This window comes from Bubalus kerabau, chromosome 2, assembly GCF_029407905.1.
Source record: "Bubalus kerabau isolate K-KA32 ecotype Philippines breed swamp buffalo chromosome 2, PCC_UOA_SB_1v2, whole genome shotgun sequence".
Lineage (NCBI taxonomy): Eukaryota > Metazoa > Chordata > Mammalia > Artiodactyla > Bovidae > Bubalus > Bubalus kerabau.
Window position 1 is genome coordinate 36,894,280 of NC_073625.1, and position 144,179 is coordinate 37,038,458.

At 40.0% G+C, this 144,179-nt stretch overlaps 2 protein-coding genes and 2 long non-coding RNA genes across 9 annotated transcripts; 2 read left to right on the forward strand and 2 right to left on the reverse strand.

Moving 5' to 3' along the window:
• The first annotated feature begins 9,014 nt into the window (after positions 1-9,014).
• On the forward strand, positions 9,015-21,314 carry AGA (aspartylglucosaminidase). The gene is made up of 9 exons (XM_055567465.1): positions 9,015-9,201; positions 12,626-12,779; positions 13,679-13,791; positions 14,706-14,818; positions 16,279-16,393; positions 17,029-17,104; positions 17,913-18,020; positions 18,734-18,867; positions 20,209-21,314. Exons 1-9 carry the CDS (start codon positions 9,075-9,077, stop codon positions 20,307-20,309), a joined length of 1,041 nt encoding a protein of 346 aa, XP_055423440.1. The 5' UTR covers positions 9,015-9,074; the 3' UTR covers positions 20,310-21,314.
• Positions 16,653-47,477, reverse strand: LOC129643217 (uncharacterized). 4 transcript variants are annotated; one of them, XR_008710163.1, is made up of 7 exons: positions 46,832-47,302; positions 44,140-44,238; positions 39,823-39,927; positions 38,848-39,015; positions 26,818-27,058; positions 17,930-18,115; positions 16,690-16,817 (listed from the first exon to the last, which is right to left on the reverse strand). It is a non-coding gene; the product is annotated as an uncharacterized LOC129643217 (long non-coding RNA). The 4 variants fall into 4 exon arrangements; XR_008710162.1 differs by lacking the exons at positions 39,823-39,927; positions 46,832-47,302 and adding an exon at positions 47,381-47,477 and having other exon boundaries at positions 16,653-16,779; positions 38,848-39,011; XR_008710161.1 differs by lacking the exon at positions 39,823-39,927 and having other exon boundaries at positions 16,653-16,779; positions 38,848-39,011.
• A 147-nt stretch (positions 47,478-47,624) lies between these two features.
• LOC129643216 (uncharacterized) lies at positions 47,625-70,627 on the forward strand. Its single transcript, XR_008710159.1, has 3 exons — positions 47,625-47,763; positions 63,244-63,399; positions 69,580-70,627. It is a non-coding gene; the product is annotated as an uncharacterized LOC129643216 (long non-coding RNA).
• Positions 70,628-82,497: 11,870 nt separating this feature from the next.
• On the reverse strand, positions 82,498-129,008 carry NEIL3 (nei like DNA glycosylase 3). 3 transcript variants are annotated; one of them, XM_055567463.1, is made up of 10 exons: positions 128,761-129,008; positions 113,496-113,623; positions 106,558-106,692; positions 106,041-106,254; positions 99,894-99,968; positions 97,975-98,141; positions 92,213-92,382; positions 90,353-90,770; positions 84,199-84,373; positions 82,498-82,853 (listed from the first exon to the last, which is right to left on the reverse strand). In XM_055567463.1, exons 1-10 carry the CDS (start codon positions 128,914-128,916, stop codon positions 82,671-82,673), a joined length of 1,821 nt encoding a protein of 606 aa, XP_055423438.1. In that variant the 5' UTR covers positions 128,917-129,008; the 3' UTR covers positions 82,498-82,670. The 3 variants fall into 3 exon arrangements, with proteins under 3 accessions (XP_055423438.1, XP_055423437.1, XP_055423439.1); XM_055567462.1 differs by having other exon boundaries at positions 99,894-99,983; XM_055567464.1 differs by lacking the exon at positions 99,894-99,968.
• Positions 129,009-144,179: the final 15,171 nt, after the last annotated feature.

Sequence of the window (144,179 nt, forward strand, 5' to 3'; positions counted from 1 at the left end):
GATCCCTGAGATCTAAATAACAGGGGCTCAGACTCCAAGTTTATACTCTGCTGAAGTCCAAAAATCTTTCAAAAAGACGTTAGAAACTTACAAAAGTCTTGAGTTCTCAAGGTCCCCTCAGTATCTGACCTCTTCCTGTACGTGTTCTTCCTATTATGTATTACACTGGCACAGAAGTGACATCCAGACTCTTCCTTAAAATGAAGGAAGAAAAAGAAAATGTTGTGAGAATGGAATGAAGGTTTTTATTGAAAAGGCCAAGTGACACTATTCTGACCAATGAGAATGAAGTGGTTTTCTGCTGGGTGCATCTGAGAATGCTTTTGCCTTCCTGATACAAAGGCAAAGACAGTGTGGCTAATACCAGATCTTTCTTCCACCCCATTGTTTGAATGCAGTTGCAATATCTGGAGCAACAGTAGCTCTCTTGTGACTATAAGACAAGTAAAGTGAAAGTGAAGTCGCTCAGTCGTGTCTGACTCTGTGACCCCATGGACTGTAGCTCGCCAGGCTCCTCTGCCCATGGGATTTTCCAGGCAAGAGTACTGGAGTGGGTTGCCATTACCTTTTCCAGAGGATCTTTCCCACCCAGGAATCGAATCCAGGTCTCCTGCATTATAACCAGACGCTTTACTATTTCCCAGCTACTGAGCCAAGGCCAGCACCTTCTTACTTCTTGTGTTGTGCAACAAAGTATATTCCTTTTGCTTTAAACCTCCACTGAGTTTTCTGTTATTTGATACTGAGAGCACTTAAAGCCAATACAATATTTCAAAATCACAGTCATCATAATCCTAAGCCTGTGAAATTCAAACAGTTTAAAGATGTGTGACCTAAATGTTTACTGTTAAGGCTGCCTGGTAATTAGGGCACCTAAACTACTGAATACCATCAGGGCCTTGGGATGTAATTAAAATTATCCAGTTCACAGCTCCCTAAGATGGTGTAGAAAGAGATGAGAAAATGATAAAGATGGTAGAAAAGCCCCTTCCTCAGAATGAGAGCTCATTTCCTCTAGCCACCTGACTCTCTGAATCTGCCCTGAATTTGGAGAGCTGCCTAAACTCTAAATCTGTCCTGACTCTTCAGAAACCCATTAATAACAGACGCTGCCCACCCACCTGAGCCATGTAAGGGCCCTGAATTCCTGGTATTGACCTTCACCCATGAGCTAGCATGATACTATTTTAATTGCTACAGTCTATCATATAAATTCAGTGTACTACCTGACAGGCTAATTCTGAAAAATGATTTATATACAAATACCTATTAGGTTGAGCTTCCCTGATAGCTCAGTTGGTAAAGAATCCACCTGCAATGCAGGAGACCCCAGTTTGATTCCTGGGTGAGGAAGATCTACTGGGAAAGGGATAGGCTACCCACTCCAGTATTCTTGGGCTTCCCTGGTGGCTCAGCTGGTAAAGAATCCGCCCGCCATGCGGGAGACCTGGGTTCGATCCCTGGGTTGGGAAGACTCCCTGGAGAAGGCAACAGCTAAAGACTCCAGTATTCCAGCCTGGAGAATTCCATGGACTGTATAGTCCATGGGGTCATGAAGAGTCAGACACAACTGAGTGACTTTCACTCTCACCTATTAGGTTGGCCAAGAAGTTTGATCAAGGTTTTTGCATGTAGAAAAACCCTGAACAAACTCCTTGGTCAAATCTATACTATGTAAAAGACAGTTGAAAGCAGTAAATTTCTGTTCAGACATAAATGATTGCCATACCTCCAGTAAAAAAGTACGTTTGTATGAATGGTTAAGGGTTTTCTAGGGTGCTCTAAATATTCTGTTTGTTGACATGGGTGGTGATTATATGGGTGTTCATTTTATGCAAAATTCTTTGTATCTTTTTGCTTTATGTCCTTTTCTATATTTGCATTATATTTCACAATAAAAAAGACTAAAATGGTATAAAGAATATTAGTGACATGCAAAGAAGCTAAAGATATCTTTAAAAGGCAGGTTACACAGCAGTGCATGTACTGTCAAGATTTTTCACCTAACAGATGTGTACCAAAATATTAATGCCTTATCTTTAATAAGGGCTAGATTACTGATAACTGGAAGATTGTTGACCACATATGTGTTTCTAAAAAATGAACACTAAGTCACATGTATAATAACCCTTCCTTTTCAAAGTTTATATGAGCCATTGGGAAAGAACAGACTATTTGGATACATTTGTTCATATAAGAATATTTTTCCCCTTAAATCATTGGATGAGCATTATTTTAAATGGTGAGCATAATCCTGTGAATCACTGATTTTTTTTTATGATTTTGTTTTTATTGTTAAACTTCTTCATTAAAACCAATTGTGACACCAGTTAGCGGTGCCAGGTGATGTCTAAACTGACAGGAAGATACCACGAAGTTTGCTCTGCCGTGTCCTCCTTTACTAAAGAATCACATTCATGAAGACATCACAACACGGTAAACAACTGTCATAAAAGTAGATTCCACCACATAAAGTCGTCTACTATATCCTTATTATAACTTTATTGTAGCACATTCATATAACTTACCTTGAAATCACTTAATTGGGCCATCTTCTACTACACAATCTTGGTCCTGTACTTCACCAAGATGATTTTTAAAGGTTAAAAAATTAAAAAAAAAAAAAAAGTTTGGGATTTGAATCTATGATTTGACAAATGGGTTCAAGGGCGTGAACCAGAAAAAATATTTCAGAAAGGAAGAATTCTTTGTTTTCTCATTTAGAGAATAATAAGATAACACATTTCTATATAATGACTTTAATTACATCTAGAATATTCAATCAGGTAGAACCATCAAGTGTCCCAGGATGAGTGTAAAATTGGACAGAAATGAGAAACACGGTACCACAATGTTGTAACATTAGCCACCATCATTACTTACTGTCTGCAAAACTGACAAGAGCATATGCCAATCAAATAAATAACCTGTATGTAGATAACCCAGGTAATAGTTCAGCGGGGAGCTTTTGAAAAAAGAAATTATTATTTCAATGCCAAGTCACGCTTACAGCTTTGAACGAGTAGCAAAACACGAGCATGTTTCTCAAATGGATTTCACAGCATCAGTGCAAAAGCCGGAGGGGATGGCTTAGTTTTTTAAGCCTCAGATTTGAAATACCCAGACTCCCTGCAACTACAGCGTTAAATCCTCTGTGGAACCACAGCTTCAAATGCTATCAGAAGAGACTCAAGTCTTCATCCTTTGGAGACTGATAAATTGAAAGCCATGAAGTTTAGAGCAAAAGAGGGAGCCTATAGCCACCTGTGCCCCCTCCTCATCCAACACAGGAAGGCTCTATTGGTAACATCGTTTAAGTTTCCATTTGGGAAGGCTGGAGGATGCTGTTTTTAAGGCATTCCAGAAATCTCACAACCCTGCCATGGACCATCTTTTTAAGAATTTAAACCAAATTTTAGAGAATGGAAAACATTCTTTTTAATTCTCATTTAAGACAGTCGAGAAAATCAAAGTGCTTACTTTACAGAATGCCTTCTAGGTATCCAGCCAACTCTTTATTAGTCCTATAGAAAATTCTGAATGGCGAAATTTCATTTTGCTGCTTTGTGTATTTCTGGGCTGCCTCCTCGCTGACATCAATTGCTTGGCAAATGCCAATTAAACAACTGAATTCTTGTAGTACTTTACCATTCTCTCACATCTCCTAACTTATTCCCCAAACTTTCTAAGATAAAGAATAACACTCTTTTTTCTCCATCTTACAGATGAAAAGTGTGCCAAGGGAAGATTATATGAATTAATCATGCCAATAGGTTGTCACCCCATGTTTTAAAAGGGGCTTCCCTGGTTACTCAGTGGTAAAGAATCCGCCTGTCAATGCAGGAAGGAGGGTTCAATCCCTGAGTTTGAAAGATTCCCCTGGAGGAATAAAATGGCAAACCACTTCAGTATTCTTGCCTGGGAAATTCTATAGACAGAGGAGCCTGGTGGGCTACAGTCCATGGGGTTGTAAAAGAGTCAGACACAATTGATCAAGTAAACAACGTTTTAAAATCCAGAACTTGAGAACTCTCCCACAGTATTGCTAGTTACAAGTAAGTTCCATTTAGAAAAATAAGCTTTTGACCAAAGAAAACTGTGTAATGCATTCTAAAGTTAAATAAAAATAATGTATAACTGTCTTGACTTATCGTAATATTACATAGGGAGATGTGGGTTTGATTCCTGGGTCAGGAAGTTTCCCTGGAGGAGGAAATGGCAACCCACTCTAGTATTCTTGACTGGAGAATTCCATGGACAGAGGAGCCTGGTGAGCTACAGTCCATGGGATTGCGAAGAGCTGGACATGACTGAAGCAGCTGAGCATGCACAACAAAGTTCAGTTCTTTTAGACAGAAGAACCAGAGATAGCTAGAGAGGGCAATGAGCAGAGAGACCAGTTTTTTCATGTACTGTATCATACAACGTTTTATTTTCCTGAAGGCTTGGCCTAGCCCCCAAGGGGGGCTAGAACACTAAGGCTCAGTGCAGGTGCTAACAAAAAGTAATTGAAAAGACAGTGCACGTTTTCCTTGCTTTCTCAACCTGTTTCACCTCTTCTAAATTTCAGAGGAGCCTGGTGGGCTACAGTCCATGCATTAATTTATCCTGATTACCCCAGCACAAATTACTCATTCCTCCTCCAAAAACCCTGAGCAGAAATTTGTAACACTTCTCTTCAATTACACCTAACTTTTTAATAGCATTTCTTTATCTTAGGATAATTCTTCCAGGCTATCTTAGGCTGTTCATACTTAATTTCATAGCAGTAAGAGCCTCGAAGTTTCTGTAAACCTTACAACTCCTACCAAGTTAATATTTTAAAAGTCTGGACAGATTGATAGACACTCCTCTATATCATTTGGTGATGTGGCTTCCCTTCGCAATCAGGCAGGCACTCCAGCCCCTGAAGGTTCATGCTCTGCCATCTCCCCAGACAACTGAGCTAAACAAACGAGCCATGCATATGGCTGAAAACAAGAGGACAGCCCCCCAGATGGAATCACTAAGCTCCACATCATCAAACTAAGACTTACAAGAATAGTTTTGGTTCTTCCAGAAATGGAAAGGTAAACCAGTCAATCAGGAACCATCTGATCAGTACTAGTTAGATCATTTGCTCATGAAGCCTTCTGTACTCCCCTAAAGCAGGGCTCTCCAAGCTGTGAGTCGCCGACTGGTATCTCCTGCTGGATCAGCGGCAGCATTAGATTAGAAATAAACTGCACAGTAAATAAATGCACTTGACTCATCCCCAAACCAACCCCACCCATGGTCCATGGAAAGACTGTCTTGCACAAAAATGGTCCCTGTTGCCCTAAAGCAAAGTAAACTTGAACCGACCAAGCTGCTTTTTTTTTGGGGGGGGGGGGTAGTGCTGGTGTAACCACCTTGTTTGCATTCCCTTCTGCCTGTCAAAATCTTTCATTCTGTACAGCTCCTCCGAGCTGCTACTTTCTACATTGGCTACTACCTGATTCAAATTGATTTCTGCTCAAATAAATAAAATAAATTTTAATATGACTCAGTTTATCCTTTAACAGTGCCAGCATCAGAAAAGAGAGTGAAATAAACCCCACCACCCCCCCCACACACACACACAACAGCAAAGAGCAAGCAAACTCAGGTACCTGCTGTGCCCCAAGCTCAGTTTCTTGCCAGCTCCAGAGGTCATGGGTCCCCCTGGAACCTAGTCTGAGCTTTCAGACTTCAAATGAGCATTCCTTTGTCTGTGTTGGGTCCTGAAACTGGCTGGAGTCCACTTGGATCTGGCACAGAAGCCAGCCTGGGTCTGGGGTGGATAGGGACTGCCGTGAGCTGGACCGGGCTCTGCCTGGCACCACAGGTGAATCAAGTTTTGTTATCAGGCTGAACAGACAGGCTCAACTCACAAAGATAACCCGAAGTACAGAGGCCATGGTGGAGGGCTTTTCACCTCCACTCAGGAGGTGCCCTAGAGAAAAGGGGTCTCAGACAAGCACTCACCAGAAAGGATAGAGGGAACATTATCTTTCCTTCTCTACAGTCTCTGGGGACCTGGATGAGACCCGCTGGGACACCCCACCTGCTCAGCCTGTAGCCGGGATCCTGGGGAAACTGGCGAAGCTGGCAAAGGGTGGGGGTTTTGACCAAAGTCAGCTCTCCCAGCCGGAAAAGGCAATGGCAACCCATTCCAGTACTCTTGCCTGGAAAATCCCATGGGCAGAGGAGCCTGGAAGGCTGCAGTCCATGGGGTCACTAAGAGTTGGACATGACTGAGCGACTTTCATGCATTGGAGAAGGAAATGGCAACCCACTCCAGTGTTCTTGCCTGGAGAATCCCAGGGACGGGGGAGCCCGGTGGGCTGCCATCTATGGGGTCGCAGAGTCGGACACGACTGAAGCGACTTAGCAGCAGCAGCAACTCTCCCAGATCTCTACTGTGGGGCTTGGCCAAGAGGAATGAACAGTTTCCAAATCCCACTTGTGAGAATTAGATCTTTGGGTTGTGACTCGTGACTTAGATTTCTAGATGCTCACTGGTGGTGACTCTCTCTCCCAGGGACAGCTATGCCTGCTGGTTTGTCTCATTTGTGAACTGAGAACTTGGCTTGACAGTTCTCACATTGGGAGTCTGCAAACATAGCCTGGAAGACACGTGGGTTGCAACCCACTGAGACTGCCAGATCTCGGGAGAACTCTGAGTCTTTGCTTTGTCTGTCTTGTGGGTGATGCCAGATCTTGGGGGAGTGGGATCTTTTGTACCCTCCTGGGGAAATGCCCCTTGCATCCAGTGAAAATGGCTCAGTCATGTCTGACTCTTTGCAACCCCATGGACTATACAGTCTACAGAATTCTCCAGGCCGGAATACTGGAGTGGGTAGCCTTTCCCTTCTCCAGAAGATCTTCCCAAACCAGGGATCGAACCCAGGTCTCCCGCATTGCAGGCGGATTCTTTACCAGCTGAGACACAAGGGAAGCCCTTGCATCCACGGGGTTAATACAGTCAGGAATATTTACTGTCCATTCCAGCTGAAACCTGACAAAGTATTTGAGAGGATTTTTTAAAACTTGTATTAAAGTAGCTCTATTATCAGAAGTTGGCCAAATTGGAAGCTGATTTTAAAAGGCTGAGAGCAATGTGTTTTTTTAGCTTTTGTCCTCTAAACTAAAACTATGTACCCAGAAGGAGAGAAACACATTAGGAAGCCTTTGTGGAAGGATATACTAAAACATTCCAAAGACATAGAATTCTAAATGTGAAACAATGAAATCTTCTGATTTTTACCTTAGTGGAAGATCTTCTCCCTGGCATAAAGAAACAAATTGAGGATAAGTGGTTGGATGGTTGGGTCAGTCTCTTAATATTCAGGTTGCAGTCCAATTATTTGAGGAATTAAAAATATTTTATTTGTATTACAGATAGAGTCTTTACAAGAACGGAAATGCAACTCTAGAAACAATGCACAGCACACTCATTCCTTTGCTTTTTTTCCTTTTTCTTTTTTTAACCAATCCTCAAACCTCCCCAATTCATCTCAAAATGTTTTCAGATTTCGTAAATTATTTGGACTTACAAACAGGAGTCCTTCTTTGTGGAACTTGCACTCTTTCACTGTCTTTTGAGATGTAACTGTTCTACTTGGTCTCCTCTAGAAACCAAGGTAATTCTTATCAGGAGAGAGAGACAGAGAGAGAAAAGGCTATTTTGCAATTCAGGCCTATGAAAAAATCTTGTCTCTTTCATAAATATTAGTAAAAAGCTATCTGAAGAGGTAACCTTAACTTGTTCCATCTGCCAGAAACACAATGATCTTTTATAAGCTAGTGGGTTTTGCATTATCATACCTGTCTCATGCCTAAAATTTTAAAACAAAAGCTATAAAAACTGTTTGCATCCGTCTTTAGGTTTATAGTATCTATGTGTGTTATAGTCGTATGATTTTTTTAAGCTTCCCAGTAGTATTGGCATTATTAATTTGTAAAGAGCTCTATTTTAATTGGTTTAAAGGCAAACAGTAAATAAAATATACTCACAGAAATATAGAAACCTGTTTTTCAAGTTCATGTGATCTAGGATAATCTTCATAAATAAAACCTAATTTGTTTACTTAATTAGAACAGGTCAATCTTTGAAGCTATTAGCATTAAACAGAGTATTTTTAATTCTACCTCGGTTTACAAAGTCAAAGAAGCTCCTTCCCTCAGTTGCAGAATTTGTCAGCAAGAAACAACTTAAAATGATTAGCTGTTTAATGTTTCATGAAATTTCCAAAAGCAAATCTAATTGTTAAGAACAAGTAAATTAGATACACATAAATAAAAGGTTTTAAATGAACGCTCAACGAGAATTGTTTTATGGTATGTCTACTTAGAAATAGTTCCCAGAATCTTTAATGCGCTTCAGTTCATCTTTCAACAAGGTAAAGTCTCCATTCTGCTTGTATTCAAACATTTATTAAGCACTTAATGTTGCCAGACACAAGTAAAACACATTCAGAAATGAATGGAGGTAGCTTCTCGCCCTAGAGGTACAACAAAGCACACCTCAGCGAGCTGTGTAGACAGTTAACTTCCCCTTCTCCAGTTTCTCCCATTTCTTTCAGCTCAGGGATTTATAACCAGAGGACGTCCTACAAAAACTGCAGCGGAGAGACGACTGCAGGTAGAGTGGGAGAAGTCTAAAATAAACCTGGTTTATAGGCGAGCACGGCTCACCTAACACTCAATAACCATCCCCGTATCTGCGTCAAGCAACCGCACGGAGCACACTGTAAATTTCACAAATTGACCAACTTCGACTAACGAAATCAAATTTAAAAGTTCCCAGGATCGCGTAAGCCAAAGCCGAACAATTTCGTACTAACTTTTGGTTGAATAGTTTACAAAAAGAAAAATAGACAACACCGTGGCGACCTGAAGACTTCAAGGGGCCGCGGAAACCGCGTCTCGCGAGAATCGAGGATCTGGGCCCTCGCCCCAAGGGACTGGGCGGGGCGAGGCGATGGGCGGGGCGCCGGGACCACGAGTTCCGGGTTCACGGGTCGCGGGTCCGCTGCGGCTGTGACCTCCGGCGGCGGTCTGGGCGCGCAGCTATGGCGTGGAAACCGGGCCTCCTCCTGCCGTTGCTGCTGTTGCTGCTCGGCCCCGCCCCGGCGCGCAGCTTCGGCCAGCTGCCCTTGGTCCTCAACACCTGGCCTTTCAGGAATGCAACCGTGGCAGGTGCGGGGCCGAGCCGGGGGCTGCGCTGCGCGAGCTCGCGGGGCGGGCGGGCTGCCGCTGGGCCGGGGCCGGGGGCCGGAAGCCGGGAGCCGGCCGACCTTCCGCAGCCGCCCCGCCGGGCTCTCCCGCACCCTTCCGCGCCGCGGCGTCTCCCGTGCCGCACCCTCCTCCCCGCCACAGCTGCATTTTAGGTCTTCAGCGGCGGGGTGACTTCTATTCGGACGCCGGTCACTATTTTCCACCCTGACCTACGGCACTTATGGCCTCTGCTCAGACTTCCAGGGGCCCCTGCACCTTCTTTTGCCTTTTATTGTCTTTTCTGGGCTTGTGTCTCTTGTCGGCCTCAGCACCTCTGCTTTCTAACCCCTGACGTATCTGCAGTAACTCTCTACTTAAGCTTGGCAAATGACCAAGTTCCCAAGTAAAGCATCGTCTGTTCACCTTTACTTTCTGAGCTACATGCTGACATGCCGTATTTATCACTAGAAATACGGGGTTCCAGTCTTGGTTATACATTATCATCATCCTCAGTTCAGTTCAGTCGCTCAGTCGTGTCTGACTCTTTGCGACCCCATGAACCGCAGCACGCCAGGCCTCCCTGTCCATCACCAACTCCTGGAGTTCACCCAAACCCATGTCCATAGAGTTGGTGATGCCATCCAACATCTCAACTTCCATCTCAACTTCTGTAGTCCTTTTCTCCTCCTGCCTTCAATCTTTCCCAGCATCAGGGTCTTTTCAAAGGAGTCAGCTCTTCGCATCAGGTGGCCAAAGTATTGCAGTTTCAGCTTCAGCAGCAGTCCTTCCAATGAACACCCAAGACTGGTCTCCTTTAGGATGGACTGGTTGGATCTCCTTGCAGTCCAAGGGACTCTCAAGAGTCTTCTCCAACAGCACAGTTCAAAACCATCAAGTCTTCGGCACTCAAGCTTTCTTCACAGTTCAACACTCATATCCATACCTGACCACTGGAAAAACCATAGCCTTGACTAGACGGACCTTTGTTGGCAAAGTAATGTCTCTGCTTTTGAATATCCTGTCTAGGTTGGTCATAACTTTTCTTCCAAGGAGTAAGCGTCTTTTAATTTCATGGCTGCAGTCACCATCTGCAGTGATTTTGGAGCCCAGAAAAAGTCTCTCACTGTTTCTAGTGTTTCCCCATGTATTTGCCATGAAGTGATGGTACTTTGGCCACCTCATGTGAAGAGCTGACTCACTGGAAAAGACTCTGATGCTGGGAGGGATTGGGGGCAGGAGGAGAAATGGACGACACAGGATGAGATGGCTGGATGGCATCACTGACTCGATGGACGTGAGTCTGAGTGAACTCTGGGATTTGGTGATGGACAGGGAGGCCTGGCGTGCTGCGATTCATGGGGTCGCAAAGAGTAGGACACAACTGAGCGACTGAACTGAACTGAACTGATGGGACCAGATGCCATGATCTTCGTTTTCTGAATGTTGAGCTTTAAGCCAACTTTTTACTCTGCTCTTTCACTTTCATCAAGAGGCTCTTTAGTTCTTCTTCACTTTCTGCCATAAGGGTGGTGTCATCTGCATAGCTGAGGTTATTGATATTTCTCCCGGCAGTCTTGATTCCAGCTTGTGTTTCTTCCAGTCCAGCGTTTCTCATGATGTACTCTGCATATAAGTTAAATAAGCAGGGTGACAATATACAGCCTTGACGTACTCCTTTTCCTATTTGGAATCAGTCTGTTGTTCCATGTCCAGTTCTAACTGTTGCTTCCTGACCTGCATATAGGTTTCTCAAGAGGCAGGCCAGGTGGTCTGTTATTCCCATTTCTTTCAGAATTTTCCACAGTTTATTGTGATCCACACAGTCAAAGTCTTTGGAGCAGTCAACAAAGCAGAAATAGATGTTTTTTCTGGAACTCTCTTGCTTTTTCGATGATCCAGAGGATGTTGGCAATTTGATCTCCAGTTCCTCTGCCTTTTCTAAAACCAGCTTGAACATCTGGAAGTTCACGGTTCATGTATTGCGGAAGCCTGGCTTGGAGAATTTTGAGCATTACTTTACTAGCGTGTGAGATGAGTGCAATTGCCTCAGAACTTCTCAAAAGATACATGTGCCTGGGCCCCGCTCCTGAGGTTTTCATTCCACTGCTTGAACCGAAACTTTTTTTTCCCAAGCTGCTTAAGTGATGTTGATTTGCAGCCAGCTGGGACTGAGACTGACTAAACTATCACCTCCTCTAGGAAGCTTTCCCTCATTTAGTACCCTCAGACCCAGTCTGAGTCAGGTGCCTGTCTTATGTGCTTTGGTAACATCCTGTACATATCTTGGTTCTGTCATTTTCTTACTGTGTTCCAGTCATTTTAACTCGTACTGCCCCAGGAGTTTCTTCTACTCCTCCTCTCCCCCATTTGAGGCTACTAATAGAATTTTCTGGTGCTGAACTGGCTTTAGCATTTGATGGCCTTAAGTTTGTATGTTACAGGCAGTGCGTATGATTCAGAGAATGCGTAAACAGGTTGCAAGAAATTGCCAGCGACAAGGAGACAGAAAAGAAAGTTCAGGGCCCCAGGCAGGAGACGGTTCTTTATGTTGCCTGAATTCAAGGGGGAAACTTCTCTAAATGTACTTTGAAGCCTGTTCTTTCAGTAGTAATACTTAAATTATTTACAAATAGTAGCACCAACCTGTCAAGGAATTCTATTTTTATTAATAAAGAAATTGACTACTGAAGACCTTTTTTCTCCTTCCCCTTTTCCATCTATGGGGCTCTGGAGAATATAGTTTAGTGTTAAAAGCATGGCCACTGGAGCCAAAATAAGTAAGTATTTAATATGGTATTTCTCTCCTTCCATTTTAAAACTTACAACTGAAGCTACTAAAAGGCAAATTGAAAATTAATGATATAGCATCATAAGATTTTTTCTACATAATCATTTAAATATATCTAATACTTTAAATAAAAATATACCTTCTGAAGTAGCCTCTATCACAGCAAGTGTCCATAACAGTACCATAACAGCAGATAATTCCAATGTGGGCTCAGATGGATTAATTCAGTTACTGTGTGATTAGTATCCCCATTTTAAATAGCAAGAAACAGATCTGGAGAGGTTAAGTTATTAGCTCAGGGTCACACGGCCCAGAATTATAGAAGTATTCTTTCTTCACACACGTAGTAGAAATGGGTACTAATAAGTGAAAAAACCCTCACTTTGCATCAATAGCTGAAGCCTTTGGATTCTTCATGGTAAGTAGCTGTCTTATATAATTCTGTCTATATCATTCTGACTTCTTTGCAACACTTGATAAATGAAAATTTCAACTTAACTGGAGTAAATGTGCAAACAATTTTTAAAATAAGCGTTTCCGTGCCATGTTTGGTCTGTTGCCTTTGGCATGGAAAGGAAATCACTCTCTACACAAGCACTATTGGGATTTGATTCCCAGCGTGGAAGACGTTGGCGGCCGGAGGTTCGGCCCTGGACGCGGTTGAGAGCGGCTGCGCGACCTGCGAGCAGCAGCAGTGTGACGGCAGTGTGGGCTTCGGGGGCAGCCCGGACGAGTCGGGAGAGACCACGCTGGACGCCATGATCATGGACGGGTAGGGACGCCCTGCACGCAGAGCCGTGTTTCTCTCCGCGGCTTTGCTGCAGGTTGAGCTACATTTGCAGTTAGTCTTAAACCCAGAGCAAGATGCACAAATATATACGGTGTTTATTCTTGTTTTAATTTTTTTATTGGAGTGTAGTTGATGTGCAGTGTAGTGTTAGTAGATGTGCCGCAAAACGAATCAGCTACACACATGCCTTTGTATTTTCCCATTTAGGCCATTGCTGACTATCCAGTAGAGTTCCCTGTGCTATACAGTAGGTCCTTGCTCTTTATTTTATATGTAGTAGTGTATATTTGTCAGTCTCAATCTCCCAATTTATCCCTCCCGCCCACAATGTATAAGTTTTGATATATTTTGATATAACCTATACTCAGTATCTTGTAATAACCTATAATGGAAAAGAAGCCAAATCACTTTGCTGTACACTTGAAACTAACACAACATTGTAAATTAACTACACCTCAATTTAAAATTTTTTTGAAAGGAAAAATCGTTATCATAATAGAAATATCACATGGAGGTAGGTAGGTCTCCTTAGAATAGAGAGAACCTTGAAGTACAAAAACGTGTACCTGGGAAACCATTGTTTACCTGCCAGCCACGAGCCCTGTGGTTTCCCTGACCTGAAGCCTTAAAGGCCCTTTCAAAAGCCAAAGCAGTGGGAAACTGAGAAGGCCAGTGCTTTGGGAGTATATGGCTAATTGATTTTCTGGGTTTTTTCCCCTTAAATGTCTGAATGTGGGAATTTGTATGAACTTTGTGAATGTGTTGTCGCTTCTATGGTATGACGGTGGAGTTTAATCCTACAAAACACTATAGGTTGAAGTAAAAAACTTGTGAGCATATAGAAATACCTGAATTAATCTTACCGCGCTTGTTTCTGGCAGCACTACCATGAACGTGGGAGCAGTAGGAGATCTTAGACGAATTAAAAACGCCATTGGCGTGGCGCGCAAAGTCCTGGAACACACGACGCACACGCTGTTAGCAGGAGAGGCAGGTGTGTTTCAACTGTGCTCCATTATGGTGTCTTTTGGCTCTAGTCTTCACTCTGAAAAAAGGGTTCAGTATAAAATAGTGCATAAAAGCAGACCTAAGTTCAAAGTCCAGCTGTTTCACATAACATGTTTAACTTCGGATAAGTTCCTTAACTTCTAAATCATACTTTCTTTATCTTTAATGGAGGATATTTTAGAAATCAGTTTATTATCAGTAAATGAGTAATTACTGGAGGGGAACAAGGATTCAGCATCATTTCCTTTCTTGTGTTACATTTTTATGGGTATAAGACCTGAGAGACATATGATGACAGAGGGTGGGAACAGAAGGAGTTTTGCTACAACAATGCTACATCCTTGAACACCTTCCTAGGTATATACTAAAAATCATACCGTGATCTATAGTCAAAAATCACATTTGCTACATCGTTTAATGATGTAGTGAACAACTCCAGGAGGCATCCTTCAGTTTTGTTGATGTTCAGAATGGAAAGCTCCCCGACAAAGCCAGGAGCCGTTACTCTTTTGTGGAATCAGTGGTGCCTTTGTTGGGTGTCTCAGCATTTCTTTACATGCCAGGCACTGCACCCCAGTTAGAGCCACAGAGTCACTGTGGTTGCAGGGTGTCCCTTTCCTTTTGTAAAGCAGAAGGAGCAAGATCTGGAGGGAAAGGAGAACTGTCCTCACACACATCACCAGGGTGTCAGTAGATGAGCGTCAGGAAGGTCGTAGGGAAGTGGAGACCTGGAAACCGATGCCCACAGCACTCCTTGAGTCTGAATACTCCCTGGACCGTCTGTGTTTCCCCCTCGTTGTGCTCCATGAAGGAGACAGCTGACCCACAGCACTTCCTGTACATACATTTTATTTAAAAGAAGACACTTAACTCATGTACATTTTTGTTCCCAATCTCCAGCCACTAAGTTTGCCGAAAGCATGGGCTTTATCAATGAGGATTTATCCACCAATGTTTCTCAGGCTCTTCATTCAGACTGGCTTGCTCGGAATTGCCAACCAAATTACTGGAAAGTATGTATGCATGATTTTTTAAAGTTATTTGAAAATATTGAGTGACAGTCCTTCTGCTTTCGGTCATCTACCTCTTGCCTGCAGCGTGAGTTAACACCCCTGGTTGCTCGTTGGAACCAGCGATTGAAGCCAGCTCTGGGCACAGGTGGTCTCGAAAGCTCCCTAGCTGCATCCGATCCACATCCCCGTTGGGGAGTTCCTGGCCCCTGGCAGTGGCTTCGGACTTAAAAGGTTTCTGCTGTGGGGTAAGGGGCTGCCTCACTGCAACTGCTCTCTGTTTCTTTGTAGCAAAAGTTTCCATGTGTTAAAAACCCAAAGTTTGGAAACCATTAATCTAAAGTATTTCTTAACAGTTTATCTATGTGCAGTGTACTCTATATTTTACCCTTATTCACCTTGAAGATTTATACTATTAGGTGTCTGTTACTAGAAAGATAATTTGCCTGTAAATCAATGGGAAAGCAAAGAAAGTGTTAATCCTCAGTCGTGTCCGACTCCTAGTGACCCCATGGCGATATTGTAGCCCGCCGGGCTCCTCGTCCATGCAGTTCTCCAGGCAGAATTACTGGAGTGGGTAGCCATTCCCTTCTGTAGGGGATCTTCCCGACCTAGTGATTGAACCTGGGTCTCCTGCTTTGCAGGCGGATTCTTTACGGTCTGAACCACCAGGACTTTAGCCTAAATCGGTTTTTCTTTCCCAGCAGAATCCTTCTTTGGAGTACCTTGATCTCTCATTCGCTTCTTCACCAAATTCTAATTACCTTTGAGTAACCAGGGAGTCTCTTGAAAGAGACCACTGCTTGACACCAGGTCACGGGAGGCACCCTGTGCACAAACGGATAAGACACGAGTTGTAGGCTTCTTGCTTTAATACTAATCCAGGTCCACAAGCTGAATTTATGAATTTGGATTATTTTCTTGAGCCTCTAAGATTCATAAAAGAATCTGAGAGTACAACTTAGAATATGCTCACATGAACCCAGCTCTGAAAATTGGAAGGTTTTAAAATAGATTTTGCTTTAAATCTCAGCATAAGTCTTCTTGGCCAGGGAACAGATTCTAAAATTGAAAAAATCAGGTTGTATATCTGATTTCTTTAAGGAATCCAAAAAAAAAAGAAAATCTAATCTTAAAAATCATGTCTAATCTAAAAAAGAAAATCTTTATATTTGCCATTGTGCTGAGACATTTTGGCATATACAGAGAAAAAGTGGGGATCTCTTACAGATATTATAGCTGTCTAGTCCATATTGGGTAATTCTGAGATTTGACTATGTATTTAGCAAAATTATATCCATCTGTTCACATAAGACTTAGCTAACCTTTGGCTTTTAATTCTTACTTTTCAGTTACCAGATGTCCTTTTGGTTTCTTGCTGATGTTTAGTGATTGTACATAACCACTTGCTGATTTCTAAAATCACCCTTTCTAAAAAATTAAAACTTAAATATTATTTACAGAATGTTATACCAGATTCTTCAAAATACTGTGGACCCTACAAACCACCTACTGTCTTAAAACGAGATGGTATCACCTACGAAGATACAGCACAGAGTTACAGTCATGATACTATTGGTAATTTGTCTTCTCTACAGTTTTTATGGTTATAGTCAGCCATTTTTAATTGCTTCCTTGTAGTTTTAAATTTCTTTATTCTTATTCATGAACCAGAAGGTGATTTTGATTAACTGCCAATTAAGGGAAAAAAACATACGTATACACATATGCATACACACACATTCTTTTCATTCTTTTTATATGTATACATTTTGGTCAGTTACCTTATACAAAAATCTGATGATCATTCACTTGATGATTTTTAAATCTTTGTTTGATATTTAGTTCTTTAATTATTTTATGTTTGCCACATTCAAATGATCTCTCCAGTCATTTCCGGTAATGTTGGAAGTTTCCATTAGTGTCCAGCAGTGATTCTCTTTGGCATAATCATTGAAGAGGCACTGAAAAGTGAGCAGTCTGAAGTGAGGAAATGGGATGCCTACAAAATGATGCCATGAAACCAGGTCATTAAAACACACAGATTATATACCACTGGTGTAATTTTCAGAATCCCCAAGATTCCTATTGTCTTCTACCTGAAATTAATGGAAGAGGATGTTTATATTGCCAATTGCTCAATTATTTGGTTTTATTTGAGGTACACTGTAGAGTTGATACCTACAATGATATATTCTTTTTTAAATTTCTAGGCATGGTCGTCATCCATAAGACAGGAAATATTGCTGCTGGTACATCTACAAATGGTATAAAATTCAAAATACCTGGGTTAGTGTTTCTAAAAGAACAGATCTCGAAAATATGTATTGATTGTCAGCCAATATGTCCTAGGTGCCTTGGGGGATGAAGAGCCTTAAGAGCACAGCCCTGCCCTCATAGCTGAGTTTACTGAAAGAAGATACATGAGTCGCTGCTAAGTGCAAAGGAGAAGGGGTCTCAGCCAGGGCTGCAGAGTTCAGGGGTGATCAGATTAGGCCGGGATAGTCAGGGAGACCACAGAGAGAGGCCAGGCACTGACCCTGAGCCTGAGCCAGGGAACGGCGACGTCCAAGCCACGTCCGGAGCCGACCCGAAGCAGTGCACGCCTGGGTTCAGGGCTCAGGATGGCCAGAGCAGAACTGCGCATCTGTCAAGGGCAGGGAAGGAAGACCAGAGCCGGACTTGAGGCGGTCTTTAAGGATTCCTGGACTTTTATTTCAAAGTAGCAGAAAAGCATGGAAGGTTTATTATTAACACAAGGAAAAGCTTGCTGAAATGCTGGCATGTGAGCTGGAAAGCAGGAACAGCTTGTAGATGAGGAAAAGCGGTTGGGACCTGTTGAGACGATCCAGCGTGAGACAATGCAGGGTGGTGGTGGTGGCTGTGAACCTGTGTGGCCCCGCTGCGTGTGACGGGCTGCTGTCTGATCGCCGTATAAGGAGTGCCGGGTTGTGAAAACCCAAGTGGAAAAACTAAGGAAAATCTTGCTTGTCTGTATTCTGATGAAGAATTTACTTGAAATGATAGTCAGTGACTAAGCAGAAACATCTAAGAGAGTTTTCTGCACCCTGAATGACCATGCTGTGCCCTCCCAAAGCCGAATAGGAGACTCACCGATCCCTGGGTCTGGGGCCTACGCTGACGACATGGTGGGAGCCGCGGCAGCCACGGGCGACGGGGACATCCTGATGCGCTTCGTCCCAAGGTGTGTCCCCCTCCTCCATCTGGGACTCCAGAGAGTCGGGTGGCAATGCCATGTGTCAGGATAGAACATAATCGTCTGTGCCACGTGACCCAAACCTGTGTGTGGCAGAACTTTTTAGAAACCCTGCCTACCAGCTCTTCACACTATCACTTTAACAGTCATAATCGTTCAGATGAAGCAGTCATAGTCGTCTGAAATGGAATAATACCGCTCACTGCGCTACACAGATGAGCATACTTAGGATCTATTTAAATAAAGTGTAAGGCCACTAAGAAAACGTGAAAACTGACAACAGAAGTAGAAAATGGAGTCACTACATACCGTTAATGACCGAAAGATAACCCTTAGAGTTAGGTGTTCTCTTCATGCCTACTGTTTCTCCCCATTGACAGTAGCCTTGTTTCTTATTTAAAGAAACTATACTCTATACTTCCTGACTTTAGGCTGTTATTACTAAATAACAGTTATTCAGCCAAAGCCAAATACATTACTTCTTATCTGAAATGAGTGGGTGGGTGAGCTGAAAAGACAGAAATGGTATCAAGATTACTTCCTTTTCTGTTGATATTGCCACAGAAGTTAGGGGCCTCTGTTCACCTATCTGCACTATTAAATTTGACAATTTTGTAGGTTTTACATGTGGAACCTCAAGTAACCAAACTTTGGAGTTTGTTTATTCTGTGACACTAAATTTTTGCCTCTGTTTAAATCAGCTATCAAGCTGTAGAATATATGAGAAGAGGAGAAAATCCAACCACAGCGTGTGAAAAAGTGATCTCAAGAATCCAGAAGTATTTTCCCAAATTCTTTGGGGCTGTGATATGTGCTAACGTGAACGGAAGTTATGGTGGGTTTTATTTGAAATTCATATTTGTGTGGACCTGCAAATGTTGATGAGGACAGTGACTTTTAAATGCTGTGAGGAATTTTATTCCTCTGCAGCAGAAACTGGGGCTATACTGAGTAGATAGATGTTCACTGCTGATGTGTCAAGACCCCCAAACGGTTAAAAATGCACCTGAACCCCTCCTTGGTTGACTGGCAGTGGTTAGGATCCAGTCTTTGGTTTTTAGCTTTGTAGCCTTGACATCTGTCCAAAGGAAAGTTTAGCTTCAGCTCAAGTGCATGCTGAGATGGGCTAATCTAGTCAAATGCCTTTATTTGTTAGAAGTAGGTAGGGATAAATGATCTTCCCTGCTTCTTTTCCGTTCATTATTTAAAGGCCTCAGTCATTTAGATCTCAGGGTTCCCAGGTACAAAATGTATTACCAATTAGTAAACTAAAGGCGTTAGCAGAATTATTTTTGCAGTGTATTTGAGGCATATCGTTTGCTTCATTTACTTTTCATGTGAACCTATCACAGTTTCAAAGCACTTCAAGATCAACCACGGCCGCTCCTCATTAGTGAGATTTCAGATGGGGAAGATACATGGCCTACTGATCAATACAACTTATTAGGTTAGACTGCTTATTATTGTGCTTTGATCTCTTACTTCCCACAGTTCGGTATTTGAAAACTTGGTGGAGGAATTCCTTATGCTTTTTTAAGTACTAAAATGCAAAAGTCAATATAAGTTATGGGGGAAAAGGCTTTATGTCTAAAATAAGTCCGTTTCATCGATTCCCTCTTAGGAAATAAATCTTAGAAAGCTCAAAGTTGCATTTAACAGGATGTAAAAATGATAATTATATAATTGTAGATGAATTTAAAATTGACCAGCTCCTTATGCTGAAAGTAGTGGCATTAAAAGGATGCCCTCCAGGTGTCTGAGCCGGGGAAGAACTGTCTCTGTCTGACAGAGACCATCTTGACAAATTAGCCTCCCCACCCACGGGCATAGAAGAGTAGAAACGAACAGGGAGCCTGGGGAGGGGAGGATTATGGTTGGATACAGGGAATGGCCCAGTGACTAGGAAATGTACCTGAAAATTTTCTTCTGCTACAAAAAGGGTAGGTATGAAAACTTTAAAATAATGGTAGCAATGACCGCATGTGTATAGGAGCAAAACATCAGCCTTTATTATGAGGTCTCATGGGCTGTCAGCTGATGTGTGCTACACGCACACTGGTATGGCCTGCCTGGACAGCAGGTACACAGTGGCCACTGTCCGAAGCGGTGTCTGTACTGGTTGTAAATACGTGCATTCTACATTTAACCAAATGGCTTTCTTTCTTCTTGGCCCCAGGTGCTGCTTGCAATAAACTTTCAACATTTACTCAGTTTCCGTTCATGGTTTATAATCCTCTAAAAAGTGAGCCAACTGAGGAAAAAGTAGACTGCATCTAATCCAGCTTTTCTGTCAGCATCTATATTTAAAGAAGAAACAGAAGCTGAAAAGGCTACTCACTGTCATTGAATAATGTGCCTCATGTATTCTAAACTCTGTAAAATAAGCACAACAATAAATTTTATGCTGAAACAGCATTTTCACTTTGTATATGTGAAAAAAAATTTTTGTTTTTACTTAAGCTTTATATATCCCCTGAAAATGAATATGTATGTGTGTATTTTGTATATGTTTAATTTTAAGTGATCTCTGGATTTCTGCTCAGTGTTTCAAGAAATTTCTACTTTGGGGATTTATTTCCATAGTAATATAGTAAAGGCACAAAACGTAATCTGTATTTGGATACTTAAATAGGTAGAGTAGCCAAGATATTTAGACCCAAAGGAAGAGTAATGATGAGTCCCACCATGATATGCTCTAACTGAATTTCAGTACCTTTACAGTAGTATGTCAATGACTTATTATCAATTTTACATAATATGGTCTTCTAGCCTGAAGAAAAAAGAATGATGTTAATATTAAAGGTGCATTGTGTTTTGCACGTATTAGAAAATGTGGGCATCTCATGAGCAGCCGTGTTGATTTTCTTGGACTTTTCCATCTAATGGAGCTCTCAACCTGTGAAGGTTTGTTAGCCACAAAAATCTCTAGACTTTTAGCTACAAGTATTTAGTATTGATAATTTCTTGTGCAAGTTGATTTAGGGAACTTGATGTGTTCTGTGGTTTTATGAATCTCCTGTCCAGAGGCTAGCAATGAGTCAGTGGCTCTTGTCCGCCTTGCTTTCCTGAGCACTCAGTCAGCCGTCTGTGGACAGCCATCCTGAACTGTACGTGTGTGTGCTCATTGTCATCTCTGCCTTCATGACCTTGTACATCAGGAGTCATTAATAAAGCTGTATGTACAATATTGTCCCCACCTACGGGGTATCTGCTCTGTTTTTTTCCTACACTCATCTTAAAATTTCATGGTCTTTGTAAGTTAGGGCTGGAAAGCTGTAGTTTTGAGAATGCTCTCAGGTCACCTGTGCTTAGACCTCACCCCGTATCATGACTGGGGTGCCTCCTCACAGACACCCTCTCTGGCCCATCCAGTCGGACTTCACAAAGAGGAACTTGAAAGCTGGACTCAGCAACTGCTGATGGAGGCCTGAAAACCAGTAAGGAAATAATCCAGCCTCACACTCAGAGCAGCAGGGAAAATCTTAACTTTTGTGGGTTCCCATAAGGTGTGATGATTTGTTGAACTTCCTACTTGGGCCTTGGAACAGGGAAAAAGAAGCCAGATTGAAACTCAGAGTATATTTATTTATATCAAGGTGAAATGCCTGTGTTTCTTGTTTGCCGTCCGTTAACATGTTAGGCAACCACGTACCACCAGAAAAATAAATTTGAAAATCTTCACAGCCTGTCGCTCCCTAGCAAATTAGTTGATCCTGATTTACTCTTGTAGAACTCTGACCTGAAGTTGTTAGACATGTACATGTACACTGCTGCGGCTACTGCTGCTAAGTCGCTTCAGTCGTGTCCGACTCTGTGTGACCCCATAGACGGCAGCCCACCAGGCTCCCCCATCCCTGGGATTCTCCAGGCAAGAACACTGGAGTAGGTTGCCATTTCCTTCTCCAATGCATGAAAGTGAAAAGTGAAGTCGCTCAGTCGTGTCCAACTTTTCGTGACCCCATGGACTGCAGCCTGCCAGGCTCCTTCGTCCATGGGATTTTCCAGGCAAGAGTACTGGAGTGGGATGTCATTGCCTTCTCCGACATGTACACTATATGCACATAAAAAGGTATCTATTTCTAATATCAGCACTCAAATGATTCCTTTTGGTTTCAAGAGACAAATAATAAGCATAAGACATTTTTAATTGACATATCATACCTAGACTGTAACATACTTTTAAAGCTCATAATTTTTAATTGTTGAAGTTCCTTTTCAGTTTAGTCCCTCAGTCATGTCCTGCTCTTTGCGACCCCATGAACCGCAGCACGCCAGACCTCCCTGTCCATCACCAGTTCCCGGAGTTCACCCAAACCCATGTCAATTGAATCAGTGATGCCATCCAACCATCTCATCCTCTGTCGTCCCCTTCTCCTCCTGCCCTCAATCTTTCCCAGCATCAGGGTCTTTTCAAATGAGTCAGCTCTTCACATCAGGTGGCCAAAGTATTGGAGTTTCAGCTTCAGCATCAGTCCTTCCAATAAGTATTCAGGACTGATTTCCTTTAGGATGGACTGGTTGGATCTCCTTGGAGTCCAAGGGACTCAAGAGTCCTCTCCAACACCACAGTTCAAAAGCAGAAGTTCTTTTTATTAAAGTATCATTATATCTGATACTTGGTGACTGAATTTGGACCTGAGGACATAATTGAACTCAGTATCTTAATAGTTTAATTAACTTCATTTGAATAAAAACTGATGACATATCTTAATTGGATGCTAATTATGAAAACAGATTAAGACCTATTTATGTCATTTTATTGGTCTTTTTAAAAAAGATTCCTAGACCTTTAAAAGTGCTTCTAAAAAACCATTTAAATTTTTTGCTTGTTTTCTTGAGTATTATGCTATTTATGTGTATATATTTGACCCTCAGGAAGTTAAAAAAGATGGCAAGGCCCATGAAAATTGCATGTCTATGAATTGCTTGTGCCCCATAGGTGCTATAAGATAAATCTTTTCTTACACAATCCGGGGTCAGCCAGCAAAGAAGTGCCATATTTCAGTATTTGAAAAAGCATAGCCACTTGAAGGATAAAATCACTGGCACATTCAACTTGGATATAATGGGGAAAGTTAAAGCTGCCATTATCAACCTATTTGCGTCTGAGTTAAAGGGACAGGAAGTCATACAATTCTAATGCCTGGACAGTGCACTAAAGCATTGGTCAGCTGATTTAAACTTGTGACCTCTCTATGCTGTTCATTAGATGTGGTTGTTCATGTATTCTCTTTAATTAAAATTTGGTTTCTAGAATGTGGATGGCAACATATGATATTATGAGAAAATCAGATATTACAGTAGATGTGGAAAAAGTTCCTTTCAATTGCTAGCAATCTGTCTCCATTTCTTTCTAACTTGTGCAAAATCCTTAAACACCTTAAATGTCAAAAGGCTTCTTTGCATTCCCAAATAAAACCAGTGTCACTTGTCTTGCTCTCTTGTTCCATTTATTGTAATAAAGGCTGATTAAAAATTAAACCAGAGTTCAGAATAAAAGCAATGTCAGACAATGATTCTAATGATGCTAAAGCAGTGTTGTATTGGAGACCCTTTTACCAGGAAGCCAAACCAATGCCATCAGCAGTATCTGGGAGCTAATTAAAAATGCAGGTTCTCAGACCCCACCCCAGGCCTACTGATTCAGAATCCACATTCTCTCAAGACCTTCAATGACTCATATCAATTTAGAATTTAGCAGTGCTGAGCCAGAGGATGCCAAATTTCCTCCCAGAGGAGTTAGCCTTGTGAATCAGAAAGAACATGACACTGGGGTTTGATAGCCCTAAATGCGACTGAACAACAACAGCAAAACGAATTGTTTTTCCGCCACCACATTATCTATTGGAGAAATTCCTTGACGAGTCTTTTTCCACATCTGTCAAATTACGTCTGTCAATACATGTGCTGTTCATAAATTGTGACGCACCTACCACAGTGTCTGGCATACAACAGAAACGGAATCTCTTTTAATTCCTGGCCCTTGCCCACTCTCTCCAGCAGCACCAATACCCTGTGATTCTATGGATCTCAATTCCTGTCACAGACCTCATCTCCTACTGCCACTGCCCCCAACTGAAGAAAATAAACATAAATGATCAAATCCTGCAAAAGTAACATCATATACTAAGAACTAAATAGTTATCAGTGGCAGCAAATGGAGTTACTCCAAGCTTTGATATGCAATATCCCTCAGAAATAAATAAACTGGAGTCCTCCTCTACTAGAGTCAGTTAGGCTAGAAACAATCAAGCTAACATTCCTGTTTTTCAAATTATCAAAACGTTGCTGTTGCTTGGGGGCAAGACGTACAGATCCTTGGAATGTTGTCTCAAAACAGGGCGACTGTCGACCCAATTACCTATTAAGTGCTTTCCGTCTTTCAAAGTAACCCTGAAGAAATCTGTTTATTCTAAAGAGTTGTTAGGGGAGAGAAATGTCTCCCAAGATATCTTTTTAAATGCTGTTCCATTGTATTTTGAAGTGATATGTTTTGTCTTTTACTGAATAGGTTATTATTCAGAAATGCTCACTTATCTTTACACTCTTCATTTTGAATTCAACTACACTGTGACTTTTTGGTAAATCTTTTATGAACAAGGTCTCCGGTGGGTCCACTTTAATTGGTTAAGGATTATCAGCCGAGAACACTGTCAAAACTCTAGATGGTATTTCTTTTAAAAAATCATGCACAAAACTTTTCCTGGGATAAGTTGTCTGGATGCAGATAAAAACAAACCATGCTCTTGTGCCCACAAATACTATTTGAACCAGGCTTGTCAAAATAAGGATGGCTTTCAAGTGCTCCATTAGCAGTCGTATTCTTGAACAGCTTTGCTTTTTAAAACTGAATAATTTGTGTTATGATTCTCACAAAACTGGTTGAAAGAAGGAAGGAGACTGGAGGACTTCACTTGTTAAATATTCTTGTAGCTATTCTTTCATGGTAGACCAACAGAAGGCATCAAACACAAAAGCCCCTGAAGGGTTTCCTTCTGTCGTCTTACAGATCTAGACAATTCATTATCATTTCATTAGCCAGTGAGAAAGAATAAACAAAAAACACACAGACACCTCCTGCCACACAGACACCATCTCTTTCTCCTCTCCCTGTTGGATTATTGTCTGAGTATGTATTGGCCCAGTTCAAAATCTTCCCTCACCTTCTTCCTTTCTTTCTTACTCAAACCTTGTGAACATCTTCCCAGCCCTTTCCCTGTTTATATCACAACATACACAAATGTCTCACAGGCTTTCCTGTGTACATCTTTGCAAAGCCTGACTGGCTAAGATGACTATTACTATATTTGCAATTAAATGTATCAATATTTCTAAATACTGTATGCAACTTAAAAGTGGTACTACAGCCAATGTTTAAGTTTAATTCTAAATTTTCTATGCTATCATACTTATGCATTAGATGAGCTATTTCATTCACATCTCTTTTTAAATCCCTTTAAAATAAAACTGACATTCAAAACCAAGATTAAACTAAAAATTAAAATGGGTAGTTTTCTGCCTGACACCATAAGAATGAATTCAGGGAAACAAGCTGAGTCTAACATCACTATACATTGAACATCATTAAGAAGATATAGTTCCTGCCAAGGTGAATCTAATACTACATCAGCAAATTTTTGATTATTATTTTTGGTTTACACTCTATTGGGTATAACTTCCATCTGCTATTAGGAGACATGTAAAATTTTTACCAGCTTTGAGAAGTTGTTTTGCCTTGGCATAATTGACAATCAAAACTAAACTAAATTACATTCATCTTTAAGGCATATTATACCTTATCTTGGCTTTGCAATGAATTTCAAGATGTCCTTCTGTGCACTGTTCTTAGATTTTAGAAAACCCTTCCATAGCCATTTGTATATTCAGGAAGTTCATTAATCCCAGCACATCCAAGTTGAGTTTTCCCAAAACCTGTTTTTACTCGAGCTACTCCCGGTCAGCAGTTAATAGGAAGGGCTTTCCCACACTCTTCTGGCATCAGAGAGAACTCTTCTGCAGGGCTGGGATGGGAGCCATCCACCCCAGACACACAGGCCTCCACAGAGGCCCTTCTCCTCTTCTGAGATTCTGATCTACTTTGGGAGAAGGGCTCAAAGGGTCAGGGGTAGTTGAAAGTACTCACACAGGGCACAATTTTTATATTCTCTCTTTTACCTGGGAGATTTTTCATAAGCCTGCTCAGATCCTCTCTGCTTGGTATGCAATACAGAAATAACAGGGTAAGTCTCTCATAAATTGAATTGAACTGACCATGGATTTGAAGTGACTGCCTTTACCACTGAGTTGAAGCCAAACAGAGTTGCCTCCCCCGGCTAAGCTTTGATCAGCGGTTCAGCACTTCCCTCTCCCTGACTAAAATGCAACCAGTCCCCAGCCCTGGTCTTATTAAATGTTCTTGTTCACTTCCCTGGAAATGCTTTAACTCTGGCACCTGCTGGCTGGGAGAGTGATTAGGATTTCATGGGACCAGAGCGTTTCATTTCTGGTGAGCCACACCACAGCCCATAAATTAATACAGGATTATGCTTCAGCATTGACTCTGCAGGCTTGTTTTGAACTGAAAAGGAAAGGCAATTGAAGGATGGAGAAAAATAGCAAAGGATCAGATGAAAAGTAAACAGTTGTACAAAACCCAACAGTGTGTATTAGCATAAGCGCTTTCTTAGGAAACTAAGAAGTGGACACCATGTTACTCTGTTCCTGCTGATAAACGTCATCCATCCTCTCAAAGCCTGACTCACTTTACACATGGAACATGGCTTACCCTCCGCCAGGATGCATATGGCTCGTCTTGAAGCTCTCTGGAAGTCAGTTCAGTGATTGCATTCACCATCCCAGCTGAGCCCAGCTCTCCCCAGGCATTCCCACCAAGGTGCCAGGTGTCTGAATAAGGCTAAGATCCTCCAAGCCAGCACAGCCAAAGCCAAGTGCTACCAAGCAGCTTTCCTCAACACTGAGATGGGCAGGAGAATCACCCCGCTGAGGTCTGTCTTAATTCTTTCCTTCTGCAAGTAGAAAAATCGAAGAGGAGTCAGTACTGCTTACAGAGCTCTCTGGAATGGAGCTGGAAGCTCACTGAGAGACTATGACTCACGCCTCTCAGCCTGGAGGGAATCTGGCCTTCTGACCATTTACTATCCTAATGAAGGCATCTAGAACATCTGCCAGGAACTCAAGATACTTAGCAGACCCCTACCCTAAAGTGCCTGCTGATTCCCTAAGGACAAGTATTTCCTGACATGTCAATCATGATTTTTGCCAGGCATCTTTAACACCTCTGTGGCGTTTGTCTTTATAAGCCCCTGACTCTTCCCTTCCCTGGAAGCCTCTCTTGGTTTTTCCTGAGTTTGTGTCTCCAGAACTGCAATTCTTAAGACCCCAACTAAAGCTCCTTATTCTTGTAGCCTGGCTCCTGACTATGGTTCCACTTCCCCAGATAAAGATAATATAAATGTCGCTGTTGGCCCTTGGGCCAAATCTAGCCCACTGTCTGTTTTTCTACGGTCTGTGAGCTAAGAAGGGATGTTACATTATTAAGTGGTGGAAGAAACTTAAAATGACAATAATGTTTTTTGACACAAGAAAATTCTATAATGTTGGGATGTCGGTGTCCATCAACAGAGTTTGTGTGGGCACAAATGCACTCCCCTACTTGTGTGCTGTCGATAGCTGCTTTTGTACGACAAGGGCAGAGTGGGGTGATTGCAACAGAGATTTCTAAATTATTCATTATATGACCCTTTACAGAAAAAGTTTAACTTCTGTTTTTAAACAGCTAAGTTTTGCATGGATTTCTTACACAGCAATAGATAAGCAACTGTCATGTAAGTTGAAAGAGTCTGCAAATGGAAACTTAAGAAGACATCTTAATGCAATAGTTGATTTCTTAGCCACATACCATCAGAGTTAAAATCCAAAAGGAAGCTAACAACTGGAGAAAATGAACATTGAACTTGCTAAATGTTTTGTCACTTATTGCATACAAATGGCAGCAGTTTATTCCCACAGGGAACAGGATGAATGGAACATGTCTTGAGCTCCGACCATCTACCAGGCACTGTGCTAGGTCAGGGGCATGCGATGGTGAGTCAGAACAGATCAAGATTCTGCCCTCTGAGAGCTTACTGTCGAATGGAGAAGAAAGCCAGCAATCAAAGAATTCCACAACACGACCTGGAATTGGTGTCACAGTGATTACATACTGTATTCTGCTAACATAGCAGGAAGCTCTGACGTGCCTCCTGGAAAGCTCCACTGGGATGCCCCACAGTCATCTCAGACTCGTCCAGTACAAACGGAACTCACTTTTCCCACCGAACATGTCCCTCCTACCATGTTTCCTGTCTCAAGGGCTGACAACACCATTCACCTAGTTGCTCAAGACCTCGACACTTGTCTGTCATCACACAGAGCCAATCACATTTACCTCTTAAATATTTCAAATCTGTATGTTTCTCTCCATTCGCAGCAGCAGTTCCTTAGCTTGGCCATCACTTTCTTCCATGTGGATTATTCTAACAGGCACTGAACTGATTGATATTCTAAACTGGATTCAAGGCTCTTCTCTAATCCAGTCTCCAAACTCCAGAGCAAATTTTCACAAACCCAAATGTGACGGCATGTGTAAATCTCAAGTGATTACTTCAGTGCTAGGATAGAGGGCTAGCTAATCTGTACCACGGTCCCTGCTCACACCACTAAGCCCAGGTTTCACAAGTCTCCACTCCTCACATTCTGTCTCCAGCCAGACCTTCTTCACCAGGATCATTCCTCTGCCTCCCCTCCTCCTACAGTAAAGGCCGTCACCTCTAACAGAGTGCTTTCCCTCACTGCTGTTGTTCAGTTGCTAAGTCCTGTCTGACTCTGTGATCCCATGGACTGCAGCACGCCAGGCTTCCCTGTCCGTCACTATCTCCCGGAGTTTGCTCAGACTCATGTCCATTGGCTTGGTGATGCTACCTAACCATCTAATCCTCATCTAAACCATCATCTCCTTCTCCTTCTGTCCTCAGTCTTTCCCAGCATCAAGGTCTTTTCCAATGAGTCGGCTCTTCACATCAGGTAGTCAAATTATTGGAGCTTCAGCATCAGTCCTTCCACTGAATATTCAGGGTTGATTTCCTTTAGGATTGACTGGTTTGATTTCCTTGCTGTCCAAGGGACTCTCAAGAGTCTTCACCAGCACACAGTTTGAAAGCATTAATTCTTGGCGCTCAGCCTTCTTTATGGTCCAACTCTCAGATCCTTACACGACTACTGGAGAAACCACAGCTTTGACTATATGGACCTTTGTTGGCAAAGTGATGTTTTTGCTTTTTAATATGCTGTCTAGGTTTGTAGGTTTGTCATAGCTTTCCCTCAGGAGAAGGCAATGGCAACCCACTCCAGTACTCTTGCCTGGAGAATCCCATGGGCAGAGGAGCCTGGTAGGCTGCAGTCCATGGGGTGGCTAAGAGTCAGACACGACTGAGCGACTTCACTTTCACTTTTCACTTTCATGCATTGGAGAAGGAAATGGCAACCCACTCCAGTGTTCTTGCCTGGAGAATCCCAGGGACTGCGAGCCTGGTGAGCTGCCGTCTCTGGGGTTGCACAGAGTCAGACATGACTGAAGCAACTTAGCAGCAGCAGCGGCAGCATAGCTTTCCCTCACTACTGTAGTCCAGTTAAGTGTCCTTCCTAAGGGTTCCTGAACAATCACATTAAACACAAATAATCACCCTAAATTATTATGGCCTATAATTGTCCCTCCTGGATGATAAGATGGAGAACTATTTCTGTCTTAAGTTTTCTCCCCAGTTTCAAGTGTAATGCTTTAATGTTAGTAGGAAATCAATAGATATCTTCATATAAAAGAAAGAAGGTAGGAAGCAATAAAACTCTTCCATGGAACAACTTTAGAATTGATCATAAGAGAATTTTGCAAACATATAGGATATTCCATTAGCTAAGGTGGCTGATGAGGGTGGTTTAATGTGTAAAGGGCAGGGGAGGGCAGGCTTCTTAGAGGTCTCTATAGGCACAAAGACCTTGCTCTCTTAAGCCTGAGGTTAGAGGAAAAAATTAATTACACTAAAACTTGCACAGTGAAAACATTTTTTAGTAGCAAAAACTGGTCTCTGTTGATATCGGTACATGACAGTTAAATAGTAAGACATGGCAGGTTGTGAATGAGTCTGCAATAATCTGTGTTTGGGTGTTTTGCACAAGTGTGATAACAGGGTGTCATCTTGACAACAGGCAGGATCCTGAACCCAGTCTTCAAAATGTTCAACTTCAAAATTTCATTTAAAAATCTTTTTTCCTAGATTCTTTCCCTTTAAGTGCTTCAGAGTCAAAGTAGAAAACAAAATAAAGATACTTGAACATTAAAAAAATTTCAACTTCTGGACTTTGATGAGCCAATTTTAGAATCTAACTACATCCACCCACTTACTCAGCCAGGTCAGAGGCAGTTACAGTGGGTGGGACTGACCGAAAGCGCCCAGCAGCTGATAGCCACTGTGGCTTTCCACTGCCTTTCAAGAAGGGCATTGCCTCATACAGTGGCTGCTAGCTGGTGGATATCTGGATATTCTCCTCACCATAAGAAAATACTCTTCAGCTTTTGGGACAGCATGTCATGCATCTTGGTAAGGTGGGCAGACGTGCCTATGTCAGAGACTCAATATCCAGAAAGAGACAGACAGAAGGAGGAAGAGAAAACTTCTTGTGAGAACTGTCCTTAGAAAAATAATTATACCTTCAAAGATTCACTTTTTTGATATGATATAAACAGGAACAATATATTCATCGTCAAGTTTTTTTTGTTTTTTTTTTTTGTCTTCCACTCAGAGAGGTTTCTGTAATCAGCATGCTTGCTTCTGTGTGATGCTTAGGAATCTGCATTGCCACACAAGGAGAACGAGGGTGTGTGAATATTACGGGGTTAAGACCTGGACTGCACCCACTTGGCTCCCTGATTAACTCTGTGGCCAAGCAACACAGTTTTCGACCAGATTTATTTGGAAGTCACTGTCCTTTATTACACTTGAAATCACTTTCTTGAAACTTTTGCTCTATTAGACCGGAGTCCTAGATTTATGCTTTAACTCAGCTGGATTTATTGGATGCCAGACGGGTGTGCAGTGCCTTGCAGCCTTCCTTGGAGGTTGGGGCGAGGGGTCTGTCACATCGCTCTTTCCTACGACTTCCATTCAAGTTAGCTATAAAAGCATATTATGCCACTGAACACCAGCTGTGGCAGGTTCTTACAGCTTTGTGAATAGATTTGCCATTTCTGTTTGGGCTGCTGAGTCAGGGAATTGACATTCCACTGTTGTGCTTTTAAAAGTATTTGCTGTGACTTCATTTTTTTTTCCTCTCTGACAGCTGAAGCAGAAAGGTGGATTAGCTTTCTTGATTCCAATTATCTTCCCTGTAGTATATTGCTGATATGCTAGTGTGTCAGATAAGTTATGAGAAGTAGAAGAAAGTGTCACCCGGTAAATGTGACAGTGTTTGAGGGAGGCCTTGAAAGATATTTCTTATCATTGATGGGTCTCTAAGAGCTTTTTTTAAAGAGAGGTAGAATTCTTCTGAAATAACTAAGTTGGATTTTTTTCTGCCAAATTTTCTGAAAGACTACCATGCAAATGTCAACTTTTGTTTTTAAAAGAGACATAAATTGAGAAAGTCAGTGTGATGTCCTACCCGATTTCATTCCACACTTGAGTTATTGGAAGGTTTGCTTCATGACACTTGATCCCTTCTATTTTTTCTTACTATTAGGCAGTCGATCATGTCTCAGAAAGACCAGGGTCTTACTGCCACATGGAGAGAGATTTGAGATAATGACTGGATAATATCTGCAGAAAATGCATGTCTTCATGTTTTATTTTTTTGTGTTGTAAATTACTGATGAAGTCTTAAGTACTCATGAATCTTTCAGAGTCATCTGGTGAAGTTGAGTTCAGTATTTGTTTCATAATAGCTTATTATTTTTTAAACATAAAGGTTTCCTGTGTTTCCTGGTAAACAACCTTTATCTTTTTACCACACTGAGAGAATTTGAATCACCGTTAAAATATAAAATGTTCAAATCTAGTTCAAAGAACAAAAATTTTGTAAAAGTGTAAAATGCTATCCATATTTTTGAGGCAAGGATACATCCCTCTAAACTTTGTGAGATAAAGAACCTACTTATGGAGGTAAGATTTAACAGGAAACTTGATGATTATTTATAAGGACCAGGCAGAAAGGGATGACTGGGTGTTAAATTTGAGTTCTTTGTGTAAGGGATTATATACCGTATCTTTGTATGATATTGGGATATCATGGTGATATAAAGCCTTGAGACAGGGTGTTGTGGTTTAAACTGGGCCCTTCCAATTCTTCACAGAACAGAAAACTAAAGACAGCAAATGTTTCTGACCTGCTATAGTGGATCTGGAGTTTTCCTAGATAAGGACTGCTGGTTGCTAGATTTGTTCTTTTTTTTTTTTCGTCAGAAATGACAACTTCTGAATTATTTTCAGCACCATATTGAATATACTTTTTGCTTTATTTACAGAAGAATTTCCACAAATATAAATAGTCTTGAGGCCTATTTAGTTGATTACTGGTATTTCAACACAAATGCAACCTTCTCAGATGAGAATTCCTGGCTTGCCTTCCTCTTGGCATTCCCTTGGTCTATAACAATATCCTCAGGCCTCAATTCATCAGTTTCCTGCAGCACACACCACTGTTTACCCACCCAACAATCATTCTCAAGAGGCCTCCCTATTTGCAACATAGCAGTCTCTTCAAATTAATGAGGCTTTATGAGAGCCAAGAAGAGACCAGACAGTCATCTTACTGCCTTAGGTTTAGAGAACAGAAACGGGAGATGAAACTGATGAGAAAGAAATGAGAAAACTGATGAGAAAACAGAGCAGGAAACCACTGGTAACTTCTCTGAGTGTTAGAAACATACCTGGGGAAAAAAAAACAGCATAGATAAATAAGGAAAAGGAGGAAAGCTTGCCGAGCAGTGAGGAAAACTTGCCAGTGCTAAGTAACTTTTTCTGTATGTGGGGCTAACCCTAAACACATCCTTCTCTGTCCTTCACAACACACCTCAGGCTCCCAGGAACCAGTTTGATCTGCAAGATGAGTCAGGAAAACCCTGGGGACACAGAGGGAAGCAGACCGTGATCTACACGGAGATGGATTCCAGATCCAGTTGCAAAATGCGTGGCTCCGTCCTAGGTCAATTCCTGTGCTAATAGCACTTTGCTTGCCCCCTGATTTTTCCTTCAGGAAATCCACTTCTGCAGAAAATGTGAAAGGAGCAGGAACTTAGCAAGAGTGGAGGGAGATGGAAGGATGGGAGTACAATCTGTGCTAGAAATAATACCAGAAGCAAACAAAATACATGCATTCTGTGGAGTGCACCATGAGAGGGATGCATAGATATTTTTCCTGACCAGAATTCTGCCCAGGTCCAGAAAGACTGACCAATCCAAAACTTGATGTGGCTCAAATAATCTGAGATTTGATAGAGCTCAAATTTTATGGGACCTAACCCAAACACTGAATAGAAAAATTTGATTTATTTTCTGAAATTGCCCTTATAAAATTAATATTTGCTTTTGAAAAGTGAGAACCCATAGTCCTGCATTCTCTCCAGCCCCTTATCACTCTTTTCTATGTACTTATCAGATCACAATATGTACAAGACATGTTACAGACACACCATGTGAGTGCACGTGTGGAAGGCGTCTGGGAGCAAACACCACACACAAGTTGCTGGGGCCTGAATGATGGCAGCAGGAGGCAAGGCGGACAGGAAGGCGGTTTGTGAACTGGAAGAACTGCCAAGGTGTCCAAGGGCAGCCAGGAGTGATGCGCTCTACACTCAGGAAAAAGTGAAAACCAAGGAACAAATGAAGAGAAGGAAAATCACGAGAAAGAGAAAACTCCAGTCATTGTGACTGCAAGTGTGAAAAGGCCTTCTTCCCCTTTCGCCAGACCAAGATGTCACCTGTGGTCTATGGGTTTAGAGTAAACACCCTCTGCCAGCACACTGCTGAGAAGAGTTGACAGCTACCAAGAACCCTATGAACGGAAAGAGGTCTGAAAGCGGAGCCCTAAAGAGTAAAACGAGGGACCCATTCGTCCTTTGGGTATTTCTTTATCTTTATCTTTCTGGGCATCTCCTATGCCCAGGAGATGGAGCTATGAAGGAACCAGCATGGCTCAACCCCAGTGAAGCTCACAGAGTATGTGTAGGGGCAGGGATGTGGGCAGGCTGCGGAGGGAGGCGTTATCAGTAAACCATCATAGCGGTGAGATCCCTCAGACTGACGGGTAGTGTCTAGTTGCAGGTTTAGGTTGGGGATCACAGGTCTGCCCCAAGGTGGTAACGTTGAAATGATCTGAATGTTGAGTGAAGCTGGGCGTGGAAACTGCAGGGTTTGATATTTTGCGGTGGATATGAATTACTAAAATTGGCCAATAATTGTCATAATCGTCTCTATACATATAAAGCTGCAAAATGACATGCTACTGAAAGCATTTCTGGGAATTGTGGCAACTTCCATGCAAATGTTATATTAAATATAATGTCGTATGTGCCCTAGGCATTCTTTGATTTTTTTTTTTAAAAATAAAATCCACCTAGTTACCTCTCATACTCAGGCATATTTCTCCTGTTAAAAGATAATCATCTTCCTTTTTGGTCTCTAAGTAATAATTATGCTTCCTTTCAAACTCTCTTGGCACTCTCAATGTTCATTAAAAAAAAAAAAATGTTTGCGGCTATGCAGAAACTTTTCCTTAGAAAAAGATTATACCAAATGTTTCTCTTGGCAGGAACAAGTATTTTTTTCTTGTCTGTGATTCAAAACTATTTGGTGTTACTTTATACCTGCTTTCAAATGGAAAAGCTAAGGCTTATGTGATAGCCACAGTGCTGTATTTTTGCTCTTGACTATTTAAATATTAACTTATGTCCCTGTATCATTGGGACTCATTTCCCAAGCTTACTCCTACACATAGGAAAGGCAGATGTTCATCAGTGTAGTGTGAATGTACGATTTCAGGAACAACAGTCAACATTTCTATTAATTAGGGTAGCTTGCAATTGCTCACATTTACCCAACTTATATTTCCTTCTTGTTTAGCTTACTGTCAGTCTCAGATGGGTAACACTAAAGCTGTCATCAGTATTTACACCCTGGTGAAATGAACCTTCTTTGCCTGGGCTCGGGTCTTGATGAAGCTGGGAATAAGAAAGTAGGAGGCACTTTGCTTGTGGCAAGGATTGGATGAAATAGAATTTGGAAGCCCTAAGAGTAAATCATCCCCAAAGAGAAAATCTAAGTATAATAGGGAGGCTGTATGCTCAACATTGAAATACATACTCACTGGTTTCCATTCTGCTATCAGCAAAGTAGATTCTTTTAAAATCTAGGGTGTAGACAGAGGAGATTCTTAACACCCTTGTTCTATTACTCCATTTACTCAGAAGGCTGGATGAACGTTCTTCAAGAAACAATATTTATTCTATTAAAAATATGAATAAGACATTCTTCCTAGGTTATAAGGCCATAATGAACAGACAGAAAGACTTATGAGCAAAATGGAGGAAACTTACATTGGGAGACTATTCCATGAATCAGCCACATTTCTTGGTGTCTGGAGAGCTGAGGTGCTGGCTGCCTCCTGGGAGGTTTGCACAGTGAACGGACTTGGAAGACAGCAGAGAGAGCTGTCTCTGCAGCAAGGGCATATCTGTGTACCATCCACTATAATAAAAATAATGTGTTCTTCTGGGCAAACGTCGGGTGGACTAACTGCTCATTATAAAGGACGTGGTTTCCTTTCCATTATGCAACCTACTGCCTACGCAGGCAACACCTACCTTCTTCAAGGCACCTGGTGGGATTCAGGGTTCAGAGAAATGGTGCACATACAGATACTCTGGCTACTGCTCTATCTGTGGATAATGAAGTCCTTTGTTTCTGACCCAGGAGTTTCATGTCTTCCAGCAAGTCATGAAACTGCTAAGGCACACTTGTTAGATTGTATTGAGACAAAATCTCAGATCTTTTACAATTCTTGGCAACCAACATACTAAGCATCTTTAATTTCAAACACAGAATATAATGAATGATAAAATACAGTTGACAAGAAACAACTGATAAGAAGTATAAACAGATTCCCTGGAGGTATGTCTGAGGGACATAGAATTCTGGCTGGAGAACATTTCGGAAAATTTGGAAATTAGAGTTCAATGGAGTACTTAGAGAAGTTAGGGCTTTCTCAACTGTTGGAACCTCAGGAAAGTGCATTCCTAGCAGTGGCAGTAGTTTGTGTTAAGTCTCAGAGTGTGTTTGGCCATGAGAGACTGGTTACAGTGGGGGAAGGGCCAGCAGGAGAGAAGAAGGAGAAATAAGCCTGGGATAAATAACAAGCCTCCAAATTAGGGGGCCTCTGAATTCCTGTAATTTCGCTTTTCTTCTTTCCCAGAATCATGGAGGATTTTTTTTTTACAAGAAAGTTTCACACTTTGTACTTTGCATTGAAGAACTAGTTTTGGTACTGGAAAACAATAACACTTAATAAAATAATTTCTACTCTTCCAACATGAGAGTTGGCACTGTCTTAAAGATTCTAGACAAAGGGCGATTTTGGCTTTTTTTTTTCTCTATTGCTTTCAGGAAAAAGGTGGCAAGCACACAAGCAGTATAGATAAACTGCATGATTCCCCACTCACACAAATGTAAGACAGCATCACCACCAGGATGATGAGAAACCAGTATCTCCTCTTTATCCTGTGTAATCTATGACTCTGCTGCTGCTGCTGCTAAGACGCTTCAGTCATGTCCAACTCTGTGCGACCCCATAGATGGCAGCCCACCACGCTTCCCCGTCCCTGGGATTCTCCAGGCAAGAACAACTGGAGTGGGTTGCCATTTCCTTCTCCAATGCATGAAAGTGAAAAGTGAAAGTGAAGTCGCCCAGTCGTGTCCAACTCTTTGCGACCCCATGGACTGCAGCCTACCAGGCTCCTCCGTCCATGGGGTTTTCCAGGCAAGAGTACTGGAGTGCGGTGCCATTGCCTTCTCTGATCTATGACTTAGGAAATGGTAAATACCTATAAGGACAGAGAAGCCCAACTTCCCTTGTGACCAGCAGGACTCTGAAGGGTCTTCCTGGGACAGACCCTAGCCCCGTATCCTCTGCTGTAGTTCTTCTCTGAAGATAATAGTATCTCATGTGTATTTCCTGAGTTTTTCAGTTGCTAAAACCAACATCAAATGGAAGACATTACCTACCTGATGGTCATGAGTATGTAGCCCCTAGACCTTCTGGTGCCTAAGGATTGATAATGTTAACCGCCCTGTGACTTCAAAATCAGCCAGAGTACTGTGAGTGAGAACACCCTTCCTTCACCTGGCCTTTAAAAATGGTTTGCTAAAGCCCCTTGGGGAGTTCAGGGTTTTGGGGGTGGGGAGTGGAAGGGTGGACACAGGCTCCTTGCTGCATTCTCCCTGCTCAGCCCTGCTGCAAACCTTTTTCTCCTCCAAGCTCTCATGTTTGGGTCTGTTTGGCCTCACTATGTGTTGGACACCCTTTTGAAGCAGCCGTTCAGACCCATGAGGCTCATTCCAGGGGGCAACTCAGTTTCTTCACTCAGCAAGTCTCCTCCTTATACAGAAACTGAAGTCTGGCTCTCTCTTTAATATATAATTCCCAGAAACCCAGTCTGAAGATTGCAGCTTTTTGTCTCTTGAAAGACCTCAGCAAACGAAAGTACACTCCAATGTCACATCAAGGACCACGCTTGCGAGAAACAGCTCATTTACATTCCAAGGGAAATAGTCAGAAATAAAGTGTGGGGATGTAGCTCTTCAGATGTCGTAGCAGTTGATTCTCGATAGGATTGATGTTAAAAAGTTCTAGCGTTGGTGATATTTATCACAATAGCATGACATGAAAGCATCAAGGTCACTTCCTTCCCAAATGTTGTTTCCCTATGTTGTTTTCCAGAAGTGTAAATATGACAGTGGCTGGGAGCTGCCTAACTGTGGTTTCATCACACATTCTGAATGACGAATGACTTTCAGACAGTCCTAAGCATCCCACAATGGGCTCTAATAATACTGAAGGGAATTTTTATGATGAATACAGATCACTCCTAAAACCCATAATACATCATGCAGAGTAATATCACAATAAGAAGAGAGAAGAAAATGAAACTCTAAGTAGGCACATGCTTTCATGTACTTTGATTGAATTTGTATTCTTTCACTCCCTCGATCCAACAATAAGTATCATTACGGAAAATAGGCAATAGCTTAAATATCTCTCTGAAAATTTGATCTGTAAGAAAAACTAATATCACATCTCTATTATAAGATATTTGCATTATAATTTCCACTTATCGGTTACGTCTAATAGGAGGATAATGCTTCTCTTGCCCCCTTCTATAAGGATTTCTACATGGATTCTCACTTAAACTTTAGAGCAACTCTAAAGAGATGGACATTTTATAGACAAAGGAACCAAGGCATTAAGTGACACTTTGGCTAGATCACAAGTTTAACGAATGATGAAACCAAGAGCAGGAATTTTTGTAGCTTGAATATTGTATATTAGCCTTACCGTCTACTTAAGGGTCACATAAATTAACTTTAGGACTACTACTCCAGCAAATATTATTGTGTGAAAAATGATCCCCAAGCTTAGGGGCATTTCATTTTCCTTTGCTCATGGTTATGTGTCAGGGTCCTGGGAAGGGCTCGGCTGGCTGGGCAGGTCTCACCTGGGACTCGGATACAGTTGCAGTCCAGATGTCAGGTGGGGCTAGCTGGCTGAGGTGCCCCAGAGGGTCACTCACGTGGCTGCGTTGGAGACTGGCTATGGCTGGGTGTTGCCTCTCCAGTGTGTGTTGTCTCAGGGTAGCAGGACCTCTTCCTTGATGTCTGACTTCCTCCAGAAAGAAAGAGACAGAAAGCATAACCTTTCATGATGTAGGTAGGAAACCACAGTATCTTGTCTACCATACTCTATTCATTAGAGCAGTCCCAAGCGCTTTTCAATGTCAGGAATGTCAAGTAATTTGTGGCCTTTTATTGTTAACTACCACTGTCTCTAAGGTCACTTTCCTCCTCTGATTTCATTAAAGGAATTTTTTTTTACGTTTTTATTGAACTATGATTGATGTGCAACCCTCTGATTTCACTTGAGTCAAATATCACTCACATATAAGTTTGTGATAAATTTTCTAATAAAACAATCAAAGAACCTCCTGCCCCTCCACTAAACCAATTCATTCCTTTAGAGATAAGATAAATTCTAGATGATTCTATCAAGTAATTTTAAGATAAGACACCCGCTTAATTTGCTTTTATGTTCAATGTTTATGTCCTTAATTTTGATTAAGAAGAGGCCATTTTAGAAGCAGTCAGGTTCACAAAGACTAACAACAGAAGACAGTGATAATTTCTTTAAAACAAGAAAAAGAAAAAAAACAGGATCACAAAAGCTTGCTCTTAGTAACTCCTGTTGCTCTGTGGTCAACTTAGTGCTGTTTCATAAGTGAAACATGAGTTCTGCATAAATAACAAAAAAGATAATGGAGTAAACATCTGTGAAATTTATACAATAGCTATCAATTTTTTCTTAATGACAGTTCAATACCTTTTTCTAAAATTGAGTAGATAGAAAGTAGTCCATCTACTTGGATTTAAAGCATTCCCTCTACCTACTGGTGCTATGCCATGAATGATGATGTTACCTATCTCAGGATGGTCTGCAGCTGATTCAACATCTTCCAGACAATGGTACCCACACTTGACAGGTCGCTGCATATATCAGTTATTTCTTAAATTCAGTTGAGCTACTTAGAAATGATAGGTGGGAAAAACCAAAGCAATTACATTAAAGATAAATAATTTTAGCTATGCAAAAGTTTACATCTATGTTCTATATAAATGTTTTGAAAAGTTTTTGATCAGATTTTGATAATATTCTGACAATTTTGTAAGGTACATAGGATCACCACTTGCAGTCACATTTTGATGCCAACTATTAATTTACAAGGTTTGTAAATCTGCACACAAACTCCTAAAAGTAGGTGAGGAGAGGATTAGAACTGAGGCCTTATTCACTCTGTACTCTTTCCATCAAATTCTTAGCAGAGGAGGAACAACCGTGACAACATGAAAGGGGAATTTGCTGCTTTTATTATTTAGCCAGAATAAGTCTGAACTATCTGAAAAAGCCCAGGTTATTTGGAAAACTCAAGGCATTTCAGGAAAAAAAAAAAAAGACATGTGGCAGTAAAATAAATAAATAAGAGTGGAGGGAGCATCAGTCAAATAATTGATGAGTATTTAAATAGTATCATTTCTGTTATTCTCTAGTTTAGAAGATAATCTGCTGCATTAGCATTCATGGGCTCAGAAAAAAAATGGAACAGTCAACAAGGCATGACTGCAAATGCATGAAATTATGCAAGTGAAAGATAATATGTAAAAATAGATATCATTGTGGTAGTTAGTACCTGGAAGAAAAGCTATGACCAACATAGAAAGCATATTAAAAAGCAGAGACATTACTTTGCCAACAAAGGCTCATCTAGTCAAAGCTATGGTTTTTCTAGTTGTCACATATGGATGTGAGAGTTGGACTATAAAGAAAGCTGAGTGCCAAAGAATTCATGCTTTTGAACTGTGGAGTTGGAGAAGACTCTTGAGAGTCCCTTGGACTGCAAGGAGATCCAACCAGTCAATCCCAAATGAAATCAACCCTGAATATTCATTGGAAGGACTGATGCTGAAGCTGAAACTCCAATACTTTGGCCACCTGATGCGAAGAACTGACTCATGTGAAAAGACCCTGATGCTGGGGAAGATTGAAGGTGGGAAGAGAAGGGGACGACAGAGGATGAGATGGTTGGATGGCATCACCAACTTGAGGGACATGAGTTTGATCAAGATCCGGGAGTTGGTGATGGACAGGGAGGCCTGGCGTGCTGCAGTCCATGGGGTCACAAAGAGTTGGGCACAACTGAGCAACTGAACTGGACTGAACTGAGTTAGTACCCTTAGGAGATATACTGTTGCTTTTTCATGTTGTTAACTTATGGTGTTTTCTACTTAAAAATAAACCCGGTTGATTCTTGAAAGCCTAGCTTTTGAGGAAAATGATGATGTGGAAAAGCTGGGAAGGTGTAACACATGCACTGCTTCCCAAATATTTTTACGTTTGGCTGTGCCAAGTCTTAGTTGTGCCACTAGGGATCTTTAGCTGCGGCATGTGGGACCTAGTTCCCGGATCTAGTTCCAGGGATCGGACCCGGGCATCTGATTTGGAGTCTTAGCCACTGGACCACCAGGGAAGTGCCCTAGAGAGCTATTTGCTTGTTTGTTTGTTTTAATTTTATTTTTAAACTTTACAATATTGTATTAGTTTTGCCAAATATCGAAATGAATCCGCCACAGGTGTATCTGTGTTCCCCATCCTGAATAAAGAGCTATTTGTGATTGTTTTTGTTCTACTTGATACTTTTGATGACCTTTTACAAGCAGGTGGTGGAAGAGTGAATTGTTTGTGGCTCTAAAGTTGATTCTACTCAAATGAGGCTAAGTCTGAATCCACAAAACCCTGTGGGCTAAACAATGTTGCTTACTTGAAGACAAAATTAGTGAAGTCTCTGAGCCTCATTCTGACCACCTGGTGGCAAATTCCACCTCAAGAACTGTTGGTGGCCTTCTGCTCCAAGGTCCTCAAAATTCCTCGGTATGTGGAGACTCACCCAAAGTTGATCACATGGGGAGGCTCCACCAGTGACCGACCCTGGAGGCCTCTGTTCCTATCCTAGATCCACCTGGTCCCCTAGAGATCAGCTTTGTTGCTTCTGAGGCCCTCAGAGACTTTGACAGAGCTGTGGATTCTGTGATCATAGCTGGGTCTCTCTGCAGCTCTTTTTTTCCTGTTCAGAAGCACTGGTCTCCAACCCTGGCACGAATCGCTCAAGGAGCTCAGGATTCTTGAAAACAAATGCCAGGCTTTAACAATCTTGCTTCTGTCACTTCCCTTAGAAATGTCACTTCACTTCTATGAGCTTCAGTTTCCTCATCTGGAAAGTGGGGATAATAAAGTGGGGTTATTGTGAGGCTTAAAGGAGTTAATATGTTAAAAAATATTTAGCATGGTCCCTGCTACCTAGTAAGTGTTAACTACTTTCATCATTCAAATAAGATAGTTCCTCGCATCTGAAGGCAGTGAAGCAGATCTGTAAGTTTTGAAATCTCTTTGTACAGCATGTGTATCTGTAATATGCTCAATACCTACATGTATACTTTGTTCCATTAAGCTTAGATGAATAAATGGAATAAAGCAGCAGTGTTTGAAGCAGCTCGGCACTCATGCCTGGTTTGGGGAGAACCAGCATAGAAGTGTTTCATCATGTCCTCCTCTCTGTCAGTGGAGATGGTAGCAATGCATCTAGGGATATCATTATGTTTCCTGCCTATATTTAAATTGACAGGAAATAATAAGACAGCAAGCAGATGGCTATTAACCCCTCTTACCCAGTGAGGTATGTATCTGATAATGAGTAACAGGAAATATTTTAGAGAAAAAAGATATTTTTCTCTATAAAAGTGCAGTCTTTTGGGCAGCAAGAGAATTCCTCTTTCAGTCAAGGTTCTATCTGAAACCCCTTCTCACCCCAGGAGCAGTAGAGTCACAGAGGTCTTTGTTAGAAAGTCAGTCACAGAAAATGTTATGGAAAAGGGAATCAGATCCGTGTTCTTACATTAAAAGGAAAAAATTGGAAAATTAGGACTTTGTCCTAAACTAATGCAGCATAAGTGAAACAGAATACTGCTTTTGTTTTTCATTGGAATAAAAAAAATTAATAGAACTAATGAACTAACACTAACAACATTTTGAAATCCCATTTGTTACAGTTTATTGTGTTTTGTCTTTAATATACAAATCACAAAAAGTGCTACTCAATGTATAAGTAAACAGGATCATTGACTAAATTTTACAACTTAGGTCTTGAGTTATAGAATCAAAACTGATCCATATCTTGAAACTATTGACCCTTTCTTTAATCACATTCAATTCTCCAGGAGGATCTAGTACAATTTTTTTTTCATTTGACTGTTTGCCCCAACTATAAAATTTATAATGAAAATGAAGGGAAAATTGTATTAAACATTGTGAACTCTTTCTTATTTCCTTACCATTTTCTCATCCCAAACTTCTTGGCTCCCCTGCAGACACCAAGCACAGTTAGCTCTTCCCCTTGCAGTGTGCTTCACATCTCTTTATCTTTATAAATAATAGAATAGTTGCACTAGTCTAGACTTTTACCATCAACCTCATGACCAGATCATCATTTTTTTCCTGTTTCAATCTGTACAGTACTGTGCTTATAGACTAACATTTATAAGACACATCTCTTTTAACACTCTTTGGTAGTGCTCTGTAGGGTTAGATCTAGTTCCTTGAATGACTGGGTCTCATCTCACCTCATTTCATAGTCAAGATTTTAACTCAATCTGCTTTTCACTATACAACTTCTTACCATTCTCAAATTAGGGCCTCCAACCAATCACGCGGGCTTGCTTCCTACCCTCTGAACATGTGCCCTGGAAGTCCCAGCTCTGCCTTAGCTTGAGTGGTCCCCCTTGCCTAGAACAACTGCCTCCCCCAAATCTCATTTCTTTATGTCTCACTAGTATCCTATCCGTTGTATGAAAATTATTTGGAAAATTCTAAGTAATACCAATCAATGTCTTCTTTTCTGAATTTCCACAGCATTTCTGGTAATAGATTGTGTTAATATTAAACAGTTCTTTACACTGATTTTCTAGTTGCTTCATTAAAATAAAATATTCTGTATATTGTGAAATTCTTCCCAGGATGTATCTATACAGTGAAAGTGAGAAGATGATCAGTTCAAATATCCAATGAATTTGAATATACCCCCACAGCCAATCCAGACCTTTTAGAACAAACTGTCTGGGTAGATCAGAGGAGTGGCTGGAGAGGAAAGGAGAAACAAGCTGAAAGGCACATCCCCATATCTACCCACCTGTTCTTAACCAGATCCCTGCAGGCAGCTCCCCCGAAGGTGTAGTTTGGGGCATGTCTGTCTCTCTGAGGTCTCCTGTTGCTGTTCCTGTCTCTTTCCCTATTTTCAACAGTCATGAAAAAAAAAAAAAAAACAGTCATGAATGGTCACTAAAAGTACATTTATTCTGACAGTAGCCAAAATAACTTCAGTTATAAAAGTCAAGTTTATGTTTGCTATGGTGTTAAACTTAGGAATTTCTGAGTAGTTTTTCATTACAAAAAGTGGTACATTTATACCAGAATGACATGATATGCCTTTTTTTTTTAATCTGAGATTGATTGATTGATTGATTGAGAGAATCAGAAGCACAAGATGTAATCTCTCAGGGTTGCAGGGTAAACAAGAGAGTGAGGTCACCTCCCGAGGACAGGAAGAACATGGGTATTCTTGATCCAGCTCACCTTCTAGCTAATGTTTCAGTGTTAGTTAAGGAAGGGAATTCTGAAATAGAGGTATATAATAGAAGGAACCGGAATTATAAATGACTAGAATTAACAATCATTGTGAAATCTTCAGGATGTGATTTCCCTACCAAAACAAATATATCAGATGATCATAGAGGAGACACAGGGAACTGTAGCCATTTGGCTGGAAGGATTTCAGTGGCACAGAGAAAGTACCCTACCACTGGAGAGGCTGATGGTCCATTCCAGTTAATAGACTGAAGAATCAAATCCAAGACTTCTGATTGGTGTTTCTTGCTGCTGCTGCTGCTAATGCGCTTCAGTCGTGTCCGACTCTGTGCAACCCCTTAGAGGGCAGCCCACTTGGAGTGAGTTGCCATTTCCTTCTCCAATGCATGAAAGTGAAAAGTGAAAGTGAAGTTGCTCAGTCGTGTCCGACTCTTGGCGACCCCATGGACTGCAACCTACCAGGCTCCTCTGTCCATGGGATTTTCCAGGCAAGAGTACTGGAGTGGGGTGCCATTGCCTTCTCCAGGTGTTTCTTGAGACAATACCTAATAAATGCAACCCAAATAAATGCAACCAAAACTTTCAAGGCCTGAATGGCAAGAGTAAGTCAGGAAATAAATACCTGTGCTCACTGTACTAATTAAGGAAAGGTCAGGGAGATCCCCTGAAGGAAGGCATGGCAACCCACTGCAGTATTCCTGCCTGGAGAATCCCATGGACAGAGGAGCCTGGTGGGCTACAGTGCATGGGGTCACAGGGTTGGACATGACTAAAGCAACTTAGCACTTACACTCAGGAACTTCACCTGAAACAAGATTCAAATTAGCTCTGATAAAGTCAATTAAAAATAGGGCAAGAATTCTTGAATTAAAAATTCTGGGATGCCAACTTTAAAAAAAAAAAAATGGAAGATTTTTAGATTCCAAAGCTCAGTTAACAGTACTGAGGAAACTTTATAGAGTATTTAAGGAAAACAGGAAGGACTAGATTGTGTAATATATTGGTCAATTGAACCGTGGGTGGAAACAGGAAAGTGAAGGCAGGTTATGTAAATTTTTCAAAACACATGTTAAAAGCCCTGATGCAAACACACTGAAGAATGTTCTACACCAGCAACTGAAACCGTGGGTATAATTTGAATGTCAGATACTTGGAAGATGAAAGAGAATACAGAGCACGTAGATTACAAAATCTACAGGAAAGATACAAAAGGTGGGGGGAGGCAAAAACGGAAAGCATCAAGGTATTGAAATCTTATTGTAAAACACCAATACAGTATACTAACACATATATATGGAATTTAGAAAGATGGTAACAATAACCCTGTGTACGAGACAGCAAAAGAGACACTGATGTATAGAACAGTCTTATGGACTCTGTGGGAGAGGGAGAGGGTGGGAAGATTTGGGAGAATGGCATTGAAACATGTAAAATATCATGTATGAAATGAGTTGCCAGTCCAGGTTCGATGCATGATACTGGATGCTTGGGGCTGGTGCACTGGGACGACCCAGAGGGATGGAATGGGGAGGGAGGAGGGAGGAGGGTTCAGGATGGGGAACACATGTATACCTGTGGCGGATTCATTTTGATATTTGGCAAAACTAATACAGTTATGTAAAGTTTAAAAATAGAATAAAATTAAAAAAAAAAAAAGAAAGTATATACTTGGTGTTAGTCCTTCTAATATATATTTTTAAAGTGGCAATGGAATGTATTACAGAAATTTGACAAGGTACGTCACTGTAAGCTGGAAGCATGAGTACTGACAGGGAGAAATGCAAATTTTAAATCATATTGTTATTTATAATGTAAGACTTTACCCTGCTGCTCTATTGGTGAAACCTCTCCTTTGGGCAAGAATAATCTAGGGAAGGATAAATGGCTAGAGCCTTGAACCTGAGCAATGAACAGAGGTCCTCCCTGGAAGTATCTGTGAATTAAGCCACAGTATAATAGGAATCAATGTCTTCTTGGAGAGCAAACACTTTAAAGAAATCTATCACTTGCTTACTCAACTTTAGGCAACAAACTATGATAAAATACAGATATTATAAAGCAGAATCAATAATCAGCAGGAAATCTGTACACTACTTAAAAACACCCTGGAGCAAACCCAAGTGTAAGCTATGAATCAAAAAAAAAATGAAAAATAAAAAACCATCTCCCCCTTCTACTCCTGTGTTTCTTCCTCCTACCCCTTTGCCGAACTCTCAATTTCTCCAGTCACTACCCACCTTTATTATCTTCTTACACATAGAAACACATAGATAGCACAGTTACCTGACAAATAATAGGCCAGTGTTATCAAAACTATATCTTTTAAAAAACAGTAGCTTTTCCAAATGAGAATCAAAATCCCATATATTGTGGCAGGTTAGGAACAAGCCAGAAATCTCAAAGGCCAGAAATAATTCAAGGTATATTAATCTTATCCCAGTCTCTCTGGATAAACATCTTGGAGGGCTTTTTCATTCTTTTCTCCTTCATTATCTCTACCTCCTTTTTTAACACAATTGCTCCTAATCTAGATTGTAATAACTACAACTTCTGGAGTACTTCCTTTAAGTCTAAATGAATGTATTTCCTCTAATATTCAAAACAATAAGGAAAGGTAGTCATTACAGCTTTCCTCTTGGAAGTAAAAGGATTAAGACCCAAAGACCTTCAGTGTTTGCCAAGGCCACAGATTGGGCAAATGCCAAGAGTGTTCCTTTACTAATCACCCGTCTTCCCCTCCCCACCCTGCCCCTGCCTCCCCCCGCCCCCTAGCAAGGCCTCATCACCTCTTAATTACACCAAGAGCTTTGAGATTTTAGATGTAACTCCCTTTTTAATCCATCCTTCACAGTAGCTCCCAAACAAAGCTTTCATATCAGAAATAATTTGTGAAATCTATTTGATCTGTACTTTCAGAAGAATACAGTTGATGGGGAAAGGATCCAAAGGAGGGCAATTAGAGACATCAAGAAGAAGTGGAGACAGCTGCTGACTGGTTTACGACTCCCAAAGTCAAAGCTGAGTTGAGATATGACAGGTGCCAATAATGCAAGAAGAGGGGCAGGGAGTGAACCCAGATGAAGGCAGCAGCTCAGAGAACTGTCATGAAGCTGAAAGGAGTGATGAGCGCAGAACTTCTAGAGGTCTAAAAGGAGGAGGACTTAATTGGGTGAGCAACAAACTTCTGAAAATTCTGCTCTATGAGATGCAAAGTGTAAAAAACACCAATGACTTCAAGATGGCTTTGGATAAATGTACAGATCATAGCCTTGTAAAGGACCATTAAGGGACGCTTCTGCTATTTGGAATGCATTGTAATTCTTTTGAGGTTAACATAATCATGTTAGTTAATAACTAATATTAACTTCCTTTTTAAAAGGACACTCTGTGGTAATGGTTAGAAATAGCCTCACAGGCAGAGTGGTCAAGAATCTCATTCTGCAGGGAAAGGCAGCATAGCTTGAGTCCACCCATGACTCTGACACCTACCAACCTCATCAATTCACATGTTCTTTCTAAGCTTGGGTTTCAATATCAGCAAACTGGGGGAAACGATAATTCCTATCTCAGAGTAAGACTGTGAAAAAGATCTATACCTGAGACATTGTATATGGTAAATAATGGTTACAGATCTATGACTCTTTCCTATGACTTTGAAATAAGGATGAGAATCAAGAAACAGGAAAAGTGGCAGAGAGGGGGAAAAGGGATTATAAAAGTGGAAACAAGACAAGATACTTCAAATAAGACATCTGTAACATAAGAGAAGTCAAACAAACTAAACATCAAAATTTCTCAATTAACACTGAAAGTAGAGGTGAAAAATTAAATTAGTAGAAATGACTGAAACAGATAGTAACTAAATAATCTGAGAAGTTAATGAATCATTGGGTAATACTCTGTAAGGAAGAAAAGACAAGATACAAAATTATATGCAGATGTAATTTTTCCCCCCAAGATAATGGTACTAGGCACTGTCACAGATAAAAGTGTAGGGAACTCACACGCACCCTGTGTGGAGTCCCATCTCAGGGGTCCAGCAGAACAGAGAGCCTGGGACCGCAATCCAAAGTAAATGTGGTCCGTGAAGGGAGCATAGGATTTCATATTCCTTCCCTGTTTCATACAAGTTTGATGTACTGATAGTTTAAATAAATAACTTAAATAATTTATTTGAAACAGTGATCATTTAAAAGAGAGTGAAACTAATAATAACAAATAAAAGAAGAGCGAATATTGTTAAGTCAGTGAAACCTCAGGCCTGACCATTTGCTCTTTGTCCACAAGCATCCAGAGAGTTAATTTAGGAAATTTTAATGGAAATGTTACTGGCTTAATGGTCAATAAGGCTGTGAAGCTGTTCCCTTTGGCAGCTCTGAAAGCAACGGCAGAAAACTAGCACAGCTCAAGACGTTTATTTCCAGCCATTTCCTTTGCCTGCCTGAAAGTCCTCTCTAAGTCATCAATCTCCTGATATACTCTTAAAAAATCATTATCCTCTTCTTCTGACCTGGAGGAATTCTCTCCCTCTCGTTTGGACTCTGACTATCAGTCACTCTTTGGTGGTATATGAGACAGCTTGATAACAGCTCAGAACTACAGTCCATATGAAGGGAGAAAAATACTTTTTCCCCTCCTAGTCTCATCTTAAGTTCCATCTAGTAAAGTGTTCAAATGACATTTTGTGAATAGTTTTACCAACCAGGCTAGAGGGCTAGTGCCCATAGACCGCATCCATGGATTTTTGCCATTAGCTCCCTTGGTGTCACTGAGACTTTCTTGGCTTGTTTTATTTTTGAAGGAAAGAAAAAGAAAAGTATGCTCAGGTGTGGGAGGGTTAGCATAAAAAATGATAAGTTATCTTTAAAAGGATTTTATATTTTTTCATAAGAAAAGATGTCATAAGCAGAAAACTTATTTTTATAATACTGCTACCCTTTGCTTTATGGTCTAATATTTATCAGGAAATCCTATCCCTTACAGAGAGCTATCACATATTTATATCAACAAGCTTAACTCTTTGTCCACTGATGCAAGAATAGTCTACCCAGTGAAATTCAAAATCGAGAAAAGTTCTATGTATAAGAAGGAATTTAATACATCACAATATGATTTTCTTTGCTTATCAGTAAATGCAAAAAAAAAAAAAACCACCATATGGATTCTTTACCAAGAACAAGTTCATATAGCAATCAATAATCATTCTAAAATACAAAGAATAGAATAAATTCTCAATAAACCAAATGGCTTCAAGATAAAGTACTGTGATGAAACAAGAAGGACACATTTTAAAATATATGCATTGTTAGACATGTTTTAAAATTGTACTGATACTTCTCTAGGTCTAGTACATGCAGGGGATTGCAATCTTTGTGATTCAAATACTTTTACTCTGAGAGAACAGCCTTTTGATCACCATTCCCATTATGGGAGTAATTACAAAAGAATGATTTAAAACTATACCTACTCTAACCTAGTCCCCTGATTAATTTTTAAGAACAAATGGGAGGTAAGCGGTTTATTTTGATATTTGTCTTTTAATAAAAAGCAATGCAATAAGGTTAAAAAAAAAAGGCCAATTAATTGCACAAACTAGGTGATAGTTCATTAATGCTTTATCATCTTCTTTGTTTAAAGTCTAAAAAGTTTTCTTACAGAGTTTAAGATCTGAATGAGATGGAAGAATGGTAAGTACTCTTAGCACATCAAAGAACTTGGGAAAAGCCAGAATAATAAAATTTAAAATAGGAACAAACACCTGAAAACAGGTTCAAATACCACTGAGACTAAAGTTTCTCAACTTTACTGATAGTAGAAACACCTAGGAATCTTTTAAAAAAAAAAATACTGAGCCCCACTCTCAACAGTTGTGATTTAATCAGTCTGGCTTGGGACCTGAGCAAAAGTGTGTAAATAATCTTTCCATTCTTTTAATATACAACCAGCGCTGGGTATGCCCTGTATCAGGCCAGCACTTCAGGCATGGCACATGGGCCCTGAAGGTTCCTAAGACAGTCCCACATGGTCCATGAAGTCTAAACATCTGTCACGATAGTACTAAGGCACTGCTTGCCTTTTTCACTGCACTGATGCTAGCAATAATGGGTAAAATGGTTCACATATTAGCATAACACAGTGATGCCCAACCATGCAGGTTGTCATCCTATTTTTCACCATCACACACTTGTGACCAAAGGAAAAAAATTGCCACTTTCTCTTAAGAATGCCCTTGATGAGGCAGAAAATAGTATTAATTATTATTAAATGTCAACCCTTGATATGTCTTTTTTTAACATTGTCTGACGAAACTGGAATTACCCATAGAGTATGTCAGCTCAATAGTGAAGTGCAGTGTTATCATGGGGAAAACACTGTGACTGAGTTTTGAGCTAAAACTGGCCAATGTTTTTGCAATGCACCAGTTTTTCCAGTAGTCATGTATGGATGTGAGGGTTGGGCCATAAAGATAGCTGAGCACTGAAGAATTAACACTTTCAAACTGTGGTGTTAGAGAAAACTCTTGAGAGTCCCTTGGATTGCAAGGAGATCAAACCAGTCCGTCCTAAAGGAAATCAGTCCTGAATATTCATTAGGACTGATGGTGAAGCTCCAATATTTTGGCTACCTGATGCGAAGAGCTGACATTGGAAAAGACCCTGATGTTGGGAAAGATTGAAGCAGGAAGAGAAGGGGACGACAGAGGATGAGATGGTTGGATGGCATCACTGACTCGATAGGCTTGAGTTTGAGCAAACTCAGGGAGATAGTAAATGACAAAGAAGCCTGGTGTACTGCAGTCCAAGGGGGTCACAAAGAGCTGGACGTGACTTAGCAACTGAACAACAACAAATGTTTTATTTCAACAAATGATTAGTAGATAAACTATAGTTATACAGATCTGGGTATTTGACAGATATTACACTGAAAATTAGTAAAGTAAGCCTGGTATGTCAAAAAAAAAAAAAAGAAAAACAATTGTCAGTATGATTTATCAGTGATAACATTTGAGTTTTTACATGAAAATTAAATTTTGGAATACTTAACTTCACTGAGATTTAACAGCTCCTCACTACTTGACTTTTCTTGTGAAATCTGTAGTTATAATAATAAATATTTTTATATCATTAATGAAATCATCAATATTTGTAAGAGCTATGTAAATCAGCTATTCAGTATTTTCCATATGACTAACAAATGATGTTACAATACTATGCTCGGGCAAAAGACTCATTCAAGACCAAGACAAACCAATGACTTTCAGGATAATGGAGTAAAAGAAGCTCACTGATAGGGTTTCAGTTTCTCCACTGCATGCGGCATTTAAGAAATCACCACTTGTCAAGATTTGGTGTTTTATCAAAGAAGAAAATTCAAAATTAGCTGAAGCAAAGCAATTAAAATACTCTCCCCTTTCCAAGGACACAGCAGCTGTGTGAGGCCACAGTTTCTCTTGGAACATCAATTAAAAGAACAGATTGCAATGTGAATTCAGAAGCAGAAATGAGAATCCAATGCCCTTTCTCTAAGCCAGCCATTAAAGAGTTTTGCAAAAATGTAAAGTGATATACCACTTTTCTCACTAAATGTGTTTCTGTTTTGAAAAATCTAGCTATTTTCCACAAAATATTTTGTTAGCATGTAATGGGTTAAATATTTTTTACTTAAAAAATAGATGGCTGCAATGTCTCCATTTTAAGTTTCAATATGGTAAATATTGATAGATATAACAAACATCTACACTGTGATTCTCAGAAATGTTTAAGAGTATCTGGGGATCCTGAGAACAATGTATGTGAGAACTGCTGCCGTAAGCCCCAGAGACAGCTAACAGAGCGTGGTCACACGACTGCTCTGACTAAGCAAGGAAGCTGAGCAAACTGACATGGGAACTGACACAAGTTCCCAGGGCAGCCAGGAGACTGTAGAGGAAGAACCATGTGACACTGGCAGACCAGAGAGACGGTCTTCATCGTGGAGAAAGCTGACAGCAATTCAAGCACACACAGACTCATATCTGAACCTGAGATTTGATTAGGATCTGTGGAGTACAAGATACAAGCATTCTGACTGAGCCAGAGGAAATATTCTGATTTTTAAAGCAAGGAGTTAGAATTCACTCAAAGAGTTGGTCTTGGAGTGACAGCTACTGATCCATATGCCCCATGGTGGTTTATGGAGTACCGGGCCTGGAAGAAGGGCCCCTTAATTAGAAATTAAGTCCTGCTTTGCTCTGGTAGGGTTCTTTCTTACCTCCAGATTCTGTGTGATAATTCAAAACAGCCTGTCTCATTTCCAGTATTTTACACCCCGTACGGGGAACTCTGAATATCTCCATGCAGTTCTGTTTGTCTCGGTCTTGAATGTGGTGTACAATGTATGTTCACAGGTTTGACATCTCTGAGAGTGGGAAGGAGAACCCAGTCGTGGAGCTCTTGAGTGGAGTTCCAGGGCCCTCAGCATGTTTAAGAGTGTCCATTCAAGTATTTCTCAGCCATTAAAAAGAATACATTTGAATCAGTTCTAAGGAGGTGGATGAAACTGGAGCCTATTATACAGAGTGAAGTAAGCCAGAAAGAAAAACACCAATACAGTATACTAACGCATATATATGGAATTTAGAAAGATGGTAACAATAACCCTGTGTACGAGACAGCAAAAGAGACACTGATGTATAGAACAGTCTTTTGGACTCTGTGGGAGAGGGAGAGGGTGGGAAGATTTGGGAGAATGACATTGAAACATGTATAATATAATGTATGAAATGAGTCGCCAGTCCAGGTTCGATGCACGATACTGGATGCTTGGGACTGGTGCACTGGGATGACCCAGAGGGATGGTATGGGGAGGAAGGAGGGAGGAGGGTTCAGAATGGGGAACACATGTATACCTGTGGCGGATTCATTTTGATATTTGGCAAAACTAATACAATATTGTAAAGTTTAAAAAAAAAAAAAAAAAAAAAAAGAGTGTCCATTCATGCTCAGAGAAGGCAAAGACTGCCACTTATGAGCTAAAGATTACAAATAACAAGACAGTTTCAATCTTTGGGGTATGATCGGCTTTGCAGAAACTTAAGAGGGTTCCTTTACACTGGGATTCTTCACTGAGTTGGATAAAATACATTTTCGAGAGCTGACTGGTTTGCTTCTTGCTTAGCCATGCTTCCTATGAAGTGCTCCTTGAAAATCAAATTGCCACGTTACATTTGCATCGTGTGGTATGCCTGGAGTGCTGTCCTTTGAAATAGATTGGTCAGGGTTGCTATTCACAGAAGAGCAAAAAGCAATCAGCTTGATATTGCCACTGAAATTTTGCTCTCGTGGAGAGAATACCAGAGTAATTATCAGAGACTACTCTTGAAGAATGAAAGAGGTGAGTAGGGGATGAAGCTTGCACACACATGCACACACACACCTCTCTCCTTGACTACACAATTATTCAGCATAGTACTCACATTCTCGGGTACAGCTGAAGAGTTCTCCTACAGTCTCAGAACGAAGGCAATGTCTCCCTGATACTCATTTATCGTTTTCCTTCTGACCCTTTCGTGCACGAGATTCATCCATTAGAGTCACCTGTCATTGGATGAGTACAGGCTGCCCTTGTGGCCTCTATAGAAAGGAAACGCACTTCATTTCCTGAGGGTCAGATACAAAAAGTCAGTTTTCAAGACATTTTCTGAGACTTATGGAATTCTTCATATTGGGCTCATTTTGTAATTCCATTAGGGGAAAATAATTGCAAACTGGCCTCATAGATGCATCTGAGAAATCACGTTGGAAATATATCAACATCCAAGAGGTCAATCAGTTCAGTTCAGTTCAGTCGCTCAGTCGTGTCTGACTCTTTGTGACCCCATGAATCGCAGCACGCCGGGCCTCCCTGTCCATTACCAACTCCCGGAGTTCACTCAGACTCACGTCCATCGAGTCAGTGATGCCATCCAGCCATCTCATCCTCTGTCGTCCCCTTCTCCTCCTGCCCCCAATCCCTCCCAGCATCAGAGTCTTTTCCAATGAGTCAACTCTTCGCATGAGGTGGCCAAAGTACTGGAGTTTCAGCTTTAGCATCATTCCTTCCAAAGAAATCCCAGGGCTGATCTCCTTCAGAATGGACTGGTTGGATCTCCTTGCAGTCCAAGGGACTCTCAAGAGTCTTCTCCAACACCACAGTTCAAAAGCATCAATTCTTCGGCGCTCAGCCTTCTTCACAGTCCAACTCGCACATCCATACCTGACCACAGGAAAAACCATAGCCTTGACTAGACGAACCTTTGTTGGCAAAGTAATGTCTCTGCTCTTGAATATGCTATCTAGGTTGGTCATAACTTTCCTTCCAAGGAGTAAGCGTCTTTTAATTTCATGGCTGCACTCATCATTTGCAGTGATTTTGGAGCCCAGAAAAATAAAGTCTGACACTGTTTCCACTGTTTCCCCATCTATTTCCCATGAAGTGGTTGGACCGGATGCCATGATCTTCATTTTCTGAATGTTGAGCTTTAAGCCAACTTTTTCACTCTCCACTTTCACTTTCATCAAGAGGCTTTTGAGTTCCTCTTTACTTTCTGCCATAAGGGTGGTGTCATCTGCATATCTGAGGTTATTGCTATTTCTCCCGGCAATCTTGAATCCAGCTTGTGCTTCTTCCAGTCCAGCATTTCTCATGATGTACTCTGCATATAAGTTAAATAAGCAGGGTGACAATATACAGCCTTGATGAACTCCTTTTCCTATTTGGAACCAGTCTGTTGTTCCATGTCCAGTTCTAACTGTTGCTTCCTGACCTGCATACAAATTTCTCAAGAGGCAGATCAGATGGTCTGGTATTCCCATCTCTTTCAGAATTTTCCACAGTTTATTGTGATCCACACAGTCAAAGGCTTTGGCATAGTCAATAAAGCAGAAGTAGATGTTTTTTCTGGAACTCTCTTGCTTTTTCAATGATCCAGCAGAAATTGGCAATTTGATCTCTGGTTCCTCTGCCTTTTCTAAAACCAGCTTGAACATCAGGAAGTTCACGGTTCACATATTGCTGAAGCCTGGCTTGGAGAATTTTGAGCATTACTTTACTAGCGTGTGAGATGAGTGCAATGGGGCGGTAGTTTGAGCATTCTTTGGCATTGCCTTTCTTTGGGATTGGAATGAAAACTGACCTTTTCCAGTCCTGTGGCCACTGCTGAGTTTTCCAAATTTGCTGGCATATTGAGTGCAGCACTTTCACAGCATCATCTTTCAGGATTTGGAATAGCTCAACTGGAATTCCATCACCTCCACTGGCTTTGTTCGTAGTGATGCTTTCAAATAGTAAGTATTTAATACACTCACAAAAAACAAGCTTTAGAACTAACAAATTAAATTCAAAATTTTATTGGAAAAATAAGAACATGTCAATGGTAAAATCATTAACTTTTCTATATTAAAGCATGAATAAATATTAACATCATGAAAATAGAATAAAAACTCCAGGAATATTCTAAAATATGTGGAAATGTATTATATGGTCACAGTATTTCAATTTTTAAAAAATGAATAATAAATAAGTGATGCCATGAAAGATCAATATACCAATTGACCTACATATGAACAGATTCTAAATGGATAAAATACTGGCATAAGTAACAAAACTGTATTATCTAAAAGGTAAAGCCTTTCTAAATATGACATAAAAGCAAAAGTCATAAACTTTTTTTAAGTATTATATTTAAATATATTAAAATTTTATGCATGTATAAAAGCATTATATGCAATGACAAAAGAGACATAAAAAATTGAAGAATCTTTTTCCAACCCATAACAACACCATGAGCTAACTGAATTTAGATAAAGCCTGCCCTTAAAAGTAAATTCCCACAAATACAAATATAGAAGATGGGTATAAAAACTCATCTAAAAGATAATATAAGTTTCAAACATGAAAATGCGCCGGGTGTTACAGATCATAAAAGAAATGCAGGTTAAAATTGAACTCTTCTATCAGTTTGGCAACGATCAACCTGTTTGAAAACTCTTTTGATGGGGATGCAGGAGCCGTTGTCATTTTATTGTTTCCAGTAGAGAGGTAAATAGATGTAAGATAGGCTGCATTGGAATACACTTTAGATCTAATAATTCTACCTAAAGAAATTTGTCTTACATTTATTACCACTTGTATTTATGTGAAAGGTGACTTATTGCAGCCTTCATGTATATTAGTAATAAATGGACTGTACAAAACCCTATCATGGAATACTATGGGCTTCCCAGGTGGCTGGTGGTAAAGAATACACCTGCCAATGCAGGCGGTGTAAGAGACTAAAGTTCGATACATGGGTTGGGAAGATTCCCTGAAGGAGGAAATGGCAACCTACTCCAGTATTCTTGCTTGGAGAATTGCATGGACAGAGAAACAGTCCACGGGGCCACAAAAAGTCGGACACAACTAAGCATCTTTCAATCCTCGTCTATCATGAAATATTACAGAGTTTCGTCAAAATGTAGGAGCAGAAATAATGTATGTACATTTGCTTATATATTTATAATGTATCTTTTTAAAGATACACACAGAACACACACATTCCAAGTACATGATGACTGTCCTTGGGAGAAATGATTTGCTGAGAATCAGCAGATTCTAATGCTATATCCTTTTGAATTTTGAAATTCTAAACCACATTATTGTACTGCTGCTGCTGCTGCTGCTGCTGCTAAGTCGCTTCAGTCGTGTCCGACTCTGTGCGACCCCATAGACGGCAGCCCACCAGGCTCCGCCATCCCTGGGATTCTCCAGGTAAGAACACTGGAGTGGGTTGCCATTTCCTTCTCCAATGCGTGAAAGAGAAAAGTGAAAGTGAAGTCGCTCAGTTGTGTCCGACTCTTAGCGACCCCATGGACTGCAGCCTACCAGGCTCTTCTGTCCATGGGATTTTCCAGGCGAGAGTACTGGAGTGGGTTGCCATTGCCTTCTCCCATTATTGTACTACATATTTTAAAAAATGAGAAATGGAGAAAGGGAAAGGGAAATAAGCCCCTTTGATGAAGATGTATGCTGAATATCTCCCTCAAATTATGTCTGAAAATGTTTTTAATTTCATTCTCATTATTGAATTTTGCTAGGTACTCAATTGTTAATTGATAGCTATTTCCTCTTGGAAGAATTAATTATGCTGTGTCTAGCTTCAATAGTTTCTGTTGAGAGTTAATTCTGTTGTCTAATTTTCCTGACTTTGTGTGCAACTTATTTTCTCAGGAAAGTTTTTGGAACTCTTTATTTTTGGTGTCATTAATTATCCAAATAATGTGTCTATGTGTGGATTTATTTTTACTTATTTGTTCTGCTTGAAATTCACTGTACTTCTAAATCTGATGATTCATAAAGATATGATAAAGATCACCATATATTTAAAATTTTCATCACTTTAAAAAATATCTCTTCTCTCTCATTCTGTCTTTATCTGTATTTACTGTATTCTGTTAATTGTAAGTTAAAATTTTTTAACATCTAAGCATTTCTTAATTTGAAGAATTAAATTGAAAAAAGGGGGGGAAAACCACTAGATCATTCAGGTATGACCTAAACCAAGTCCCTTATGATTATACAGTGGAAGTGAGAAATAGATTTAAGGGCCTAGATCTGATAGACAGAGTGCCTGATGAACTATGAATGGAGGTTCATGACATTGTACAGGAGACAGGGATCAAGACCATCCCCATGGAAAAGAAATGCAAAAAAGCAAAATGGTTGTCTGAGGAGGCCTTACAAATAGCTGTGAAAAGAAGAGAAGCAAAAAGCAAGGGAGAAAAGGAAAGATATACCCATTTGAACACAGAGTTCCAAAGAATAGCAAAGAAGATAACAAAGCCTTCCTCAGCAATCAATACAAAGAAATAGAGGAAAACAATAGAATGGGAAAGACTAGAGATCTCTTCAAGAAAATTAGAGATACCAAGGGAACATTTCATGCAAAGATGGGGTCAATAAAAGACAGAAATGGTAGGGACCTAACAGAAGCAGAAGATATTAAGAAGAGGCAGCAAGAATACACAGAAGAACTGTACCAAAAAAAGATCTTCATGACCCAGACAATCACGACAGTGTGATCAATCACTTAGAGCCAGACATCCTGGGATGTGAAGTCAAGTGGGCCTTAGGAAGCATCACTACAAGCCAAGCTAGTGGAGGTGATGGAATTCCAGGTGAGCTATTTCAAATCCTAAAAGATGTTGCTGTGAAAGTGCCTCACTCAATATGTCAGCAGATTTGGAAAACTCAGCAGTGGCTGCAGGACTGGATAAGGTCAGTTTTCATTCCAATCCCAAAGAAAGGCAATGCCAAAGAATGCTCAAACTACCACACAATTGCACTCATCTCACATGCTAGTAAAGTAATGCTCAAAATTCTCCAAGCCAGGCTTCAGCAATACATGAACTGTGAACTTCCAGATGTTCAAGCTGGTTTTAGAAAAGGCAAAGGAACCAGAGATCAAATTGGCAACATCTGCTGGATCATTGAAAAAGCAAGAGAGTTCCAGAAAAATATCTATTTCTGCTTTATCAACTATGCCAAGATTTCGATTGTGTGGATCACAATAAACTGTGGAAAATTCTGAAGGAGATGGGAATAGCAGACCACCTGACCTGCCTCTTGAGAAACTTGTATGTAGGTCAGGAAGCAACATTTAGAACTGGACATGGAACAAGAAACTGGTTCCAAACAGGAAATGGAGCACGTCAAGGCTGAATATTGTCACCCTGCTTATTTAACTTATATGCAGAGTACATCATGAGAAACACTGGGCTGATGAAGCACAAGCTAGATTCAAGATTGCAAGGAGAAATATCAATAACCTCAGATATGCAGATGACACCACCTTTATGGCAGAAAGTGAAGAAGAACTAAAGAGCCTCTTGATGAAAGTGAAAGAGGAGACTGAAAAAGTTGGCTTAAAGCTCAACATTCAGAAAACTAAGATCATGGCATCTGGTCCTGTCACTTCATGGCAAATAGATGGGGAAACAGTGGAAACTGGCTGACTTTAGTTTGGGGGGCTCCAAAATCACTGCAGATGGTGATTGCAGCCATGAAATTAAAAGATGCTTACTCCTTGGAAGGAAATTTATGATCAACCTAGACAGCATATTGAAAAGCAGAGACATTACTTTGTCAACAAAGGTCCATCTAATCAAAGCTATGGTTTTTCCAGTGATCATGTATGGATATGAGAGTTGGACTCAGAAAGCTGAGCACCGAAGAATTGATGCTTTTGAACTGTGGTGTTGGAGAAGACTCTTGAGAGTCCCTTGGACTGCAAGGAGATCCAACCAGTCCATTCTGAAGGAGATCTGTCCTGAGTGTTCATTGGAAGGGCTGATGCTGAAGCTGAAACTCCAATACTTTGGCCACCTGATGCGAAGGGCTGACTCATTTGAAAAGACCCTGATGTTGGGAAAGATTGAAGGTCGGAAGATAAGGGGATGATGGAGGATGAGATGGTTGAATGGCATCACCGACTCGATGGACATTTGTTTGGGTAAACTCTGGGAGTTGGTGATGGACAGGGAGGCCTGGCGTGCTGAGGTTCATGGGATTGCAAAGAGTCAGATACGACTGAGTGACTGAACTGATCTGAACTGAAGCATTATTTTATTGGATTGCAAATTACTGTCAATGGCAAAGCAATAATTTATTGGGCAATATTTTTCATGCTTTATCTACCCTAAATGTCTCATGCTTCATTTCATATTTTCCATATATTGTGCTGCATTGTGCTTTCTGTGCTGTATTTGAGTGATTTCTTTTGCTCTATCTTCCCATTTAATCATCTTCCCTTCAGCCATGTAATGCTGTTGAATTTATTCACTCCTTTTTAACTTCATTGATTATAAAAATTCTAGTGTAGAATTTAGTATTTAAAGACTCTACCCTCAACAGGGCTTCCCAAGTGGTGCTAGTGGTAAAGAAGCCTCTGGTCAATGCAGAAGATGTATGAGAAGTGGGTTTGATCCCTGGGTTGAAAAGATCCCCTGGAGAAGGAAATGGAAACCCAATTCAGTAACCTTGCCTGGAGAATCCCATGGACAGAGGAGTCTGGTGGGCTATAGTCCACAGCGTCGCAAAGAGTCAGGCATGACTGAAGCAACTCAGCATGCACACACACCCTCAACAGCCTCCATAGCAATCCTGCAGGCAGATTGGGTGGACAAACACCTGAAGAGGGAGTCAGCCAGGCTGCACACAGTGGAGATGAATGCAGAACCCAACCTCCTGCCTGGATGATTCACTGAGACCCCTACCCCCTCAACCCCCACCTTCCCTTTAAACACTGTCATGGCTGAGCAGAATCTTTGGAGTTGGTCTCCAGACTTGAGTCTACCTCCTACTCAGATTGCTGGCTTTTCTGATGAAAGCACCTTTCATTTCTACTGACACTTGCCTCTTGAATTACTGGCTTTTGAGGGGTCAGCAGCTGAACTTGAGTTTGATAACATTTTTATGTTTGTGTGAAGAAGAGAAAGAAATGAATCTATAGTTCTCAATGATAACTGCTTTGGTTTTCTTTAGTCTAAAGACACCTTCATTTATTTAAATATTTTTCTTGAAATATTTCAAGTTTTCTGTTAATCAGAATGTCTCAAGCATTATGCTGTTGTAATGAATCACTTAAATTGCCAGGTTATATTTTAAAATTTTGGTTGCATGAATATTTACTGTAAAACAACAAGGACAATGATTTCTATTTTTATAATTAATGAGAAGATTTGGAAAAATGATTCCAGTTGGTAAAAGCGACTGCAGTGCATCCTCAAAATTTTGTCAAAGTGAATATGGTGTAATTAGAAGAGCAGTGGAAGTGTCCTTATTAAGAGTTGAGTCACCCACACCTTAAGGTGGAGCTGAGCCACCAATAACAAGATGCTGCTTGGGCCTTCTTAAAATTACCCTCCTTCTCACTGCACAACTCCCTTTCTTAGTACATTTTCCCACAATTTTCAAAATATTTCACACTCTTATCTCATTAAATAGTTACTTCCTTTATTGGAGCAATTAAGCCTGAATTTGGATCTCCCAGTGTAATTGTGATGACAATATTTACATGATTAATTACATTTAATTATACTGTATATATATATATAAATTTATTTTCTTATTTATTTATCTTAAACCTAGCCTTAAAAATAAACCTTTTATTCTTTAGGTTGAATCTGTCATCTTCCTGAACTATTATGTCAATTCATTCTTCATTCTTTAAAGAACGCAGTCTCCTTTCTAGCTATGCTAGACAGCAGTTTGGCTTTGTTCTTTTTCCTTCAAAACTCCTACTTTTTTTTGCTCCCAAGGTCCCCAGTAGTTAAGGCATCCTTGACTTGAGGCTACCATTTCCTCCTCTGCCTTTCCATCTGTCACGCACCCTTGAACATGCCTAATATGTGCCCTTACCAGAGTCCTGCCTATGCTGAGATTCTTATTTATATCTTAATCATTTTCTATATAAAATACTACCTCTGTCTCCTTTACAGCCTTCTTAAATCTTTAATCTGTGGTTTCAGATGATCTAGGATTCTGCTGCTACACCATGTTACCTCTGCATTTTTCAAAGCTCTGTATTCTCGACCTTTTCCTATAATCTTTAATGGCTTTTCATCCCTTTTTAAACTCAGTTACCAGCTCACTTGCTTTATCCTTGGTATCTTTTAAAGTTCCTTATGATATTCTCTTGAAATGGTCCCATAAAAAATATCACAGTACAGTATACCTAATCTCGATTGCATTTCTGTGTTTATTTTCACAGTATTATTCAACATACAGTAGTTGAACTCCTACACTCAGTGCTAAAAAATGTGGTGGGCACTGAATATAAAATATGCTGTATACATGTCATCTGTTGTTCCGTTTACTGAATTGATTACTCAGTGTCATCGTTATGAACCTAGATTCCTATTCTAGGCTATAATAAAGGGATGACTTTAAAATTTAATGAGACAAGAAGCTCCTTACATTTTGAATTCTTGATCTCTGCTTTTTGTGGTTTCCTGTATTTCTCTGTGTTGTCTCGCTTGTATCAGTATGGATACCAAGAACCTCTCTCCCTACCTCTTATTTCTGCTTTTTCTTCCCAAAGTCTAGAGCAACACAGTTATAATGAAAATAGCACATAAAGAGTAAATAGGCTGAGAATTTTATCCTATTGTTTTAAGGTGGTAGGAGTTCACCCCAAAAATAAGATGTGGAAATTTAGTAGTTGCACTTGGAACGCTGTATTTTATCTCCTCACATGCATGTTTTGCTTATGCCATGGTGTTCTATACTTCTCCATGACTGTTGGATACACAGGTTCAAAATAAAGATGTTTTTAAATCCATCCGTGAGGTAGCTAGGGTATGCTAAGAATTTACTCACCTCTAAAATGCATGTGCCATGGTCATTCATTTAGGTGAAGAGAATAACATGAAGCCTTTTAGGAATTATGATGCTTTATGTCAGAAAAGCTATTTTTGAATTTTAAAAATGTATAGTTATTTGTAGTCTTGTTTTTCCTTTTCAAGTAAAGTTTTTTAGGGCATGTGTCAAGAGATTGCATTTTCTGTAGATTAGTGCAGCATGAAGAAATAAACTTAAAATGAATTTTGTGTGTATTTAACCTTATAAACTTGTGACTCTCATTTGTCTTTGGAAGCAATTAGATATAGACCTGGAGACAGAGCATGGGAAGGAACCTGACTGTATAAATGGAAGAGACATCTGAAATGCTGAAGAACAAGGACTTCCAAGCTATGAAGTGTTTGCAACTATTTCCTGATACAGCTTCACCCTGGAAAAAGTGAGCTTGAATGTAAGTGGTTGGATATAAACTGAATTGTGTGGGTTTTTTTGTTTTTGTTTTTGTTTTTTTAATGTGTAACACTGAACAGTGAGAAACTTTCTATCATTATTTTTAACAAACTCTGCTCTGCCTGCCCTGCTCCTCCAATATATGCAAGACATTGACAGAAAGTTCAGTCCAAGGCCTTTGGGTGAAAAATTCATGAAAAGCCCTCTTATGTTGGTTGGTAATTACATGTAACTCTCCGCCACCACTCGTCTGAGACAAGGAACAGACAGGAAAGGAAGAAAGAGGAGAGTGGTCTGTGGCCTCCACAAGCCCCAACAGTTATTTGCCAGGGGTGGCTAGTCCTGGAGAAGGCAGGAGGGTCACTGGGGGGAGTTTGAGATCAAGTCTTCCTCCAAGAATAAAATCAGGAAGATTCAAAATGTAATGGATGAGATTAGTTATCTGTGGAAGTGATATACCCTAAGGAACAGCCAAAAAGATTATTTGGAGAAATTCAGAAATACCCTGAGGAATCTGACCGTGGTGGCAGCTTGATGGTATCCCTGTACTTCCAGTAACAATCTAATCAGGGTAAATGGATGAAGCTGTAACACAATCAAGCAAGAATTTAATCTGTGATAGTGAATAGATTAAGTATTCCAATCACAATCAATTGTACTGTAACCCACCTGAAGAGAGAAGGTACCAGCAGATGGTGGGGGTGGTGGGGGCATCTGTGAGAAAGTGGGGAGACCAGGGAGCCAGGATTTGTCTGTGACTCCTGCTCCCTCCAGCGTGAGAAGGGCAGCCTCAGCACTGCACTTCGAAACCCAAACCTCTGTTTCCATAGTAATTTGTATTTCAAAGGCTTTATTCACATGTGGATTTGCCTACCGGGGCAAGAGCATGCTTATTAGCAAAGCAGCCTTCCCTATCAGTTTGGAGGCCAAAGGACTGCATTTTAGAATTAAAATAACAGCCAAAGAGCAGTCAGCAAAATGAATAAAGTAATAGGATCCCATTAATTCAACAGCTTCTATGGAACAACTACTATATTCAAGCCGCTGGCCTGGGAGGTGGGGATCCTATGATGAGTAAGAGAAAAGCTGTGCCCACGTGGAGCATTCATTTTAAAAAGGAAGACAGACATTAAACAATTAGGTACCCAATATATTATTTTGTTGCAATTGTGATTATTCATAGGCAGAAAATACACAGGATTTATTTGAACCTAAACAAACAAACAAAAAAAACTGCAAAGGCCCCTGAATTGATCTGAGCTTTAAAGAAAGCTCTTAGGAGATGCTCCCTTTGGTTGATTTACGCTTACAAAGGGGACACTCGCAGAGTCCGCTGAGCAGCTGTCACTTGCACTTACAAAGGGGAAAAGGATGGAGGAAAATGAGAATAAATACAAGTGATAGGAACAGAGTGAAGGGACAAAGTAGGTGTTTAAATAGTTAATCCCACTAGGAGATTATAAGTAGAAAAAATATGGGAGACCCCTGTAAGTTAGTGATCACTCGAGAGAGCAGGTTTGCTTAACCACAAAACCAAGCAGGCTTGCTTAGCGACAAAACCGTGCAGCAGAGGCACGAGGCATGGCTCAAAACGGTAGAACAACGGCGGCGTGAGACCCATGTCTGCCCAGTGAGCTCAGTGAGTCAATGACCCCCAGGACATGGTCTCTGCACACATGATAAACAATAATTTGTGGACGTAGCTTGACCATGAAGGGACAAAAGTACTCCCGTGCTCAACCTGGAGGAGAAGCTGATGATGGAAGCATTTCTACTTAAGAAAGACAAAGAATATCTTCTTCCCTTCCCCACTTTTCCTTTGATTAAAACTGTAGCCAAAGAATATCTTCTTCCCCTCCCCATTTTTCCTTTGATTATAAAACCGTAGCCAGTAAGTTCTCAGGGCATGGCATTTCTCACCCGCCTGCTTGTAAACCTCACAAGGGTCCTATTCTAGTAAATCACTTCTTATCTATCACTTTGCTCTCGCTGCATTCTTGTCTGCACTGAGACATAAAAGACTATGGCACCAGAGCTCTTTGGAGTCCCTTTAAGGACACAAAACTATTTCACAAGTTGAGGGAGTAAAATTAGATGAATACTGTGTATATAGTGATGTCAGTAAGTAGCTCAAAAATGACCCGTAACAAAACAATTATCCACAGAGAAATGATTTAGAAAGACTTGCTAATATTTAAGATTGCCTCCAAGAGAGACTTAGATAGTGACCCACATTCCAGAGATAATGTGCTCTCCAGAAATGAATACCTTCCAGTATTTTTAGAACAGATAGCCTTCACAATTTTATATCCCTGGAGTTGACCAGGGATCAGAATTATCTATGCTCACTTCAAAACAAAAATGAAGATTTCTGGAGACAGCTTCTTTTTGTGTTATTGATGCAGTCCCTCTTAATAGCTGGACAATCAGCTAACAGGAGGTAAGACCCATCTAGGGATTCAAGAGTGGCGGCATAAAGGTGAGATGACTGCCTGGCGGGCTACAGTCCAAAGGGTCACGGAGTCAGACATGACTGAAGTGACTTAGCACGCACACCCGACTGCAAATAAATGCTGAAAACAGAGCGTTCTGCTCTAATTTCCTGTTCGAGACAGAGAAGGGTTATTGAAGTTTTAGAGTGAGCAAGTGCATGCTTTGAGTGGGTCTCAAGGGCGCTCGAGCAGAAGCTGCATCACCCAGACACGTGTTAGGAGTGGGGGGATTGCCAAACCCTGCTCCATGGAAAAGAAGGGAGAGCCACATGTCAGCTCCCCAGTCAGAAATCACATCAGAAAGGGAGTGAGAGCAGGTGAAGCAGCAAATCTAAACGTGAATCAGAAGCTGCACCTCCTTCCGTGTAGTTGCTAAGTCGTGTCTGACTCTTTGCATCCCCATGGACTGTAGCCTGCCAGGCTCCCCTGTCCGTGGGTTTCTCTAGGCAAGAATACTGGAGTGGGTTGCCATTTCCTCCTCCAGGCACCTCCTTACAGAAATACAGAGAAAATATTTTGGAGAGAAGCTCCAAAAATTGTGAAGAAAACCAGTTTACTGACTAGGGCTAAGACTATACTGAGGCAGAATTTAAAATTGTATACCTTAAGCTTTTATTGAGAAATTATTTGTTTGGAGTGTTATGCTAAACATTATGGGGGCTTAACAAATTCTGCTTTTTAGAAGTCTGCACTTTCATAAATGCAAGATTTGGTGCCAAAGCTGCTCAGCAGAAAGAAAATCAGCACAAGAGAAGATGGATAGGTGGAAGGAGACATGGTTGGATGGATGGAGGGATGGAAGGAAAGAAAGAAGGAAGGAAAGGATATTCTAAAGCACCATATACAAAGGGAAGGGTTAAATTTTTTCCCCGGGTCTCTAGCTTGTGAAATCTTAAGTGAAACATTATTTTCTTCTTATTTTCTACCCACTGTGAATTGTTTGCTTGACATTCAAGACAGAATATTTCACACTCTAAGATGAAGGCTATTTGTTTTGTTTTCTTCTGAAAGTCTATTGGGTAGTTTTCATCAAGGAGTCTTCATGGAAGTTTTAATATGTATAAAAGAGGATCTTACTTTAAATAACTGTGGAGTGAACCAACCACTAACCCAAAAGCAGGAAAGAAGAAAGAAAAGGTTTAAACATGATGGACCAGAAATAGCAGACAGCAAGGGCTGCACTACTTTCAAAAGACATAAGAGGAGAAAACAGTTTAAAATCATCTGCAAAGAGACTGACATGATTAAATTTTTTAATAATGCAAATCTGTTGTTGTTTACTCACTGAGTCATGTCCAATTCTTTGGGACCCCATGGACTATAGTCCACCAGGCTCCTCTGTCCATGGGATTCTCCAGGCAAGAATACTGGAGTGGGTTGCCCTTTCCTTCTGGTGATCTTCCAATCCAGGGACTGAACCCACATCTCCTACATTGGCAGGCAGATTCTTTATCTCTAAGTCACCAGAGAAGCCCAATAATGCAAATAACAAATGTTAATACTCCTTCAGAACCACATTTTAGACTTGGAAAGGGGTTTTAGAAATATTCCTGTATAACCTCCTTGTTTTTATGGCTGAAAAACCCTGAGGTTCAAGATAAGTCCAGAATCTTGGCAGGGTTGGACATTACTTGGTGGTGATTACTGTTAACATTTAGTGGCAGGGCTGGAATTAGTAACCAGTTGGCCTGACTCCCAGTCCATTAATTGCTTTTTTCAACCTTACATCCTCATTCCACTTCAAATTAATTTACCTGTTACAACACACTTAAAAAAAAAAAGTTTTACATGTTTATTCTAATTCATTTAGATTAATAAAATTTTTCTGAAACACATGCAGATACTCTGCTCAACAGTGGTTCCCAAACTTAACGTTATAGACAGGTTACCTGGAGCACTGTTAAAGCAGACCTAGCTGGGCCTCCATCCGGGAGAGTTTACTAAGTTCTAAGGTGATGCTGAGGTTGTAGTACATTTTTGTTTTAAATAAAGTTTTTAAAATTATTTATTTATTTGGCTACTTTGGGTATCAGTTGCAGCACACATCCACATTTTTATTAGCACTTTCCTGAGCACTGGTCCTAGGAGACAGACAATAGTTATAGCAAACCATTCTGGAAAGTTGGATGAGAACAACTGACAATTTTCAATGAGAGAACAACATGGGACTAATTACCAGTTAGTAAAGAATCTGCCAGCAATGCAGGAGACCTGGGTTCGATCCCTGGGTTGAGAAGATCTCCTGGAGAAGGGAACAGCTACCCACTCCAGTATTCTTGCCTGGAGAACCCCATGGACAGAGGAGCCTGGTGGACTACAGTCCATGGGGTCACAAAGAGTTGGACACAACCGAGCGACTAAGCACAGCACAGCTTAGCAGGTGTTAGCTCTATCACCATTCAGAGGTGTAATCAGTAGCCTCTTTCCAGGCCAAATAGGCCTTTACAAACACTTCTCTCTGCCCACAGCCTCTTCCTACGCCCTGCCTGGCACACTCCCCATCCCCAGCCTTACTCCTGGTCTTTCAGATTGTCATGGGAATTCCTTCCCCATCTTGTCCTTGTACCCTGTATCTCTGTCTCACTGAACTGTAATTGTGAATGATGCTTTGAAGGCTCACTTCCCTCCAAAGACTTTAAACATCTTGAGGCAATATTCTTCATCTACATTTTCAGCACTTTGAGCCTAGCACAGCAACAGGTATGGAAATAACATCTGTTGAATGAATGCTTTTATCAATGAGGATAACTCGAGAGAAAATAAATATAATATCCATATGATAGAACTAATTCTCTGTGAGTGAAATGCATGGTTCTCAGTTATATGTTTATTATCTATCCATCCATCCATTTTATCCTTAGCAGGCCTAAAGCATGTGAACATGTGTAAATGTAATTTCACATGATACAAAACATTTCATGCATGTATTAATCAAGTACTACCCAAAAGTTTAGCACCATTGATGATAATACATTTATTTATTGCTGTACGATCTCCTCTAGAGATGGGATTTTACGATGTACCATCTCCTCTAGTGTCTAGGATTTTACAATGGGAGGAAAAAACCTTTGATAAAACCTGAGGTCCTTCTAACCATATCCACTCTGGTAGGAATCAGATGCTGAATTTATTTGATGACACCCTTGGCTGGACCTAAGAATCTTACAGTGTACTCACTTCCCTTTTAAGAACTCTAATTTTTGAAATTTTGTCTTTATTAAACATATGTCTCTTAGTTACGTTTTCTGGACTTGTATGGAATAAATATGATATTGTTTTTCATATCAGTACCTCAAATTCCTAAAGATAGTCATCATGGTCCATCCAGCATGTTTTCTTTAGTCAAAAAAGGGATTAAAAAAAAAAAAGAAAGAAACTGTGTTTTTTGCATTTTTTAAGAAAGAAATACTTATCCAGTACCTTTACTAATTCAAATACAACTATATGTTTACATGGTATATATGGTATATATCACCATCTAGATACATATCAAAATATAATCTCATCCAGAAGGGATATATGGGAATGTGCAAATCAACTCTGAACTAAAAATACAAACAAGTACGAATGATATACACTCATTAAGAGAACTTAACAACGTGATTTCTGTGTTATCCTATTTCAATTTCCAATTTTACAAGAGCTTTTTGGTCACTGGTAGTGTCCCTGCTTCCATTTCTCACTTACAGACTATATTCACTCGAACATTAGGAGCAGCAGCAGAAGAAAATCTGAAGTGGCCATCTGCCATCCAGCCCTAGAATCATCCTTAATTTTGTTTCATGGTGACACTCCTGCCTGGTTCAAGACATAGCTGACAGACCTCCCTTTCACTTGAAGTCTCCATGTCCGATAAAAAATGGGATACTTGAGTTTATGCAGCTGTTCACCAGCTAATTATCTGCAATCATTTCTGATTACTTAATAGGCCATGGTAGGATGTGTGTTTGCTGCTATGCAGAGTTTACACATTAGGTTTTAATGCACTGATATAGTTAATTGTTTTGCTCACTGCTGCCTGTTAATAGACCATTCCTGAAAATGAGACCATATCTCAGTGGAATTTGGTTGTTTATTTTAAATAAGTAATAACTGCAAACTCAGATCCTAGATCCAGTGTTTACCATTTTAAGAACACACTTTTTAAAAATGCTGTATCATTACTAATGTGTTCAAATTATTCAAGTTTGGAGAAAACGAGTTATTAAACTAATGAGTCCATAACTGACTCAAATACTTAGATTTAACATTTTTCCTGCTCTGTTCAGTTTCCTAAATTGTTTTCTGCCATTGATAGCAAAATAAATTCTTTTTAAATGGAGCCAAAAACTGAGTGTAATAATATGAGAAAGATATATGCATATTAAAAGCAGATGGATATTTATTAATATGTAAATGAAGATACCAAGGCTAAGGATTGGAATGAAAGAGATGTGCATTAGGTATGGAATTGTTCTAATGAGACTGCTCCTTTGTTTTTCAGTTTTGCATTTTATGATAACATTTAGTACAAAAAGCTAGTGCTCAGCTTTAAAAATTTACAAGGCTCTTCTTTTGTTAACTGTCTATATATTTGTGTCTCTGAAAGCTAAAATGGAGGCTTAGTGTCCACATAGATGCTTTGGGCCTTTCTCTTTGTCTTTTCCTTTCTGTTGATAAGATTCTTTTCCTACCATCATTGTTTCATTTCATCTCTTTTAACTTCCTGTTATTTTTTCCCTCCTTCAGCCAATAGTATTTGAATAATAAACAGAAAAAATTTCAATCCTAAAACCCTTTGACTCTTGGAGTTTTTCAACCCTAAAACTCTTGGAGGAGGTTGTTATTAGCCCCACCATAAGCCCCATTAAGCAGATGACCCACAAACTGGAAAACAATTAAACCAAAGAAGTTTTCACACTGTTACAAAAGTTCTAGGAACAACAAAAGATTTCTCAACCTGGGGATCCAGCAAAGGGACTTAAAACACCCAGGGAATCTGACTTTGAAGCCCAGGGGACTTGATTAGAGAACTTGCACAGGACTGGGCACATAGACTCTTGGAGGGCACAAACAAAACTCTGAATGCACCAGGACCCAGGAGAAAGGAGCAGTGATCCCACAAGGGACTGAGCCAGACTTGCCTGTGAGTGTCCAGGAATCTCCAGCAGCCTGCCATGGGGTCGGGGCACTGAATACAACAGTCCTGGGAGCAGTGGAGTGCTGGCATAAGTCCTTTTCAGGGACGTTGCCATTACCCCTACTGTCCTTTAGCCTGAGGCCAAACTACAGGGAGGGAACACATCCCCACCCATCAACAGAAACTTGGATTAAAAATTTACTGAGTAAATTTAAAAATATCTGGAGTAACAGGCAAATTTGGCCTTGGAGTACAGAATGAAAAAGCTAACAGAGTTTTGTCAAGAGAATGCACTGGTCATAGCAAACACCCTCTTCCAACAACACAAGAGAAGACTCTACACATGGACATCACCAGATGGTCAATACTGAAATCAGATTGATTATATTGTTTGCAGCCAAAGATGGAGAAGCTCTATACAATCAGCAAAAATAAGACTGGTAGCTGATTGTGGCTCAGATCATGAACTCCTTACTACCAAATTCAAACTTAAATTGAAGAAAGTAGGGAAAACCATTAAACCATTCAGGTATGACCTAAATCAAATCCCTTGTGATTATACAGAGTAAGTGACAAATAGACTCAAGGGATTAGATCTGATAGAGTGCCTGAAGAACTATGGAGGGAGGCTTGTAACAGTGTATAGGAGGCTATGATAAAAAATATCCCCAATGGAAAAAAAAAAGGCAAAATGGTTGTATGGGGAGGTCTTACAAATAGCTGAAAAAAGAAGAGAAGAGAAAGGCAAAGGAGAAAAGGAAAGATATATCCATCTGAATTCAGAGTTCTGAAGAATAGCAAGGAGAAATAAGAAAGCCTTCCTCAGTAATCAATGCAAAAAAAATAGAGGAAATCAATAGAATGGGAAAGACTAGAGATCTCTTCAAGACAATTAGAGATACCTAGGGAACACTTAATGCAAAGATGGGCACAATAAAGGATAGAAACTGTATGGACCTAACAGAAGCAGAAGCTATTAAGAAGAGGTGGCAAGAATACACAGAACTATACAAAAGACATCTCAGTGACCCAGATAACCATAACAGTGTGATCACTCACCTAGAGCCAGACAGGCTGGAGTATGAAGTCAAGTGGGCCTTAGGAAACATTACTAGGAACAAAGCTATTGGAGATGATGGGATTCCAGTTGAGCTATTTTAAACCCTAAAATATGATGCTGTAAAAGTGCTGCACTCAATATGCCAGCAAATTTGGAAAACTCAGCAGTGGCCACAGGACTGGAAAAGGTCAGTTTTCATTCGAATTCCAAAGAAGGGCAATGCCAAAGAATGCTCAAACTACCACACAACTGCACTCATCTCACACGTTAGCAAAGGAATGCTCAAAATTCTCCAAGCCAGGCTTCAGTGATACGTGAACTTCAGATGTTCAGATGAGAACTTCAGATGTTAAAGCCGGATTTAGAAAAGGCAGAGCAACCGGAGTTCAAACTGCGAACACCCACTGGATCACATAAAAAGCAAGAGAATTCCAGAAAAACATCTACTTTTGCTTCATTGACTATGTTAAAACCTTTGATGGCATGGATCACAACAAACTGTGGAAAATTCTGAAAGAGATTGGAATACCAGATGACCTTACTTGCCTCCTGAGAAATCTGTATGCAGGTCAAGAAGCAACAGTTAGAATGGACATGGAGCAATGGTCTGGTTCCAAATCAGGAAAGGAGTATGTCAAGGCTGTATATTGTTACACTGCTTATTTAACATCTATGCAGAGTACATCATGAGAAATGCCAGACTGGATGAAGGACAAGCTGGAATCAAGATTGCCAAGGGAAATATCAATAACCTCACATACAAAGATGACACCACCCTTATGGCAGAAAACAAAGAGGAATTAAAGAGCCTCGTGATGAAAGTGAAAGAGGAGAGTGAAAAAAGTTGGCTTAAAACTCAACATTCGAAAAACCAAGATCATGGAATCTGGTCCCATCCCTTCATGGCAAATAGATGGGGATACAATTGAAACATTGAGAGACTTTATTTTCTTAGACCCCAAAATCACTGCAGATGGTGACTGCAGCCATGAAATCAAAAGATGCTTGCTCCTTGGAAGAAAAGCTATGACCAACCTAGATAGCATATTAAAAAGCAGAGACATTACTTTGCCAACACAGGTATGTCTAGTCAAAGTTATGGTTTTTCCAGTAGTCATGTATGGATGTGAGACTTGAACCATTAAGAAAGCTGTGCGCTGAAGATTTGATGCTTTTGAACTGTGGTATTGGAGAAGACTCTTGAGAATCCCTTGGCAAGCCAGGACTTCATACCAGTCAACCCTAAAGGAGATCAGTCCTGAGTTTCACTGGAAGCACTGATGCTGAAGCTGAAGCTCCAATACTTTGGCTACCTGATGTGAAGAGCTGACTCATTTCAAAAGACCCTGATGCTGGGAAAGATTGAGGGCAGGAGGAGAAGGGACGACAGAGAATAAGATGGTTGGATGGTATCACTGACTCAATGCACATGAGTTTGAGTAAGCTCTGGGAGTTGGTGGTGGACAAGGAAGCCTGGGGTGCTGCAGTCCATGGGGCTGCATAGCATCACACAGGACTGAATAACTGAAATGCACTGAAGTGAAAACCCTTGGCTTTTATTCTGCGACTTCCAAGGACAATAGGGTTCACCCACTTTCCGTGTTTGGGGGCCTTGTTCTGTCTTGTGAAGCATTGGATTCACCTGTTTAGAAATGGATTTCTGTGACTGGGACCCTCTGTACTGCTTGGATTCATCACTCTGGTTGACCTGATACCCTGCTTTCCCAGTGTTTCCATGCACTCAGAGCCATTATCTCTTTGCAGTCAAAGAAACAGGGAGAGAAGGTGCTGCAAGCTATTGTAATTGATAAGATTTGGACTCACTGCTAGGACATATGAATTCTGTCTAGAATAAAAGATGCCTGCATTACTGAGAACCCTTGGCTGTCTCTATCCTTCATGAATTATGGCTTTTCATAGTTCTTTCTCATATTTTAATCCTAAATTGAAAACATAAAACTCAGCCCAGCACCTTCTTCCTGAAACCTTCTTATGAGGTTCCAGACTCCAGCACACCTCCTCCTGCTCCCACACTTCCCTCACCCATCTCCCCTCCATCTCGAGTCCTGCTCTGCCAGTGAAACCCACATCCTTCTCTGAGGCTACTACCCCTGCTACATCCTTCCTCTCTGGGACCTCCCTCAATAATAGCTGTGATGGGAGCAGGAGGGGGAAGATTAATGAAGATGATAAAATGAACTCTCCTGTTCTGATGGCCAGGGACTGTGCTCAGCCCTTCATAGGAATATAGCACTTTATCCTTAAAACAGTGTTGGAGACAGCACCATCACCACCACCACCACCTAACAGGTGAGGTAAGTTAAGACTCAGTACGCAGTATCCCAATCCTAATCTTACCAGTACAGTTCACTCGCTCAGTCATTTTCGACTCTTTGTGACCCCATGGACTGCAGCACGCCATGCCTCCCTGTCCATTACCAACTCCCTGAGCTTGCTCAAACTCATGTCCATTGAGTCTGTGATGCTATCTAACCATCTCTTCCTCTGTTGCCCCCTTCTCCTCCCTCCATCAATCTTTCCCAGCATCGGGGTCTTTTCCAACGAGTCAGCTCTTTGCATCAGGTGACCAAAGTATTGGAGTTTCAGCTTCAGCCATCAGTCCTTCCAAAGAATATTCTGGACTGATTTCCTTTAGGATTGACTAGTCTGATCTCCTTGCAGTCCAAGGGACTTTCAAGAGTCTTCTCCAACACCATAGTTAAAAAGCATCAATTGTTTAGCACTCAGCTTTCTTTATGGTCCAGCTCTGATATCCGTACGTGACTACTGGAAAAACCATAGCTTTAACCATACAGACCTTTGTTGGCAAAGTAACATCTTTGCTTTTTAATATGCTGCTTAGGTTTGTCATAGCACTTCTTCCAAGGAGGCAGGGTCAGGGATGTGACAGGCCTTTGAACTAGCAGTCTGACTTAAGAACTCAATTGTTTTCTAGCATCTAGCAATTAAACACTGTACCTACCATATTGCACAACACTGGCAGAATAGACTCCTTTTCTCCTTTGCTTAGAAGGCCCTCTGATTGGATCATTAACCCAGCTGGGTCCTGATGCACACTGGCTTTCTCCTCTGCCATGGGCTCCCTAAGGGGAGACAGTGACATTTAGATCTTTGGAACAAAGACCTGGCCCATCTTAGAAACTCCATTTGTAGCAGCAAAATGGAGTGAATTCATCCTTTACAGATTTTCCCCGTTTTTGCCTTCATATTCCCTATAATCTAGCCAAACGGGATTCTTTGCTATTCCCCACACTTTCCCTGTATTCTGGGCTATACTTACTGAGACGCATTTGTACATATGCAGATCTGCACCCAAGTGAAATTCCAGTAGCCCTCTGTCCTGAGGCTTATCCATTCATCAGTCAGGTGTGGGCTCCCTGACTGCTCCCATCTGTCCACACTTTGCTTGAAGAACTACATCCTTCATCATTTCTACTTCACTTAGGTGTTGGTGAGATCTACTTTAAAAATATGTATCATTGAAGTTTTTACATAATGGGTGCTCAGTAGGGATTAACTGAATTAAAAGCTAGGAAATAATTTAAACTGGTTGACTTGGTCTCCTGTAAAAGGAAGAGGTTCAAACATATGGGCACTATGAGGGGTACTCACATTTTTTTTCATCTCTATATGTTGTGAAGCATGGGATAGCAATAATGAAACCCTATTTTGATGGCTTCTTTACTTTTTAACAAATACATGCTCTTTGGGTTTTTCAATATAGATTTATTTTAATTAGAGGCTAATTACTTTACAATATTGTACTGCTTTTGCCATACATTAACATGAATCCACCACGGGTGTACACGGGTTCCCCATCCTGAACCCCCCTCCCACCTCCCTCCCTGTACCATCCCTCTGGGTCATCGCAGTGCACCAGCCCCAAGCATCCAGTATCATGCATCGAACCTGGACTGGCAATTCATTTCTTATATGATATTATACATGTTTCAATGCCATTCTCCCAAATCTTCCCACCCTCTCCCTCTCCCACAGAGTCCAAAAGACTGTTCTATACATCTGTGTCTCTTTTGCTGTCTCGCATACAGGGTTATCATTACCATCTTTCTAAATTCCATATATATGGGTTAGTATACTGTACTGGTGTTTTTCTTTCTGGCTTACTTCACTCTGTATAATAGGCTCCAGTTTCATCCACCTCATTAGAATGAATTCAAATGTATTCTTTTTGATGGCTGAGTAATACTCCATTGTGTATATGTACCACTGCTTTCTTATCCATTCATCTGCTGATGGACATCTAGGTTGCTTCCATGTCCTGGCTATTATAAACAGTGCTGCGATGAACACTGGGGTACACGTGTCTCTTTCCATTCTGGTTTCCTCAGTGTGTATGTCCAGTAGTGGGATTGCTGGGTCATAAAGCAGTTCTATTTCCAATTTTTTAAGGAATCTCCACACTGTTCTCCATAGTGGCTGTACTAGTTTGCATTCCCACCAACAGTGTAAGAGGGTTCCCCTTTCTCCACACCCTCTCCAGCATTTTGCTTGTAGACTTTTGGATTGCAGCCATTCTGACTGGCGTGAAATGGTACCTCATTGTGGTTTTGATTTGCATTTCTCTGATAATGAGTGATGTTGAGCATCTTTTCATGTGTTTGTTAGCCATCTGTATGTCTTCTTTGGAGAAATGTCTGTTTAGTTCTTCGGCCCATTTTTTGATTGGGTTGTTTATTTTTCTGGGATTGAGCTGCAGGAGTTGCTTATATATTTTTGAGATTAATTCTTTGTCAGTTGCTTCATTTGCTATTATTTTCTCCCATTCTGAAGGCTGTCTTTTCACCTTGCTTATAGTTTCCTTTGTTGTACAGAAGCTTTTAAGTTTAATTAGGTCCCATTTGTTTATTTTTGCTTTTATTTCCAATATTCTGGGAGGTTGGTCATAGAGGATCCTGCTGTGATTTATTCCAGGGATGCAAGGATTCTTCAATATCTGCAAATCAATCAATGTAATACACCACATTAACAAATTGAAAAATAAAAACCATATGATCATCTCAATAGATGCAGAGAAAACCTTTGACAAAATCCAACATCCATTTATGATAAAAACCCTCCAGAAAGCAGGAATAGAAGGAACATACCTCAACATAATAAAAGCTATATATGACAAACCCACAGCAAACATTATCCTCAATGGTGAAAAATTGAAAGCATTTCCCCTAAAGTCAGGAACAAGACAAGAGTGCCCACTCTCACCACTACTATTCAACATAGTTTTGGAAGTCTTGGCCACAGCAATCAGAGCAGAAAAAGAAATAAAAGCAATCCAAATTGGAAACGAAGAAGTAAAACTCTCATTGTTTGCAGATGACATGATCCTCTACATAGAAAACCCTAAAGACTCCACCAGAAAATTACTAGAACTAATCAATGACTATAGTAAAGTTGCAAGATATAAAATCAACACACAGAAATCCCTTGCATTCCTATACACTAATAATGAGAAAATAGAGAAATTAAGGAAACAATTCCATTCATTGTTGCAATGAAAAGAATAAAATACTTAGGAATACATCTACCTAAAGAAACTAAAGACCTGTATATAGAAAACTATAAAACACTAGTGAAAGAAATCAAAGAGGACACTAATAGATGGAGAAATATACCATGTTCATGGATTGGAAGAATCAATATAGTGAAAATGAGTATACTACCCAAAGCAATCTATAGATTCAATGCAATCCCTATCAAGTTACCAATGGTATTTTTCACAGAGCTAGAACAAATAATTTCACAATTTGTATGGAAATACAAAAAACCTCAAATAGCCAAAGCAATCTTGAGAAAGAAGAATGGAACTGGAGGAATCAACCTGCCTGACTTCAGTCTCTACTACAAAGCCACAGTCATCAAGACAGTTTGGTACTGGCACAAAGACAGAAATATAGATCAATGGAACAAAACAGAAAGCCCAGAGATAAATCCACTCACCTATGGACACCTTATCTTTGACCAAGGAGGCAAGAATATACAATGGAGAAAAGACAATCTCTTTAACAAGTGGTGCTGAGAAAACTGGTCAACCACTTTAAAAGAATGAAACTAGAACACTTTCTAATACCATACACAAAAATAAACTCAAAATGGATTAAAGATCTAAACATAAGACCAGAAACTATAAAACACTTAAGAGGAGAACATAGGCAAAATACTCTCCGACATGAATACATGCTCTTTGATCTGATTAGTTTTTGCCTGTCTATGTGTAAGCAAATTTCTATAAAATGCCAATTTTTTTTTCATTTAAATTACTAGAAAGATTTAACAGCTTTTAGACACTAAGGAATTTCTTTTATGATAAACCAGTGACACTCTTTTCAATGACATTTAAGTGCATTCATGTTTGAATAGTGCTAACAAGGTTAAAAATGTTCCAACAGAGTGACATGATATTAAACCTTCATCTATTAGGTTCAACAAATGTTCTACTGTGTACAGGCACAATCCTTGGTAAGATTCTGTGAAGAACAAAGAAGGATTACACGCAGTCCTTCAGTAAATGCAGACAGGACAAGTTATACAACACAAGGGAAACCCTAGCATATGCTCCAGAAGAAATGCAAAGTGCTGAAAAGATATACAAAGAAAAAGGAGGTTAAATTTTTTGAAAACTCATTAGAACATTTGTTCTTTCATTCCACACACCAACTTGCTAATAATGGTAGTCTAGAATATGTGATTGTGGCTACAAATAATGGATTAAAAAATTAATATAAATTAAATTTTAAAAGTAATGGAAAGTAATAGGCTTAAAATCAATCTGTAGAAATTATTAACATGACAAAATTTAGTGAAAAAAATGACCATAATTTTATTATCACCTCACAATTATTTTCATTTGTATGTTAGATATTTGTATATACTAATGACACACAATTCTGGATACAGCCACTTTAATTCATGGACAGGAAAGAAGCATATCCGCATGTTTTAGCAGTAAGCAAACTTCAAACCACAGCCTGTGTGATGCACATTTCTGAGTTAGCCTATAGCAAGCCAGCTTTCTTAAACTGGAAAATTATAAAAAATAGGAACAGATTTCGTGGGGCAGTTAAGAGGATTAGATAAAATAATCTATGGAAAGTGACAACTGCTGTCAGCACATAAAAGTTCAGAAACAGCAGCTCTTAAAATCATCATTTTACCTTCTATCTCATTTTTGGCTTTCCCTGAATTATGAAAAGCCTTTGTATTCACAGTATAGTGGTTTGAAATATCAAGAAAAAGGCAGATAAACTCCAAAGGGATGAACAGTAGCAGACCACACAGCAGCTTCCAAAGATTTAGCACAATGATACACAAATGTAGGATCTGAAGGCTGACTGTCTGGTTCTGGCTCGGGTGCTGTGGGAACCCACGCTGTTGATGGGGACAACAAAAACAACAGTTCCCTTTACCCGGTGACATAAGGAGATGCAGGGGCAGTGGCTCCTGCCCTCTCCCCTCTGAACAAGATGTCCCAGAAACACCAGACAGCCCAGGGATCACCTTTTCTGCCTGCAGACAGTACCAGAGGGCTTGATGAGGACTCACAGCAAATCCAGAATAAAGCAGGCCAAAACTGGACTGCAAGGGCTCTGAAAGTTAATCTGCCTCTGGGAATAAAGCCCAAAATGTAAGTCAGAAACTACACACTCAGCTAAAGAAAATGACTGCATGTCCTATTTACAGAGGACCAAGTCTCCTAACATAATAACCGAACATTAAAGAGTCTCCAAACATTAATAACCAAATACTTTTTATACAATTGAAAAATCATCTGTCCTGTTCTGAACTGAAAAACACACATCTGAAGGAGAAAAGATGCTCAGCTGATGGAGATTTTAGGATAAATCAAGTATTGGGATTATCTGACAAAGATTTTAGAGCAGATACCATAAATGCGCTTCTGGAATCAATTATAAATTATCTTGAAACAAATGGAAAAAAATGGAAAAACCTCAGTAAAGAAACAGAAATCATAAAAAGAGAACCAGGTAGAAATACAGGAATGAAAAAAAAAATAACTGAAACAAACATTTTAGCTGGATGATCTCAACAATAGAGTGAAGATCAAAAACAATAGTCAGTGAACTGGAAGACAGATATGTAGGGTTTGCCCAGTTTGAATTAGTGGAAGAAAGAAATAAACAGAGCCCAGGAGTCTGCAGGATAATAATAATGCAATGATCTAATATTTGAATCATCAGAATCTCAGAAAGAAAAGTGTGAACTAAAAAAGTACTCAGAAACAGTGGTTGAATATTTCCTAAGTCTGATAATAGGTATCACACACACACAAACATACACTTTTCGTAATTAGGATTAATATGGAACCATTTCACACAAAATGTAGAAAACTTGCAACTGAATAGCTCCTTTGATCTCTTTAGGCTATCATCATGTCTACATACATTATAAATCTTACAAGATTACATTTTTGCTTTAAAAAATCCCATGTATTATAACGAAATTAAGAGACAAAGTAATACTTTTTTATTTAGATATTTGCCATTTCAGAGTTTCTCTATTGCTTCTTGAAGATTTGAATTTCTACTTGGCATCATATCCATTTAGCATTTACTTCACTGAGCAGAGTTGTAATAGCTGCTGTAAGATCTTTGGTGGGTAATTTCAACATCTTGGTCATCTTGGAGTAGGTCTTGGGTGCTAAGTCTTTTCTTTGAATCTGGGTCACATTATTCTGGATCTTCTTATGCTGTATAATTCCTGATGGAATAGTGAATGTGAATAAGAAGTGGTGGATTCTGGCTTTGGTATATTCCTCTGGAGAATGTTGACTCTTGTCTAAGGCAATTGATTTCATTGGATTCAAATTGCAAATTTTCCTGGGCGGCAGATAAAATCTTGGTTCAGTTGGTGTATCTTTAGCTGCCCTATACATGAATGTTGTTCAGGGGTCATTCAAGGTCATGGGCAGTTTAAACACAGAACTTAGGGCTCCTCATCTCAAAATGTCTTCTGAGATTTCCCCTTCTCAGTTGTGGTTGCCCAGACTGCCTGCTCACTCTTCAAGACAGAAAGATAGTGGGTTGAAACTGACTTTGTCCCACTCTCAGGATAAAAACTGTTTACCTCCAGCTAGTCTCTTTCTCCAAATTTCACAGCCTTCTAGAAGCTGTCTGCTTTTGTTCATTCTCCAGAATGTTTTATTCCAGAATCTAGAGCTGGGTTCAGTTGGAGCTTACTCCTCAATGGAAGCAGAAACCTCCCTGAGGTTTTCATGGGAAATTTCTTTAAAATTCAAGATTAAGTTTGGAAGAATGACCTTTTTTAAACATCCATCCTTTTCAATCAAGATACTGTCTTGTCTAGACATGTTTCTTTGATGTGTCAGTAAAATTTTCTTCATATAAATCTTGCACATTTCTTAGTAGATAATCTCTAAAATTATTATTTCATTTGCCTATATTTCCTCATAATTAGTTGCTTTTGGGGACTAGAATTTATGGAATCCTGGTTTGCAATAGGCCTTACCCCTTGTTGTTGTACAATCAACATGTAGCTACTTTCTGAATGCACACCTTGTGTCCTTCACATCAGTCACTAACACCATCAATGGCCCAATCGAGCTCTAAAATTACCCTGTTGAGTGATTAAGATGAAGATCACTGATCTTAGGTTGGTTCTGTGTCTCTTCAGTGTAAAGTTTAAAGCACATGGTGATGAAATATGCTCTTTCCTTGTTGGTAATTTTGTATGCTGTTAACTTCCAGAGTGCTGCAGGGACTATTTGGTTTTAGAAGGGGCGTGAGGTTCCAGCCATCTTCCACGCTATCCTTTAAAATAGATTGAACCAGCTCTGAATGGAATTTTCCATAAACATGCAGAAATGCATTGAGATTAATATTTTTCTTTTCTTTTGGGAAGTAATTATACCTAGACTAAATATTTTAAAAAGAGGGGAGTTAAAACTAGAAATTAAAAAAATAATAGCACATTAAGCTTTTGAAATGAACTTAAGCAATTAACAGGTATTAAATCACGAGCAGAAAAGTTTAAACCAACTTCTCTTTTAAAGATATACACATGACTTCTTCTTTTCTTAAATGTTACTTTTATATTCTGAATCCCCATAGCTTTTCACGAAAATGTGTTTGAAGTTATACATGTGTTCGGCATGTCTTTAGCATCTTGAGGAACTTGATGTTTGTTGAATAGAATAAAAAGAAAGAAAATTTTTTCTATAAAGAAGATCCCATTTCTTACATATTACTTAGGAAAACAAGAAGTTCCTTTAATCACATATTATGAATAGTGGTGATACATGAGAAATTATTCATCACAGACAGAATACCGCATTATTTTATTGAACTGCACACTCCTCTCCTGAAAAAAAAAAAAAATTACTGCTTCCCTAAAGAAGTTAAAACAGACCAAGAGCATATTAAAAATACTTTATTGTCATAACTAAATAGGTTAAATATACATTATAAATGGAATATATTGTATATTTGATGAAACATATAGCATTCATCAAGCAAAAAAAGAAATATACACAGCTTTTGAATGGAAAGATGACACACTTAAATGAATAGCTCTCAAATACTAGAAACTTAGCAGCCTGGAATAATGTTTATTCCTGGCCCATTTTGTGCCCACTGGAAAAAATTGCACTGTTTTTCCTTCCCAAGAGGGCATACAAAAAAATTCTTTCCATTATTTGGTCCAATCTTCAACACTGTTCTCATGATGGAGCGTTTGCCATGGTTGCAGAATGGGAAGGACAAATCCGCCCACTGGAGAGAAACAGATTATAAAGTTTAGATGGGGGTAGTGATAAGATGTACTTGATTAGTACCTTGTTGTTTCCACTCCTTTTCCTATTAATCTGACATTGTAAGATACATGTAAGTCATCAGTTATTGCCCTTTATAAGCCTTATATCCTATAAGTAGCTTCTCTAACAAATTTCCTGAACCACATGAGAAATTCTCATAATTCCAAGTCTCCTTCTTCCAAAGGCTTATTTACAGAAGTTCCTTCACTTTATTGAAAATCTCACTGTAAAGCAAATCAGCAATGTTCCTGCTATAGATCTGTTTCAGTTAAAGCTATTGAGATCAAATATTTATTATGACTTTGATACTAAACTTTCTTACTCTCTTAGGAAAAGAATCCAATACAGAATTACCCAGACTAATTACTACCAGCTTCCACTGTATTATTCTTATCCTTATTCATTTTGGCCTCAAGAGAGTTACCAAGAAGGCTGTGATTAATATTGTTAATAATATTTTCTCCAGTAAGTCTATACAAGCTTCTAGGGGAGATGTGTACATTGAGTAGGATGGAGTCACATCTCCGGCAGGGGCTAGGCTCTGAAATCATGATCACATCTTCCCTGGGGAATTCCTTAGGAAGGCACCACACTGAAGACAGATAACTTCTCTCTCAGTAAGCCCAACCAGCAAACTTCTGCTCCAGCACTGAAACAGATTCGTCTTTTCTTTTTCCAGTTTTTCATCAGATAAAGCAGTTGGGGAGAATACGTATCTTTAAGCCTTAAGATGACAGTCAGCAGCATGAGGCTCACAATGAGGAAGGAAGCAAGACTGACCTAAAGGACCCAGGTTCCTGGCTTCTGTCTCATAGTCATTCAGAGGGACAAACTCATAGACTGAAAGGCTGGGGAATCACCTGCATCTAAACTGTTACTGTGTCATCACTTTTTTTGGCTAAGCCTGTGTAGTAGGATTCGCCAAGCTTATTGTAAACCCAGGGTGTGTAAATTTGTTTCCCAGGTAGCTCTACTCAATGCATAAACCAAAGGTCTGGATGTCACTCTGAAGTCAGGAAAAGCAAATATCTATCTTGGATTATCAGTCCCTGGCGACTCCATTACTTTTCTCTCTGTAAACCAAGGGATACTTCTTCCTGTACTGGTGGTTACAAATATACTCTAATAATGGAACAGCTGTCATTGAATTAATTTTTCTTTTTGGGATGAACACCTTTGAATTTTAACACCAGTATAGCTTTTATATTTAAAGATAAAACCATAAATGGACAGATATTTGCTACATTTTAGTGGCCTAAGTATTCAGTGACACAATCATTGAGCTTGATGAATCATACACGTACTTCAAAAAATCCACACTGCGCTTCTCTTGGTAGAGGACAAGCATAGAAGTGCCTGCCCTGGTTTTCTCCACTCTTCCTCACCACTCGGAGAGCGCAGGGGCGGCCGTGTTTACTGCAGCGGGGACTGCCGGCATTTAACAAACAAGGACCATCTGTCATACTGCTTTGAAGTTCACTGTAATGACAAGTTACAAAATAACTGCAGCACGACAGGGCTAAAAGGGATCATTCACACCACCTCACCTCCACATTAGAATCCCGCCTGTACAGAGAAATGGTGCCAAAAAGGGACAGTGGTCAACTTCACTTAATTATATACACTCCTGCTGCTGCTGCTAAGTCGCTTCAGTCATGTCCGACTCTGTGCGACCCCATAGACGGCAGACCACCAGGCTCCCCCATCCCTGAGATTCTCCAGGCAAGAACACTGGAGTGGGTTGCCATTTCCTTCTTCAGTGCATTTAAGTGAAAAGTGAAAGTGAAGTCACTCAGTTGTGTCCGACTCTTACATCGTTCTAATTCTTGGTTTTCCCGGGTAATTCTAATTTACTTCCAAAGGTACCTATTTATGCAAATTAATTTAAATTAGACATATAATTCACATTTCTCAAGAATAAAAACAGCTGACTTGCACATCCAATCTTCTTAGTTTTCATTTGTGACATTTGTTTATTTTCTTACCCAACATTACTGGGTGGCCACTTTTATTTCCCCTAAAATATTCTCAAGTCCAACAGCCCCCTGACCTGCAAACGAGCAAGAGTCACAATCTTCTCTAATTATTTTCTCATGGGTAGCAGACTGTCATCAATGGCTCTGACAAGGCCAAAGAGATCACTCTTTCTACTGCCCACTCTAAAGATAATTTTCTATGCTTTGCTTTGATCAAGGCTACATAATAGTTGCAATCATATTTCAGCAGGCTGCTACCAGAGCAGAAACATGTATTCTGTGAAGCTAGCAAGGAAGCTTTATTCTTCCCCATGATTAGATCACGAGCGGCTGGAGGTTATCCCAGCATACAGTGTATAAAGGTCAGAAGTTGGCCTTCCATTGTATGTGGAATTTTCTCTTCAAAAAGGAGCTTCATGATTTAATTTTTATACTTTGCATATTTTTAATAATGCCTTTATAACAGTCTTTTTAATAAACCAATTGAAGAGAAAAAGAGCCCTTATTAAAACCAGAAGCCCTTCCCCTAATAGCCCAATTTTTAATTTTTAAATGATATAGTTCTTCCTTTCTTTTGTTAATTTCTGAAGAACAAAATACCATTCTTAAAATACCATTTAAAAAAAAATACTTATAAATCCTAAACTATATGCTTCACATACTCGTTCCTATAATATCTCAAGGCATCATATCTAATCAAAATGTTCAGAGTGTGAGATATTTTTTCCAGTTTCAACTGAGATATAATTGACATACAAGGGATCTTTAATTTGTGATGAAGTTGGTCTACACTTGTTTATAAAAGACATTTAACTATATTGCTTTAAATGGACTCAAACATTCTGAGGGTAGTTTCTGAAGCTGTTTGTGCAGCGGTGTCTATGAGATGAAAGCAGCTGTGGGCACTGTGAAGAAACTGTTATTATGAAATATTCCTCCAGCAGGTATTTTGTTGGTAGCACTTTCAGTGTGGGGGATGGTGGCTTATCATTTAGAATCACAGGGAACACTAACCAGAAATAAAGAAGGTGAGGGCAAAAGACTTCTCTTTTTCACTTCCTTTGGTTTCATCAGTGCCTCCCAAAGAGTAAATATTAAAATGTTAACTCCAAGAGAAGCTAAACATTTGGATAGTTGTAAAGAAGTTGAGTAAATCAAAGCAAGAGGGCAATAAACAATGCTTACAAAAAATTTAGAGGAGGAGAAAATAAAGTTAAAAATCTTAACAGAAGGAAATAAACTGATGCTTTCTTTAAAAAAGTACACACATGCAAACATAATTTTATTATTTGGAAGGCTGGGGTCAACAATCAAACATTTTTGAACCCACTTGCTTCAACCTAGAAATCTCCAGCTTCACAAATCCAGGGAGAGGTTTAGATTCCCTTATTCGTAAAGCTATTTTGGAGAGGAGCATGGTGGAAGATAGGATCAAGGTAGGAAGGAAAGACTCCAGCGTCTCCTGTAAGTTCCTCATTTCTGTCTTCCATTCCCTTTTTTCCTTAGTACGAAGATAAATTAAAAAACACCATATGCTGTCTTATCCTGGCCCTCTGAGTGTGGCCCATTGACCAGAAGCATCAGGATTACTGGGCAGCTCCTCAGAATCATCAGCCTCTACTCCAGATGGCTGGTAGAATCAGAACCCCAGAGACTGAATATACACACAGTACATGTCAGAGTACTGAGTTACTGCCACCAAGAACACACAGGCTCCAAAGACACACGACAAATCTTCATTTCATGATAACAAACATTACCCAGAATAATTAAATGTTCTGATTAATTGAAGATATTTCAGTTTATTGAGACAATTAAACATTCCCATTAACTGAGGACATTCTGGTTCCTCTTTCTTTCCATCATTACTTTAAAAACTCTCAATAATGTAGCAAAGCGTTTTCTTGGGTAAACAGCATATGGAATAGTTTAACTTATTTTGATAACTAGGACTGTTATCTTAAATATTAATATTGGATTACAAATGGTCAGTGGAGGAGGGCATGGCAATCCACTCCATTATTCTTACCTTGAGAATCCCCAAGGACAGAGGAACCTGGAGAGCTACAGTCCATGTGGTCGCAAAGAGTCGGACACAACTCTGCGACTAAGCACGGCATAAAGGGTCAATATAATAGATCAGGGTTGGTGAATTTTTTCAGAAGGGACATACTTTTAGGCTCATGGGTTTTTTGGTTTCTGTTGCAAAATATTCAAGTCTGCTGTTTTATCATGAAAAGTAGCCAGAGAGAATATGTAAACCAACTGGAAATGGGATTGTCTCTGTAAAACTTTACTTATTAAAACTGGGGGTGGGCTGTCTTTAGCTCTGCTCACTGTAGTTTGCTGAGGTAAAAGTCATTAAATCAAGTGTAATGCTTATAATGCACAGTAGGTTCTCAATAAATACTTAATAATAAACACTGAACATGTTCAATAAGCATTGTTCAAATAATATTAAACAGATCAGACAAAAACTATTATCAAGAAGGAGGACATTACCAAGCACAGGTTTTAATTTTAAAGTGGGTATTTTTTTCAATGACCAATTTATCATGATTTAACTTTTATACAGATCAGGTGATTATAATAAAAATATTATCTAATTTTTTAAAATTAATCAGTCTCACTGAATGTATATTTTGTAGTTCAGTAGTATTTCAAGGTGGAGAAGGCAATGGCACCCCACTCCAGTACTCTTGCCTGGAAAATCCCATGGATGGAGGAGCCTGGTGGGCTGCAGTCCATGGGGTCGCTAAGAGTCGGACACGACTGAGCAACTTCACTTTCACTTTTCACTTTCATGCATTGGAGAAGGAAATGGCAACCCACTCCAGTGTTCTTGCCTGGAGAATCCCAGGGATGGGGGAGCCTGGTAGGCTGCCGTCTATGGGGTTGCACAGAGTCGGACACGACTGAAGCGACTTAGCAGCAGCAGCAGCAGCAGCATTTCAAGGATCACAACAAACAAACAGAGGTTAAATGACTCATCCTGGATGTTCCCAGGTGACTCTGACATTCTTGGGGACTGAAAACCCCAAAAGGTGACCCAGATGCATGTACAAGAGGTCAGTGCTTCACTGGTGATTAGAGGTAGAATTTGGCAACCCTGATGGCAGCAGACTGATTTTATTTCATTTCTCTCATCTACATGAGCCTTTGTATCAGCTCAGGAAAAACTTCAACCTAAAACACATGTATGATTTCTTTGAAGTGGTATCACTGTGTTTTGCTCTGTATTTACAATAATTGGATCAAAGACTTAAAACTGTCTAACAGTCATTCTTAACTGCTTAAAAATTGGTTCAACTATCTAATTTATAATCTAGTAGCTGGATTCAATTCAAATCTGTCTAACGACCGATTTGAAATCTGAAAATATGCCCTGTCAACATAGCATGTATCATGTGGTGATGAGATCAGTAATTAAGAGAACAAAAGGCAAATTAATTACCATATAATTATTAAAGAAAAAATGAACTGGCTATCACTTCTCTGAGTGGACCACCTGCTTTAATCCTATTATGTTGTGAGCTTCTGCTCAGCATCTTGTCCACAAGATGAACACTGTAGCTGTCAGACAAGGAGAAAAATGAAATAAATGACAGTAATTTGCAATTTATTCCTTGTAAAGTAGCTGGGTGCAGAAGGGCTGCTGGGTGAATGTATTTCATCACTTGACATTTATTCTGCTAGTTGATCTTGATTGATTTTAGAGTCGCATTCCTGGGGTTCTTATAGTCAACACATTCGCATGCAGCAGTGTTTCTAAGTAATGCTGTGTACGTGTGATTAATCATATGACCCTATTACTAATGGCTTATGAAGAAATCATTTAAATTTAAGGTTACATTAATGTTTTTTGAATCCCTAATTCATTAGTTAAATTGTCTGAGATTTTCTACAAAGCACTAAGGAAATAAAAATATGCCAAGATACTTCATCTGAGTATAAAAACAGCCACAATATTTTTAAACAATCACATCTGCTTCTTTCCACTTATGGGACACAACAAAAAAGGCTGTTCAAAAATTATTTTCTTTCAGGAAAGCCTCCCAACTTGGACCCTCTTAACTAGCTCCTTCATGAACTTGCATCATGAAACGTTAATTAGCGTTAAGTGAAGAGATGGTGTACTGAATGAGTAGTTAAAAGTTTCCCCTCCATAACTTAACTCAAATGTCTCTATTTTATGAGTATTACAGACAAAAGTCAAACAACTTATAATAAGTGATTAGGAAGAACAACAAAAAATTAGCTAAGAATAATTTATCAAGGTGAACTGATGGTAAATTTAGAACCAGTATGGGGAACTTGAGATTAAAGCATCTATTGACCAAAAGTCATCTCAGAATTCGGTTATGAAATAAGTTACAAGGATTCCCAGAGGTTACTCTAGGTGTGTGCACTGGTGGTCCTTCGCCTCACTACCCAGAGGAAGAATCTTTCCATCAGCAAAGACACAGCTAATCAGAGGAGAGGGTGGAAACCAGAATCCCTCCTGAGAGTACTTCAGAGCCCACCCACAGCAGCTCTTCCCCTACTCATCTCCCACTGGCAAGAAGACCAGTGGGAGATAAGCTTCACTTCATTTAAAATATTCTTCCCTTCATGCAAAGATGCTGGATACACAACGTCTGCTTTCTGAAGGAAAAGAAAATTGTGGAGAAAAGTCTCTCCCTGACGGAGATATGGTCATCAGGAGCCCCAGACAAAATATTAAATAAGGCTGGAGAAGAAGTAGGAGGAGCTGCCAATAATCATTAACAAGGACGACACTGTTAAAGTCACTGTATCTCTGGTGACAGCTATTGGTGTCTTCTCCTGAATGTAGAGCTAGTAGTAGTCTCTTAAAAACATATGTGGTCTGGTAGTATTCATTAACTGGAATTACAACCTTTTAATTTCATGTCCAAAAGTAGTACACATGCTCTTCAAGCCTTTTTGGTTGAAACAATGACTGCCACTCTCCTTGGCTGTTTGAAATACAGCCACTTTCTTTAGCAGAAATGTCACTAAGAATGTCTCAGAGCCCTCTCCTTCAGAACAGAGGACATTTACTAAATGAACAGTTTCCCTTTTAGAAGAACTATCTTTCATTGGAATAAAAGTTAAAAAAAATAAAATAAAACACTGCTAACAGTGGAGACTGATAACCAGTATGACGGGGGGATTTAATTATTTGTATTCATACTTTCCAATATTTCCAAACATTCTGTATTAAGCATGTATATAGTTAAGTCAGAAAAACCAAAACCAAATTTTCTATGGATGCAAGAAATTCTGTTTTTCATTCCCTTCCCTTCTGTAGTACTATAAGCTAGAGGAAGAAAGGGATGCAAATTATTGAATACTGTAAAAGTCTTTCTGGGTTTGATTTACATTTCCAAGATCAATTAGGCTTCCTTAGCAACGGATGATTCTTCTTCATCCTTAAGACTTAATGCAAATACCTTAAAGACCAAGGTGAGAAGCATCATACCTGTTAGAAAATCCAGGGTTGCAACTTTTAAGATCCGGTGATGAGTAGTGGGTTGTTTTTAATTTTTTATGTGCTGGACTAAATAATTTATACTGAGAGCAGACTATAGGTGATATATTTACTTTGTCAGATGGTTGACTTCTACAGTTTGTTCTCTCCTTGGAGGTGTTCAGTGTATCACTACCACACATGTTAGGAGGAGGGCTTGGAAACTCCCCGTCTGGTATATGATTGTGGCTTTCTTCTCTTTCCAAAGCACTGTATTTATTGCTGAAATCTGTCAAAACAAGAGTTGTAGTTCCAAATGCAGTTTTCCTGTTGATCTTCACTTTTGCCTTTGGTTTTCCAAAGCTATTACAAGGGTATTTCACTAAGTTGTTAAAGACAATAGGATTTCCTTCATTCCTGAGTACTGAATCTGGAAAAAGAAACAAGTAATTCTATAGTATTCCTTTAAATACACTGACTATTTGAAACATCTTTTCATCTGATTAAAACATTCAGTTCATTTATTACAGTGACTTAATGTATATAACTAATAATACAAAGTTAGCTTGAGCAATTCAGAATTAGCCACCTTCTGATTAGGAAATAAAGTATTACATGAAGTGCAAAATTTCAACAACTTCCAGGGACTCAGAGGTGGGTTTAATAAAGATTTATATTTATTATGCTTTATATTGTGCTTTAGCATTTAAAGGTTATTGAGCTATCAATTTTGCAACTATCAGACCAAATATTAATGCAGTGTAATTAAGAGGGGACATCCCACAAAGCTTTAGATCAGCAGTTAGAGCCTGTATCTAGATCATCAGGAATGTGTCTGTGAATGACAAGAACAAATGAAAGGCTTACTACAAAAAAGTAAAGATGAATTACAAAGATTTACATTTATTAAATATGTTTCAAGAAAGCATCTTAAAATTTTAGAATATGTACTGTAATTTGTTCTAAATTGCTCTTGAGATATATGCCTTTCATATTCAGAAAAAATAACAAGAAAATAATTAAGATGTGTAAAGGCATTTCAGAATGTCAAAATAAATGTGAAAATCTAAGACTGTGATTTTCTGAGGGCTCTCTGTTGAATGATACTGAAGAAGGGAGGGCCAGAAATAGGAGACACAGTTCCTTCTGCTCCCAGTGAAGCTGTGTAAGGGGTGATGCCTGCCTTTCTGGCCCAGAGAACAAAACACAATATGACAGCTCACACAATGTGGGGTCCAGAAGTCAAGAATGAACTTTCTCCTCTCTAATTGAAGAAAGAACACAATAGAAGCCACATCAATGAGATGGTTCTTAATCACAGGTTTCCTCTGAGGTTTTACATTCTCTGAACGCATGAAATTGTGAGCTATGAAGAGTTATTTTGAAGGATTTGAATGAAATCAGTACAATTGTCTGGGTAAAGATTTTAATAACAAGGGGTAGGAGGGATAAAGAAAGAGGAGAAAATTCAGCATTTTTCTATTCCACCTGCAAAGATATTCTTACAGAAATCCTCCCTTTCAATTTATGAACCACTTGGACTGAATAACAAACTCAAAAGTTGCTGAAATCTGCATAAAACAAAGCTTTATTGAATAATTCATTAGAAACAGAGAACAGATGTGATCGTCTCAGTTTTTTGAGATACAAAGTCACATACCATGTCTCCCCTCCCTGTTTTTAAAAAAAAAAAGCGCTCAACAGAATATTAGCATGGTTTACACGCAAAGGCTGGCAATTCTTTTAAACCTTTCAGAAAGAAGGCATTTTAGTTAGTTGTGAAATATCAAAATGGAACAAGATATATACTTGACTTTGTGTAATTTATCCTCTTTGAAATGGCAGGAACTCAGAATCAAACTTCAGTCTTACCTGCAGGCCTTGAAGTCAGGCAAGCATCACACGTCTTAGAAGACGGCTTATTTATTAGAGTACAGACCTCACATGTCCACTGCTCTTCAGATTTCTGGGCCACACAGTCCATAAGATGACGCTGTCTGCTAGAAGGCCAATTGACTGTGGTGTTTCTAACTGGCAGCATGCTAGAAGAGAATTTGTCCTAAAGTTAATCATTAACACTTTTATTACGGCCTTGTTCTTATACATTCTGAGTACCCGAAACAATTACAGAACCACTAATACCCAAAAGCTACACGCTTACTATTGGTTAGAAGTTCTATGTCTCAGAATGTTTTCACTTGGGTCCTAAAGATTGCTGTTAAAGACAGAACTAACAAAAGACTTACAGTCAAAGAACTGTGTATGTATGCTTTTAAACCAAATAAAAGCAGTTGACCTAACCACTAGGGAGCATTTCTGAACTAATTTTTAAAGTAAGTGGGACTCTTCCTGAAGCAAAACTATCTTTATTCAACCAAATTAGGGAGGGAAAAAGTTATGTAGAAATTAAAGCAATGACCGTTAAGATGAGAAAAGCTTCACAATTACTTTGTGTGCCTCTGGAATTTCTCAACAACGTCTACTCAGCACTGTGGCAATTAGCTGATCTACAATCTATTATGATGGGAAAGATATCTATACTTAACGTTATTTCCCTTCACGTAAAACTCTCTCATGTTGATATCTAACTAAGAGATTAGTAAGCAAACAGTAAAACCAACCCTGATTTTTGGCCACAGACGTAAACTATGATTCTCTACCCTGAATTCCTAATTGACTCTGTATCGTTAAAGGAAGTGCCTTTCTAAGCTCTGATATAGTCCTGCTCTGTAGCACGTTTCTGGGTCTACAGAGCACATCACATGGCTTAGCAACCAAGGTAGTGTCATGGATTCCTTTCATGTGTCCAAACATTAATATTGAACAAAAACTCTTCCAGTAAAGGCTTTGTACCTTACATTTCACAACATGACTTCTTTGACTTTCAAAGGTAGCCAGCCTTGTCTTCTGTAATATATTGCTCCCTACATATAATTATTACAGGTTTTAAATTCAGACTTGTCTGGTAAAATCATAAATAGCATAAGAAAATCTGAAAGTGAGACACATCTCATTATGGTCCTTTTATCTTTACTTACCTTGACTTTTAATGCTATTCAATATTTCTTATCCTTCTAAATCAACTATAGTTTAATAAATTTTAAAAAATATTTCTTATTCCTATGCAATATCAGACCTTCTAAAGAATTTACTCGACCTAATCCCTGCCCTCTACTGACTATGAGAGGCAGCAGCATCATGCATTTATTCATAATTAAGTAAAGCACAAAAAATTTAAATAACCTTCAGATTTTTAATGTGCTCCAACTTTTCACCATTTTCATTATCTATCCTATAAATTTACCATAAGAGGATATTTATTGTTACATACAGAAGCTTTGGAAGCATTTTCTCCTAACTGCTCCATGTCTTAATAATCTAGTAATAAATTATTTTCAGTCTCCAGTTGGACAGTTCACCAGAATTTCAACCTTAACATGTCTGCAGTAGGCTGAATAATGACCTCCAAAAGTTATCAGAGTGATCTCTTAATCCAAACACAAGTATCCTTAAGAGACAGTGAGGCAGAGGGAGATTTGATACATGCAGAACCGTCTAGTCAAGGCTATGGTTTTTCCAGTGGTCATGTATGGATGTGAGAGTTGGACTGTGAAGAAAACTGAGCGCCGAAGAATTGATGCTTTTGAACTGTGGTGTTGGAGAAGACTCTTGAGAGTCCCTTGGACTACAAGGAGATCCAGCCAGTCCATTCTAAAGGAGATCAGTCCTGGGTGTTCTTTGGAAGGAATGACACTAAAGCTGAAACTCCAGTACTTTGGCCACCTCATGTGAAGAGTTGACTCATTGGAAAAGACTGTGATGCTGGGAGGGATTGGGGGCAGGAGGAGAAGGGGACAACAGAGGATGAGATGGCTAGATGGCAACACAGACTCAATGGACATGAGTTTGGGTGAACTCTAGGAGTTGGTGATGCACAGGGAGGCCTGGCGTGCTGCAATTCATGGTGTCGCAAAGAGTTGGACACGACTGAGTGACTGGACTGAACTGAACTGAAGGGAAAGACAGAGACTGGGATCATGTAGTCACAAGTGAAGGAAATTAGAATTACTAGAAGCTGGAAAAGGCAAGGAATGGATTCCCCACTAGAGCCGCTAGGCTAGGGGTGCACAGCCTGCCCACACTGTGACTCTGGCCCAGCGAGAATAATGCTGAACTGCTGGCACTCAGAACCATGAGAGAATAAACTGCTGCTGCTTTAAGCTATCTGGTTGCTGGTAAGCTGTTACAGCAGCCACAGGAAACTTATACAGATAAAAGTCCAGACCCCTGCCCCCAATCTGCAATCCTGCTGGTTTGTCACATCTTGGTAAATGGCATCACCATGCACTCAGCTGATGAGGCAAGAAACCTGGGAGCTGTCTGTAACACTTTCCCTCATACCCAGTCTGTCAACACATCCTGCAGGCCCTGTTGCAGAGGCAAATCTGCCAGACACTCAGGAAGCTTCCGTGGCTTGCTGTGTGGTCCTCTGTGGAGCGGGGAGGGCAGCGTGGAGGATGGAGGCAGTCATTCCAGTGGCACGAGGTGGAGGGCACTGTCTGTGGAGTCAGGCCTGGGGTTCTTTCTGGGCAAGGCCCACGTGCTGCCAGCACCACCATGCACCTGCTCAGTGCCCAGGGACCACATGCCCTGGTGATGTCCGGGAGCAGGTGGACTGTCTCAAACGTCCAATTCAAGAGATGCCGCTCCATTCCTTGCTTAGGGGATGTCATGACTGGGGCCCCAAGTCCATGCAAACATGAACCATTCACCAGTTATCCAGGAACAGCCTGGTAGAGGGGCAGCTGAGGGAGACCTAAGGGCTGGTGGTCCTCAGAGAAAGGACTGAGCAGCAGCACCATGTGGGAACGTATTAGTCACAGAGTTACTATTCTATTTTCTCTGTGCTATCCCAGCACCTGATGTATTGCAGACCCTAATAAAGTCAACAGCAGAAAAAATGAAAAAGTGAGAAAGAAATTATAAAGACTCCAGTAAAGTCAAAGAATAATTCAGTTTCCCTTCATGGAAACAATACTCACACACACAGGTTTTGCTAGTTAGTATGTAAAGAAGAGCCAAAAATACATGCGTACAGGTATGCAAAGTACGGTGTGACCAATAGACTAGAAAATCTGGGTAGGACTTCAGGAAGGACTGAAGTAAATTTTTAGTGACTGAAGGAACACAAGAATTTAGATCATTATGATGGGGACTTTTAATATTTCATTTGAATTTGAAATGACTTTAAAACAAAAAAAGTTTAGTCAATATAAAAAGTGCTCAAATGCTCATCCAGACAATGACTAGAATATACTTACTTGTAGAAATCTCTAAGAGTGGGGCAAATATTACTTGTTTTCAAATGCTTTATTATGTACACACTTATTCTGCAATAAGTCTTCAGCTGGGTGCCAATATATAAAACAGAACCAGGTTAGGAGGAAGGGACTTGAGAGCCCAGGACATGTCCAGTGTACCATGACTCTACAGCTCACAGGTGACTTCCAAGACTTTCAGGGAACCCTTGAGGCTTTGAATCCTAGTTTCAAAAGACCTTTGCTTATTTGACAATCTGGAAAAATGTGAATTTTTAAAAATTTCAAAAGCTATCAGTTCATAGAAAACAAATACATACGGAATATTAATCACTTATTCAGTAGACGAATACATATTGAATGTCTTCTGCCAGAAACTCTTATACATTTTTGATCGAATAAATGTAATATTAAAAATAAGAAACCCCTATATTTGTGTAATAAAACATTATCTAACCATATTTCAGATCTCTGATAGTAAAATGGGGTGAGGAAGCTGAAAAAAAGGGGATATAGCATGGTTTAGAGAAAAGTAATTGTCAACAAAAGGTGATGAAGAAAATGAAACATAGGAATAAGGAAGAAAAAACAAAAGACAGCTGGAGACATACTGATGGAGACGTAATGGGGATCTGGACCACATCACTCCCGTCCCAGGGCCCTGAGCTCCCCAGACAAAACGGTGCCTCCGCCCTCCCAGGCCTCCTTACAGACGTGTATTTCCCTGCTTACCCTCCTGTCTCCAACCACTGCATCCTGTTCCCTCTCTGCCCCTTTCCCTCCTACTGTGTAGTTAGGGATACCTCCAAAGCTCAGACCTTGCTTCTTTTCTCTATACTTTTCCAGGGAATCAATCCTGTGTTAATACTTCCACCAACAACACAGGTGTAACCATCAAACCTTCATCATCTACCATATATGGATCTGGTCCACATATCCAAAACTTGATTTATCTCTTCCATTCCACCCATCTTTCCCAGTCCTGTAAAGTGAAAATTTCTGTTTGGGGGCTTGGAACTTTTTGCATTACCCCACATATCAAATCTGTCATTATTCTTGCTGGCTTTAGGTGACTATTTTTTCCTCCATTTCCAGTGTCTGGACCTCAGGCCTAGTAACCATCTCTTGCCCATTATACTACACAAGCTTCATGTGTGTTTCTTCATTTTCTATCCTAACATTGCTATAATCAATAAAAAAGTCTTTAATCTACTGATTTAGGTGAGACATGAACCATTCCTAGTACTACTGGTTCCGACCAGTTAACCCCACCCTAACTGTAAAACTAGCTTTTCCTATTTAACAGCTTACAGTCTTCACGTGGCTTGGTCTGTGTTACCATCAATGATTTGAGGTTTGTGGCAATGCTTTTCCAATTAAATAATGTCTGCTTGCTCATTTACTTAGCCAAAATTATATCTCTAAAAGAAACATCAAATTACACTTTTTCTACGAGATTTTCCCAAGCTTTTGTGTACCTATAAACAGCTAATGTCCCTGCACTCTTGTAAGCACTTAATGTGCTTCATGTCTGCACTGATTATTCTGACTTAAAATCACAAATCCTGCAGCTCCTTTATATGGTTAATATTTCACCCAGCCTTCCCCAAAGAGACCTAAGGTGTCTTACCAGGGTAAGTGTACATTGGGGAAGGAGAACTCAGCAAATGTTTTGCAGACTACAGGACCCTAATTCTGAACTGACACCTACTTCAGGAAGCCTGAAGTACCACTGTGCTCCATGGGTCAGAGCAGGGGCTTGTGCAGGTAGGAGATCAACACAGTTTTAGCTCAATTCTCGCAGTGGAGCCAGTGGGTCCTTGAACCCACCCAGTGGTGAGTTCCCTGCTCTGGAATGCAGAAGGGGAACAGACTGACTCAGCCACTGGCTGAATCACTGCATCTATGTTTAATAAGTAGTTGGTTGCTTCACCAGGAAGACAGCAATTCTGTAAACAGAGTTTGCTAATGTTTTCTACTATTAATTAAGAACTTTGGAAAGTAGTTGCATTTTTCCAATTATTGACAAAACTACACTTCCCAGTAATCATTTTATAAATGAGACAAAAGCCAAAGCCTGGATATTAACATCAAACTTACAGCTTTTCTGCAGAATCGGAAGAGGCTCATAAATCATCTCCAGCTCATTCTGGTTTTTGGATGATATTATTTACTATTTTCTTTCAAGCCTTCAAATACTTGTGAGTTATGTTCTGTTCTTAATAACCTGATAGCTCTTCAGCTATGTTCTCTTATTAATAGCCCTTTTGTTAAGAGAAGTGGGGCAAACAGTACACTTTAAATTAGATTTCTCACCGTATGTCAACATGCTGAGGATTTTCCTTCTGACAGTGAGGACAGAAATATGTCATTCTGTTATTCTCCCCTAAGCGACACACAGTTATTTTGCAGCAACACTGACCACAATTAGGACGCTTGTAAACCTTATAGTGTTTAGAGAGAGCAGATCCCACTTTGCAGCACTAAAAAAAACAAATAAAAAAACATTATGTTATATAAAAAACAGTGCTGATATATTCTTGAAAGTCATTTCTAAAAATGGTTTGTTAAAAATTTACATATGTTTATACATATGTCCTCATAATCTTTCTTTCATCTGAGAAAAAGATATTGGCAAGATTCAGCAACATTTGTCAAATAAGATTTGTGTGAAGTAATTAAGCCATTATTTTATAACTTATTAGTATTTAAAATTGCTCTTTGCATGGCTTTTTACCCTCTTATCTAAATAGGGTACAAAAGTACTATAATTTAAAATGTCTTTCATGCTTTTAAGGTTTTTATAATTAAACATAATTATGTGGTTATAAGAAAAAGACTAGATTAGCTTTAAATCTGATTATTTTTGGAACACTGAAGCTGCTCACTTTGTTTCAATAGCCAAAAAATTTATTTCTACAGGGTAAAGCTTAATAAGATCATCTTCTTTGCTGACCTGAAAAGGGACAGTTGTTTTTAATCTTATAGGTTCACTGAAAAAGAAGAAAAATTCAAATGCCATTCTAGCAGCAAACATGTTCCATTTGGCATAAGTTCTATTTCAAAAGACATTGATTATTCTCTGTCACAGTTTTATTCTACTCACATACACATAAAGCTCCTCTAAAGACAATGTTTGGGATTTATATCAGCAGTGTGAAAATTTAAAAGCTCAGAAATACAGCAAATAATAGTACAAGCTGAAAATTAAAAAAACAACCCATAATAATTTAAGCCCAAGTATTGAAATACACATCTTAATCTGGGCAGAAAAAGGGTAGTTATTCGGAATCATCTTTCCCTAAAAGCACAAGTGGGCATATATAATATTAAAACAGCCACAGATACTTAGGACAGGTATATAAAGCTAAAGACTCATTAACACTTTAGGCCAACTAATAAAGAATCCTACAATACCTGACTTTGTAACAATAGCAAAAAATAAACATTTTCAACATAGAAAATGGAATGTAGAGAAAAAAGGACATATTTATGATAATTTGTTTAAAGATAAAATATGTTTCTGTTTAGTTGCTCAGTCATGTCTGACTCTTTGCAACCCCATGGACTGTAGCCTGCCAGGTTCCTCTGTTCATGGGATTTCCCAGGCATTGGGATTGCCATTGCAAAGGGTTGCCATTTCCTTCTCCAGAGGATCTTCCTGACCCAGGGATTGAACCCATGTCTTCTGCATTGTCAGGCAAATTCTTGATGGGTGAGCTACCAGGGAAGCCCATGCCTATATACACAACTTTCAAAATTTACAGTTTAGTTAGGACTTATTCTCAAAACAGCCTCTGTGTTAAGACAATATTATCCTATTTTATAGATAAACTAAACCTAAATTAAGTAACCTAAATAATATTAACCACACAAATGGTAAGTGGTAAAATGTGATTGAACCAAAGTCTATATTTATCCCTAAGTATTGACTCTCTCTCTAGACTACTTATCTTTTACTTTTATATGCCCAAAATTAGAACATGAGTCTAAGTAACATGCCAACATACCTGTCCCCCAACTTAGTATAAACATAATTTAATGTAATTATAGTTAGTTGGGACTAACCTTTGACCTAAAATTTTAAGATGTTAATTATGCCCACAATATGTCACTTCTTCCCACTGTGCTTCTACGCTCTTACCCTTAGATGGCTACATAGAGCCTTAACATTTTTGGTGTAATTAAAGGGAAATAAGCAACATTTTGCATAGTTGAAAAATGTTTGCTCTTACCCTGTAAAAAAGGATGCTGAAATCACGTATCATTTTCACAAGGTGATGGATCTGTTCATCTGTTAACTGACAAACCTTAAAACAGAAAAACTACTCAGGACAGTTTCATAATCTGTTCATTACTGTAGACAGTAGTACCACTTGCCAGTTCTAAGAGTACTATAAATAGATTTGAAATATATGCATCTCTTCTAAAACTCATATATCTATTTGTTGTTCTTAACAGCATTGACCATTTCAAGCACAGATAAATAAACACCATTCTAGAACTTATTTACAAAACAGAAATGAACTCAGAGACATAGAAAACAAACCAAAGGGGTATAGCACCAGGGGTGCAAGTGAAAGTGTTAGTCACTCAGTTGTGTCTGACTCTCTGTGATCCCATGGACTGGATCCCGCCAGGCTCCTCTGTCTGTGGGATTTCCCAAGCAGGATACTGGAGTGGGTTGCCATTACTTTCTCCAGGGGATCTTCCTGACCCAGGGATCCAACTAGGGTCTTTTGCACTGCAGGCACAAAGGAAGCTGCCAGTGGTGGGGTGGGGGAGATAAATTAGGAGTTTAGGATTAGCAGATACACACTGCTATATGTACAATAGACAATAAGGTCCTACTGCAGAGCACACAGAATTATATTCAGTATCCTGTAACAATATATAGTGGAAAAGATGTTGAAAAAGAATATGTACATATATGTGTGTATAACTGGACTTGGTCAAGCAGGAGATGGTAAGAATAAACATCGACATCCTAGGAATCAGCAAACTAAAAAGGACAGGAATGGGCGAATTTAATTAAGATGACCATTATATCTATTACTCTGGGCAAGAATCCCATAGAAGAAATGGAGTAACCATCATAATCAACAAAAGAGTCTGAAATACAGTACTTAGGTGCAACCTCAAAAATGACAGAATGATTTTGGTTCATTTCCAAGGCAAACCATTCAACATCACAGTAATCCAGGTCTATGCCCCAACCACAGATGCCAAAGAAGCCGAAGCTGATCATTGCTATGAAGACATAGAAGACCTCCTAGAAGTAAAACCTAAGAAAGATGTTTCATTCATCATCAGGGATTGGAATCCAAAAGTAGGAAGTCAAGATATACCTAGAGTAACAGGCAAATTTGGCCTTGGAAAACAAAATGAAACAGGGCAAAGGCTAACTGAATTCCGCCAAGAGAATGCACTAGTTATAGCAAATATCCTTTTTTTAACAACACAAGAGACAATATCACACATGGACATCACCAAATGATCAATACCGAAATCAGATTTATTACATTCTTTGCAGTCGAAGATGGAGAAACTGTATACAATCAGCAAAAACATGACCTGGAGTTGACTGTGGCTCAGATCATCAGCTTCTCATAGCAAAATTCAGGCTTAAACTAAAGAAAACCAGGAAAAACGCTAGGTCATTCAGGTATGGCTTAAATCAAATCCCATAGGCATTCACAGTAGAGTTAACAAATAGATTTAAGGGACTAGATCTAGAAGAATTATGGACACAGTTCTGTAATATTGTACAGGAGACAGCAAACAAAACCATCCCAAAGAAAAAGAAAAGCAAGAAGGCAAAGTGGTTATCTAAGGAGACTACAAATAGCAGAAGAACGAAGAGACATGAAAAGCAAGGGAGAGAGGGACAGATACAACCAATTAAATGCAGAGTTTCAAAGAATAGCTAGAAGAGACAAGAAGGCCTTCTTCAAGGAACAGTGCTAAATAATAGAAGAAAACAACAAAAGAGGAAAGACTAAAGATCTCTTCAGGAAAACTGGAAACTTCGAGAGAACATTCTACCCAAAGATGGGTATAATAAAGGAAAAAAATGGTAAAGACCTAGTAGATGCTGAAGAGATCAAGAAGAGATGGAAAGAATACATGGAAGAACTGTATAAAAAAGATCTTAATGAACCAAATTACTGTGATGATGTGGTTAGTCACCCTAAGTCAGATGTTCTAGAGTGCGAAGTCAAGTGGGCCTTAAGAAGCACTGGTGCAATAAAGCTATTAAATGCAATGAAATTCTAGCAGAACTATTCAAATCCCTAAAGGAGGATGCCGTCAAGGTTTTGCATTCATTATGTCAGCAAATCTGGAAGACTCAGTAGTGGCCACAGGACTGGAAAAGGTCAATCCTCATTCCAATTCCTAAGAAGGGTAGTAACAAAGAATGTGCCAGCCATCGGACAACTGCACTCATCTCCCATGATAGTAAGGTCATGCTTAAAATCTTGCATGCTGGGCTTCAGCATTATGTGAACCAAAAGCTTCCAGATGTCCAAGCTGCGTTTAGAAAAGGAAGAGGAACTAGAGACCAAATTGCCAGCATATGCTGGATTATAGAGAAAGCAAGGGAATTTCAGAAAAACATCTGTATCACTGACTACTCTAAAGCCTTTGACTGTGTGGATCATGACAAACCATGGGAAGCTCTTGCTGCTGCTGCTTCTGTTAAGTCGCTTCAGTCGTGTCCGACTCTGTGCAACCCCATAGGTGGCAGCCCACTAGGCTCCTCTGTCCCTGGGATTCTCCAGGCAAGAATAAATGGAGTGGGTTGCCATTTCTTTCTCCAGTGCATGAAAGTGAAAAGTGAAAGTGAAGTTGCTCAGTCGTGCCTGACTCTTAGAGACACCATGGACTGCAGCCTACCAGGCTCCTCCATCCATGGGATTTTCCAGGCAAGAGTACTGGAGTGGGTTGCCATTGCCTTCTCTGATGGAAAGCTCTTAAAGAGATGGTAATAGCGGACCATCTTACCTGCCTCCTGAGAAACCTGTACGCAGGTCAAGAAGGAATGGTTAGAACCTGTATGGAACAACTGATTGGTTCAAGATTGAGAAAGGACTACAACAGGGCTGTCTGCTCTCACCTGCTTGTTTAATCTGTATGCTGAGCACATCAGGAGACATGCCAGGCTGGATGAGTTACAAGCTGGAATCAAGTTAAGAAGGAGAAACATCAACAACGTCACATGTGCAGATGACACCACTCTAATGGTAGAAAGCAAAGAGGAACTAAAAAGCCTCTTGATGAAGGTGAAGGAAGAGAGTGAAAGAGCCGGCTTAAGACTAAATACTAAAAAAAAAACTAAGATCAGGGCATTAAGCCGCATTACTGCATGGCAAATAGGGAAAAGGTGGAAGTAGTGACAAATTTCCTCTTCTTGGGCTCCAAAATCATTGCAGACAGTGACTGCAGCCATGAAATCAGAAGATGACTGCTTCTTGGCAGGAAAGTGATGATTAACCTAGACAGGGTTACTCTGCCCAACAAAGGTCCGTATAGTCAAGGCTACGGTCTTCCCAGTGGTCATATACTGTTGTGAAATCTGAACCATAAAGAAAGCAGAATGCCAAAGAATTGATGCCTTTGAACTGTAGTGTTGAAGAAGACTCCTGAAAGTCCCTTGGACAGCAAGGAAATCACACCAGTCAATACTAAAGGAAATCAACCCTGAATATTCACTGGAAGGACTAATGCTGAAGCTAAAGCTTCAGTATTTTGGTCATCTGATGTGAACTGATGACTCATTGGAAAAATCCCTGATGCTGGGAAAGATCGAGGGGAGAAGGAGAAGAGGGTGTCAGAGGATGAGATGGCTGAACGGCATCACCGATGCAATGGATATGAACTTGGGCAAACTCCAGGAGGTGGTGAGGGACAGGGAGATCTGGTTGCTGCAGTCCACGGGGTTGCAAAGAGTCGGCAACTGAATAACAACATAACTGAATCACTTTGCTGTACACGTGAGACTAACACAACATTGTAAATTAACTATACCTCAACTTTAGAAAAAGTGAAAATTAAAAGAAAAAGAAAAAATACCATTCTTATTTATAAACTTTAATCCTAAGTTCAAGTATTTATTGAATATCTATTTTGTATGGACATCTTCAAAGCCCCAACATTGCCTATCACAGCCACCTTGAAAAGTTTTGTGGGGGATAAAGAGGAAAAGAAAAAAAAAGAAAGACCACAAAGAAAGAGGGGAGGGAAAAACAGGCAGAGGAGTAGATGACCACCAAAGTCTGTCAAGTTTTAAAAAGATATGAATTTATAGACATGCATTAATACTAAAGTACTTGTTAACACATGGAAGAACTCAGAAACAGACTTTACTGAAGATTTTTTTTGTGCATAGCCTAGTATAAATCTCCGGGTTCCCCTTGCAGAATTAGTTATCATTTGGCACATGTAGTTTCAACAGCAATTCCAGAACAAATTCTTCCTGATGACTCACTTTTGTTGTGTGTAATGAATACATTTTTACACAATGGAAATAGATTTATCAGTGCCTAAAATCTAAAACTGTTTAATCAACAAAATCCTTCTAAAAGTAAATATTATCTATTTTTTCATTTATTTAAAGCTTAAAACATATGTATTATACTTCTCAAACTCATTTATTTTTTACCACATCTTATGTACTATGTTCAGTCATATCTTAAAATGCTAAACTATACTTTTTCAATCATTATACATATGCTTTTAGGGGGCTAATAGCTTACCATTAATTTTTAACCTGCAGGCACTATGGGCAAATGATCTCCTACTAGATGAATGGCTGGCTGGATATAGTGATAAAAAGTAAATTGCCAGTTTATCAAAGATAATAACAATGCTCTGGGTAACAACACTCAGTTCTTTTTTCAAAAATATTTTCCATAGAGGTCGAGGTGATTTTAAAAAACTCATAAACTCATTCCTGTTATAATTCTGTTTTGTTATTCTGAATTACAGAAATTTGACTAGCTTGTTCCAAGGGTCAAAAAACAAACTGAATCTGTAACAATTATTAACTAGTTTCTCTGAAAACTTATTTCCTACTTATTTGGATTGCATAAAACCTACCTGGGAAGAAATCACATAAAATAAATAGTTATCTTGGGAAATATGTAAAAGATGGTTTAGTTAATAGACACTACTTAGGTCTGGATAAAAGCCCTAATGTAACTTTCTTCCCTGGAAACTAAAATGTATGTATCCTTCCACCTGGATTTGAGTTCTAACCTCTCTGACCTTCTTAAAACTTGGCCTATTAATCACCATTTTCTTTTTTTTTTAACCTCTCCCGCTCTGCCAGTTCCACCCCCTCGCCAACATATAAATAAGTTCACATCACTTCAGTTGAAGAACAAGGAAAAAAAAAACACCTAAAGACCCAGTTCTTATCCCAACATCTCCCTCTGGCAGTCAAATATTTTCCCTTTGCTCCAATCTAAGGAGAAGGCAATGGCACCCCACTCCAGTACTCTTGCCTGGAAAATCCCATGGACAGAGGAGCCTGGTAGGCTGCAGTCCATGGGGTCGTTAGGAGTCGGACATGACTGAGTGACTTCGCTTTTACTTTTCACTTTCATGCATTGGAGAAGGAAATGGCAACCCACTCCAGTGTTCTTGCCTGGAGAATCCCAGGGACAGGGAAGCCTGGTGGGCTGCCGTCTCTGGGGTCGCACAGAGTCAGACATGACTGAAGCAACTTAGCAGCAGCAGCAGCAAGCTACCTTAACAATTACTCTAAATTTTGCTTCCATTTCCTCACCAATCACTTATTCTTAGTCTTTGCGTCCTGACTTCCAGTCTTACCATTCTATCAAAACAGCATTTTCTAATGTCACAAATAGCTATACTGAGTGAGTGCAGAGTATGAATTTAAAATGCCAGATACTAAGAGAAATTGGTGACCTTAGTTCCTTTATACATTCACCAGATATTTCTTTAATGCCTTCCATGTGCCAAACACTGTATCTAGACACTCAGACATGTCATTGAACCAAACAGACACTTTCCTCTAAGAGACTGTATTCTAGCAGAGAACAGATCTTACATACTATATATGTAACAAGTAAACATCAGGCTGTATTTGAAAGTGATCAGTTGTATGGAGAAACAAAAAAGCAAAGCAAGTTATAGAAGACTCAGGGGATGAAATGGGCACAACCAACTTTAAAAAGAGTGGCCAGGGTTGGCCTCATAGAGAAGCGGACAATGGGCAAACACCCGCTGAAGTCTGCTGGGGAGAGTGTGCTACTGACATTCTCTCCAAACATGTCAGGCCAAATTTAAGTGTTCCTCGTTGAGCCCTTCACAATATTTAAAAATATAAAATTATTTTAAAAATACTTAAAACCTACTTTGACAGAGGGATGGAGACCACTGTCAAAGAGAGCTTCATTTTTGATGATGTTTCCCACCCCAGGCAACACTTTCTGATCCATTAGCACGTCACATAGCATCCGTCCTTTCTGCTTTTTCACTTCACTTTCTGCTCTGGAAAAACTAAATCTAGGTGAACACACATCTAATTCTTCCATCACTCTTATTCTCTGTTGGCTTTCTGTTGAGTTTCTAAAGAAAGGAATAGACAACACATTAATCATGGGCCTGGTTACAATCCACAGAGTGTCATTTTAAATGAGCTTGATATAAACCCTTTACATTAACCAGCATAGAAAAGTTCTATAGCCAAACAATGAAGATCCTATCAAACTATGTTATTTGAAGACTCTTTTAAATAACTTTTTAAAATTATAAACCACTTTTTAAAAATTTGTGTTTATTTTTTCATTTCCACATGTGACATCCCAAACCCAACTGCAGAGCCAACTTTGCAGTTTTGCAGCAGAAGCATTTTCTAACTTAATTTTTTACCTGATTTCTACTGATGAGTCAAAGAAACAAATCAGATCTTTGGTGAGCTGTACTTCAAAAACAGGAGAAACTCCATTCTTATTTTTAGACTCAAGTGGATTAATCACGAGGGAGCCTTTCATTCCAAAATGAATCCTGGAACAAAATCAAACCCATCTTTGAGCAGCAGAAAGTATACTGTGCATTACATTTTTGTTCTTCATTTATTGAAATATAAGCAAACAAATACCAGTCACAATAAACACTCAAGGGCACAAAATGATAGCTAATATCACATATTTTTTTTTGTTAATGGTTTTGCATCCTTATAAAACAAGATATGGCAATCATTTTTTCAACCCACAAATAAAATAACTTCCTAGAGAAATAATAAGACCCTGACAATAATTCCAAGAAAACATCCCCCCGTTCTCTTTTCTTGTCAGATGAAGTATCTTTTTTATTCACACAACAGTCGACTGTTTTCTCAGCCTTTTCTGAGATTCAAAGGCTTGGGGTGAGATAAGGCTAAATTTAAATTGCCTACCGTTGGTGTTTTTATGAATTCTACAAAGCTACAAACAGTCATATTTCTTAGTTCTAGCCACAGTGGATTGGAAATGTACCCATTCCAAAATGAGATCTATAGCTTAAGACACTTATTCTTTTTTACCCCTTCCCCTGCTTTGGGATAACACAATGAAACAATTTTTTACAAAATCTTTCAGATCAAAAGAAAAGAGAACAAGTCAAAATACCATTGTCTTAAATTCTTTCATATTCCTTCTACCTTCATATGTATTGGGAAGAGGGGATTTATAAATATTTACAGTTAACTTGAAAGCCACAGTGCAGTGATGAAAAATTCATAGCCTTTCAGTTTTTATAGGATTGATTAGCATGTCCAGTTAAAAAATAAAGAAAAAAAGTGGTTCTATGAGACTTCTGATGAAGAAGATCAGAAATGATTCTCAAGATGAAATATTGTATTCTGCCTTTCAAATCCTTCTCCTTATAGCTTTGTTGAGTTAATAAATATGGCTTTTTTGGCAGCAAATGTTACCGCTTTATGCTTCTAATTCCAAAGCACCATGTTATAGTAATGTACAAGGTTAACCAATCTAACTTTAAAAATGTGGGTTTTAAACTCTGTGTGCCCTACTATCAATCATATATGCATTTTACATGCCCCATAGTTCTTGACAGGAAAAATGTGTGCCTGTAAGTACTCTATAACTTAGCTTATGGAGGTTCAACCCCAGTGAAAGGTGTACAACTGTCATGCCCAGAAGCCATCATACCTAAAATCTTTGCAGCTGCATGGCTCATAAAGTGGATTCTAAATCATTTTCTATAATGAAACTGCATCCACATATAAAATCTCAAAGGTTAAGACCCAATTCAAAGGCAGGAGTAGTCTCAGTAAGAACCCTGGATCAAATACACATACATATACCTTTTTATGGTCTTACAAATCTATTTAGGGAGAAATGTGCATAAAAATAACTTCTTATAATTAACAAATTTTAGTTAATTTTTATGAAATAGCAAACTGTTGTGATAACCACGCCCCAAGAAAACAAATTTTGTTTATTGTTACATACCCTTTGTCTAAAACTAAGAAAAACTTAACAGTATCATGAAAATTTTCAAGGCATAGTAAATACCTGCACTGTTACTACACTTATCATACTGATGCCTTATAAACTAGGACAGACATCCTTATTGTACTTGCATTCAAGAGTCAGATTCGTTTTCCAGATTCCTCACTGTTATCAACCCAGTTTAGGAAAATTTGACTAGATCCTTATTTCTTGACATCTCAAGTTCCCTCCACCCCAATCCAACTGGTTTCTTGAGCTCATTCACTGTGCATAACATGACTGCCTACCCACAGTGGGCTCCAGGCCCCACCAGAGGCGGTCTCTGTCCCTTCCTCTGATCCCACACTTTTGACACAGTTGATTCAGGAATGGACATTTGAGTCAAGCTGGATTCATCAGAGTTCTCCTGACAAACTTATTTGGGACAGAGATCAGTTTCTTGTTAGGACTGGGAGACCTGGGAGATGGGAGCTGTCTGTGATATGATATTACTGACAGGGCACTGGGCACCAGAAAAGCCAAAGGAGGCCTGTAGACTGTAGAGAATTTCAGAGGAAGAGAATCACGGAATGCAGAGTCCTCATAGCATTTAGTCTTTGCTTCCAGTTCTACCTGAAGGCTGACTCCATTATCTTCAGGTATTAAAAGACACTCATATTCTGATAACAGATAATTATTAAAATTGTTTAAATTGAGCTGCTGCAACTTACAACCAACATTTTAATATGCAAATTGTGTCCAAACTAAAAGCTGAAGTGATAGTAAGAAAATTGTATATTTTCTCCAGTTACACATAAAACCATTACGGTAACTAAAATAGAAAATAAGTTACTGCTTCAAAACCTTATTTTTCATGAATTAAGAACTTGCAGATGTACAAGCTGGATTTAGAAAAGGCAGAAGAGCTAGAGATCAAATTGTCAACATTTGTTAGATTATAGAAAAAGAAAGATAATTTCAGAAAAACATCTACTTCTGCTTCATTGACTACGCTAAAGCCTCTGATTGTGTGGATGACAACAAACTATGGAAAATTCTTAAAGAGATAAGAATACAATACCACCTGATCTGCCTCCTGTGAAACCTGTATGCAGGTCAAGAAGCAACAGTTAGAATCAGACATGGAACAACTGACTGGTTCAAAATGGAGAAAGGGGTACATCAAGGCTGTATACTGTCATCCTGCTTATTTAACTTACGTTCAGAATACATCATGAGAAACGCTGGGCTGTATGACTCACAAGCTGGAATCAAGATTGCTGGGAGAAATATCAACAACTTCAGATATGCAGATGATACCACCCTAATGGCAGAAAGTGAAAAGGAACTAAGAGACTCCTGATGAAGGTTAAAGAGGAGAGTGAAAAGGCTGGCTTAAAACTCAACAATCAAAACACTAAGATCATGGAATCTAGTTCTATCACTTCATGGCAAATAGAAAGGGGAATAATGGAAACAGTGGAAAATTTTATTTTTTGGGGTTCTTAAATCACTGCAGTGATTGCACCATGAAATCAAAAGATGCTTAAACCTACGCAGCATATTAAAAAGCAGAGACATCACTTTGCCATCAAAGGTCCGTATAGACAAAGCGACAGTTCTTCCAGTAATTATGCATATGGATGTGAGAGCTGGATCATAAAGAAGGCTGAGCGCCAAAGAATTAATGCTTTCGAACTGCAGTGTTGGAGAAAACTCCTGAGAGTCCCGTGGACTGCAAGGAGATCAAACCAGTCAATCCTAAAGGAAATCAACCCTGAATATTCACTGGAAGGACTGATCCTAAAGCTGAAACTCCAATACTTTGACCACCTGATGGGAACAGCTGACTCACTGGAAAAGATCTTGATGCTGGGGAATACTGAGGGTAGGAGGAGAAGGGGATTAGCAGAGGCTGAGATGGTTGGATGGCATCACTGACTCAATGCACATGAGTTTGAGCAAACTTTGGGAGATAGTGAAGGACAGGGAAGCTTGGCTTGCTGTAAGTCCACGGGATCGCAGAGCCGGACACAACTTGGCAACTGAACAACAACCTATAGATACTTTAATGATCAGGTTTCTTAGATTGCAAGTGACAGAGACTCAACTCAAAAAGTTTAGGCATTAAGGGATATTTGGTAGCTCATGGGTCTTCCCAGGTGGCTTAGATGGTAAAGCATCTGCTTACAATGCAGGAGACCTGGGTTCAATCCCTGGGTTGGGAAGATCTCCTGGAGAAGGCAATGGCACCCCACTCCAGTACTCTTGCCTGGAAAATCCCATGGATGAAGGAGCCTGGTAGGCTACAGTCCATGGGGTCGCAGAGTCGGACACAACTGAGCAACTTTCTTTCACTTTTTACTTTCATGGCTCTTAGGAAGGCTGAAGAATCAAAGTGCAGGAAAGCTGGATCTCAGGGACAGAGGGAATAAGGGACGAAGATGCCTTGGGGACTCTGTTTTACAGAGACTGGCTGTATCTTCCATCACCTTGTCTTTCTGGACAAGCTAGTGGCCATGTACAAGTCCTAAGACCTCGCATCCCAGCTTCCCTCCATCACAGAGAGGCTAACTCTCCTCAGCTCCACCTGAGAAAGTTCACAAAAGAACTCAGACTGACCCAATCAATTGTGTTAGGAAAGAAACGCTAAATTCAACTTGAACTCTCCAGTTACTGTGGCCAGATAACCAGTTTCCAGAAGAAATGCTGTCCCCAAAAGTTAAGAGGGCAGACTGGACAAACAGAAGGTATTTACTACTCTAAAGTGTAAAATTTGGAGTCCTTATCACACTCCAACTTTTCCTAACATGTTATGTAACAGATTACAAAGCTACGTTTAAGCTGTAAAACGCTCTTATATGCAGCATATCATGGATTCCTTAAAGATTTTCCAGCAAGCTAAAAAAACTGTCACATTATCCTTTGCATTTCTCCAATAAATTACTAAATTACAAAACTGATAATGTGTAATGCTTCACTAAAATGGAAAAACCTCCAAAATATTTCAGATACAAGTTTTGGTCTCTGAGTATGTATGTAACTATTATTGTATGCATGTATGTAATAATTATTCATATAAACCACAAGTTAGAAATAGCAAATTCTTTTTGGAAAAGATACCCATTTAAAAATATATTTACATACAGGTTAATCCACAATATAAGCTGTATCATTTTGATTGAAAATAGCGGCTTGAAGGGTGGGTGAATAGATTTACAGATATACACACACACAGCATCGGCAATATATGCACCCACAGTTAGTAGATATTCTATTCAGTAGTGGGACTGTGAAAGTATACATTTATTCTTATTTGTTCATTATCCTTAGTTTGCTCTAATGAGTATATGATACATTATTTAACAAAAAGTTAAACATGGCTTTTTTTGTTACATATTAAAAGCTTCTAAAAAGTGTTTAGAAAGAGTATAGGTATTAATCACACATAACACAACTCTGTTCCTAAAATAAATGTATGTTAAATCATTTTTATTATTTTCTGGTACTGTTCCAAGTGCTTGACCACTTAGATACATCTTTTAGCAACAGAAATAGTCAGTATCTAATTTGTACCTTTCTGAAGGTACAGAGGGCTAGGCCTGTATTTCACTTTGACAACAAATGACTCCCAGGAAGACTCACAGCCTGACCTATAAGATGCATCAAAATCCAAGGGCAGTTTTAATTGTGAGATGCTGCCTATGGAGAGAATACTGTAAGTGATCATTAAGCACATTTCTGGCTATGGGCTTTCGAAAGAGCAGACCAGCCTGGTGAGGAGAAAACAGGTCAGAAGTGAAGACAACGTTCCTATCTCACACTCACAGACGTGCAGCCTCCTACAGGATCCCATTTCTCTGACACAGTCATTCATCCTCCTGAGAAGCTTAAGTCAGGAGAGCATTTCTGTAACTTGTGTTAAACTGTGAAAGGGAATACAGTTGAATTTAGGTTGCTTACTTCATATTCAAACAGCTGATCTGCCAATGACCTTGAATTGTCACATTAAATAGTATTTGAGGCTGCAGAAACTGCAAAGAAATAGGGACCATGCTGCTCCTCATCCATAAGCTGAGACGCATACCTGCCAGGGATGGTACTATGTCGCTGAATTTGAGCAAACAACTGCACTGGTTGAGAACTTCAGTGGACACCTACAGACAGCCTTTCACTGAGAAATGATTCCCCTTATCAGTCTAGGGGAGAAGACATGATAAAAACCTCCCTCTCATTCTACAGAAATAAATCTGCACCTCACACCAGAGAATCAATAACATATCAATGTTTTCAACTATCTCACATGGATCCCATTGCGTCCTTCTCTGTTCACAACAAAGAATTTTCAATCACATCAATCAATCTACTACCACAACAATGCAGCCTGCTCCTACATGAACTGAGAGGTTATGTGATGTTATCAATTCCAGACGAAGAAAAACCATGAAGGGACAGTGCTCTCCAAGGACAGCAGCTGCTGACAATGCAAGAACAACACGTCAAAGGAAAAGCAACTAGGTAAACTCTGAGGTACTCAAAACAAGCAAAAGATGAGATGCAATAAATAACAATCATGTAGTCATATTATCTATGACACTATTCATCTTCACAGGGTCCAACAGCAGAACTTTCAAGAAGGTGAAAACTGTTTAACATCTAAAAGAAAAATTTTTTAAAGTTTAAAGTTACAGTTTGTGATAGCTTAGGCTAAACTCCAAGAAGACAAAATTGACAGACGTATTATTTCATAGGACTTTTTCATGTTTTTTGCAAAAAACCAGATAGGTGACTACATACATTTCAACACCTTTATCACTAAGTCAACCTGTAAGTTAGCAACTAATTTCCATAAGCACTGTAAAACAGCAGAGAGCCGGTTACTTCTGTGGAAAGTTTTTGAAACGTACAGGTAAGCTTCCATTTCTGTACAAGCCTTTGGAGAAAGAACGAAGAGAGAAAAATATACAAATCTGGAGAGACATTCAAATCAAACTAGGAGGTGTCATAAAGAAAATGATGTCACTAATGCAATAAACATTTGGTAAAAACAAGAGGGGGAAAGGGCACCACCGGGAGTTTGGAGATGAGCGAAACAGAGATGCGTTGTTCTAACAACCTTTGGGAAACCTTGCCAGACTTTTTTTTTTTTTTTAAGAAATAAATTGACTAGCTCTCCAAGTAATGATGACATCACACTTTATTCTACTTGCTGCTTTCCACGATAATTTCAAAAATTTCAACCTCTTGTAGTAGAGCTCTCTTAAAAGTGGAGTACTTTCTCCGTGATTAAATGTGACATGTAGCAAACCGCAAGAAAAGCCTTCTGCAGATCTTTAAACATAGAGAGGCCAGAGGTATTGTACAGGTTTATCTTACCGTAAAGCTTTTGGCCCAAAGTACATGAAGAGCTCCTTCCCCAAAGTTTCCACACCACTGTAACCATGTCCATTAAACAGTCTCAAGAAATCCTGACTGGAATTTTTATTATTATTCAGTGCAGCAGCCTAGGAGAAAATACACATGTGTAAACACACAAACTTAAAACAAAAATCATAATTTAAATCTTAACATTTTTATATTACTCCATGCTCAGGTGCATCCCAATTAGAAGAATCATCTCCAATAAGTCGAGTAATGTAAATAGCTGTTTACATATATTTTGTTAAATTACTAGGCAGTTATTTAAAGAGAGAGAGGCCAAAAGAAAAAAAAAAAAATTAAGTGGAAAAAAAAGTCATTGGCACAGAATCAAAATGAATTTCTCCCAGGACTATACTGCTCTGTGCATGTGAAAATAAGGCACAGGGAAATGACATGAATGTTTTAAAGTTAAAAACTAGGGCACAGAGTCTTTCGTTTCCAAAGTACAGCCAAGGTCCTTGGAAGAGCATTCAGATAAAAACATCTAAATGTGGTAAAGAATAAAATAGGTAAAGAATATAGGTAAATAGTATATTTTGGTAAAGAATAAATTTTGACCTGTGATGATGAACTCATAAACCAGTAAGGAAGAAAAAGAGGGCAAAACCCAAGTAAAAGTGAGAGAGTACCCCAAAGGTAAGGAGCCAGATTTTATCAGAAAGGCATTTACTGGACATTCAGACATGAGACCTCCGGTTTTCATGGCTCTGTGGGACACAGAGGGTCAGAGGCAGGGCTCGGGTCCCCCTGGGGAGGGGACTCTGACTGCAGAGCTGCTCCTCTCCCGCTCCCCAACTGTAATGTTCAAAATAAAGGAAAAGGAAGCCCAGTACACCTTCCCCCATCAGCATGGAAACCAAACAACATATTGGTAGAATTACAACATATATACTGAACATTATAAAAAGGACCAAGGTAATTACAGACATAAAATATCAGGACTCCTGTGGGTGAAGGGAAGGAATGCATTGAGTTTACATATATCTGAGAAACCATGTCAACTAACCATTTTCTTTTTTAAAGAACTAAATCAACTAGCCTTCGAAGTAAAAATGCATAATGACAGAGAAAATGATGGCAGATATAAAGCTTTTCTCAGAAGCCAAGCTTCTGTGATTATATAGATATATATATGCTGTGATTATAAAACTATAAAACAGTTTAGATACTGTCTACGAACAAAAGGAGACAGTATGTCACTAGAGAAGAGTGGAGAAATAACTCCAGAAACAATGAAGAGACAGAGCCAAAACAAAAACAATGCCCAGTTGTGGATGTGACTGGTGATGGAAGTAAAATCCGATGCTGTAAAGAACAAGTTGCATAGGAATCTGGAATGCTAGGTCCATGAATCAAGGTAAATGGAAGTGATCAAACAGAAGATGGCAAGCGTGAACCTGGACATTTTAGGAATCAGTGAACTAAAATGAACTTGAATGGGTGAATTTAATTCAGATGACCAGTATATCTACTATGGTAGGCAAGAATCCCTCAGAAGAAATAGAGTAGCCCTCATAGTCAACAAAAGAGTCCAAACTGTAGTACTTGGGTGCACTCTCAAAAAACAACAAAATGATCTGCTTGTTTTCCAAGGCAAACCATTCAATAACACAGTAATCCAAGGCTATGCCCCAACCAGTAATGCTGAAGAAGCTGAAGCTGAATGGTTCTATGATGATTGACAAGGCTTTCTAGAACTAACACCAAAAGAAGATGACCTATTCATTATAGGGGACTGGAATGCAAAAGTAGAACATCAAGAGATACCTGGAGTAACAGATAAGTTTGGGCTTGGAATACAAAATGAAGCAGGGTAAAGACTACTAGAGTTCTGTCAAGAGAACACACTGGTCATAGCAAACACCCTCTTTCAACAAAACAAGAGACAACACTACACGTGGACATCATTGACCAGATGGTCAATACCCAAATCAGATTGATTACATTCTTTACAGCCAAAGATGGAGAAGCTGTATACAGTCAGTAAAAATAAGACTGAGAGCTGACTGTGACTCAGATCACGAACTCCTTATTGCCAAATTCAGACTTAAATTGAAGAAAGTAGGGGAAACCACTAGACCATTGAGGTATGACCTAAATCAAAACCCTTACGATTATATAGTGCAAGTGACAAATAGATTCAAGAGATTAGATCTGATAGACAGAGTGTCTGAAGAACTATGGACAGAGATTCATGACATTGTACAGAAGGCAGGGATCAAGACCATCCCCAAGAAAAGGAAATGAAAAAAGGCAAAATGGTTGACTGAGGAGGGCTTACAAATATCTGAGAAAAGAAGAGAAGCTAAAGACAAAGGAGCAAAGGAAAGATACACCCATCTGAATGCAGAGTTCCAAAGAATAGCAAGGAGAGATAAGAAAGCCTTCCTCAGTGATCAATGAAAAGAAATAGAGGAAAACAGTAGAATGGGAAAGACTAGAGATCTCGTCAAGAAAATTAGAGATATCAAGGGAACACTTCATGCAAAGATGGGAACAATAAAGAACAGAAGCAGTATGGACCTAACAGAAGCAGAAGATATTAAGGAACGGTAGCAAGAATACACAGAAGAACTATACAAAAAAGATCTTAATGACCTATATAACCACAATGGTGTGATCACTCACCTAGAGCCAGACATCCTGGAGTCTCACGTCAAGTGGCCCTTAGGAAGCATCACTATAAACAAAGCTAGTAGAGGTGATGGAATTCCAGCTGAGCTATTTCAAATCCTGAAAGATGATGCCGTCAAAGTGCTGCACTCAATATGCCAGCAAATTTGGAAATCTCAGCAGTGGCCACAGGACTGGAAAAGGTCAGTTTTCATTCCAGTCCCAAAGAAATGCAATGCCAAAGAATACTCAAAGTACCACACAATTGCACTCATCTCACACGCTAGTAAAGTAATGCTCAAAATTCTCCAAGCTAGGCTTCAGCAACACGTGAACCGAGAACTTCCAGATGTTCTGCTGCTGCTACATCGCTTTAGTCGTGTCCGACTCTGTGCGACCCCATAGACAGCAGCCCACCAGGCTCCACCGTCCCTGGGATTCTCCAGGCAAGAACACTGGTGGGTTGCCATTTCCTTCTCCACTGCATGAAAGTGAAAAGTGAAAGTGAAATTGCTCAGTTGTGTCCGACTCTAGCGACCCCCTGGACTGCAGCCTACCAGGCTCCTCCATCCATGAGATTGTCTAGGCAAAAGTACTGGAGCAGGGTGCCATTGCTTTCTCTGTCCAGATATTCAAACCTCCTTAGAAAAGGAAGAGGAACAAGAGATCAAATTGCCTGCCAACATCCTTTGGATCATAGAAAAACCAAGAGAGTTCCAGAAAAACATCTACTTCTGCTTCATTGACTATGCCAAAGCCTCTGACTGTGTGGATCACAACAAACTGTGCAAATTCTTAAAGAGATGGTGATACCAAACCACTTTACCTGACTCCTGAGAAATCTGTAGTAGGTCAAGAAACAAGTTAGAACCGGACATGGAACAAAAGACTAGTTCCAAATTGGGAAAGGAGTACCTCAAGGTTGTATATTGTCACCCTGCTTATTTAACTTCTATGCAGAGTACATCATGTGAAATGCTGGGCGGGATGAAGTATAAGCTGGAATCAAGACTATGGGAGAAATATCAATAACCTCAGATATGCAGATGATACCACTCTAGTGGCAGAAAGCAAAGAGGAACTGAAGAGCCTCTTGATGAAAGTGAAAGAGGAGAGTGGAAAAGTTGGCTTAAAGCTCAACATTCACAAAACTAAGATTATGGCATCCAGTTCCATCACTTCATGGCAAATAGATTGGGAAACAGTGGAAACAGTAACAGACTTTATTTTCTTGGGCTCCAAAATCACTGCAGATGGTGACTGCAGCAATGAAATTAAAAGACGCCTGCTCCTTGGAAGAAAAGTTATGAGCAACCTAGATAGCATATTAAAAAGCAGAGACATTACTTTGCAACAAAGGTCATCTAGTCAAACCTATGGTTTTTCCAGTAATCATGTATGGATGTGAGACCCGGACCAAAAAGAAAGCTGAGCGCTAAAGAATTGATGCTTTTGAACTGTGGTGTTGGAGAAGACTCTTGAGAGCCCCTTGGACTGCAAGGAGATCCAACTAGTCCATCCTAAAGGAAATCAGTCCTGTGGAAGGACTGATGTTGAAGCTGAAACTCCAATACTTTGGCCACCTGATGGGAAGAACTGACTCATTTGAAAAGACCCTGATGCTGGCAAAGATTGAAGGCATGAGGAGAAGAGGACGACAGGATGAGATGTTTGGATGGCATCACTAACTCAATGGACATGAGTCTGACCAAGTTCCAGGAGTTGGTGATGGACAGGGAAGCCTGGGGTGCTGCATTCCATGGGATCACAAAGAGTTGGATAAACTCTAGCACCAATCAGTGGTTATGAGGTACTGGCACAGCAAGCCTGAGTACTCAGTGAGAGAAAAACATTCTTTCACATTTGCCTTATTTTTATAAATAAATCACTTAGAACCCTAAACTGAGAAGCACCAAGAATTTGAAATTTTTCTACTGAACAAGACTTTTTGCTGTCTCTTGCATACACTTCAAACCAAGTGTACATTATGACAGCAGTTTTGAGGTGAGTTTCCATGACAACCAATTAGTAGTTAAAAATTCTCATAAATTAGCCCAGAGACTTTGAAGATAATGATTAATAGAGCAGATATATATCAGTTTTGAATAACCTTTGCCTCAACATAGGCTAGGTTTTATATTTTTCAGGATTTTGACCTTTTAAACCTTCCTTTTCTAAATTAATGGTTCGGGGGCCTGTGTGTCTGTCACTCTAGAGCCAAAAGCCTCTTATCTCTCCCAGTATCCTTTACTAGCAACTGGTTTTAACCATGTCCTCTGAAGTCCTCTGACTTTTGTTTGGGTTTCCAGTGAAGAAGGTTGGTGGGAATCTGGCCCTGGTTCACACACACAGCCCTGGACACCACAGCAGCATCCCCCACTTTTTGGTTAGGAGATAATGTGCTATGACTGTCACCCCAGTGTTTGCATCTTCCTTTAAGCTTTACAAGTTAAATCTAAAACCCATCATCTATCCCATATGCAGGAAAAGATCACCATGCCAGTCCGCACACCCTTCGCCCTGCCTTGAACCTAGGATACTTCCTTTCTGGGACATACAGAACCCTCACAGCCTGCGCTTGATTCCCTTGTGAGGGAGTTTCTCCCTGTTCCAGGTTGAGTGCACATCCCTATGTTTCACTAAGCACCTGTGTGCACCATGACCCCAGTGTTCAGACCTCCTTTTCTCTCCTTGATCTGGCTTTACCAAGTTCTGTAATGGCTCCTGGCAGAGACAGAGACGACAACCTTGAAACAGACAGTGGTATCACCATATCTAATAAAATAGTAAATGGGTTCCTAATGTCTCCCTGAACGGAGAAGGCAATGGCACCCCACTCCAGTACTCTTGCCTGGAAAATCCCATGGACGGAGGAGCCTGGTAGGCTGCAGTCCAGGGGGTCGCTAAGAGTCGGACACGACTGAGTGACTTCACTTTCACTTTTCACTTTCATGCACTGGAGAAGGAAATGGCAACCCACTCCAGTGTTCTTGCCTGGAGAATCCCAGGGACGGGGGAGCCTGGTGGGCTGCCGTCTATGGGGTTGCACAGAGTCGGACACGACCGAAGTGACTTAGCAGCAGCAATGTCTCCTGGGAAGTCTGCTCACAGAACTAAATTAACCATTTTGCAAGAACTTAACACCATTTAGTTTAAAATTCTCAGCCAACAGCTACCACAGTTCATGTCACTCACTTGGCTGTCTACGACTTTGACATCCTCTAAGGATAAAGATGGCAGGTGGCATCTGGACACACACCCTCCACATAAAAAATGTACCATTCAGGGCTGTTGAACTGGATTTATTCATTTTAGAAAAGCTTGTTGACTTTCTACTATGTGTGAGGCCTTGCGAGGCCTTATTCTAGATATCTAAAAACCAGATCATATTCTGGGGAAAGCTTCCCACTCTGTAAGGATAACTGCTCACTGTTCAATGACTAGACTGGGCCATCTAAAACTTCCCCATTATCAAAACACCCAGATGTAATTCAACAGTAACACATCATTGGGTTTTGTTATAATTAGCTAAACAAAATCTCTGAGTACAATTCATATCGAAAATGTTTGTGCCACTTATTCTTAAACCACTGTAATGTCCATTTCAGAAGGTATAAATTAAAAGAAACCATAAAACCCTGGGGACGGGGGAAGTATGGGTTCTTAATGAAAACCTCCACTTTTTCTTGCTCAAAGTTAAATGCCAGGGTTCCTAATAATGTCTATTAGGAAGAAATCCAAATCTAGCTTATCCTGATTTTTATCCTCGATTTTCCCTGGGAAATTTCTAACTCTGTGCTAAATATTCCTATTAGTTCCTGCAGTCCTGAGGGCGTTTGGTTCCATGTGTAGCTAACGGAGAGCACAGCTGAAATGCCCTCTAGATGAAGACTGAGGGGCAGATTAAAAAAAGAGCTTTTCCATATAGTATTAATCTGTTAAGACACCACAGGCTGTCCTGGAGTATGCATCTACATGCTGTCCAATTACTGCCAACCATCAGAGGTTTTAGGAAGTCTATTGGATCTGACCATGGGAAATGTCTCTCCAGCCAAAGGAGGATTCAGCAGAAGGCCCTCCCAAATGTTAGGGCTCCTGGACCACTTATTAACAAGACAAAGAGGAGCATGTGCCCTTAGACATAAATTGCTTGTACATAGGAGGATGAGTCAAAAAAACACAAATGTTAATATACTTAAAATGCATGACACCAGTAAGTCTCTTCACACAACTGTCCACGAGAAGTGAATCATGGTGTCCTGATGGACAGAGCCGCAAGGAACCAGAAGCCAAATCTTCACAGGTGTGCTGGTTTTGTTCTCTAGTCTCTATAATCAAAAATAACACAGAATAGGACACCAAAAACAGAATGTGGAAAGGGATGATATTAAAGTCTCTACAAATACTGAAAAAAGATGTTTGGGGCCTGATGAAGGTGAAGGTGACTATGACAATACAGACGTCAGCAGAGGGCAGGTGGGGAATGATCACAGGTGGAGAGGCCAGAAACAGAGAGACCTGACACCATCCGATGCCTTCTGTGGCACAAGCCTGCTCCAGCTCCAGACGCCGCGAGCCCTTGGCTCAACTGTGTGTCAGAATTAGTTTTTTAATACTTGATGAGGTGCTTGGGAATTAAAAAGACATGTTAGCATAACCTCTTCCCTGCTCACATACACGGTTTGTCACTCGCTATACACTCCAGTACACTTGCTGGGACTAGAATTTCCCTGTCTGGGAAGCAGAATCATCTTGAGGCTTTCTACCTGCCAAACCCAGCACAGGGCTTTCTACAACCACTGTGCTGGCACTTACCGACTGAACAAGTGTCTGTGACTCGTGTTTCTCCCTTATTTGTCTGTGAGCTCCTTGTTGACAGCAGCTATGGTGTTTCCTTATCCCTGGGCGCTTCACACGATGCCTGGAGCTCAGGAAACATCTGTGGGATGAACCAGATCCCTCCCTCCTGCCCTCTTGGTATTCCCCACCCATCATCCCCATCTTGCTATACCTTTCCCAAGGTTTCTTGGCAAAAACTTCTGTTCCACCAATGGTTTAAGCTCCTTTGAGAATTATTAACATCCTAGTCTCTTATTTTCTAATTATCTTCAAAGAAATGAGGCTTAAATATAGGAGTACCAAGTTACTACCAAAAGCTAGATGGATGTAAAATATTATAGTTAATCAGAATTTTCCATTAAGTAAAAAGAACTTTATGGGAAAGTTTAGGATTTCAGCAAGCAGTCCCAGCCTGCCCTGGTTTTTACTTAAGATGTTTACTTAGCATTTAAATGGCTGCTTTAAAAACATCTATTCTAATACCTTATTTGGGTTCTGAGGGAGATGATACAAATTGTCTATCATGTGGGCACTTGACCCAAATCACCTGATCCCCAGTACACTATCATTTCTAAAATAATCTGCTCTAGAGAATATACTCCAGGAAAAATAAAAATTTCAACTTATAACTGACCATCTCAAGCACCTGCATACATTTTTAACTGTTTTTTTTTTCTTTTAAAACACCATTTGAGGGATAAATTCTTATGTACCAGTGATGGTTTGTTCCATTTATTTTGAGAGCTCTTATGTACAAATGGGGCAAGGCTTTTGCAATAAACCTAAGAATTACAAGAGACTCACTTGCCCTACCTGTAGAACCTGGGGTTATCACCTCTTCATACAACATTCAACAGCCCATGCAAATTCAAAAATTATTCCCACATGCCTATTATCTTTGCTGTAACTGTACACAATTATCCAATATATACCTGACTTTCTCATTTTGACCGTTATAAACTTGTTACTGTATTATCTGAACATTTCATTCTTTTTTTTCCCCCTGAAATAAGAGAAGAAAATATCCTTTGCCATAATTTTAAGTATGATTGAGAAGGGTTCACCTTCCCATTTTCAAGTGGCTTAATAATAGGAAATCATCAAAACAACATATATCTTTGGAGACAGCACATGATTTATTGTGCTGATTACCATTTATCCTGCCTATCCATGGGTGAATAAGGAAGATGAACTTTTCAGAACAGAATAAGACTTTTCCACAGATAAATGGTTCAACTCTAGTGCAGTTACATATTTCCCCTAGAGAGGAAAAATATATCATATTTATAATCACAGTCTCTCCTTTTTGTCCCCCACATGCTTTTTACCCTCAATACAACAATACTTTTAGTAATCACAAACCACTTATCTATCCATTTAAACTATCAAAAAAACCTAACTTTAAAATGGTCTCTAAGCCCCCCAAAAGAGGTCTTTACATAAAAATCTGTTCTTCAATTTTGTAAGAGCAGAGGCTGTTACACTTACTTACACTAAGCACTTACTCTGAGGCTAAATGTTTTATACACAATATGATTACACCAAAAGATTCAGATCAGATCAGTCGCTCAGTAGTGTCTGACTCTTTGCGACCCCATGAATCACAGCACGCCAGGCCTCCCTGTCCATCACCAACTCCCGGAGATCACTCAGACTCACGTCCATCGAGTCAGTGATGCCATCCAGCCATCTCATCCTCTGTCATCCCCTTCTCCTCCTGCCCCCAATCCCTCCCAGCATCAGAGTCTTTTCCAATGAGTCAACTCTTCGCATGAGGTGGCCAAAGTACTGGAGTTTCAGCTTTAGCATCATTCCTTCCAAAGAAATCCCAGGGCTGATCTCCTTCAGAAAGGACTGGTTGGATCTCCTTGCAGTCCAAGGGACTCTCAAGAGTCTTCTCCAACACCATAGTTCAAAAGCATCAATTCTTCGGCGCTCACCCTTCTTCACAGTCCAACTCTCACATCCATACATGACCACAGGAAAAACCATAGCCTTGACTAGACGGACCTTTATTGGCAAAGTAATGTCTCTGCTTTTGAATATGCTATCTAGGTTGGTCATAACTTTCCTTCCAAGGAGTAAGCGTCTTTTAATTTCATGGCTGCAGTCACCATCTGCAGTGATTTTGGAGCTCAGAAAAATAAAGTCTGCCACTATTTTCACAACTATTTCCCATGAAGTGGTGGGACCGGATGCCATGATCTTCGTTTTCTGAATGTTGAGCTTTAAGCCAACTTTTTCACTCTCCTCTTTCACTTTCATCAAGAGGCTCTTTAGTCCCTCTTCACTTTCTGCCATAAGGGTGGTGTCATCTGCATATCTGAGCTTATTGATATTTCTCTCGGCAATCTTGATTCCAGCTTGTGTTTCTTCCAGTCCAGCGTTTCTCATGATGTACTCTGCATATAAGTTAAATAAACAGGGTGACAATATACAGCCTTGATGTACTCCTTTTCCTATTTGGAACCAGTCTGTTGTTCCATGTCCAGTTCTAACTGTTGCTTCCTGACCTGCATACAAATTTCTCAAGAGGCAGATCAGGTGGTCTGGTATTCCCATCTCTTGAAGAATTTTCCACAGTTTATTGTGATCCACACAGTCAAAGGCTTTGGCATAGTCAATAAAGGAGAAATAGATGTTTTTCTGGAACTCTCTTGCTTTTTCTATGATCCAGCAGATGTTGGCAATTTGATCTCTGGTTCCTCTGCCTTTTCTAAAACCAGCTTGAACATCAGGAAGTTCACGGTTCACATATTGCTGAAGACTGGCTTGGAGAATTTTGGGCATTACCCCTTCATAAAGTCATCACCAGATAGGTGGGTCTGGTGAGAAAGCCCTGATCTGGGAGAAAAAGGAACAATTACCAGGACATTTACTGCAGCTCAGACAGTAAAGAATCTGCCTGCAATGCAGGAGACCTGGGTTCGATCTTTGGGTCAGGAAGATCCCTGGAGAAGGGAATGGCGATGCACTCTAGTACTCTTGCCTGGAGAATCCCATTGACGGAGGAGCCTGGAGGGCAGGCAACAGTCCACAGAGTCACAAAGAGTCGACACAACTGAGTGACTAACACTACTATTACTTCTTATTTTGCTAGGCACTAAGCTAAGAGTTTTGTGTGTCCTATAATCTGATTCTGACCAAATAGGCAAAGATGTGAGTATAAGCAACATAGGAGCTGGAATTCAAAAATCAAGATGATCAGATGTTTTCTCTATGTCATCCCCAACACTTTAGGGTTCACTAAAAGCTCCAATGGCTGTGGAGAATCATCTCCCTGAGTTTCCTTAACCGTTCTCCGTTCACTCTTGCTCCATGACTCCATGTAATGCTGAATGCTGGTAGCAATGATCCTGAGTCATTAAGATGAAACCATTACCCAGATCCATGGAAGAATGTACGCAAATACTATTATGCATGTTATATACAAGTTAAAAAACCTCTTTCTAGATTTAAACGAATAAGCTTCATTTAGCTAGAAAATTAATCTCTGTGGATAAGCTCATTCCTTCATATAATGGCAATCAAATGAATTATGAATTCCACTTCCTCCACTACAAAGAGAAAGGAGGGAGGGAAACTTTTATTATGTGGCTTCATTATTTTCGTGTAATAGAAATTTCCATTTAACATGCATAACAAAATATACACTCATAGAGAAAGATTCCAAATTGAATTTATTTTAAAATCTTTCATCAAAACTATTTTTGCACTATTTAAAACTTTGCTCTTCTCCATCCATTCAAATGTTTACTAAATAACTCAGACACTGTGAAGAGCATATCAAGATGAGTAAGAATAGCTAGCATATTATATACATATATCAAACCTTAAGGAGAGAGAGTAACCAGAGAATTATGTTTCAAATGAAATGAATGCTTATAAACTCTGTTTCAGATTCTGTTTTGTGAAAGGAAACTGAAAACATATGCAGATTACACACCGATATCACCAAAATATTGTATCCACCCAACAATTAAAATCGAAGGATTGACTCTTCACAGCTCATTAAGCAGACATATTCATTTATATTCCAGTGTTGTTTCTTACCATAAGGTTCCAAAAGCTCCAGCAGAGTTTTATGTGATGTGCTTACAGAGTTGCATAATTTTATGCTGACAAGACAGTGGATCAAAACTCAGAAGTGATGTAACGCATGGACGACTAGCAAACGCTGGGCTTCTATGGCTAGGCTTTCTTCTTCAAAATGGGGGTCACTTGTCACAAGGAGACATGCCTTAGAACACGTTCTCCATGAACTTCAAACTTGAGCCAAGAGGACGACTACAGGCCACAGTAGCTGATTCATTACAACAGTAGCTACACAGGTGGGGTTCTTCTTTTTGGTACAATGATTATCTGGAGTTTAACTCATTTATTTTAAATGCCCAATTAGTATTTATTTATCTCTCCTTTGTACTTTTTCATGTTTACTGCAATATAAAGAAGACCAAATGCAGTTATTATTTTTCAACTGCTGCCTTGTGAAATCTAACGATTTCAAGTCAGTAGCAGAAACCTTTAAATAGTTTTAATGCTCAGGTATAAAGGTCTTGGAAACATGGGATGACCTATTTAAGTAGTGATCATGCCAGAGATCTGTGACAACCTACCACATTTTGATGAAATTTACTATAGGGCTTCCCTGGTGGTTCAATCGGTAAAGAATCTGCCCACAGTGTGGGGGACCCGGGTTCAATCCCTGGGTCGGGAAGATCCCCTGGAAAAGGGAATGGCTACCCATTCTAGTATTCCTGCCTGGAGAATTCCATGGACAGAGGAGCCTGGTGGGATCTCAAAAAAGTCAGACATGATTGAGCGACTAACACTATGGATTCAATGCCCCTCTAAAATGCAAAGACCCTTCATGTTTACAAAGATTATTATTTCTTTAGATCAAGGGCCCATAAAGTGAAGCTATGGCAAAACATTTAGAATATTCCCAATGATAAAGGGATTATTAATTCCATATTGATTTTCACAAAGGGGTTATTCATTTCATATTGATTTTCAAAGCCAGTTCCCATAGAACAAGATTTTTGATTCCAAATCATAAAGACCTATTCCAACTTTTAATACCTTTTTATGTCAAAGTATTAAATATAGTAATGTTCAGTGATTGCTTCCAAGTGATATTATTAATTGCCCAACCACTGACGAAGCATCTACATTATGTTATCAGGTTGCACTGTGAATATGGGAATGGAAGCCATTAGCATTACCAAAGTAGGTAAGCCAACTGGCTAAACTGAACAGAAGTAAAAATGGTGGCAGATCAGCCAAAAACTTAATGTCTCACTTCTCTAACTAATAAGTAGTCACCACTATATGCTGAGCAGTATGGTATTCTTGCCAAAATGAATCAAAGGTTATAAAAGGTTTCCTACTGAACCTTTTATAACTGAGGGGAACTATGGTTGAAAGTGTAGGCTTTGGAGTTTGAAAGAAGGGAGATTAAACCTGGTTCAGCCCTTCCTAGTCATGTGATACCGGGCAACTTAACTGTTTTAAACTCACTTCAAGCTTCACATTCCTTATCTGTAGAATCAGGTTAATCCTTTATCATGGGGTTATTATTTTTTATAATGAAATGATATATAACAGTTCTTCAAAAGCACTTTATGCCTTGGAACTGAAGATGATCATAAATGGAAAGGAAATGTTCATGCTGGTCTGGCCTAAAGACCAATGAGGTAATGTCTATTTAAAACATTAAATGGGATTCTCAAGGAAATAAGTTAATCTGACTCATCTTGTATCCTCGGGAGCTAGTAATAGCTTAAAACTTAATACAGAATATATTACTGTTTAATGATGTAAATTACGATATCTGTAACATATTCATGCCATATCCATTATCACACTCTATTCCCTTAACTTCCAAAACAGCAATTCTGTTCCCTTCTCTTCATTTCTGTCACAAGCCCCCTCCTCTGTGCTCCAGGCAGCCTTCTCGGATTCCTGTAATCCTCACCTGAGAAGGCAGCACGTACCCTGGCTTTCTGCCAGTCTTATAATTTTCCTTTGCAAGGAGAATGATCTTTCAAAGTGTCACTGGATCTTAACACCCTTCAAAGACCCCCATTATTCCAGAATGAGTAGAGTCCCTACAAAGTTCTGCAAAGATTCCCAGGATCTGACTTCGACCAGCAATCTCAATTTTGTCTTATTTCAAACCACGTTCCCTGTATCTCATCATCCCCTTTCCAGCCATACCAGATTTCTTTCAGTCTCTTTTCCTTTGCTATTGCCTGCAGTGTTCCGCCTGCCAACCTTCAGTTCAGATCTAAGTATCTCCTCACCCTGCACATCTCAGCTTAATTGTTATTTTCTCAGCAAAGCAATCCCTGAACTTCCTGTAAGTTCTCATGGAACCATGTATCTTTACTTTAGAGAATTTATCAACTTATATTTCTTTCTGTTTTTACCTAATGAATGTCTATGTATCTTCCCAACTAAAGAATAGCCTCCACAAGGGGAAGTGTTAGTTTCTGTTACTGAGGTTCCTTGAGTATTCAAAATTCTGTTGAATGAGTGATTTTTCTATAAACATTAATACTCTTAAGAGACTACTCAGGATTCATCTCTGTGGTATCCTGAAATGATTTTGAAAGAAACACTATAATAAAAGAACAGGTACAGAGTACTAGCTGACATATAGTCAAAATAAATAAAACACAAGGGCAGTTGGAAGGAGATGCAAAAATTACTCTTTGTCCAAGTTTGAAAATGTATTTACTCAGACTTAGAACTTCATTTCTTTCAAGTTGTAAGCATATGCTAATTTCATAGCAAGCAACTCTTTCTTACAAGACCAAAGGCTATGATGAAGCTTTGCAGGAGAAATTGAAATACAGTGCAATAATGCATGCATTCATGAAATACAATCATCCGTACATCTGAAGGGCTTTTAAGGCACGAGGTTTAATCAGAATATTTTCAGTACAAGTTCTAAGTTCTTACAAAATGAAAATCACACCACCTGCAATGCATGCCTGAGTGGCAAGAAGCTGTGCTACAACTTCCTTTAAAAAGAAATAAATTCGCTTAAGGGATCCAAAATGGCTCTGCCCCTTCATTAGATGGCAATATTGAGTTGAGTGGACAGGGTGGTGCTAAATCCTCTGTGTGAAATGTTAAGATTATATATTAGTTGTAATACATTTTCAGTTGCAGAATATTAGGCAGGCGAGAAGCTAGAATTTTATCCTACAATCTTACTGCTTTTAAAACGTGAAAAACAAACAAACAAACAAACAAAAACAGAGGTTGCAGGCATCTGATAATATTAACAGCAGAAAATGCAGCTATGGACAGAAGGAAACCATCTTTTGCTGGGTTGTAAAGAAGCTAAGCAAGGTGGCATGGAATAAAACACCTTCCATCACTTCCCACCTGGGCATCTCCAATGCGGCCTTAACTCGGCGGTCCAGCAACCAACACTCAACCACGCAGGCGCACTTGTAGGGCATTCTCCCTCAGGTGAGGTCAAGGTATGTGTTAGGAAAGGCGAGGCCCAGGAAGCCTTGTGGAGAAGGAAATGACAACCCACTCCAGGATTCTTGCCTGGGCACTCCCGTGGACAGAGGAGCCTGGTGGGGGGCTGTCCACGGGGTCGCACAGAGTCGGACACGACTGAAGTGACTTAGCAGCAGCAGCAGGAAGCCTTGACCAGAGCTAAGGCACTTTGGACCCTGGAAACCCGATGGGCTTTTTGTTCTATCTCCCGCTGCTGGTCCCCCAGCGAGACACGGAAGCTGCTCACCTGTGAGGAGCCCACAGGCCCGGAGGCGGCGGGCGGCGAGCCGGGCCCACCCAGGCCCTGCAGCGCGCGGCCCCGCACGTCAGTCACCGCCTGGCCCGGGCGCACACGCGCCCGAATCTTCTCTCCATTTAGAGTACAACCCGGGCCTTCCACCATCGCCCGGGCCCGTGCTGCGCCGCACTAAGCTGCAAAGCCAGCCCAGAAAACTGCCGCGTAACTTCATCTCAGCGGAGGTACTTAGCTCCTCCGAGATTCAAATCTCGCGCGCTCCTGGCCCCGCCCCGGCCCCGCCTCTCCAGCCGCACCCTCCCCCAACTCTTCCCGCGGGCCCGGCTTCTCGGCGCAGGCGCAGTGGCCCAGCCTTCGGGCCCAGACGCGGGGCTGCAATAGAAAGGAAAGAATTGTTGCTGCTCACTCACCACCCTGCCCTGGGGGTCGAACTGTGCATCCTCAGAAGCTCCAATTTTGCTTTCTTTGCTTTGAGGTTTTGCCCTTGTCCTTGAGCTGCATGGTACACGCACGTTTTGTGACCTGATTCTCTTATTCTTCCCGAAGTCCCGAGGTAGCCTGGCAGGCCTCAGGTTTCTGCAGGCCCTCCTCGGGCTTGGGTGGGCGCAGAGGGACTCAGGGGAAGGTTTTTACAACAAGCAGCTTTTACTTTTCTCCTATAGGTTTAGCATGTCTTAGAAAACGTGACCTAATATGCCGAGTATATCTTAGTGTCTGTTAAAATCCTCTTCATTTTTTGATACCTGAGCTAAGCAAGATTCTACAAAAATGCATGCAAATATTCTGTTTTGGGATGTCCGAGATGAGCACCATTTGAAATTGCTTTGTAAAAAGGCAGCTCTGTATAAATTTGAGGCAATGCATGAAAGAGAAAGTCGCTCAGTTGTGTCCGACTCTTTGTGACCCCATGGATTGTAGTCTACCACACTCCTCCATCCATGGGATTTTCCAGGCAAGGGTACTGGTGTGGGTTGCCATTTCCTTCTCCAGAGGATCTTCCTGACCCGGGGATCGAACCCAGGTCTCCTGCATTGTAGGCAGATGCCTTACCATCTGAGCCACCAGGGAAGTCCTTATATATCTGTAACCTCACATTTTTCAATGTTAATAAATATATCAGGATGCATGATCAGAAGTTAATCAGAAATCCTGAATATTAATAATTTCACGCAAACGCCCTCCTTGAAAGGAAACATTCAGAGGAACACACATTAAAATAAAAACATAAGAGACTGCTGATGATAGAAACTGCAGCCATTATTAAAAAATCAAAAAGTAAGTAAAATTAATGAATGTGACTATTAATTTCCAGACTTTTGCAAAGGTAGAGTATATTTTTAGAAGGCCTGCAGCTTTTTAAATTCCATGAAAGTGAAGTCACTTGGTCGTGTCCGACTCTTTGCGACCCGTGGACTGGAGCCCACAAAGCTCCTCTGTCCATGGGATTCTCCAGCCAAGAATACTGGAGTGGGTTGCCATTAAATTTCATGGTCCTACACCATTATGGTAATCCACCTAGAATTCACCTGTCCTGATAATATCGATACACAGCTTCCCTAGTGATGCCCAGTCACGTCCAGGCCCTTGGGGAAGCCTCCACTTTCACATTAATGACAGGATTTGGGAAGTGTAATGGGCTGGATCATTTATTATATTAAGTGAAAACAGTTAAACAACTCTGACAGAGTGGGTATCAGGCACTATTATAAGGGCTTTCCATGTGCTATCTCAATCATCCTTTTAATCACTCTAGGAGATTAGAATGTTACTAATACCATCTCCCAAATATGCAGGAGTAAACTGAGGCATAGAGAAGTTAAAAACTTTTTTTTTCAGGTCCCCAGAGCTAGGAAGAGGCAGAGCTGGGATTTCAATGCAGGCAGTCTGGCTTTGGGGTACACAATCTTAATCCTCTCCTGCCTCCTAGGAAGTAAGAAATGTTGAACATCCCACTGAGAATAACAGACATCACTTCTACAACTAGTTGCTCTAGAAGGATGCAGGATCTCTCCAGCCCTCATCCTGTTAATTCCCTCCTCTTTCCAAGCACACTGGTTCCCTGTGTGTGTGTGGGTGGGGGATGGGGGCGGCAGGGACAACTCTGGAAGCCATTGCTGATGCCAAAATGCAAAGATGCTACTGTGACAAGTCTGATTGCCAAGCACATATCCAGTCAGTGCTTTAAGTAACATAAGAGGCAATGCATAGTTTTTCAAATGTACACAATGTTGCACACACGAAAATATATAATGACTCTATGCTGCTGCTGCTAAGTCGCTTCAGTCGTGTCCGACCCTGTGCGACCTCATAGATGGCAGCCCACCAGGCTCCCCCGTCCCTGGAATTCTCCAGGCAAGAACACTGGAGTGGGTTGCCATTTCCTTCTCCATACAAATTTTTAAATAATGAAAAATCTAATCCTTTTTGAAAATTAAAATATAGCATATTAAAACACAACATCAGTTTATCAATAATTTAGTAAGCATATCACAGCTGTCGTTAAACCAGAAGAATATATATACTAAAGATTTAAATTAAAAAATTGTAAAAGTAATGTCTTTCTCTCTGTAGGGAGAGATTAGTCATCAAAAGTTAGCTGGATCAGGCTCAGGATTCTTTGTACTTACTTGTTTAATTACTGTTTATGCTTCTAGGTCAGGTTACAAGATAGTCAAGGAAGAATCCTATTCCCTAACAACCCAAATTCAGTCATGATTTCTGCCCTTTGATGGAAGACAGTCTTCATATGCCCACGCTCAGGGGCAGCGGCCAAGAGGAGCTATCCCACGCTCAAGCTCAGGGGCTGTGGCCGAGAGGAGCTATCCCACGTCCAAGGTAAGGAACAGCGGCTGCACTTTGCTGGAGCAGCCGTGAAAAGATACCCCACGTCAAAGGTAAGAGAAGCCTAAGAAAGACAGTAAGCGCTGAGAGAGGGCATCAGAGGGCAGACAGTCTGAAACCACAATCACAGACACCTAGCCAATCTGATCACATGGACCACAGCCTTGTCTAACTCAATGAAACTAAGCCATGCCATGTGGGGACACCCAAGATGGATGGGTCATGGTGGAGAGGTCTGACAGAATGTGGTCCACTGGAGAAGGGAATGGCAAACCACTTCAGTATTCTTGCCTTGAGAACCCCATGAACAGTATGAAAAGGCAAAAAGATAGGACACTGAAAGATGAACTCCCCGGGTCAGTATGTGCCCAATATGCTACTGGAGATCAGTGGAGAAATAATTCCAGAAAGAATGAAGGGATGGAGCCAAAGCAAAAACAACACCCAGTTGTGGATGGGACTGGTCATAGAAGCAAGGACCAATGCTGTAAAGAGCAATATTGCATAGGAACCCAGAATGTTAGGTCCACGAATCAAAGCAAATTGGAAGTGGTCAAACAGGAGATGGCAAGAGTGAATGCCGACATTCTAGGAATCAGTGAACTAAGATGGACTGGAATGGGTGAATTTAACTCAGATGACCATTATATCTACTATCATGGGCAGGAATCCCTTAGAAGAAATGGAGTAGCCATCATAGTCAACAAAAGGGTCTGAAATGCAGTACTTGGATGCAATCTCAAAAGCCACAGAATGATCTCTGTTCGATTCTAAGGTAAACCATTCAATATCACGGTAATCCAAGTCTATGCCCTGACCAGTAATGCTAAGAAGCTGAAGTTGAATGGTTCTATGAAGACCTCCAAGACCTTTTAGAACTAACACCCCCAAAAAATGTCCTTTTCATTATAGGGGACTGGAGTGCAAAAGTAGGAAGACAAGAAACACCTTGAGTAACAGGCAAATTTGGCCTTGGAGTACAGAATGAAGCAGGGCAAAGGCTAATAGAGTTTTGCCAAAAGAACCCACTGGTCATAGCAAACACCCTCTTCCATCAACGCAAGAAAGATTCTACACATGGACATCACCAGATGGTCAACACCGAAATCAGATTGATTATATTCTTTGCAGCCAAAGATGGAGAAGCTCTATACAGTCAACAAAACCAAGCCCGGGAGCTGACTGTGGCTCAGATCATGAACTCTTTATTGCCAAATTCAGACTGAAATTGAAGAAAGAGGAGAAAAACACTAGACCATTGAGGAATGACCTAAATCAAATCCCTTATGATTATACAGTGGAAGTGAGAAATAGATTTAAGGGACTAGATCTGATAGACAGAGTGACTGATGAACTATGGACAGAGGTTCGTGATATTGTACAGGAGACAGGGATCAAGACAATCACCAAAAAAAGAAATGCAAAAAAGCTAAATGGCTGTCTTCAGAGGCCTTACAAATAGCTATGAAAAGAAGAGAAGCAAAAAGCAAGAGAGAAAAGGAAAGATATACCCATTTGAACGCAGAGTTCCAAAGAATAGCAAAGAAGATAACAAAGCCTTCCTCAGCGATCAATACAAAGAAATAGAGGAAAACAATAGAATGGGAAAGACTAGAGATCTATTCAAGAAAATTAGAGATACCAAGGGAACATTTCATGCAAAGATGGGGTCAATAAAGGACAGAAATGGTATGGACCTAACAGAAGCAGAAGATATTAAGAAGAGGTGGAAAAAATACACAGAAGAACTGTACAAAAAAGATCTTCACGACCCAGATAATCACGATGGTGTGATCACTCACCTAGAGCCAGACATCCTGGAATGTGAAGTCAAGTGGGACTTAGGAAGCATCACTACTAACAAAGCTAGTGGAGGTGATAGAATTCCAGTTGTGCTATTTCAAATCCTGAAAGATGATGTTGTGAAAGTGCCTCACTCAATATGCCAGCAAATTTTGAAAAGTCAGTAGTGGCCACAGGACTGGAAAAGGTCAGTTTTCATTCCAATCCCAAAGAAACGCAATGCCAAAGAATGCCCAAACTACCGCACAATTGCACTCATCTCACATGCTAGTAAAGTAATGCTCAAAATTCTCCAAGCCAGGCTTCAGCAATACGTGAACTGTAAACTTCCAGATGTTCAAGCTGGTTTTAGAAAAGGCAGAGGAACCAGAGATCAAATTGCCAACATCCGCTGGATCATCAAAAAAAGCAAGAGAATTCCAGAAAAACATCTACTTCTGCTTTATTGACTATGCCAAAGCCTTTGACTGTGTGGATCACAAGAAACTGTGGAAAATTCTGAAAGACATGGGAATACCAGACCACCTGACCTGCCTCTTGAGAAACCTATATGCAGGTCAGGAAGCAACAGTTAGAACTGGACATGGAACAACAGACTGGTTCCAAATACGAAAAGGAGAACATCAAGGCTGTATATTGTCACCCTGCTTATTTAACTTATATGCAGAGGACATCATGAAAAACACTGGGCTGGAAGAAGCACAAGCTGCAATCAAGATTGCCAGGAGAAATATCAATAACCTCAGATATGCAGATGACACCACCCTTATGGCAGAAAGTGAAGAGGAACTAAAAAGCCTCTTGATGGAAGTGAAAGAGGAGAGTGAAAAAGTTGGCTTAAAGCTCAGCATTCAGAAAACTAAGATCATGGCATCTGGTCACATCACTTCATGGCAGATGGATGGGGAAACAGTGGAAACAGTGGCTAGTTTTATTTTGTTGGGCTCCAAAATCAGTGCAGATGGTGATTGGAGCCATGAAATTAAAAGATCCTTACTCCTTGGAAGGAACGTTATGACCAACCTAGATAGCATATTGAAAAGCAGAGACATTACTTTGTCCACGAAGGTCCATCTAGTCAAGGCTATGGTTTTTCCAGTAGTCATGAATGGTTGTGAGAGTTGGACTATAAAGAAAGCTGAGTACAGAAGAATTGATGCTTTTAACTGTGGTGTTGGAGAAGACTCTTGAGAGTCCCTTGGACTGCAAGGAGATCCAACCAGTCCATCGTAAAAGAAATCAGTCCTGCGTGTTCTTTGGAAGGACTGATGTTAAAGCTGAAAGTCCAATATTTTGGCCACCTGATAAGAAGAGCTGACTCTTTTGAAAAGACCCTGATGTTGGGAAAGATTGAAGACAGGAGAAGAAGGGGACGACAGAGGATGAGATGGTTAGACAGCTTCACTGACTCAATGGACATGAGTTTGGGTAAACTCCGGGATTTGATGATGGACAGGGCAGTCTGGCCTACTGTGGTTCATGGGGTTGCAGAGAGTCAGACATGACTGAGCTACTGAACTGATACTGAGTCTTCATACAGTTTATTCAGGATTACCTTTTTATTAATTTTTTTTTTTTGCTACCTAACAAATTATTTCGTTTCATATTTTCAAAGTTTCTGCAGGTCAAGAATTTGTAGGGGTTGGGCTGAGTGGTTCTAGATCAGTGCTTGTCAAGCAGTTTCAGTCTAAAGGCTTGATTGTAGCCAGAAGACCCATATAAGAGATGGCTCTCTTGCACAGCTATTGGCAGGAGGCCTTGGTTTCTCAGTTTATGGGTCTCTCCAGAGGGTGCTCAGCTGTTTTCCTGATGTGGCAGGTGCCATCCCAGAGTGTGTGATCCAAGCGAGAAGGCAAGGAGAACGCTGTAGTGGTCTTTACTCCTTGTCTCTGCAGTGTCACACCCACGCCCTCACTTCTGTTCATTAGAATCCAGTCATTCTGAACAGCCCACAGAGGGTAAGCAAGGAGAATTAAGCTTTATCCCTAGAAGCGAGGAGAATCAAATAATTTGTGAACATATTTTATAACCATCACAATTTTCAGTCATCTGACTGATTCATCATGGACTTCTTCTCTTTAGCTGTTGCGTACTGGTGCACATTTGGATCAAATAAAATCTTTAATTAGAATTAGGTTTACCATCCTCCAGAGAGCTGAGTTAAGAGCTGGGGAGTAACACTGAAGACATTCGAGACGTCACTAATGTGCCCCTCGAGGCCAAGACAGATTTTGTTTCGCTGTGACTAGCCTTTGAGTCTTCGGATATTTCTCTGTTATCCCTCCTTACATGCAATTAGGAGCAAACTTGCATGCACTGTGCGTGTGCAGTGTTTATAGAGTCATGTCACCATTGCAAGTAAACCTACTCTGCTTTAGACTCTATTCTTAAGCATTATTTATTACTTGATGACTTTATAAAAGTCATTCATTTGCACTTTTTTCTTATGTAAAATAAAACATACTTTTCTTATAAACCTCCACATGATGTTTTTTGCTTTAATTCACAATTAAGATAAGATATAGGAAAGCATTTCAAAAACTGCAAAACACTACAAATTCAAGGAATTAGGATAAATTCTATTTGCTGTTCTCTGTACTTTCTGTTTCTTGGCTCATACTGTAATTCTCACATTTCTTAACCTTTTGTCTTCATCCCAGTTTCCTGAAATTCTCCCAATCTTAAATCCTAGCTGAATGAATATCCTCTAAGAAACTTTAGAGATACATTTTACAAATGTAAGAACTGGGGCTCAGAGAGGTTATGTAACATGTTCAAGGTTACAGACTTGGGATTCAGCCAGGCCAGCCAAGGTCTTAGCCAAATGTTTTCAGCAACATCCCTTATATGACACCGCTGCTGCTGCTGCTGCTAAGTCGCTTCAGTCGTGTCCGACTCTGGGCGACCCTGTGCGACCCCAGAGACGGCAGCCCACCAGGCTCCCCCGTCCCTGGGATTCTCCAGGCAAGAACACTGGAGTGGGTTGCCATTTCCTTCTCCAATGCAGGAAAGGGAAAAGTGAAAGTGAAGTAGCTCAGTCGTGTCCGACTCTTCTCGACCCCATGGACTGCAGCCCACCAGGCTGCAGCCTGGTGGGCTCCTCCGTCCATGGGATTTTCCAGGCAAGAGTACTGGAGTTGGGTGCCATTGCCTTCTCTGAATTATATGACACTACACACAGTCAAATATATTTAGCAACAACTTATGAAATGGTGGTTTAGAGGAAACATACATCTTAGTCAGCCTCATATGGGAATTAAAGACAATCTCAAAAGCTTCCTTTAGCTTATCTGCTGTTGTTGTTTAGTCACTAAGTGGTGTCCGACTCTTTTGTGACCCAGTGGACTGTAACTCACCAGGCTCCTCTGTCCACGGGATTTCCTGTGAAGAATACTGGAGTGGGTTGCCATTTCCTTCTCCAGGGGATCTTCCCGACCCAAGGATTGAAGCCACATCTCTTATGGCTCCTGCATTGGCAGGTGAATTCTTTACCACTGAGCCACCTTTAGCATATTAAGCTTTGACACATTTTGTGTAATGAAACTTTGTTTTTACTCTTCTCTTTACAATGTCTGCGGACAGATTTTTAGCTTGAATGATAAAAATGTAGTATGGGGGAAATTTCTTTAAATTTCTGTTTTACATAAGTTACCTGAATATATTTAACAAGTAGAGAGAGAACACCCATCCTCTCTGAACACCCTCTTAATTTGAGCTCTGAATAGTCATTAGTGAACATCACATGCAGGTGTTTTCAGTGATATTTACTAAAGAGTCTCCAGTTTCTACCCATTAAGAGAAACTTTTAATGTTAGGCTATAAGAAGAAGCATAAAATGCATAGCAACAAAAACCATTTTTGACAAGTCTATTATTTGAAGCAAATACCAAATGCTGAGGCTTTGCAAAGCAGCAGATTTCGTTTCATTGTGAAGGCTGGAAGTGCCAGGTGACAGTTTTCTTCTTGCAAAGTCAAAATCAAAATTGCAGAACCAACCATGGGCTCCGAGGTGGCCCACGAAACTGCTCTGACACGTCTGACCTTTTCACAATGATGTGAAGTCTAGGATTGGGCACTGCAATTTTGCCAGACTCTCCATGAGAAGGAGTTTTCTAATTCATTTCTTAATTTAAGTATATTTAGTAAGCAAAGGTAGTTTCTGAGCATGAACTTAATTTGAGACAAACAATAAGCAGTTCATAAACACAAAACACCACAGATACTCTCTTTGTAGGGGGTTCTTTCTATGAGAAAGGGTAGGAGAATGAATTTATTTTCTATTCTGGAATAGAAAAGTGTATTATTTTTGTAAATATCTTGAAGCAACATTCCTCATCTGTTTCGGCTACTGGAGAGCATGCTGTAGTTGAGGCATGAAAGCCACCATTTCCTCATTAATTTGAAAAGCAGTGAAATTATTGGGCCCTGAATTTGTTGCAGGAAGATGGCTAGATCCATGGAAATGGATAAAAGTCAGAGATCTAGACAGCTCACCAACCAATGCAGAGAGAAGAGGAAATAAACACCAGCATGCAGACAGAGGTAACCTCAGGTGCTCCCAGCAGACACAGGGAAGAGACTTTGGTCCCAGGCATCTCAGCCAAATTCTGAAGACACATAAGTATGAGTTCATTGCATAAAGAAAAGGGAAATGGGGAATTTTAGGCAGATGGGGTAAGCATATTTACAATGCCAGGAGGTATAAGAGAATCTCATATCTGGAGAACTACAAGAATATCTGAAGGACAAGAGGACGGGGAGTGGGGGCAGACAGGGCCGGGAGAAGTCAGAGAAGCCAGGTTACAGAAAGTTGAATGGTATGCTAAGTGTGAGGATTCTTTCTATGAGAGAGGGTAGGAGATTCTGTTGAAAGGAATAGGGGGATAAACAGGATTCTGTGCAGCAGATTAACATGTTTAGATCTGCTTTATTAAGTGATCCCCAGAAGGGCATGAAGCAGTGGGTCTTGATCCGTAACATTTGGTCACAACCAGGGGGAGGAGATAGTTCTAGGATCTAATGGGTCCAGGGAAAAGATGCTACTAAATATTCCATAGGGTTCAGGACAAGCCACCACAGCAAATAATTAATTATCCATTCAAAAGCACTAATTGTGCCAAGGTTGAGAAAGCCTGGGTGCAGGAAGAGGGCTGAATAATGCTCCCTCCACCAATACGTTTATGATCTGATCCATGGAATTTGTGAACAAGTTTCCTTAAATGGCAAAAGCGATTTGACAGGTGTGATTAAAGAGTGTGAAATAAGGAGATGATCCTGAATTATCTGAGTGTGCCCAACGTAATCACGAGGGTCTGATAAGAGGAGGCATGAGCGTCAAAAACAAAAAAGGTAGTGTGAGGACAGACGCAGTCAATGAAGCAGACGTGATGACACCTTTGAACATGGAGGAGGGAGCCAGGCACCAAGGAACGCAGGCGAACCTGCAGAAGGAGCCAGCCCTGCTGACCTCCTGGCCAGGGAGACTGATTCTGAACTCTAACCTTTGGAACGAATAGACAATAATCGTGTGTCATTTTAAGCCCCTAAACATGTACAACCTACAGCAGCAACAGGAAATTAATGTCTGTCTTGGAGACTTGGGCAGATGGGACGTGAATCTTGAGGCAGAATAAATGCTAAGGAGGAAGGGTCAGTATTGCCAGGCGCTCATCTGAGTTCTGGGGATACAACAGCAATCAGGGCAGAGAAAAATTTCTGTTCTCTTGAAACATACAGTGTTTTCCTTTCTTATATGTATGTATGAGTTCTTATTGTATTCCAGGAAGTAATGCCGTATCATGCTAACTGCCTTTCCCAATTCATTGACTAACTTTTCTATCTTCAGTCTTATTTTTTATTTGTTTGAAGTTATCAGTATTTTACATTATAATTTGTACCCCCAAGTCCAAGGTATTTTAATGTCATAAAAATATCTCCCCACATTTTTTCTATTAATGTTGTTTATAGTTTTATTATGATAGATTGGTTGTTATTCATAGTTACCCATTCACTCCTTCACATCACTGTTATTAACCATTCCTGCCATGTGTCCCTGTAAAGGAATAAACTTCACCACACCATTGACAGGACCAACCATTGGATTACCTTTGGCTGACTGAATGCACATTATCTTATCTGATCATAAACTTGCAAGTAAGAAATAAAAAGTCTATTGTCGGAAGCCAGTGAGACTTTAGGTTGGCTTGTCATGCAGCATACCCTCCATAAATTTATGTTTACATTTAGGCCTCTTACCTGTGATGCCATTGGACTCTCCCTATGGCTTATCAGTAAAGAATCCCCCTGCAATGCAGGAGCCACAGGAGATGAGGGGTTCGATCCCTAGCTTGGGAAGACCCCTGGAGAAGGGCATGGCAACCCACTCCAGTATCCTTTCCTGGAGAATCCCATGGACAGAGGAGTCTGGCAGGCTACAGTCCACAGGGTGGCAAACAGTTGTATATGACAGAGTGACTTAGCACACGCACATCTGTGATCCATCATTGTTATATGCAGTTATCCTTCATATATAATTCTGTTTGGTCTCTTTATTCTGTTCTGTTGATCTACCTGTTCCTATACCAATTCTATACTGTTTCTTAGTACTGTGATATTATTATATGTCTTAATATTTCATGAGTTCCTACTTAAGTCTTCCTTCTCAAAATTATATTAGCTTTGTATGAAGGTGTTAACCTTATTATATTTAAAATCAGTTTCGTGTTCTCCTGCAAATTCTACTGAGATATTGATTATATATTATATATATAATATATATTATAATATACATATTATAATATTTATATAATATTTTAATATATATTATATATATATTTAGAGAAGACAATGGCACCCCACTCTAGTATTCTTGCCTGGAGAATCCCAGGGACGGGGGAGCCTGTTGGGCTGCTGTCTATGGGGTCGCACAGAGTCAGACACGACTGCAGCGACTTAGCAGCAATTATATATATAATATATAATCAATATCTCAGTAGAATTGAGATATATATATATGATATATGACATGTTATTATATATATAATATTATATATTGCTGCTAAGTCACTTCAGTCGTGTCCAACTCTGTGTGACCCCATAGACGGCAGCCACCAGGCTCCCCCATCCTTGGGATTCTCCAGGCAAGAACACTGGAGTGGGTTGCCATTTCCTTCTCCAATGCAGGAAAGGGAAAAGTGAAAGTGAAGTAGCTCAGTCGTGTCCGACTCTTCGTGACCCCATGGACTGCAGCCTACTAGGCTCCTCCATCCATGGGATTTTCCAGGCAAGAGTACTGGAGTGGGGTGCCATTGCCTTCTCCGAATATTATATATTATGATTATATATATTATATATATATACAATCAATATCTCAGTAGAATTTGCAGGAGAACATGAAACTGATTTTAAATATAATAAGGTTAACACCTTCGTACAAAGCTAATATAATTTTGAGAAGGAAGACTTAAGTGGGAACTCATGAAATATTAAGACATATAATAATAACACAGTACTAAGAAATAGTATAGAATTGGTATAGGAACGGATAGATCAACAGAGCAGAATAAAGAGACCAAGCAGAATTATATATGAAGGATAACTGCATATAACAATGATGGCATCCAAGTCTATGCCCCAACCAGTAACGCTGAAGAAGCTGAAGTTGAACGGTTCTATGAAGACCTACAAGACCTTTTAGAACTAACACCCAAAAAAGATGTCCTTTTCATTAGAGGGGACTGGAATGCAAAAGTAGGAAGTCAACAAACACCTGGAGTAACAGGCAAATTTGGCCTTGGAATACGGAATGAAGCAGGGCAAAGACTAATAGAGTTTTGCCAAGAAAATGCACTGGTCATAACAAACACCCTCTTCCAACAACACAAGAGAAGTCTCTATACATAGACATCACCAGATGGTCAACACCAAAATCAGATTGATTATATTCTTTGCAGTCAGCAAAAACAAGACCCGGAGCTGACTGTGGCTCAGACCATGAACTCCTTATTACAAAATTCAGACTTAAATTGAAGAAAGTAGGGAAAACCACTAGACCATTCAGGTATGACCTAAATCAAATCCCTTATGATTATACAGTGGAAGTGAGAAATAGATTTAAGAGGCTAGATCTGACAGATAGAGTGCCTGATGAGCTATAGAATGAGGTTCGTGACATTGTACAGGAGACAGTGATCAAGACCATCCCCATGGAAAAGAAATGCAAAAAAGCAAAATGGCTGTCTGGGGAGGCCTTACAAATAGCTGTAAAGAGAAGAGAAGCAAAAAGCAAAGGAGAAAAGGAAAGATACAAACATCTGAATGCAGAGTTCCAAAGAATAGCAAGAAGAGATAAGAAAGCCTTCCTCAGCAATCAATGCAAAGAAATAGAGGAAAACAACAGAATGGGAAAGACTAGAGATCTGTTCAAGGAAATTAGAGATACCAAGGGAACATTTCATGCAAAGATGGGCTTGATAAAGGACAGAAATGGTATGGACCTAACAGAAGCAGAAGATATTAAGAAGAGGCAGCAAGAATACACAGAAGAACTGTACAAAAAAGATCTTCATGACCCAGATAATCACAATGGTGTGATCACTCTCCTAGAGCCAGACATCCTGGAATGTGAAGTCAAGTGGGACTTAGAAAGCATCACTACAAACAAAGCTAGTGGAGGTGATAGAATTCCAGTTGAGCTATTCCAAATCCTGAAAGATGATGCTGTGAAAGTGCTGCACTCAATATGCCAGCAAATTTGGAAAACTCAGCAGTGGCCACAGGACTGGAAAAGGTCAGTTTTCCTTCCAATCCCAAAGAAAGGCAATGCCAAAGAATGCTCAAACTACCCCATATTATACTCATCTCACACACTAGTAAAGTAATGCTCAAAATTCTCCAAGCCAGGCTTCAGCAATATGTGAACCATGAACTTCCAGATGTTCAAGCTGGTTTTAGAAAAAGCCAAAGGAACCAGAGACCAAATTGCCAACATCCTCTGGATCATGGAAAAAGCAAGAGAGTTCCAGAAAAAACATCTATTTCTGCTTTATTGACTATGCCAAAGCCTTTGACTGTGTGGATCACAATAAACTGGAAAATTCTGAAAGAGATGAGAATACCAGACCATCTGACCTGCCTCTTGAGAAATTTGTATGCAGGTCAGGAAGCAACAGTTAGAACTGGACATGGAACAACCGACTGGTTCCAAATAGGAAAAGGAGTACGTCAAGGCTGTCTATTGTCAGCCTGCTTATTTAACTTATATGCAGAGTACATCATGCGAAATGCTGGACTGGAAGAAGAACAAGCTGGAATCAAGATTGCCAGGAGAAATATCAATAACCTCAGATATGCAGATGACACCACCCTTATGGCAGAAAGTGAAGAGGAACTCAAAAGCCTCTTGATGAATGTGAAAGTGGAGAGTGGAAAAGGTGGCTTAAAGCTCAACATCCAGAAAACGAAGATCATGGCATCCGGCCCCATCACTTCATGGGAAATAGATGGGGAAACAGTGGAAACAGTGTCAGACTTTATTTTTCTGGGCTCCAAAATCAGTGCAGATGGTGACTGCAGCCATGAAATTAAAAGACGCTTACTCCTTGGAAGGAAAGTTATGACCAACCTAGATAGCATATTCAAAAGTAGAGACATTACTTTGCCAACAAAGGTTCATCTAGTCAAGGCTATGGTTTTTCCTGTGGTCAGGTATGTATGTGAGAGTTGGACTGTGAAGAAGGCTGAGCACCGAAGAATTGATGCTTTTAAACTGTGGTGTTGGAGAAGACTCTTGAGAGTCCCTTGGACTGCAAGGAGATCCTACCAGTCCATTCTGAAGGAGATCAGCCCTGGCATTTCTTTGGAAGGAATGATGCTAAAGCTGAAACTCCAGTACTTTGGCCACCTCATGCAAAGAGTTGACTCACTGGAAAAGACTCTGATGCTGGGAGGGATTGGGGGCAAGAGGAGAAGGGGACGACAGAGGATGAGATGGCTGGATGGCATCACTGACTCGATGGACATGAGTCTGAGTGAACTCCGGGAGTTGGTGATGGACAGGGAGGCCTGGGTGCTGCGATTCATGGGGTCGCAAAGAGTCGGACACGACTGAGCGACTGATCTGATCTGATATATATATAGATAGATAGATAGATACTAACACTCACTGAGTTTTAGATAAACTTGGGAAACCATCAATAGCTTTAAAAATGTCAACATGCCTTATTTTATTAAGGTCGCATTTGATTAATTTTAGAAATCTTGTAAGTTTCTCTGAGAACATGTGGTTTCTTTATTGGTCTAATTCCTAGGATTTCATATTTTGGTTGATATTTTTAATGGAATATCATCTTCTATTTTTAGTTAGTTTTTACTGTTAAAGTGATAGACACCAATGTAAATTATGTACACTCAATTGAGGAAAAGAAGAAAATATTAGCACATCTGTAAATGTTTATTTTTATTTCATTTTAACATTTTAATTTTTAGGTTAATAGTAACCAATGTATTACTATATTAGTTCTAGAATAATAATAGCTAATTTTTATAAGACACCAACTTTGTGCTATCTAAATGCTTGCCAAGTATTAATTTACTTAATCCTCATAATACCCTAAGTGGAGATTTTATTCTTCTCATTTTATAGGCAAGACAAATGAAGCAGAGTGATTGTATAACTTGCTTAAGTTCACACAGGTGTGACACCAAGGCAATCTTGCTTCTAGTCTCTACACTATGTTGTTTGTAAAGGACATAACTGCAGTTTATAA

What these genes read in the sequence shown, in the direction of transcription:
- NEIL3 (XM_055567462.1), bottom strand. Translation starts at nt 128,916, where the DNA reads ATGGTGGAAGGCCCGGGTTGTACTCTAAATGGAGAGAAGATTCGGGCG. An exon ending in TCAGCATCCTTTTTTACAGG is followed by an intron (nt 98,142 to 99,893) that starts GTAAGAGCAAAC and finishes TGTTTTTTTTAG; the next exon opens with TGCTGCAAAGTGGGATCTGC. An exon ending in AACCCTGGATTTTCTAACAG is followed by an intron (nt 84,374 to 90,352) that starts GTATGATGCTTC and finishes TTGTCATTACAG; the next exon opens with TGAACTTCAAAGCAGTATGA.
- AGA (XM_055567465.1), top strand. Translation starts at nt 9,075, where the DNA reads ATGGCGTGGAAACCGGGCCTCCTCCTGCCGTTGCTGCTGTTGCTGCTC. An exon ending in TTACAGTCATGATACTATTG is followed by an intron (nt 16,394 to 17,028) that starts GTAATTTGTCTT and finishes TTAAATTTCTAG; the next exon opens with GCATGGTCGTCATCCATAAG. An exon ending in ATAAAATTCAAAATACCTGG is followed by an intron (nt 17,105 to 17,912) that starts GTTAGTGTTTCT and finishes GCCCTCCCAAAG; the next exon opens with CCGAATAGGAGACTCACCGA.